Consider the following 121,896-nt stretch of genomic DNA (forward strand, 5'->3'; position numbering starts at 1 on the left):
AAAAACAGAGACAGAGAGACCTCGAAGAAAAAAGACTGGCATACGAGCACGAGTGCAAACTAGCGGAGATAGAAATACGCAAACTGAACAAAAACCTAGGGGTGCCCGAGCAACCGCACTCCCCGGGTCCTACCGAGCAGAAGGTCCACATCCCCAAGGATGTGGTCCGAGAATATCACCGGAACGACGACATACAGCAGTGGTTCAAAGCCTATGAGATTGCCATGACCGCCCACCGGGTCGCTCGAAGTGACTGGGGAGCCGGTCTATGGGGGAGATTCGTCAACGAGGGTCGTGATGCCCTGCTGCAGCTTCCGGACCATCAAATGACGTCCTATGACCATATGAAGGCCGCCCTCCTCAGTCGATATGGACTTACACCCGAAATGTACCGCCAGAGGTTCCGCAACTGCACCCGGATCCCAGGTACGACGTGGTTGGAATACATGAACTATTTCAGCCGAGCCTTCGAGGGGTGGATCAAGGGTAACAACGTAACCACTTACGAACAACTCTTCAATCTCATTGTATGGGAGCACCTCTCCAACAACTGCTTTGTCGAGCTCAGGCAGCACCTCCTCGACAGTAAATTGACTGAACCCCGGCAGCTCGCCACCGAGGCTGACCGGTGGGAGAGCACCCGAGTGGCCCGGAGTGGGCCGAATGAGCAGAACAGGACCAACCAAGGTCACCATCGTCCCCGAGGAGGAGGAGGAGGCCCGGGCCGGGGCAGAGACGCCGCCCCGGCCGCACCCACTAACGCCACCCCGGCTCCAGCAGGCCGGGGAAACCCCCCGATGCGCCCGGGGTTCCGAGCTAACGTGACGTGTCATCGATGCCAGCGAGTCGGCCACTATGCCAGTGACCCGACCTGCCCGAAGAACCAGGTCCCCGGGCCCCGCCAGATGGCGGCCGCCGCCCTGGGAGAAGAACAAATCTCCGAAGACACGGAGACCTATGAGTCGGAGCAGTTCGAGTGGGAACCCGCCGCCATGACCCTGGCATGCCTGGGAGGAAGAGACATGGTCCCGCTGACTCCCCTGCCCGCCAACACTCGGAAGTACAGCCAATGGGTGAGCATCAATGGGCGCAAGGCCGAGGCCCTGCGTGACACCGGGGCCAGTGTGACGGCCGTCCGCTGTCACCTGGTGACCCCAGAACAAATCCTACCAAACGTACTTTGCCCCGTCCGATCGGCAGACAACTCGGAGAGCCTGTGTCGGATGGCCTGCGTCCCCTTCGAATGGGGAGGAGTGTCCGGCATGCTGAAAGTAACTGTCCGTGACGATGCCCCCGTAGACTGCCTCCTGGGGAACGATCTCGAGAGCTCCCCGTGGGCCGCTGTGGAAAGAAGAGAGCATCTGGGGATGTTGGGTCTCCCGGACTGGGCATGCGTAACCACCCGGTCCATGGCCACCCGCACCATCCCTAGACCAGAAGAACCAGAATGGGCAGCGCCTCCGCCCTCGATCACTCCAGAAGAAGACTTCCTCCAGACCGACCACCCGGACCCCACCCCAGAGGGGTCCACACAGCCCCCCGAGCTTCCCGACCTGGCTCAGTGGCGTCAAGAAGGGGGGCCCACCCAGGAACAATTCCGGCAGGAGCAAAAGACCTGCCCCTCCCTCGAGGGATTGCGACAGCAAGCGCTCGCCCAGAGCCAAGGAGACACCACCGGGGCCCACTGGGTTTATTGGGACAATGATCTCTTGTACAGCGAACAGAAAATCGCAGAACTGGGGGCCGGGCGAGTGCTGGTGGTGCCCCTCCACTTCAGAGACTTCCTGTTGAACCTAGCCCACGATGTCCCCCTGGCCGGGCACCTGGGCCAAGACAAGACCTACCACCGCCTGGTGACTCACTTTTTTTGGCCCAAAATGAGGAACGACGTATCCAACCATTGCCGGTCCTGCCCGACCTGCCAGGCCAGTGGGAAGAGCGGCCGCAAACTCAAGGCACCCCTACAACCATTCCCCGTGGTGACCACCCCGTTCGAAAGGGTGGGAATAGACATTGTGGGGCCCCTGGACCCCCGAACAGCACAGGGACATCGCTTCATCCTGGTCCTGGTGGATCACGCTACCCGCTATCCTGAGGCGGTCCCCCTTCGTACGATAACAGCCCCAGTAGTGGGTCGAGCCTTGATGGGGATCTTCTCTCGAGTGGGCTTCCCCCGAGAAGTCGTCAGCGACAGGGGTACGAACTTTATCTCAAAATACATGAAGTCCCTCTGGCAACAGTGTGGGGTCACCTACCGATTCACGACCCCCTTTCACCCTCAAGGGAACGGACTGGTTGAGCGGTTCAACCGCACGCTCAGAGGGATGATTGGGGGGTTGGAAGAGCCCCTCCGTCGCCAGTGGGATGTGCTACTACCGTGCCTTCTCTTTGCCTACCGAGAAGTCCCCCAGAAGTCCCTCGGCTTCAGCCCTTTCGAACTCTTGTATGGACACCCGGTGCGAGGCCCGCTCAGCCTAGTCAAAGAAGGCTGGGAAATGCCCCCTCTAAAGAACCCTCCAGATGTTTTCAAGTACCTCCTAACCCTCCGCAACCAGACCAGAAGGTTCAGAGAGATGGCAAAAGCAAACCTGGAGGCCAGTCAGGAGGACATGAAAAGGTGGTACGATAGAAATGCATCCTCCATCGAATTTGAACCCGGTCAACAAGTGTGGGTAATGTCTCCCACCGAACCATGCGCCCTGCAAGACAAATGGACGGGGCCCTTCAAAGTAATCGAGCGCAAGAGCCCTGTCACCTATCTCATCGATATGGAATCTTCCCGAAACCCTCTCCGGGTCCTCCACGCTAATAGACTGAAACCCCACTTTGTACGCTCCGAACTCAGCCTCCTGATGGCAACCGACAATGGAACCGAGGAGGACTCCGAACCCCTCCCTGACCTCCTACGGTCACGGGAGAAGGACGGCTCCGTGCACGGGGTCCGACTCTCGGAGGCCCTCACCCTGGAACAGCACCAAGGCTGCCGAGTCCTCCTGCTACAGTTCTCCACCCTGTTCTCCCTCACCCCAGGGGTCACCCCCTGGTGCTTACACGACGTGGACACGGGAGACAGTCCCCCTATCCGCCATCGGGCCTACCGCGTACCAGATCGGGTACGGGCCTGCATCCAAGAGGAGGTGGCCAAGATGCTCACCCTCGGGATCATCGAGCCCTCAGACAGCCCCTGGGCCAGCCCAGTGGTACTGGTCCCCAAAGCGGCCGCCCCCGGCGCCACGCCGGAGCTCCGGTTCTGCGTCGACTACCGGGGCTTGAATGCGGTCACCAGAACAGACGCACACCCCATCCCCCGAGCAGATGAACTAATCGACCGCATGGGAGCTGCCCGCTACCTCAGCATCTTCGACCTGACAGCGGGCTACTGGCAGATCGGTCTCACACCCCGGGCCCAAGAACGATCTGCATTCTCTACCCCGGATGGCCACTATCACTTCAAGGTCATGCCATTCGGCATGAAGAATGCCCCAGCAACCTTTCAGCGGCTAGTAAACCAGGTCCTGGCAGGACTCGAAGGATTCAGCGCCGCCTACCTGGACGATATCGCTGTGTACAGCCACCACTGGTCCGACCACCTCCACCACCTCCGAGAGGTGCTACAGGCCCTCCAACGAGCTGGCCTCACGATCAAGGCCAGCAAATGCCAAATTGGCCAGGGGTCCGTGACCTATCTCGGGCACCAGGTGGGAAGCGGTCTGGTGGCCCCTCTGCAACTCAAGATCGCGGCCATCCAGTCGTGGCAGTCCCCCATCACCCAGACCGAGGTCCGCGCCTTCTTGGGACTCACGGGCTACTACCGACGGTTCGTGAGGGACTATGGCAGCATCGTAGGGCCCCTCACGGAACTCACCTCCAAAAACCAACCAAAGAAGGTCAACTGGACCCCAGACTGTCAAGCGGCCTTCGAGAAGCTGAAGGCCGCCATGTGCTCCGCCCCGGTGCTCCAGGCCCCCGACTACAGTCGGGAATTTATCGTCCAAACAGATGCCTCCGACCATGGCGTTGGGGCAGTCCTTTCCCAGCTGAACCCCGAAGGACTTGACCAGCCAGTGGCTTTCATCAGCAGACGGCTCCTGGCCCGAGAACGACGCTGGAGCACCATCGAGAGGGAGGCCTTCGCCGTGGTGTGGGCCCTCAAAAAGCTCCGGCCTTATCTCTTCGGCACCCACTTCCGGGTCCAGACCGATCATCGACCCCTGCAATGGCTCATGCAGATGCGGGGGGAAAACCCGAAACTACTACGTTGGTCCATCTCCCTGCAGGGGATGGACTTCACTGTGGAACATCGACCCGGCCAAGACCACGCCAACGCGGATGGCCTGTCCCGCTTTTTCCGCCTCGACGAGGAGAGTCCCCAAGAAGATGGGTGACTCTCCCCGCCTTCAGCTGGGGGGGACGCATGTTGGACAGGCCACATGAAGGGCTCGCTCCCTCCCCGCAGGACAGGGCCCGGGCCACCGTCAGCACCATTGCCCGGCCCAGCCGCCATCTTGGACACGGCACCACGCGGCCGCGCGGCCTCAGCCCGACCCCAACCCTGGGCCTGGCCAGGCCCCGACATCCCGGCACCACCCTCCACCCAGGAGGTGAACGGCCCACTTGGCAGGTCAATGGGAGTACGAAGTGTCGACGGCTCTCCCCCGCCAGGTGCCGAGCACCCCCAGCCTCCTCGGGCGCTGGCTCCACCACCCTGCTGGGTGTCTGGACTCCCTCATCCCAGACCTCCCGACCTCCAAGAGCGAGGGTCCGGACATCAAAGGGCGCCAGACCTATAACTGAGGCAGCCCCAGGACAGGAGGGCAGTTGTATCCTGGAGTCGAGAGACACCGCGACGAACTCATCCTTGACGGACTGTTGGCGCTGCCACAGCCCTGCCTTGTGAACTATTGTCCTGCCTGCTGGCGCTGCCGCGGCCCTCTGCAACCTTCATCCTCGTGGGACCTGCTGGCGCTGCCGCGGCCCTCTGCCACCTGCATTCTCGTGGGACCTGCTGGCGCTGCCGCGGCCCGTTGTAACCTTCATCCTCGTGGGACCTGCTGGCGCTGCCGCGGCCCGTTGCAACCTGCATTCTCGTGGGACCTGCTGGCGCTGCCGCGGCCCGTTGTAACCTTCATCCTCGTTGGGACCTGCTGGCGCTGCCGCGGCCCGTGCCACCTACGACCTCTTCGGGACCTGCCGGCGCTGCCGCGGTCTGACCCATCCGAACACCGAGCTCGAGGATTGTGAGCTATCACCGTTACACACCCGTACCCGTGGGTACCAAGACTGTCCCGCTACCCCCTTCCCTTACTAGAGACTAGAATTGAGAGGATCATCGTGTCCTGATCGCCCTGTATCGTACCACTCTACTACCCGAAGTGCCTATAAAAGGTGTTACCATAAGCTTTGTGTGGTGTCCATCTGTGGGGGGGGAAGTTACCTGTCTGTGCGATCACTGTGCTCGGCCGACCCTCCAGGTCCCCGTCTAACAGTATTTAAGATGGAAAGAGATAAGTTTTCAGAAGCTTCCGAAAACGAAGAAAGCAAGTCTCACGACGCAACTGCAAAGGAAGCGAATTCCACAGGGTGGCTGTATGCACCGAAAATCTTCTACCTCCAGTGCGAGCCTTATGAACTCTGGGGACCTGTAACAAAAGTTTTTGATCAGAGCGAAGAGCTCTGTTGGGTTTATAAGGCACCACTAGCTTCCTTAAAGAGGGGGGTCCTTTCCCTTGAAGAATCTTATGGGCCGTACAGAGAGCCTTAAATTTGACCCTCTCTCTTACCGGGAGCCATTGCAATGCTTTTAAGGCGGGCTTAGCTGATTGTCGCCTTGATGTATTAGTCAGCAACCTAGCCGCAGCATTTTGCACCTGCTGCAGCTTACTGAGTGTGGCTTCCGGAGCACCAAGGAAAATAGCATTGCAGTAATCCAGCCTGGAGATGATTAACCCCTGGATGAGTAGCCTCCTCGATGGTAAAGGGAGGAGGGGCAAGATTTTACGGGCTGAGCGAAGAAGCCCGAAGCACATCCCTGCTGTTTTCTTGGCCTGAGTTTTAAAAGAGAGATCCTGCTCCAGCCAGACTCCCAAGCTCTTGATCTCCTGCTTGGGGCTGGGGCGCTCCCCCAGGCAGCTGGGCCAGACGGACAAGGGGAGAGAGGGAGTCTTATGCCCTAACAGCATAATCTCCGTCTTAGCACCATTAAGCTTAAGCGACGATTCACTCATCCAGGTATGTACATTAGTCAGGCATAGGCGCAGCACGTCTGGATTCTTCTCCAGTTGGGATAAAGCAACCACCAGCTGGGTGTCATCAGCATAGCTTATAATTTTTATCCCAAAAGGGGCCACCACATCCTCCAGGGGGGCCATATAGACGTTAAATAAAGTAGGGCTCAACGAAGAGCCCTGTGGCACACCACACTGGAGGGGGATAGATGGAGACTTCTCGCTGCCTTCCCAGACCTGATAAGTACGGCCATGCAGAAACGACCTGAGCCATTGCAACGCAACTCCTGTGACCCCCACATTGGACAGCCGTTGGATCAGCACTTGGTGGTTTACAGTGTCAAAGGCAGCACTGAGGTCCAGGAGGATCACTGCCACTGACCCTCCTGAATCCAGAATGCTCCTTGCTTCCTCCACGACTGCCAAGAGGGCGGTGTCTGTGCCCTGCCCTGGCCGGAAGCCAGTTTGAGAATCCCTCAGCAAGCCGTTGAATTCCAGAAAGACGGATAGTTGTCGATTAACCAGTCTTTCAGCGATCTTACCCAAGCCCGGCAACAGAGAGATAGGCCTGAAGTTGGCCAAATCTGACAAATCTAAATTGGGTTTCTTCAGAAGCGCCTTTACGACCGCTCTTTTCCAGCTTGGCGGCACCACACCCTGAGTGAGTGATGTATTAATCAAATTCGCTATAGGAGCTGCAACAACAGATGTAGCTTGTTTCAAAAATCTCATTGGGGCTGGGTCCTCTGGTGAACCACTCTTCATGGATCCCAGCTCCTTTGCAACTTCAGCTATAGAGATTGGACAGAAGGTATCCAAGCGGAGGCCTTCTCCTGCTATCTGATTTCCTATCTGTACAACCTGTGCGACCTGTGGCAGGGCAGCTATGATGTTCTCAATTTTTAGATGAAAAAATTCTGCTAGCTCTCTACACTTCACAGCAGGATTATCCTGTGATGGTGGAGGCTCCGGAATTTTGAGGAGTTCCTTTACCACTGCAAAGGTCTCTCTCGAGGAATTAGAGGCACTTTTTATCCTTTCTTCAAAGAATTGCGTCTTAGCACTGCGAAGAGCGTTTTTATATGATCTTATTGCAGTGCGATAATCATCCCGGCTTGCCACCTCCCAATTTTTCCTCCAGGTTCTCTCCAGTCTCTTGCATCCTTTCCTAAGGGTGCGTAAGTCCGGTGAATACCAAGGGGCGGAACCCATCCTTTTACCCCTCTTTGCTACTCTTTTTTTGGGGAGAATAGCATCCAGGGAGTTGGTTATCCACAACTCAAAGTCTGTATCGGCTGTAGCCGGATCAGCTGCTACCGGGGGGCATGAGCTCTCAAGTCTCGCAGTCCAATTATCAACTGATAGCCTGGACCAGGCCGTCTCCAGAGTGCATACTCTCGGAGCGGGGGCCACTCTCGGGTCAACCTGCAGGCTAACCTGGACCAGAAAGTGGTCGGTCCAAGGCAGCGGACAAGCGGGCAGAGCTGTGAGATATGAAATATTCGTGAAAATAGGATCAAGAAGGTGACCCTTGGAGTGGGAAGGTCCCAGGTTTTTTAGGATAAGATTATAGGCTTTCAGATCGCTCAGCAGATCCGCCGCCACAGAATCAGTTTGGTCATTAAAATGGAGATATAAATCTCCTAACAACATAAAATTAGTTGTCGCGGAAGCCAACTGCGTAACTGTTTCCATCAAAGAGCCAATAAAACTCCCTAACACTCCTGGTGGGCGATAGATCAGGATGCCTGACACAGTCACCGTAGGGGACACCTGGATAGAGAACTGGCAACTCTCACAATCCAATACGTCGCTGTTCTGCGCCTTACACACCAATGTGTCTCTATATATAATGGCAATACCGCCACCCCGCCCCTTAGGTCTATCGAGATGGTATATCAAAAAACCAGGGGGAAGGGCTTGCACCATGTCTACGCCTGAGCTGGCAACAATCCAGGTCTCCGTCAAGAACAGGATGTCCAGTTTGTGATCTTGTATCAGGAAATTAATTTCCAGAGCATGACACGGAAGAGATCTGCAATTAAGCAGCGCCATTGAGAGGGAGCTTTTTCCCTTAGATGGTTGCATAGTAAGGCATGTCCTACAGGCGGTGTAGGGTGATGAACCCTTATAGGTGTGCTTACATGAAGGCTTTTTAGGAGCTTTTTAGGAACTAAGTTATCCATCCGCAAGTATCTGGGAACAGGAGATAATGTCCCCGAGCAGGCCAACAGTCACGGTTAACCCTGCTTCACTCTTAACGTTTGTCAGATGGTAAGGCGGCCCTCATGGGACAGTACGTGCTGGCCCTGTTCAAGGCGGGAGTGCAGAGTAGTGAGTGCAGAGTGCAGAGTGACTAGGGAGTGCAGAGTGACTGCAGAGTGCTAGGGAGTGCAGAGTGACTAGAGAGTGCAGAGTGACTAGGGAGTGCAGAGTGACTAGGAACTGCTAGAGAGTGCAGAGTGACTGCAGAGTGTTAGGGAGTGCAGAGTGACCAGGGAGTGCAGAGTGCTAGGGAGTGCAGAGTGACTAGGGAGTGCTAGGGAGTGCAGAGTGACTAGGGAGTGCTATGGAGTACTAAGGACTGCAGAGTGACTGCAGAGATTAAACTAATGACAATGTAAATGACAATGCCATTTTTTATCTGTTTTCAAAACCAACACATAAATACAAGTTTTGTCATTTACAATGCCAATAGCTCTAACTTTTCCAAAGGCAAAACCATTGCATTGTAAATGCTTGTTTTTTTAACGATGTGCTTCTAAGCACCTGACGTAGAAGGCTATTTCAGCACAAGACTGATGTGAAAAAACACGATTCTGTGTATATAATGTGTATTTTTATTTTAAGCTCTTGTGTTCTCTTATAGATAATTTGCATTATGGTCTTTACCTTGAATTAATAATTTCACTGTTGTGGCAACAATCGTTAAATGTTTTTGGGAAAATCTTTTTTAAATGCTAAGAGGTCTATGTTTTCGGACCCTTTCATAAAAAGAACATTAAAAAATACCTGGCAGTGCATCAGCGTGAATGCCCTTCTGTGATTGTTTTAAAAATTATTTCACTAAATCATTCCAGGACAACAGGCCCTGGCAAAGCCAACAGCTCAGCAGCAAAGCGAGACGCGGAGACGAAGGTAAAACATGACGTCGTGCTCCCTACTCAGCCATTGTCGTTCTCACACCTACGATCGGGATCGCAAAGGTTAGAAATATCTTTAATTCCAATGCATCCCTTCACACGGAGTGTTTTGTTTCACCCCGGAATAATTCGTACAATAAATATTTACAAATCTGCATCCAATGCGGTCATATACTTAGCGCGATCTTTCGGCAAGTCCTCTTTTTGTGTCTACAACTCGGATGTCGGCCAGTCTCTAACTCTAACCGCGCTGCTCACTCTTTCCGCTTTCGTAACCCTCTCTAGCCGCCCCTTTCTCTCTATGGCTGTGCGGCTTACGCAATGAGCGCTGTTTCTTTTACGTCCCGAATGATAGTCTCGTGACCAGCGCTGAAGGGGCGCTGGTCCCAGCACAGAATGTGGAGACTCCCGAACCTTGTAGGAAGAGGTAATCCCCGCTGTACCGCCAGACACTTTCTATTACTACTTTCTTTGGAATCGGGGCAGTTTTGCCACATGATCTTGGGGCAGCCATATGCATGCAAAATGGCATGTTTTGCAACCTGACCTTCACGCAGTTGGCACCTGTCCTGAGTAGATCTACTGGCATGTATTCCTCCTCCCCCTTGTACAAAGACCGGGCCGTGAAACTAGCACACATGCGGTCTCTTTTTAATGCCCGCACTTAAGTTTGAGCCACCTTGCCCCCAAAACACTGTCTATTATGTGTTCCACCCCGCCCCTTAGACATTGGTTTGTGTTGTGTGACACTTTCTCCTGCAGCGCAAAATAAACAGGAACTGCGTTAAGTCTACCCTGGCGACTGTGTGACATATGTCCTCAATACAACTGCGTGTCCAACTTTTATTTTTGATTACTCCTTATAAAGAACTGACGTGCGCCATCCCTCAGGAATGCCGATTTAGCTTGTGTGATATATCTGTAATTCAACAGATGTCATTTAAAAAACCCGCATGTGTTCTATTTGTGCCTTATTCATCATTTGGCTGTACTTCACTTATTGTTAATTCAGATGGTGGTGCATTTGGAGGATGTGTTTTTAATTGGATGTGAGTTTTCTAGTGCAGTAAGTTGTTTTCTGATACGCAGTGACAGTCACGTTGTATGATCGTAACAAAATATTGTGCCTCAATTAAACCCAAAATGTGTTGGATTATTGGAAGGAGGGAACATACGATGGCTGCAAAGTCTTAATTTTTTTGTTGTTAAACTTAAAGAATAAAATGCTACTTTTATAATGGGGAAAATAAAATACCCGCATGATTGTGGTGTTTTGTATTTTCTCATACTCCAAATTAACAGTCCCTTAACACCAAACATCATATGACCTAGTTCCCGTTCAGAGTTTGACCCAGAACCACAAGGGCCAAGTTTGTATAACATCAATATGCTACATCTCCCCCTTAAATAAAAATTGGTGAACATCACGAAAATCACAGTTCTTCAATTATTCGGCAAGGTGCTTGCACTTGTTGGACTAGGTGACCGGGGTCCACCCTGATCGGACAGCGGTGACATGGTCTCCGGTGCTTGAGCCGGTCCTGCTGGCAGAGCTGCCTCAAGCATGGTTTCAGGGCTCGACAAGTGCTGCTGTAGGTGTCCAAAATGTGACATTCTCAGAGTGATGGATTGTCCAGGACGATGTGCTATCATATGTCCCTTGCACAGCACTAACTGTATAGGATTAGCAGCCAAAAGAGTGTCAGTTTTTGTTTCTGCTTAACCAGCACCCAATCTCCTTTGTTAGACTGTCTTCTGGGCATGACGATGCTGATCGGTATGTTTTCATTTTCCGAATTGCGTCGATGTCTCGAACTTGGTCAGTATTCACTGATCGATCCAAGGTCAATTGAGGTAGTTTTGTTCTGATGGCTCGCCCAAATTGTAAGGTGGCTGGACTCTCACCATTTGAGGAATGAGGAGTTGATCGATAGACCCTAAGGGCCCGTCACATGGCTTGGTTAAGATCAATTCCATCCATGGATTCTTGTTGAATGACTATTTTGAGGGTGCCCATAAATCGTTCAACTACACCACTGGCTTGGGGCCAAAGAGGTGTTCGCCTTTGGTATCCGACGTTCAACTTTTTGAACACTTTGCTGTATTTGAGGATTTCTGGAATGTTCCACGTTGCAAAGATGTCCTCAAGTCCTTCTATGACCTTGTCATGGGTTGACAAAGATAGGTCCTCCACCAAAGAAAAACTCAAATATTTCTCAAGGCCCAAATAAGTCAACCTCCACTCTCTGCCAGGCATGAGCAGGAAGGTCAGATGTTTGTGTCACCTTCAGAGACAAGCAATTGCAAATGTGGCATGTTTTTAGCTCTTTCTCAACTCGCTCATCTAGTTGAGGGAACCACATTTGATCTCGTAGGGCTCTTTTGGTGCCTGTGATACAGTATCCTTCATGGGCCAGCTCGACCCACTGTCATAGGTTTCCAGGTATAATGATTCTCAAGCCTTTAAAAGGGATACCTTCTTAAGTGAAAGCTAACTCGTCCTGCAATTTTTTGAACGTTTGGAATTCAGCATCATCAGCAAGAGGCTGGGTACTTCTCCATGATTGCGCAGCAATTAGTTCTTTAATGATGATCATGTCTTTATCAGCATTTGTGGCAGCAATGATATGTTCAACTGATAGAGCCGCTGGTGTGCTGGATCTCACAGTAAAATTAAGGTATGCTTCAGCTGTTCCAGATGTCTAACTAGAGATAATGTAGCGGCACTCGTGAAAAGTATTTTGGTGGGTTTGATCCTTCCCTGGTTTGTGCACAATCTTGTAGTTGTACTCTTGCAGTCTTAACCCCCACCTCTTGATGCAAGGGGGCATCTTAGCTTTTGGGTTCCCAAAAATTGTGAGTAACGCCTGGTGATCTGTGATGACAGTGAATAGTGTTTCATAGAGGAATATATGAAAATGTTTGCAGGCCCACACCACAGCCAGACACTCCTCCGGCTGAGAGTATGGACGTTCTGTCTCAGACAAACTCCGACTGGCATAGGCCACAATGTGTTTCTGAGCATTCAGACGGCTTCTGCTGAGCAAGGATTACCCCTAGCCCTACCAGGCTTGCATCAACTGTTAATTCAGTATGTAATTTGGGGTCAAAGTAGGCCACTTTAGTTGCATTTTCAACTGCATGTTTAATGTTGTGGAAACTCCTGTTGCATTCTGAAGACCATTGAAACAGTACATTTTTCTTTGTCAAGTCCCTTAATGGGCAAAGTTGCGCTGTAGCAAAGTTGCAAATGTATCTTGACCAGTAGCTGACCATGTCTAGAAAAGATAATAGCATGGTAACATCTTGGGGGTGGGAGGCCAAGTGGGTGATAGTATTTGCACCATATCTGGGCCTGGATTAATTCCCCCATTAGAGAATATGTGCCCAAAAAACCTAAGTTTGATTTTGTGAAACTCACACTTTCCTGCATTCAGAGTGAAACCTGCATCAGCAAGTAACTGGCACACTTGGCTAAGGGTTTTGTTGTGTTCTCTCTGTGTTTTCCCAAAAACTAGTATGACATTACGGTAATTGAAAGCATGTGTAACATGTTAGATTACTCGGCAAATAACATAATGAAATATTTCAGCAGCCATGATACTCCAAAACTCGGTCTCTTATATCTGAACAAACCACAATGAGTCGAAAAAGTAGGAATGTACTTACAGTTCTCCACCAATTCAAGTTGATTGTATCCTTTATTCAGGTTGAGACAGGAAAACAATTTGGCTCCATTCAGTTTCATGATCATGACCGCTATGTGTAGACCAGGGTGTCTCTCCTTCTCAATGGCTTTGTTTGCCCGTCACATATGGGCACTGCTTCACTACTGTCCTTCTTTGGTACTACCACTATGGGAGAAACCCATAGCTTTGGGCCTGTGGAACATTCAATGATGTAATGCTTTAAAAGCACTTACAACTCTTTCTCTACTGCTTCTCGTAAATGGAAAGCAACTCTACGATGTCACTGAGCAAAAAGGTGAATGGCTTGATTGATGTAAAGCTGCCCTTTTATTTTCTTGAGTTTCCCAAGCCATGAAGCAACATTGGGAATCGTCTCGTGATCTTAGACTGAGCACAAGAGGTTATAGTTGAGGGATATTAATCCCAGGTCAGCAGCGGTGGCAAAACTGAGCAAGCAAGCCTTCAGCGAAGTCCCTTTGTAGAATATGAATGGTGGCTTTCATCCATTTTTTTTGTGCCTTATTGTCGCTGTGAATGACCTTTTGCTTTGCAGTGGCTCAGAAGCAGCCCAGGTGCATACCTTTGTGCCCAATGGACGAGCCACGGGGTATAAGTTGTTACATTTTTCCACAGACATTATATTAATTGGCGCACCACTGTCTATGATAAAAGTTATTGGGTGATTGTTCACTTTTAACGTGATTCTTGGACAATGTCCAGCTGAAGTTTGCCTTTGTTTAGTGAGTTTTCTTTGAATTGTGATTTTCGTTATAAGCTGCCAACCCCACATGTGCATGCCGTCCTTTGGTAGACCTCATCAGCGCACACCCATCTTCCTCGCTGGTACTCAATAATGACATTGAAGAGCCTTTGTACAATGAACTTGATGACAACCGATTTTAAATGGTTTCTATTTATCGTAGCTGATGTTGCTTTTTTGTTTGGTGAGTGTGGTGCGAGTGCTCTGGAACGTTCTCGCGTCCATCTTTTCTTTCCATCGTCACATACTTATTTGTTTTTTAGCTCGGCACACAATTATTCTTTTTCCCACAACCTTTGCCGTCCTGCCCAATGGGTGGACATTCACCTTCACGGGAAAACGAAAATCCACTTTGGAAGCATAACTTTGATTTCTTTGAAAGCGTTGACTTGCGTGCATCTGGCTTTTGCTTGTGCTTGCTTTTCACAACCAAGGCTGATTTATTGTGGGCTGTTCCTGCTTCTATGTCAGCAGCTTGTCGGATCTGCTCGTTCTTCTGTGCTTAGAGCATCAGCATTTTCTCAAAGCTGTAGGTTTCTCTCAATATGCGCCTTCTAAACAAATCTGAAAAGCAGCCACCAGTGACTCTGAGCCGCATGACTTCCTTGGTGAAATCACATAACTTGCAATGTTTAATGTGTGTCAAGTCTTTCAACAATTTGTCCATTGTTTCACCAACCTGTTGTTGTGCTTGGTTGAAGATATACCTTTCATAGCTGAGAACGCGCAGCATACAAGGTTGAGCTGCAGCGTTATTTTAAATTGCTCTATTTTAAAATTGCATTGTAAACGTGGGGCATCATTTCAGATCTGCATTTTTACCTTTAATTTTCTTCCGCTCTACCTACCTGACTGTCCTTCACTTTCCGCGCTCCGGTCTACCGCGGCATTTTGCCTATTGTTGTGGAGGGCGGTCACTCGATTCAGCACCTTCACCCGCCTGGTGACACATTTCCGGGGGTGGAACTGCTCACTTTGCCAGCATTTAGGCATGAGCAGACCTCGGACGCACCAAAGGCGAGCCTGTCTGCGCCGGTCCGCGACTGGACGTCGCCAGACGCCAGTTATGCTGCCGGTTTCGGGGGAAAAATGCTTTAATGCTTTCCAATTCCCGGGAGAAACTTATATCCATCAAGCCAGCTAGTAACACCTGCTGTCCTCGCCTATGCAGTCTTCCCGTGGGTCCATTCTGCTGTAGGAGTTGTGGCTTCAACTCATGGACGTCCACGTCATCTCCTCCCACCTATCCATCTGACCATGGCCTTGACATTAAACTGCTTAGTCTCAACTGCCGGTCATTAGTAAAACACTATCTAGATGTGTATGACCTGCTGCGTGACGAATCCCCGATGTTCTTTTCCTGACAGAGACATGGTTGTCTACTGACACGGTGGCAGAACCAGGGTTGGTACGGCCCCCGGGCTATAACATCATCACCCTCAACCGGGAGACTAGAGGCGGCGGTGTGGTAGTTGTGTTTAAATCATGCTATACCTGCACATTTGTCAAGGAAACTGTAATGGGCTGTGAATGCGGTTGGTTTGGGATCTCCTTTAATTCCAACTATACCATGTCTGGCTTACTGGTGTATGACCCCCAGTCCCTTTGAAGGAATGTTGGGCTGCACTGGTTGACACAGTAGGCTCGCTGGTTGTGAGATATGCCAACTTTTCCATCATTGGTGACTTAAATCGGCATCTTGACAGTCCTCACGACCCAGAAGCAGCTAACTTCTTAGCTGACCTAGCGGCCTGCCCGCTACACCAACTGGTACATGATCCCACCTATTCTGCTGGATATCTACTTGACCCAGTCTTTTCCAACCTCCTACGCCTCGCTGTCTCAAACCCTATCCCTATATGTTGGTCTGATCATTATCTGATCCCTATGTCACTGTCCAGGGTCGTGCCCTCTCGAAAATCATCCCAGAAGGTCTTGCTCCGTCGCCCTTGGCACAAACTAAACTTTGATCGCCTTAGTTCCATCTTTTCTTCGAGCGTGCCCAGCTGGCCGGAAGATCCAGATGCCGCCATTGAAGCACTATTAGACTGGCTACGACATCCTTTGGATGATATGATCCCTGCCAAACAATCCAGATGTTTGAGCACTAAAACTATTCCATGGTACAACACCAACCGTACCAATATGCGTAAAGCATGTAAACGGATGGAGAGGGCTTGGAGGTGAGACTTTGATCCCTTACTGAAGAGCTGCTACCAGTCAGCCATTAAGAACTATCATATGGCTGTCCAGAAAGCAAGACAGCACATTTTACTGAGGACATCAAAAACAGTCACACTGCTTCTAAAAGGATTTTTTCTATTCTTAAAAACTTAAAAAATGCTGGGGCACCTGTGACGTCCGCCATCAAGTCTGACAAACATTGTGAGGACCTCGCTGCCTTCTTTATTATTAAGGTGGATAACATCTATAAAACCTTCCCTCAGGTCACCACGGGCCCCGACCCTGGGGTTGCACCCCATGCTGCTCATCCACTGTCCACCTTCTCGCCAATCTCTGAGGATGTGCTATGTGTACTTTGCGACAAAGTTAAATCTGGCTCCCCGGCTGACCCTATGAAGCCTGACCAGCTGATAAGACTGCTCCCTGTACTACTAATACCTCTGAGCCAGGTCGTCAACATGTCTCTGTCAATGGCCAAGGTTCCCAGGTTTTAGAAGCAGGCCAGGGTAATGCCACTATTAAAGAAGCCCACCCTCGATCCAGCTAAACCGGAGAGCTTTCGCCCTATTTCCCTGGGCCTCTAAGATCTCCGAAGCCTATGTCAACTCCATCTTGTCAGGATACTTGGAGGACAATAACATACTGGACTCCTTCCAGTGCGGGTTTCGCCCGGGTCTGAGCACATAGTCTGCCCTCATAGCTGCGATTGAACATCTAAGAGCAGCACTGGATGAGGGACGCACTTAGGCACTAATTCTATTAGATCTTAGTGCCGCATTTGATACGGTCTCTCACCAGATTTTGATACAGAGGTTGAAGGAGGCTGGCATAATGGGCCTCGCCTGGGATTGGTTGATCTCCTTTCTTTCAGAGAGGTCGTTTCAGGTGTCGGCCCCCCTTTCACCTCCAGATTCCATCCTATCAAACAAGGAGTGCCGCAGGGCTTTGCGTTAAGTCCAACGATCTTCAACCTGTATGTTCAGCCCCTAGCTGAGGTAGCCAAGAGGAGATGGTTGATTATAGTGTCCTATGCCGATGAGACACAATTAGTTTTCGCCCTCTCTGATGACTGTTTGAACGACGCTGCAAAATTCTGGAGCGGTCTCGTGGACGTCGCAGGGTGGATGGGGGGCCAACTGTCTCCGGCTCAATGGCAGCAAGTCTGAGGTCTTGCTGGTCGGGAAAGACCGGGAGATGTGGAGTGAACAGTGGTGGCCCACCACTTTGGGCACAGCACCCACCCCCAAACAGGTGGTGAAGAACCTTGGGGTCTGGGTGGACTCGACATGTTTTGGCATCCTGTGTGGGCTTAAACCCCCTGCTGTTTTTTTTTTTACCCTTCCATCCGATTGATTATTGTCCAGGCGTCCGTGCTGTCTAGATTGGACTATGCCAGCTCGCCTTACTTGGGGGCCAACTAGACGGAGATTGTGAGATTACAGAGAGTCCAAAACGTGGCCGCCAGAACTCTTCGAGGCCTGCCTCGCCACTGCTCCACTTCCACCGCTATCCGTCGGCTTCACTGGCTGCCAGTGGCAAAACGAGTGGAGTTTAAGTCTCTCTGGTTTGCGTTCAGAATCCTTAACTCCCTGGCTTGCCTGCTCTCTGCTTACGCCCCCGCTCGTCACCTTCACTCAGCAGGTCAACACCTTGCAGCTTTTCCCCGGGTTAGGAGGGCTTGCGCCAGTGGACGCTCTTTTCTCACTCTGGCAGCTAAGCTGTGGAACGCTCTTCCTGTTCACATCCGGAGCTTACATAACTACCTGTCATTCCAGAAAGCACTGAAAACTCATCTTTTCCCATCTGCCTAGGTTCAGTAGTCCATGCCTTCTTGTCTGTCTCTGTGGCTCTGCGGCCCTCTGACCTCTTTTTGCCCGCTTTGATGGACTCTTTGCTGTCAGTGGCCTTTATTGCTTTTATCGCCAGGAAGCCCCTTTGCTGGGGCAGCTGTTGCGCTCTACAAATCAGCCTAACCTAACCCTTATGCTTGAACTTGGGTCACCACGCGCGATCTGAGGTTGTAGAATGCTTCACTTGTCTTTAACGGTGAATAAATTCTCTGTTCCTGTACCTGGTTGTCGCTGCCGTTAGCTTTCTGCTTCATTTGAGTAATTGCTCTGTATTCGAGGCGTAGCAATGTTTCCGTTGACTGCTTCGCTGGTGGTTTTGGCAGACGTTTTGAATGTGCTACTCTGCAGGGCTTTCACTTTCTTCTTTAGCCGTGTATGGGCTGGAGGAGGGCTTTGACTCCACATGTACTAGTTGCAGACTGCTTTGCACCGATTCGAGGCACACACAAGCAGTTTGCTGTACTGTTGCAAACTCTTTGGGAAAGCATCCTTGTTTTCTTTGGGGTACGTATTCCCTACTTGTTGCTAGATGTAACGTCTTCTCCAGCCCTGGAGCATGTAAGTGAAACACGCCACATGGGAGCTGCAGATAAATACGTCTTTATTCCTCAGCATACACTCGTACACTGTGCATTATCTCTTACTCCACAATAACAACACCCTAACACCTCCCTGCATATGATGTAGTTCCTGTTCAGAGTTCACCCCCGAACCACGAGGGTCCTAGTCCATAAAAAAAATCACTATGCTACTGTTTTTAATATTTTTATCATTGATGAAAGGCATGTATTATTTACAGTGTGTTAAACTGCTCTGCACGTTTGGCAGAGTTGTGATTCAGCCGCTCCATTCACAACAGATCATTGGGCCCGATTCACAGAACTAACTTAAGACAAAATCCTAAACTTACTACCATTTACGTATTCACAGAAGGCACTTACTCATTTTGGTATTCACAGAAGACACTTACTCATTTCGGTATTCACAGAAGTTAGGACTCCTAACTTTAGGACTCCTAAATGCATTCTGTGAATACCGTAAGTCTTAAAATTAGGATTTTTCTCAATTTAATAGTAGTAAAGTTAGGACTCCTAACTTTAGTACTCCTAAATGCCTTCTGTGAATACCGAAAGTCTTAAAATTAGGATTTTTCTCAATTTAGGAGTGCTAACTTTACTACTATTAAATTGAGAAAAATCCTAATTTTAAGACTTACGGTATTCACAGAATGCATTTAGGAGTCCTAAAGTTAGGAGTCCTAACTTCTGTGAATGCCGAAATGAGTAAGTGTCTTCTGTGAATACCAAAATGAGTAAGTGCCTTCTGTGAATACGAAAATGGTAGTAAGTTTAGGATTTTGTCTTAAGTTAGTTCTGTGAATTGGGCCCATTATGTGTAACCTGTGTTTTTTAATATCATTGAAAAAAGGGTTGTAATATTGACTTTGTGTTAAACTTTTTGGCAGAGTTGTGATTCAACCTTTACAAACGTATACCTTAAACAATGTATTCCTTTATAGATTCAATCCTTAATTTCACACGGACTGGCCTTGAATCCCAGTAGGCGTTCCTTAACCCACATTTCCGGCGCTCTGCTCCTCCAGACTAATTCACGCGAGATGCGTTTTACATGACAGATTCCATAACCATCTACGAAAGACTCGCGTTCATTGCCAGGCAACAGATTCCCTGGCAGTAGCGTGCATGTTAGACGCCATGTCAGCGCAACCCTATATATACACAAGTCCTCCCCACTCGAGAACTCCTGACTGAATGCAGCGGCAAGTCAAGACTACGGCTCATCTGCCCCACACCTCTTTCCGATTAGATCTTTGCCACACTAAGGTGAGCTCAGGCATACCGCACGGATGCCACCACGCCGAACCACTTCGTCAGGTTACCGCTCCATTTTGCCCAACTAGGATCACCGATGCGCCCCAGTCCCCCTAGAATGCATTGCACAATTCGCTGCTTTTAAAATACACAATTGTTGAATATCCATCACGTTAAGCACCATGTCCCCTTGCCGCACTCACCGAGCGCACACTGCACTGCACATTTTAATAAACTTCACTTCGACACACGTTTTAATTTACCATCCGACAATCACCACGCCGATAGGCACTTCGCCCCCATGCCGCGCTCACCACCTCGGCCGCTTGTCACCATTTAGGCCGGTCTACCATGTCCCATTCCGGACACAATGGTTCCATAGATTAATTGGCCAGGAACTATATGGGTATGGGCCCGCAATCATGGTCTCGCATCACAGGTACACCCCGGTGCCCTGGGCAGCTACATTCGGAAATGATGACGTGCTTCATACGTTCATAACTAGAAGCATGACTACCACCCCTGCGCCAGTTGCTGCACAACACGAGGCCGCACCACCCCGTTGAATTCCGAGGCGATTTCGTGCATGACACGTCCATAACAAGAAGCATGACTATCAACCCTGCGCCCGTTGCTGCACAACACGAGGCCGCACCACCACGTTGAATCGCGGTCTCGTCCCCAGTTCACCGCCACTTAAAACCTCACATGTTTTAGCGATAGCTTCACAACAATTGTAAATATTTCTCCAGTTACCTTTAAATATACACAGTCACTCACTGTAATTACTATCATAGCGGCACACGTAAGCTGCATGCTAGCAGTAGATTCCATGGTCCAATTTTGAACAACCTTTCCCCCCGTTTTTAGAGCAATCTCTGCTTGGGCCCGCATTTTGAACTTTCCGCAAGTGTCTCCTGACCCCGGCCTAGACATTGTCCGCCTCCTCTAGAGTGAGTACTGCCGCCCTATCACTTTCTTTGCATCTTTTGAGCACGCCAGCAACCGCAGCTCATTGACACGCGGCTTTCTTTATGATTTTAGGATGTCACGGCCCTTTCCCGACATTGTCCTGATGAAGACCCTGCATGACCAACGACTGGGGCACAACTAAGGTTGAAACGTAGACGATTACTTAAGGCCCACACTATCTAAGACTCTACAGATAACGAAAGGTCACTGCTAGTGAAAAGAGTCATTGGTGTTAATGCATCATCTGGCCTATCCCTCACCTGTATATAAAAACCTCAACCACCATTGTATATATTGTACACCTGTTGAGCACTGAGCACCTATGTCACACGATCACCCCATTCTATGTAAATATTGAATTCATGTTGACAGCCACCTTTTACTGTGATTATCTATGAATGATTTAATTCTGATAAATAGAAACAGTACAAAGCTTCTAAATCTCGGTTTCCAATTCTTCAAGGAAAATTGTCTTACTCTACAGGCGTTTGTGAAAAGGTTGCTACCCAATTTTAATCAGTGCATTCAGAGCACCACTAAATAACGCACTTTCTACCCGACAGAACCAACTCTTGTTTAATTTATTCATACCCAGGTTCTGAGGGACACAGGGTTACCCCATTATTGTTTAACCACAGCATTGATGTCAGCATCTAGCTGCCCTTAATAGATATATTATGTGCTTCTCGGCTAAAATGACCTGCAAGTAACCTGAGGAGAACTTAAAGTAAGAGAAACCAAGTGACAAGTGAGTGGGACTTACTTTAAGGACAGAAGAGCCCAAGTTCCCTGTCCGTTTCTATGGTAACAATTTGAATTCATTTTGTTGGAATTGCATCTGGATAGAATCGGGTTATATCAGTGCTGTGTTCAAAACTGTGCTTTCATATTGAAAGGGCAATTAGATTGAGTGAGTTTCGACTTTCATGTTGCTTGAATTCTTACTCTTTCTAAGTCAGAGAATAATTAAGCTCCACTCGCCAAAATGCATATATGTCTGTATGTAATTGAATTTGTGTAGCTTAAAATCAGCTATAAAACAACCAAAGTTCTATATGGACGGTGGCAATACATTCGCGTATATCAATAAAAACATCCCCAGAGCCATACATAAATGCATTAACATAGGCAACGCCTATAGCTCTTGGATGGCTGAGACCTATTGGCTTTGCCCCTATGGCGATTTACAAATGTATTGTATTGTAATTGCATTTATACAGCACTTACTACCTCTGACGAGGCGTCAAAGCGCTTTTTCAGCGAGTAGCATGCTACTCCGAAACCCCTAAAGTATTAGTGGTAAATTAGTATAGTGAAATATGAAAGTAGTTTGAGTGGTGGATATTTGTAAATTATTTGGATTGTGAAGGATAGCGGAGGGATAGACGAGGGAAAAAGGTTTGCATTTATGTAGCGCTTGTTACCCCTGATGGGGTGTTGAAGCGCTCTTTTGGGAGTAGCACCCTACTCCGGAACCCATAAAAACGTAATATACTGTTACATCAGTCATAGCCTTTTTGTTGCCGGGATGTGCGATGTCTAGCCGAGACTTAAAAACCATCATTCCGTCGACTGACACACAATTGCTGCCCACCCCCCTAAGTATTTCCTGTTCCAGATAAGTGCCTAAGTAGCCTTCCCCTCTCTCCACAGCCCAAAAAAAACACATATTCAGAAAGAACAGTTTGGGCCTCCCTTACAGCTTAATCCATTCAAAAGGGCAGTGGCAGGGACACAAGAACAAAATACTTTCAAGCCTATATGGAATCAAAAAAAGTTTGCATCACATAAAATGACTGCTTCTGCGGAGCTGCCGTTTATCTCGCAAATACATCAGACATCGTGACAAAAGAGCGCAAGTCTAAGGGGATGTATTTAGAGCGTGACTGAAAAGCAGCCTAATTTTTCTTGTATAAAATCTATTTCGTTAAGAAGATGCATCAAACGCACCAAAACAGATACTGCTTAGCCAGTATTATTGGAAAACAATTACACTCAAATGTCAATTTTGTTTGATGCACTTCTTGAATATTTATCAATAGGGGGCAATGTTGCTACACGCGCAAGGGAGCTTAACAGTTATTTTTCTGTTTCCAAGCTGCCTTGCATATTAGATAAGCAAATTCCTATTTTGTCTTTAAGTTCTGGACCTTCGTTGCTGACCGAAATATATATCCCACTAAGGATTAAGCAGTGGTATTTAAGTCATGCACTGCATTGTTAAATGGTCAGTTCCAAGTGAGCCTATTTTATTCACAACACATCAGAGAGGCGTCCCTTGCCCACAGATTGGTGCATAACACTGGATCTGAGGCATGTGCTGTAAGAGCCCAGAGCTCCTCTCCAAACTGAACCAAATACTTAAAAAACAGAATGCAAAGTTCACCTTGAACAGCTTCACAAACAAACGTGGCTCCCGTCATGCCTCTCCCACAAAGCACAGGTCAGCGCAAGCAGACAACAGATCGCTATGGTGTGTGGGCAGGAGGAAGAGGACTGGGTCAGATGTAGATAAAGAAAAGTAAACAGGCTCCCTTGGGGGAACCACGTCTGACATTTGATCTCAGTCTTCACATGAACAGTAAATGCGACGAGCTAAGAATTACAGCCCTGTTTACACAAAAACTCAGAGGAGTGAAAAAACAGAGCGCTCCCTTGTGTGAACTACTCTTAGACCACGAAGAAAAAAGTTCCTTTAGCAGTTGATATAATGGGACAAGTGAAATGATACATGTAACAGAGGCAGTCCTCGTGGGACTTACAAAAGACCAAAAGGAGGGACTATTAAGCATATTCACCAAACAAAAGCAGGCATTTACGAAGGGCAGCAATAGGAACCAATGAAAAAGATGGGACGTGCTCGAAGCTCACATTGTAGATACAGCATGTCTCGAAGAGATAGCGCATATGCTGCCTAGGCGAGACCTAATAAGTAAAATACATGGTGGCAAATTAGAAATCCCCAAACGTAGATTTTGGCAAAAAAAAAATCACCAGGAACACATGACAATAGAAAAAGAATTGATTGTACAAGTAATGACTGCCGTTTTGCAGCGTACTGAACCACCTGGCTAGCAACTGGTGCCCTGTAGATTCATTGAGTGATTCATTATTCTAATTATCATAGTTATCACGGCACAAGATTCCAATGTTGAAATTCATCTTGTAAAGAAGAATGTGTTCAGTTGTTTCGTAAACTACATATGTTTTTTGATGTAAAGGCAGCGCGAGGACGCATATTCCAAAAGGCTGTGGCACAGAGTACGGACCTCCTGTCCTAGAGTGATGTACACGTGGGATAACCATGATGAGTGAATAAGCAATGCCGGAGTGAAGTACTAGGAGCAAGAATGAAGATAAATTAAACCATTTTGTTAATGACCGATGCACAGTTTTCAACAGAATGTTGTTAACAGGCAACCAGTGAAATTTAGGTTGATGGCAGCTACACTTCACTGACTGCCTGTTAAGACATGCATTTAGTGTAAAGCTCTGAGAATGGCTCATTGGGCTATGTCAGAGCGCATAACGTGGCTTGATAAAGAGACAAAAATATAGCAGGATTTTCACCTGTGTCAAATGCTCTAAAGAGGTTTTAGTGTATTTTTGGTAACTTTGACCTCTTTCCCCTCTGTTGTGAACAATTTTTCTGAAATGTCTGTTTGCTCCCGTTTCAGCTCTACATCGTTTCCATTCGGCGAATGTCTCAAGCTCTCTGCATGCTGCACCTCACACCGAAGTTGACGTCCTAAACTCTTCTGGATTACTTCCTGCAGGGTCGAGCTCGAGCATCAAAAGGTACAGTAGCGAGTCACTTCCATATTTAGTTTTGTAAATGTCAGTAGGCTGGGCGAAATCTTTCTCGCCAAAGGTTCGGCAGATATTGTCACCCAGTTAGTTTTGTGCTCTGTGATGCCATATCTTTTTTTATATCTTTTTTTTTATTTTATTTTTTTGTCTTTAGTTATATGCTGCCTTTACCACTTTAACTTTCAGGTGCAAGGTGAGAATAGGCTAGCTTTCTGCAGTCTAAGGAATAGACCGAGGCAATGCAAGGCGGGAATAGGCTGGCTTTCTGCAGTCTAAGGAATAGACCGAGGCTTAGAGGACCCATGATATTTAGTTGAAACATGTTGTTTTACAAAAAGTTCATAACTAATGGATCTAATCTACTGCAATACTGCTAAGTTAATTTCGAAAAAGTCCCCTCACTGCCCTCCTTACTAGCAGAATTCCTTCCCTGCTCCTTCCTCACTCAGATAGAATTTCCCTCTCCCACAGAAGTACCTCTTCTTGTCCTCATTCACACACACCTCTCCCTCCTTTTCTAGGAGAATCCATTGCCCTCTGTTCCTTACCCTAAGCATGGCGAATTCTGCCATGGTCCCTTGAGGTCGAAACTTCTCAGAGCTCCCCATCTTATTCTGCTCATTCACTTCTATGTTTACCGGTGCAAATCTGTATTGCTAGCTAGTTACCTCAAACCCCACCCCTCAATTCTGTTCCTCTGATACTTCCCCCCCACACCCCCACCCTACTGGTATGCACCATCAACAATAAATAGACCAAAACACACATTATTTCCAAACCTTCAAGTTTGAGTTGAGTTTAGCAGAATTATCTATCCTCCTATTCCCCCAATACCGGTAGAATCCCTCTTTTGCTCCCACGTTCCTCATCCTGACCCCACTCCAGCCGACATTTCTCCACCTTTGCTAGTAGAATTATTTGTCCCCCATCCGTCCCTCTCTGTAAGCGGGGTGAATTCTGTCTGCTTCTTCAAGGTAGAACTTTTTTGAGCCCCCCACATCTAGAGGAATCTTCCTCTTATTGTGCTCACCCACATCTATGCCTGCTGGATACAACTCTGTACTGCTTGTTGCTTGCCTCTGAGTCTGCCTCCCTGCTTCTTCTGAAATGGACTTGCAACGACAAAAACAAATAGACTATAAACATATATTCTTTTCAAAATCATCAAGCTTGCCCAAATAAAATTCAAAACTGAGATGGAGAGCTTGCTTTAAATCAAGGACACAAAAACCTAAACTGTTATCCTCAGCGTAGTTATAATATTGCCTCCCCAGACTGCTTGCACATTAACCTTCTCAGTCACTTTCTTGATAGGTTCTCTGAATGAAGCAATAATTTAGTAGGGCTTTTATGACTTATTTCTTCAGATATGTTTTCAAGGAGAGATAAGGGATTGCACTTGGTGCTCCACTTGACGGAAAACTTGATTTAACACTTTCTTTTGAGGCTGCAAAAGGACCTTGAAAAGTCTGAAAATGCTTGGATCGACTGACTGCTGTCTTAAAGAAATGTAATCCAGTTTCCTCAGTGAGGCATTTTCTTGGAGTTCTCTGTTCATTGGGGGTAACTGGGCAGCTTCGTGTGCGGGGACTCTTGTTTACCACCAGTGTTCCAGGGCCACCGTTACTTTTCCAATCCTATTGGATAAGTTCTATGCTTTGCACCTTCATTATTCAGGGATATTGAAGCCGAGCTGTCAAGGCTTACTTTAGGAGGATTAAAGCTTAGAAACTCTAAGATAGATTAACATTTAATCGCTCCCAATAAACTCAATGTCCAATCCGTGCCGAATATTCAAAGAAGAATAACTTTTATTTGCAGATAAATAAAAAGAACATTTAGATCACCAACTGCCTGATCAAAACAACTGACATACACATACCTCTGCTAGGGGACACATTTTGCTGAGGAGGCCACATTTACCTAGTCCTGCTGAAAGTAACACTGCAGATGACCAATAAAATATCTGTCCTTCGCAATATTCAGTCCGGTATGTCTGAGAACTTTCTCACCCTAAATCCACATAAAAATTTATTTGTCTTGTTCACTCCCAAGTTCAAAACGTCCTTTAACCCGGATCAGGTAAACAATCTCAACTTCCCTGTCTTTTCCCCTTCTCTCTCTCCCACTGTTTCTTCACTTGGTATTGCCCTGAACTCCTCTCTAGCCATGATCCCCCCCACATCAATAGGCTCTCCAAAGCGACTCACTTGTACCTGCGAGCCCTGAAGACCACGTTGCTTATGTCATCGTCTTTTCTACAATCAGTGGCCCTTGCTCGGATTCTTTCTAGCTGGTTTTTGGCAAAGCTGTTGTTGCAGTCATCCCTTAAACAGCTCTCCTGTCTCTGAAAACTGCATGTATGCTTCGGCCAGAATTGTGTCATCAACCAATAACTTCATCCATTTCACTGCTATCCTCGCCGAGCTCCATTGGCTCTCTATTAAAGCTAGAATAACGTTCATGCTAGGCTTTTTGTCCATGTCAGCTCCCTACCCTACCTTTCCAGCCTCCTAAAACTATCTGGTAGCTCCAGAACTTCTCAAACCACCCTGTTTCAATAGTCTGCACACTCAACATCAGTCCTTCTCAGGAGCAGTTTCTATTCTTTGAACATATCTCTTGGCAAACTTTAGAATGAAACTTATGCCGATGTCTTACTGCAAGCACCTAAATGCACATTCATTTAGACTGTGCCTATCTCTTTAAATCTTCTTGTAATTCCAATAGCCTGCTTCTGCAAACAGTCTAGCTTTGCACTTCCTCTCCCGCATGGCGCCTCTTTCCCTTCATTTCGTTTTTAGCCATTCTGTAGTTTTCTCTTTTTTTCCACTCTTTCAGATTCCCATGTTTTCCCCTACTCTTGTTCTAACCTCACTTCAACCACACCTTTATCTACTTCCTGCTCTTTCCCTCTGTTTTCTCTCTAGCTGTTTGTTCTCGCTCCTCGGCACTCACTCTCCTCCTCTACCAACCTTTCCCTCCTCTGGGACCGTTCCTTCCCTTCTACCTCTAAATATTCCTTGCCTTCTTTCTCTACTTCCCACTTACTCCACCCCGCGTCCTCTCTGTTCTCTCTTCCCATCCCCCTTTTCACTATCTCCTCTGCTCTTACTCCCCTCCAATTCTTCCCCTGCTCCTGCCCCTTCCAGGGACATAACCTAGACCCCTGCAGCCCCGTTGGCGCAGGAGGCTCAACACCCATTAAGGCCTATGAATATCCATGAGATATGGGAGGCACAGGCCCCCCCACCATACCTTTATTTGTGTTACAGCACATCCGCCTCCTCTTTTCAACATCTCGCACTCATATGTCCTTGCACCCCCCCTGTGCTTCCTGTTTAGTCCTCAACTCACTTTCCTTTTCCACGCTCTTGCTCTCTCACCCCTTCCCAGCCATCAACCTACCCTCTTCTTGTTCTGTTCTTGCTCACCTCCTTCCCTCTCTCCCTCTACTATCCATTCATTCATTCCCTCTATCTTGTTGTTCTGCTCTCTAGTCCTCACTTTATTCCCATCCTCTTCTTTCACACTCCTCTTTCTTCGCCCTCCTCAACATTATCTCCATTTCTACTCTTCTTTCGAGTTCTCATTGCCCTCTTCCTCCTGCTCCCCTAACTCGCTAAATTGTAGCTATTACTAGTTCTCTGATTGTTCCATTGATTATCTCATTTGCGTTAGTGTGTTATCCACATGACCGTTGTCTCACTGCTGATCTTTAAGCGCTCTCATACCTTACGATGTTCGTCGCGGTATAAAGATGTTAAATAATTAATATGTAATTATCTGATATACAATTTTACCCTGTTCTGCTTCATGTCTGAGCTACAGGCTCACATATTACTTGCTGGAAACCTCCACTGCGGCTGAGAGATGGTCCAGATATTCGTCCTGGTTGTTACTGGAAGTAAATAAAAGCAACAATCTTTGGAGGTAGCCTTTTGATTGGTGAGCTCACTTGAGACCAATAATGCACTGAATGCAGATGCTACTAACCGCCATTCCTCTAGTGAACATCCGGCAGACCACTGCACTGGACTCACGCACTCATGCTGAAGAACCGGGTTTTAGAACCCAGCGGCGCCAGGGGCACGCCCAAAGTCTTCGGGTTCACCTGTCTTAGAATACAGAGACACGGGACTCTTCGTGGTGGCGTCAAAGATCAAATTTATTGGCTGCAGCCAGTAACAGAAGTCCTAGAAATCATCACGGTATGAGTTCTCAGGAGACTGCTCAATTTTACAAAGCAAGTCATCCCTTTTTATGCCAAAAATCACATTCCAGACAAGCACTTAATATTTGCAAACTGCCCAATCACATGTATCCACACCAAAAGTATCGCATGATGGTAAAACCCACTTTTCAGTTCCCCAGCCCATGATCAATCATTGGTCAAACCCAACATTCTTCTTTAGACAGGTCGAACGAACCCATAATAAAAAAAGGCCACAACCCAATCATAAATAGACCATAAAAGAAGAAACAGATAGAAGTAGGATAAGGCATGTTTGTGTGCAGTAAAACTTAATGATGTCCTGTGCTCTGATCCTTAATCTTGATCAGCTAAAGGGCAGGAACTGGTTTAACAGGGTCAGTTCACTCAGGTCAAACAGGAGTCAGCACAAACTCGAGCTAAGGTGTACATGTCCTTAAAAGACTAGTTCAACCACAGTCATCGGCCTATGTGAGGGCAACCACAAAATGGCTGCCATACACAAAATGGAACCCACGGTTCAGAACGAAATCTCCACAAACGTAGTGAATCTGTAAGTCTAGCATGACGAGATCACTCGTACTTGCCGAACTCACTAGTTACGGTTTGCTATTATCAAATTCGTAACAAAACCATGCTATTTATAAAACGGGTTCAGAATTCACGGAACCACAGACCCTCCTATTGCCCTTACATAGGCAATCATTCAGTCTGCGTCTGAGTCGATGTCAATATTCATCAGATCATCAAGATGCTGCTGGAGCATCATCCTATTACTCAGGACTTCTCTCGAGACAGGTCTTCTCACACACGTAGTAGTACAAAGGCCACATATGGCAGGGCCATACTGTACACAGAGACAACATGAGAAGAGAATCGCTAAAACCATCCCAATGATCATCAGAATCTTCCATCCCCAGGTCGATAACAGTCCCCAAAACCATCCAATCAACGACCAATCTCCTTTATCCACATTTATAGATTCAGAGATCTTATGTAACTTAGAAATGGCCTGGTGTACTGTAGGAGCATTGTCTGGTATGAAAACGCAGCAACTCAATTGGATCACTTTACATACCCCACCTCGGTCCGCAAGTATGACGTCCAAAACCATTCGATTCTGTAATGTCATAAGGCGATCCACTTGAAGCTCAGCGGTCAGATTACTAAGGGCACCAGCAGTTTCATTTATGGTGGATTCAACCACTCTCGTTAATTGCCTTAAGTTTCTACTGTTTGCCATAGGTCCCCAAAACGGTAGGAAACCCTTGAGTCTCCCACTTCTTGTCCCGTAGTATCTTTCTCACTGAAGACACCCCTAACAACTCTCGTTCTGTGGTAATCTACAGCAGCAGTATACGTAGGAGGCAACAAATATGCAACATAACATGTTCCCGAAAAATCAGGGAGCAACCATGTATATGCGCTATCATAGCAGACAAAATACGTGCCCTTAGCTGCTAAAAACGGTGGGGAAGTTTGGGACGCAAAGACATACGTCTGAGTACAAACACTCTTCCCTAACTGAGCTCTCGGATTCTTGCCTTTCCCTTGCAGACAAAAATTACCATGATGGGGTACAATCCAAATCGGAGGTGACCTTTTTCGTCTCTGCTTCTCACCCAGACTAATACTATATCCGGTTGCATTCCAACCAACATATGCTAGTAACTCATCCTTGGGAATAGTCTTATACGTTTCGATATCTCTACTCATATCTGTAATTCCCTTCACTAAGGCTTTATTAGGTCTCGGCCGAGACCTATTGCAGTCAAGTTCGTTCTCAAGGGAGGACAGAGCGGTGCACGAGCCTACCAGGGTCTGTGGACGCGCACGCACACAGGCAGGCAGGCACGCGCCAGACACACATAGACAGACAGACAGACAGACACACGCACGCACACACACACACACACACGCACACACACACACACTCCCTCTCTGCCCACTCCCTCTCTGCCGCCCCCCCTCTACCCCCACTCACCGGGCTCTTTCCCTCCGCAGCGGGTCAGTCACGGCAGCAGGCAGACTCTGTGTCTTCTCCGGCGATCTTCAGCTGATGTGCACGCCCACGCTACGTCTCGTTACGCTGAGTGCAGAGTAGTGAGTGCAGAGTAGTGAGTGCAGAGTAGTGAGTGCAGAGTAGTGAGTGCAGAGTAGTGAGTGCAGAGTAGTGAGTGCAGAGTAGTGAGTGCAGAGTAGTGAGTGCGCAGAGCAGTGAGTGCGCAGAGCAGTGAGTGCGCAGAGCAGTGAGTGCGCAGAGCAGTGAGTGCGCAGAGCAGTGAGTACGCAGAGCAGTGAGTGCGCAGAGCAGTGAGTGCGCAGAGCAGTGAGTGCGCAGAGCAGTGAGTGCGCAGAGCAGTGAGTGCGCAGAGCAGTGAGTGCGCAGAGCAGTGAGTGCGCAGAGCAGTGAGTGCGCAGAGCAGTGAGTGCGCAGAGCAGTGAGTGCGCAGAGCAGTGAGTGCGCAGAGCAGTGAGTGCGCAGAGCAGTGAGTGCGCAGAGCAGTGAGTGCGCAGAGCAGTGAGTGCGCAGGTGCAGAGCGGTGAGTGCAGGTGCAGAGCGGTGTGTGCTGTTGAGTGCAGAGTGCTGTTTATTGGCAATGTAAATGACAATGCCATTTATTTATGATTTAAAGAAAAAAAAAGAAATGTCATGAGCAATGCCAATAGCTCTACCTTTAATGATGCCGAGACCATTGCATTGTAAATGCTTGTTACTTGAGTTATCTCTCATGGAACGCAGGGGATAGACTTCAATGGCATAAATAAACATTGTCTGATATGCCCATACGGACCCATTGTAACTGAATGGCAGAACCAGATAAGGAATACCTCTATCCATAGTATGTGGCATAAGACCACACACACCCAACAATTAGTGGTGTTCACTACTAACTGGTGTTGATGGAGAAGTTGCACAAAGGAATTATTCACAAATTCCGACCTTCTAATTTGCTCGTGTTCAGGTAAAATATGAAAAGAATGTAAAGAAACAGTAGTAGGAAAAGACATAGGTTGGGAAGTAGGTGCAAACGGCTGTTGTGTGACATAGAAAACCAAACCCACACAAGCTAATGCAATATTCAAAAGCATTAAAAAACACATTATTAAAAAACATTTGCTACGAACCAATATACATATTCGGACTTTAGAGTCCATTTTCCTAACATTCTTTGCAGCGTAAAAAAACTCCATCCTCTAACCGTGCTGTTCGCGGCAGTTGGTTCTCTTCCGCTAAGGAATGCGCCTGTCAGTCTAGGGAACGCCCTTGGACCAACCAGAACCGTCGACCTTGTGTCTACACGGCTTGCAATCCCAAGTCTTTATACCGCGACCCTACAGCTGAACCCGGATGGTGGTTCGAAAAAGACAAAAAAATGTTTCTTGATCTGCCGAAGTGTAAATTCACTACATAAGAAAGAAAATATTTATTTGTCCATATGTACAATCTTTCTTGGTCTCAAATCGTAGCGTTCTTTGTCAGGCACAGTCTGATCTTTGAATAGAAGATCCGGATTGGTGGTGTCAATCTTCAGATGAGGAGGCACAGCAGCTTGTAGAACATCATCATCCTCACGTTCAGACCGTGTCCATGTCAAATGAGCATCACTAAATGGAACGAACCTAGGGACCTTCTCACAATCAGAATCGGCGATACCATCCCTTACCCACTGATCATATGGTAAAGGCAAAGGAACTTTTTTACAGTGGGTGACATGCACCCAGTTCTTTTTGCCTGCTACTCTAACAGCGGTTCTAGTAACCAACAAAATCAGATAGGGGCCGGTCCATCTAGGTTGCAAGTTCTTGGTACGCTGAAAATTCTTCACAAGAACATACTGTCCAGGTTCAAGTACGTGGCCTGGATCTGTAGTAGCTGTCGGCAAACTGTCATAGACCTGTTGGTGGAGAACACGTAATTTAGCAGTCAAGTCATGTAAGTAATCCACCAACATAGGGTATTCAATACTGCTGTATTCTTTCAGACGAGGCACTCCCCAAACATTCGCTGGACGACCAAACACAATCTCATACGGACTAAGTCCCACTCGAGAATGCACAGTCGTCCTTGTTGACAAAAGAGCCAACGGCAAGGCATCTGGCCATGTAAGACCAGTGCTCGCTTGTACCTTGGCTAATTTCAGCTTAAGCATACCATTGTAACATTCAACAAGTCCAGCAGACTGGGGGTGATTCGCTGCGTGGAACTTCTGACTGATTCCCAATCCAGAGCATACTTTCTTCATGATTTGACCCACAAATTCACTCCCATTGTCTGACCATACAATTCTCGGCAATCCATACCTAGGGAAATACTCTCTCAACAAAACCTTGGCTGTAGACAAGGCAGTATTATCTTTTAGGGGGTAAGCCTCTATCCATCTAGAAAAGGCGCAAACAACCACAAGAACATATTTAAGATTGTTGCATCTCTCCATGTGAATATAGTCTAACTGTATCACCTCAAATGGATACGTCGGAGGAGCAAAATGACCAGCTGGAGTTGGAGTTCCCTTACCAGGATTATATTGCAGACAAATCATACAATGTTTCACCACGTTCTCTGCACATTTCGGGATTCCAGCGTTCTGCCAAACTGGAGCCAACAACTTACATATTCCTTTCGAACTTATATGAGCCAATCCATAAGCCATTGTAACCACTGGGAGCACATACGCGTCTGGCAACAACCATCGCTGGTGTTCCGACAACTCAATCCAACAACCCGTAGAATCCAACATACCCGTACTCTCTCTCCAAACATTAATTTCCTTTTCTGTAGCTTCAGCCTGAATCATTTTCACACTTTCTATCGTGTCTTCACACATTCCACCAGCCATAACCCATCTTGCTGGTCCTGCAACATACATACGGCTCATCATGTCTTTCGCTATTTCCTTCGCAACTTCATCCGCAAACGCATTCCCTCGGCCAACATCATCCACAACTTTCTTATGCGCACTACATTTCACAATTGCAATCTGCTTTGGGAGAGTGAGAGATTCCAAAAGTTCATTCACTAACTGCCCATGCTGAATTTTAGTTCCATGGGAAGTAAGGAACCCACGCTCTCTCCACAAACGTCCAAAACTGTGCGCAACACCAAACGCATACTGACTATCGGTATAAACATTCACTCGCTTTCCTTCCGACAACACACACGCTCTAGCCAGTGCAATCAACTCTGCTGCTTGCGCAGAATTCTGTGATATGCGTGCTGTCTCAACAACTGTATTTATAGTTGTGATAGCATACGCTGCGGTCGTTTCACCATTCTGAAGCTTAAAACACGAACCATCAACCCACAGCGTACCATCAACATTCTCAAAAGGAGTGTCCTTAAGATCCACTCTAGCTTTTGTTTCTTCCTCTGTATGAAGAAAACAATCATGCTGTTCTTGAGCATCCGTCTCTGTAGAGATCGGCAACAACGTAGCTGGATTCAACACATTTCATCTTTTAATGTGAACATGGCTAGCCAAAAGTGTCAACTCGTAACCGGAAAGACGTGCACTAGTAAGGTGCTGTGTCTTAGTCCTATTTAGTAAAGTATCCACTGCATGCGGAACCATCACAATCAGCGTATTATCCAATACCAAACCAGCAGACTGTCGAATAGAAACGGTAGCTGCGGCAATGCTTTAGCAACTGGATCTAACGTTGCTGAGAAATACGCACATGGACCCTGCTTGTCCCCAAAAGATTGTGTCAACACTGACAACGCACATCCTTCTCTCTCGTGCACATACAACGTAAAAGGCTTGCTATAGTCTGGAGTAACTAACAAAAGCGACTAGGCCGTTCCTAAGGAAACAGGAAGAAGGGGAAGAGAGCGGTCACAAGGGGGGTAGGAATAGTGCTCAGTGGAGGACTATCCTGGGTGTCCAATTTGTTGGATATAATGGCCTCACACACCCTTGCGAGTGTCATGCTTCATCATCGGCAGTGCTCCTCGTTGGACAGGCGGTGCAATGTCCAACGGGCTCACCTCAAAGAGGGGCTCTTTGGCGGGGATCTTTTATCCAACTGCCTATGGGTGAAGTGTGGGTGAGGGGCCAGGAGAAGGAGGATAGTGTGAGTGAGGTTAAAATGTGGCACAAGGTACCGGAGATCAATTTATTCTGGTGGTCCCTTGCCACAAGTAAAATTAAGAGATAGCCTGTAATCGCAGGAAATTTAGGATTCCACGTCGTGGTACAGGACTAAAGTGCATTCAGTGTGGTCAACATGTTTCTCCCCTAAGCACATTGGCTGCGATTCTTCAGGACCTATTCTTTAACTACTATCACAAAAAACATGACCTAATAAAGTATCAGTTTTGTTATATCATCAGTTGTACTACCTGTATGGTACTCCTCTCGCCTAGGGGAAGACAAAAGAGATTGTTACCAAAGAATAGTGACAACAGGTGACCCTTTCGTGACCGTGAGCACACAGTGCTGGTGTGAATAAGGTGACATACTAGTAGTGATTTGTGACTAGTATGAGCGTTTATGAACATTTTGAGAATCACACATTAAAAACATATATACATAGCATCTATATACATGTAAACAGCAGCAGCTTATTCAGAACCCCCTGAGTTCATCCTGTGGCGTGGGTAAAATGTTACTCACCTAATGGTCAGGGTGCGTAGGTGTCAACAGTACCCGGTAGATCTGACATCAAGGGGGAACCATAGGGGTTTAAGGCTAAGGAAAACCAAATTGACTCTGTTACAGAAGAACAGTTCTTGGCGTGGTTTAGACCACTTCCCTGTTTGTTTCTAATATGCAAGGACCTGATATTAGCACTAGGGAACCTAAGGGGATTGCACTTACTTCAGTCTACCTCTGTCAGCGCCCGTTGTGCCTACCCATATCCACCGGGTCCGGATAGTGGTGTTTCCTGGTGTGCTGCCAGATTAACTAGTGTTGGGGGCGTGGCCAGTATCGGGTGTAGTCCAGTTCCGCATGTCACGTGACATCAACCGTGACTGTGGCGGCCATCTTAGACAGGAGTGAGAAACCCATATGTTGGTGGATAAATGGATATACATATTAATCCTGTGGAAATGTTGGAACGTTAATGGGAATAATATAGTAAAGGCAGGGCGCTCGGTCACAGTGTGCTAGCAGTAGTCATTTCATCTTTGTGAAGATGGTGAGATCAGTGTGGACAGTAATACAGCCCCGCATGTCACATGGATAATGCCGTGACTGTTACGGCCATCTTGGAGAGGGGTGTAATTCAAGGTGGACAAACTGATGTTAGTATTGCCTCAAAATGATTTAAACAGTATCGGATCCTTCAATAAGGGGTATTGTGTTCAGGACTATCATTACAGTGCACTCCACGGTATGTCCTCATTGAGCCCCCGTTTATCAGAGGACAGACGGTGTATCCACCTCCTGTTCTTTTTGAAACAGGTTCTGTTTGGATTTGTTACTAGGGGTCTCAAGGACTAGCCATCTTAGTGAATCAGCAGTGTGGTTTTGCTCTGAATAATGTCTACACATCTTAGTATTCGTTTTTTTGCAACGAAAGTTGCTTCTGTGTTCCGAAATGCGAATCTTGATAGGGCGGGTGGTCATGCCTACGTATTGTAGATCACATGGGCATCTGAGTAAGTAAATGCAATTCGATGTATTGCAATTAGTGTGGCCCCGAAGTTCCCACAGGAAGGAATCTGTCAATTGGATGGTTTTGGACATGTTAGTATAAGGGCATGCACTGCAGGATCCACAAGGGTAATGTCCCCGTACTGGAGGTAATTGCCAGAGTGTAGTCTGTTTCTGGGTTCCAGCCTGCTTAGGCCTGGTGTGGACCAGAATGTCCTTTATATTCCTTGATCTTTTGAAGGCGAACCTGGGGGTCGCCAAGTTCAGTTCCCCTGTGTTCAAGATCTGCCAGTGTTTCTTAATAATCTTTTTGATTTCATTAGAAGCAGGTGAAAAGGTGGTCACGCAGGTCAAGAGATCATTGTTTTGAGGGGATTGTATTCCAGCAAAGCCCCTCTATGGTTATTTTGTGCCCGTTTCCGTGCTTTGTAGATTTCCTTTGTGGGGTATCCCCTGTCTCTCAGATTGCGGGATATCTCTGATATGAAGAGAGAGTGGGTTAGGATTACGTTACATGGTGCACTCATGGCTGAGTACTTTAAGGCCAAAATAGCACCCAATGGCCTGATTGTTAAGAATTTCCCCAGGATCTTCTGGGAGGACGGCCAATTTAAGGTAGAATGGTCCCTTATTTCGTGGAAGTGTACTCATGACCTACTCATCCTATTGGTCAATACTTCTAAACGACTTGCTGACGAACTACTCAGCAAAATCCAGATCGCAGAGAGCGCCATTAAGAGCGCAGGCCAGAACCCAGGCCTCAAAACCAAACTGGCCGAATTAAATAAAGAAATCTCAGAGCACAAAGACTTCTTAATGAAACCGAAAGTTGCTAAACTGCAGAAAGATATCCTACGTTTCTCTAAAGAGAAGGTCTATCCGTATCTTAAAGATGACTATGTCCCCCCTGGGACAGGATACCTTTCTGACTCTAGTGCCACCTCTTCGAGGCGAGGCTCCAACAGTGATAGTAATTCGAGTGGGGATGACTGGCAACCTGAGCCCCGCAGGGGAAAAAGAGGGGGCAGACGTGGGCAACCTTTCTAACCACACCCTCCCTTCCAGGGGCCTCCTATGTGGCAATTTCCACAATTCCAACACCCTATGATACCATTTGTACCCCAGTACCCCCCTCAATTCGCCCCCCCCCCCATAGCACCAATCAGCAGCCTTTTTTAGACAGAGGTTGGGGCAGAGGGCGCGGGCGCAGGCGAGGAAACGGACCAGACAAGAGGGTGCAGTGGGAAGACACACAGGCTCAAGGGATGGAAACCAGGAGCAAGACAGGACGGAAGTAAGCCTGGTAGTGAATCTCTCTTCACGCCAACTCACTGACTGTGAAGAAAAGGTGTTGCCAAAAGGGCTCGGATTCGTCCCTACTCCTAAAATAGACAACTTCCAACAGAATTGCGAAATTCAGAAATTCTTTAGGAAGATCAGATTGAGAGCCTTTTTCGAGGGGAGACCACTTGAGACCCCCATTGATTCAGGCCTCCATAATCCATCTAACTTCACCCCACACAGTGGGATGGTTCCCAATGAGATCTTGACTTATGAGCAAGCTGTACTCAAGGACATTGGTTCATTGGGACCGAGCAAGAGACATCATAATCTTTCCAACTCAGAAATGCAGGTGTTGGATTCCCTAGCAAACGATGGGACCATCACAATCAAACAGGCCGACAAGGGCGGAGTAACGGTCATAATGGACACCACTGATTATGACACAGAATGTCTGAGGCAACTCGGGGACAGGCGCTATTACACCCCGATTCCAGCTAATCCCACTGACCGCCTAAAGACATCCATTTCAGGACTGGTCGAATCGGCCCTCTGCCAGGAATGGATTTCGAAAAAGGAGGCTGAGTTCCTTGTGAAAAAAGAACCCAGGGTGCCTTATTTCTACACCCTCCCCAAAATTCACAAGGGGACCACCCCAGTACCAGGACGTCCAATCGTCTCGGGCATCAACTCTGTACTAGAGCCCCTCTCGCAATTTTGCGACCATTTTCTACAACCTTTGGTAAAAAGAACCCCTTCCTATGTCGAAGACACGACTGATGTCCTTCGTCTCCTGGACAGCATACAGGAAGACATTCAAATTGATTTCCTCATCACCCTAGACGTGGAGGCCCTCTACACTAACATCCCACAGAGGGCCACACTAGGAGTGATTGAGAGAATCCTGAGTGCAGAGGAATGGACCTCCCTCCTTCATCATGGAGTGTGCGAGTCTTGCTCTCACTGAAAATTTCTTTGAATTCGAAGGGCAGCATTACCTGCAAACCCAGGGTACCTCCATGGGCAGTACATTTGCCCCTTCGGTGGCCTGCCTTTACATGGCTGATTTTGAGGACAACCACATCAATGGACCAGTGAACCCATACCACTCCAACATTAAACTCTGGAGGAGGTTCATTGATGACATCCTCATACTCTGGTCTGGGACTGAAGATCTCTACAAGGAGTTTTTCAACTGGCTTAACACACTTAACAACTACCTTACTTTTACCATTAGCGCTTCTACATCCAATATAGCATTCTTGGATCTTACCATCAGGCTGGAGGGAGGTAAGATTGATACCACAATGTATCGTAAACCAACGGATCGCAACAGCTTGCTACTGTTTACAAGTCATCACCCCAGGGCTTTGAGACTGAATCTTCCTTTTGGTCAGTTCCTGCGTGTGAGGCGCAATTGCACGAACTTAATCGATTACAGGACTGAATCTTCCATTCTATCCCGCAATCTGAGAGACAGGGGATACCCCACAAAGGAAATCTACAAAGCAAGGAAACGGGCACAAAATAACCATAGAGGGGCTTTGCTGGAATACAATACCTCTTCCCCTCAAAACAATGATCTCTTGACCTGCGTGACCACCTTTTCACCAGCTTCTAATGAAATCAAAAAGATTATTAAGAAACTGGCAGATCTTGAACACAGGGGAACTGAACTTGGCGACCCCCAGGTTCGCCTTCAAAAGATCAAGGATATTCTGGTCCACACCAGGCCTAAGCAGGCTGGAACCCAGAAACAGACTACACTCTGGCAATTACCTCCAGTACGGGGACATTACCCTTGTGGATCCTGCAGTGCATGCCCTTTTACTAACATATCCCAAACCATCCAATTGACAGATTCCTTCCTGTGGGAACTTCGGGCCACACTAATTGCAATACATCGAATTGCATTTACTTACTCAGATGCCCATGTGATCTACAATACGTAGGCATGACCACCCGCCCTATCAAGATTCGCATTTCGGAACACAGAAGCAACTTTCGTTGCAAAAACACGAATACTAAGATGTGTAGACATTATTCAGAGCAAAACCACACTGCTGATTCACTAAGATGGCTAGTCCTTGAGACCTCTAGTAACAAATCCAAACAGAACCTGTTTCAAAAAGAACAGAGGTGGATACACCGTCTGTCCTCTGATAAACGGGGGCTCAATGAGGACATACCGTGGAGTGCACTGTAATGATAGTCCTGAACACAATACCCCTTATTGAAGGATCCGATACTGTTTAAATCATTTTGAGGCAATACTAACATCAGTTTGTCCACCTTGAATTACACCCCTCTCCAAGATAGCCGCAACAGTCACGGCATTATCCATGTGACATGCGGGGCTGTATTACTGTCCACACTGATCTCACCATCTTCACAAAGATGAAATGACTACTGCTAGCACACTGTGACCGAGCGCCCTGCCTTTACTACATTATTCCCATTAACGTTCCAACATTTCCACAGGATTAATATGTATATCCATTTATCCACCAACATATGGGTTCCTCACTCCTGTCTAAGATGGCCGCCACAGTCACGGTTGATGTCACGTGACATGCGGAACTGGACTACACCCGATAATGGCCACGCCCCCAACACTAGTTAATCTGGCAGCACACCAGGAAACACCACTATCCGGACTCGGTGGATATGGGTAGGCACAACGGGCGCTGACAGAGGCAGATTGAAGTAAGTGCAATCCCCTTAGGTTCCCTAGCGCTAATATCAGGTCCTATATTATATTAGAAACAAACAGGGAAGTGGTCTAAACCACGCCAGGAACTGTTCTTCTGTAACCAAGTCAACTTGGTTTTCCTTAGCCTTAAACCCCTATGGTTCCCCCTTGATGTCAGATCTACCGGGTACTGTTGACACCTACGCACCTTGACCATTAGGTGAGTAACATTTTACCCACGCCACAGGATGAACTTAGGGGGTTCTGAATAAGCTGCTGCTGTTTACATGTATATAGATGCTATGTATATATGTTTTTAATGTGTGATTCTCAAAATGTTCATAAACGCTCATACTAGTCACAAATTACTACTAGTATGTCACCTTATTCACACCAGCACTGTGTGCTCACGGTCACGAAAGGGTCACCTGTTGTCACTATTCTTTGGTAACGATCTCTTTTGTCTTCCCCTAGGCGAGAGGAGTACCATACAGGTAGTACAACTGATGATATAACAAAACTGATACTTTATTAGGTCATGTTTTTTGTGATAGTAGTTAAAGAATAGGTCCTGAAGAATCGCAGCCAATGTGCTTAGGGGAGAAACATGTTGACCACACTGAATGCACTTTAGTCCTGTACCGCGACGTGGAATCCTAAATTTCCTGCGATTACAGGCTATCTCTTGATTTTACTTGTGGCAAGGGACCACCAGAATAAATTGATCTCCGGTACCTTGTGCCACATTTTAACCTCACTCACACTATCCTCCTTCTCCTGGCCCCTCACCCACACTTCACCCATAGGCAGTTGGATAAAAGATCTCCGCCAAAGAGCCCCTCTTTGAGGTGAGCCCGTTGGACATTGCACCGCCTGTCCAACGAGGAGCACTGCCGATGATGAAGCATGACACTCGCAAGGGTGTGTGAGGCCATTATATCCAACAAATTGGACACCCAGGATAGTCCTCCACTGAGCACTATTCCTACCCCCCTCGTGACCGCTCTCTTCCCCTTCTTCCTGTTTCCTTAGGAACAACATAGTCGCTTTCGTTAGTTATTGCCTTTGGGGCTTTGACTGTGGCTGGACCTTCCATTCTCACTTTTCCGTGAATGGTAATCTGAGCCCCTGGATCAGATCTTGATCCTTTACCTCCCCTCCTTTTGGATATATAGTCTGGAGTACCCAACACAGGAGCCGAACACAATGCATTACGTAATTCAGAAAAACTTTTCTGGCATTCATCAGACCAAGGAAGAGGATACGGAGTATCTTTCAGAGTCCATGCTAACAGAGGTTTCGCCAACAGTGAAAAATTGGGGATCCACTGTCTACAATATGACGTAATACCCAAAAAGGCACGAACTTCTCTGTGTTGATGGCACACTCATTTGCGCAATCGCTTGAATTCTTTCTGGGGTCAATTTCCTTCCCTCCTTCGACAAGAGATGACCTAAGTAGGTTACCTCTTGGCGGCAATATTGCAACTTCGAAGGCGACACTTTATGATGAAGGTCAGACAAATATCGCAACAACGAGAGAGTAGCCTCTTTACAAATCTCTTCGTCATCAGCAGTAATCAACAAATCATCGACATACTGAATAAGAGTAGAACCAACTGGTAACACAAACCCGTCAAGCTGAGTTTTCAACGCTTGACTATAAATTGAGGGACTTTCACAATAACCTTGGGGAGCTCTCTTAAATCTGAAGCTTCGTCCTCCTAATGAGAAGCCAAAAATATCCCTACTCTCCTCAGCAATAGGAATACTGAAGAAAGCATTCTTCAAGTCGATGACAGAAAACCAAACTGCCGAAGCAGGAGTCAGAGTCAATAATGCAGTAATATCAGGTACCACGGGAAACTGTGGCACGACAATCTTGTTGACCTCTCGAAGGTCGATCACAAACCGGTACACAGGTGGCTGAGAAGCATCTGTACGCTTAAGAACAGGCAAAACCGGGCTATTACACACGTTACCTCTCGTTTCCTCAACCATACCCTTCTCAACCAGATCATAGAGAATCGCTAAAAGAGCTCTCTCACCATCACTCGAGATCTTGTATTGTGGTATACGAGGCAACTTAAAATTCGACTTTAGCGTAACAACATACGGTGGAATCTGCAAAAGACCAACATCATTTGGACCTGTAGCCCAAAGCGTTTCAGGAAGCGAACGTAATTCCAGTGGCAAACAATCTCTAGACAAATACATTGAAGAAATCACTTTCTTACCAAGAGTAAGTTGTACTCCCGAAGGAGAACAATGCAATGTTGCATACAATCTTTTCAGCAAGTCCAATCCTAACAAATTCTCACCACAACCAGTCGTTAGAATAAGTGGAGCTTCCAATTCACAAGGGCCAATAGAAAGGGACAAAGGACTAGAAACCGGATTACGAACTGGGGCGCCTGAAAATCCTACGGAAACATTGGTCAAGCCAGACAAAGGTGCGCCAGGGACTTTAGAATGCATAATAGAACTCTTTGTCGCACCAGTATCCAAAAGAAAAGGTTCTACTACACCTGATGTAATCACTTCAACATACGGTCCACTCTGATCTACTGGAACTGACACTACTCCCTTACTTTGTCCATGGCTGTCCTAGTTATCATTATAACCAACACTCTCCCCTTCAACATAGTAATCCTCAACATAGTACTGAGGAGACTGACCACTCGGAACACTCTGTCTATCAAAATATTTCGCAGAATTCTGTAGGGAAGAGGAACGCTCATTCTGGGGGATCACACCACGACCTCTTCCTCTAGGCGCTTGCTGAAAACCACCACGACCTCTCTGACCAGGTGCACCATTCGCACGCTGTAACAAAGTCGGACAATTATTCTTGAAATGACCTTCCTCCCTACAGTAAGCACACTGATTCGGGCCAGGAAAGAATCGCTGAACATAAGGCTCAGGCTTCTGTAACAATCTCTGAAATTGTGGAGGTTGCTGAAACTGAGGCTGATTCTGACGAGGCGGATAAGCTTGCTGCAAAAGAACTTTCGTCTTTAAATCCTTTGTTTTCTTCTCTACTTTATCCTTCTCATCTTTATCCCTATTCTCGTAATATTGAGCACTAGCCAATATCTGAGCCGACGAAGAAACGGCCCATGAACTCTGAGTCCTTCAACTTATTAGAAAGTTCGGGAAGCAAATTAAAGACAAATTTATCCACGAACAACCTTTGACCACCTTCCGTACTCATATCCTGACCACTGTGATCGATAAATGTCTCTTCAAACCTAGTGAAGAAGTCAGACACACTCTCATCTTTCTTCTGCTTGCATGCTGCTAACTTATCCCAATTCACTCGTAAAGCAGGCATCATCGTCTTCATCAAAGTAATAATTCTACCAGGTAATTCTGCAACTAAGGGTTCAGGTTTAGCACCTCCCACTTGTCTACCATCTGCAGCAACAATATTAGCCCAAGTATCACCTAACTCTGCTGCATGATTCTCATGACGAATCTTCGCCCACAAAGGTTGCGGAACTACATTACCCATCAACATGTCAACGTCGGCTAAATTCATTATGCACGCATCTACTGTCTGAGACAACTCTTTGTAGTAACCAGCAGGATTCTTACGAGGATCAGGTAAGGTCTGCTTAAGAGCCACGACCTCAGCTCTCTTCCAAGGGACATGTACCCATATTCGCTGAAAATGAGGCAAAACAGGCGGATTAGCAGTTGCGTCTCCTTCTTTCCAAAGTGGAGGAACCTCTCTCATTGGATACTGTCTCACTTTCCTCCTAACAGAGGGATCAGGTTCATACAACGTCTGAGGCGGAAGTCTAGATCTAAAAGCCAATATCGTCTCTACAGCATCTGTAACATCAGTGTCCACTATCATCCCTTTAGCAAAATCTGACTGAACATCAAGCACATCCTGCGGAATCGAACCCAACTCATTATCTTCCCATTCCTGACGCAGGAAAGTACACATCACATCAAAAACATACCTTTGCTTAGGCGGTTCCCACTGAAAGAAAACATCCATAACCGCTGGCAAATTATACCTTTAAAGCATTCAAAATCCATCTACGAGCCAACAAATCCAACACTGTCCGTTCCTTGGAACTAGGAAGCTGAGTACGACTCTGCTTACGTTCCGAAACAGAGGTCATATTCAATGACCCAAACCATGGAGACAGCAGACTAACAACAGTCTCGGTCATTCGTTTTCGAGCAGAAGGAGAAGAAGCAGACATAAGAACAGGAGAACAAGTATTCTGAGGCAAAGAAGGTGTAGGCATAAGAACAGTCGGAGGCGAAGAAACAGAAGTAGAAGGCAAAGGAGCTTGAGGCAAAGTTGGTAGCAAAGATGGCGACCCTAGAGCAGGTTGCACAGGAGAAGGTAAAACCATCTGTGGAGCACCGGGTGGCTGAACAACAGCAGGAGGTTGAACAACAAAGGGTGGAACAACCGGTGGTAATGAAGGCGCAGTAGCACCCTGCACATAAGGAGGTGGCAATCTCAGTAAATGAGAGATCAAAGAATCTTTTTCAAGATCTTCAATCGCTTTCAGAGGAGAAGACGGCAAGGCCGGATAACATTTATCTATGGCCATGCAACGTTGCCTATCTGACACCTCAATTGCTTTATCTTCTTCGTTTTCTTTAAACTGCCTAGCAGCTTGCATTATTGATACATCCTTTTCTCTTTTATCTCTTTTAGCTTGTTTAATTTCTCATTGTCTGGCTTCTTTACGCCAAAGGCGAAAGGAGTCAAACATTGCCGGCCGGGCTTTCTTCCTAAATAATTTAGTTTCTAAATTGTCTAAAATCTCTGTATTAAAGCTACCATGTTGGGGCCATTGTAAGACACCATCTTTTCTAGTGTAGTGGACCCATACTTCATTGAACGTAATGGGGCCCACGCCGTGTTTAGAATAGAGCTCATAAGTCGGAGTTCCAACCGGAGGTATCGGACACGAATCCTCCAATCTGGAATCCCTGTTGCAACCACAACCAAACCAAGTACCAAATTTGCGACGATTAGGCATCTTCGCTCACTAATCGAGCTTCAAACTTCAAGGGATTATCTCTACCGATGCACTCGTAAATATACGAGACCCTCTGCTTTGGAAATTGCAATTTTCAAATCAAAACTAAGGACCAAACAAACTAAGAACCAAAAACTAAGGACTGGGAGCGACCCACTTATACTTAACTGAGGTATCAGTCACGCCACCAGAAGACCCGTCTATCGTCTCGCCGTACAAAGCATCACAAATGGGTCCAAGACAGGGCGACAGTCAGGGCAGCAGTCCTTCGTAGCCGTCAGGAAAGCGGGAAGCCTCGCAGAAAAGACCTTCAGTCCACGTTCGACATGCCGGGGTCGATGAAGTGGTGGCAGTCCTCCAGAATTTCCTCACGAAGCTCCTGACGATCTTCAGGCTTGGACCGGTACCACTGAAGTCGCCCCACGTTGGGCGCCAACTGAAGAACCGGGTTTTAGAACCCAGCGGCGCCAGGGGCACGCCCAAAGTCTTCGGGTTCACCTGTCTTAGAATACAGAAACACGGGACTCTTCGTGGTGGCGTCAAAGATCAAATTTATTGGCTGCAGCCAGTAACAGAAGTCCTAGAAATCATCACGGTATGAGTTCTCAGGAGACTGCTCAATTTTACAAAGCAAGTCATCCCTTTTTATGCCAAAAATCACATTCCAGACAAGCACTTAATATTTGCAAACTGTCCAATCACATGTATCCACACCAAAAGTATCGCATGATGGTAAAACCCACTTTTCAGTTCCCCAGCCCATGATCAATCATTGGTCAAACCCAACATTCTTCTTTAGACAGGTCGAACGAACCCATAATGAAAAAAGGCCACAACCCAATCATAAATAGACCATAAAAGAAGAAACAGAAACAGATAGAAGTAGGATAAGGCATGTTTGTGTGCAGTAAAACTTTATGATGTCCTGTGCTCTGATCCTTAATCTTGATCAGCTAAAGGGCAGGAACTGGTTTAACAAGGTCAGCTTCAGGCAACAGGGTCAGTTCACTCAGGTCAAACAGGAGTCAGCACAAACTCGAGCTAAGGTGTACATGTCCTTAAAAGACTAGTTCAACCACAGTCATCGGCCTATGTGAGGGCCACCACAAAATGGCTGCCATACACAAAATGGAACCCACGGTTCAGAACGAAATCTCCACAAACGTAGTGAATCTGTAAGTCTAGCGTGACGAGATCACTCGTACTTGCCGAACTGACTAGTTACGGTTTGCTATTATCAAATTCGTAACAAAACCATGCTATTTATAAAACTGGTTCAGAATTCACTGAACCACAATGCATACAATGGAAAAACACAGCTCCAGCGCATCCCATCGCTCATCTCAATGTGAACTAAAACACTTGATTACTATAGTGTGATTCCCCTTGACTAATGCCCAAGAAAAACTACAGTCCCCTTCCTTAATTTGTGTTTCTCAGTACTGACGCTCAACAGAGAGCTCTTGTCCAGTTTGGTGTGTGAACAATTAAAATCACTTTTCAAGAACGTAAATGTTTATAGTACAGACCTATCCCAAACCTGCTCCCTCCAGACAAATTCATCCTAACATCTACAGCCATCTCGAACTCCATGTTCAATCCGTGCTATATATTTAAAGAAGACTGATTTATATTTACAGCTAAGTAAATACATTTGACTCACCAACTGCTCGTTCAGAACAACTGACATACACCTACGTGACATACACCTATCTCTGCTAGGGGGCAAATTGTGCTATGCAGGCCACGTTTGCCGAGGCCTACTGAAAGTATTGCAGCAGATAACCAAAAGAAATCAGTCCATCTCCGTATTCAATCCAGTATGTCTGAGAACTTTCTCACCCTAAACCCACAAAAAATGAAACTCTCATATAGTCTTCAAACTAGCCAATATGGGATACATAATCTCTTAAATTTAATGTGTGATGTCTTGCATCTTCCCAAGAATAATAATGTTGCAGCAACCCAGTCCTCTTCCTTTGACTGTCTAAACATATATGCACTTTACTAGCAGGATCGAGAACCTGGGAACTGAGGACAACACCCTTGCTTGGGTGATCTATTTCATGTTTGATAGCTTACAAACCATGTACCTGGCTTCTTAATACGCAGACACTCCAGATCACATGTGGAGTCTCGTAAAGCCTGGCATAGTCCCCTCTTTTCAATACATAAATCACCAGTAATTTCATTGATTCACCTGCTGGGGCCTTACCTTCTTTAACTGCGCAGATTACTCCTCAAATACATTTCACTTGAAACAGACTGCCACTGACGCTCCAGATCTACTTCCATACATACAAGTAAAAGTCCTCTAAGTACTTATCAGATTGAAATACTCATATGTTGCAATCTGCCTGAAATATTTATCTCAGTAACCTGGCCAGTCAGATTGTGCACCCGATCCAAGCCAAAATAACACCAATAAAAAAAACTAGGTGTAATAATGGACTCCAGGTGCTGACAAGTTAACACTCACCCAGCAGAGGAAAGACTTTCCTCAGAGGCACTCTAACACTGCCCTATGAGCCATCATACCTAACCCGCACCGAAGTGTTTTCATTCTCTCCTCACCCCACTGGCCAAGTGGACTGAAACCTTTTCAGCCAAGCTTACAAGAACACAACTTACTCCTAAACCACCTGATTCAATGCATTCAGGCTTGTACTACCCACCCCAAACCGACATCAAATCAGGTAACTGACAACTGATGGGTGATAATTATATCCACACCCTGAACTCCTAGTAACTATTTGGCATAACAAAAAAATGAACGCCCTCCATCCTTAGGGCCCCGTTTCTCAGAGATGCAAGTTGCCATCTGCATGACCCGAACATAAGTAATTCACATTCAAGCACATTAGCCAGGCACAACCAGACATCCAATGACTGCGCACAATCCAGGGCATAAATCCACTGCCCATCGAGGACGAGTGACCGCTGCCAATGCCCGGTACACTGCAAACCTCCAGCCAAAAATGCCCACTGACGCCATTTCTTACCCAACCCTAAACATCGGTCAGGATGAAACTGAGACTAGGAGGCACTGAAATCTCCTGTTTAATACACAACCTAGATAGTACATACTGAGGTTGGACATCTGAACTCCTGGAAAACATACTCCATGTCAGCAACTTGGTGGTTGGCGGTGTTCTTGTGGGTCAAGGTCCCTGAAGCATGGGGACATGGAGACACCAGGGATCTAAGACAGAAGTAGACACTGGAACAGGGAGAAGAAGAGCGCCTGGACATGGGCAGGCATCCCAGTACTCCAAGAATACATCAACACAGAGGGGCGACGTGGAAAGGAGGACAGGAAGGAACAACATGGGTCAATTGGAATATGGCAGCAAGTATTTGGTGATAGGAAAGCACAGACCTGGACGCGACTGAACAAACAGGGAAACAGATACGTGGATAGTGTGACACAGCAAGGGGGTAGGACAAATCAGACATAGAAATCTGTAGAAACAGGCAGGGAGATGGAACCGGCTTGAAATAGGAGATATAGACATGAGATGGGGACAGATATGGAGGTGAAGAGAAATGGGATGAAGGGAGACATGGTGGGTCAGGAGGCACTGGGGACAGAGAAAGAAGGTAAAGAACAAAGACGCAGCCACAGTCGGGGACATAACATGCATCAGAAAAACTGCCCATTGAGACCTGGATCACAGGGACAGGTAGATGCAGACATGTGTTTCGGATAGGATAGACAAATGAGACGGGGGCATTGAAACTGGGAAACTGAAGACGTGCACTCTTTGTAGCCAGGCAAAACGTGAGCAGGGCATGAGACAGAGAGACCTATAGTCCAGAAAAAAGGAAACTTTGACAGTGAGTCATATCCAAGGACTATTGAGACGAAAGTCCACTGCCCAGCTCGAAAATGCTGCGCTCTGCTTCTCTTTTTCTCCATAAACGTGGTTTTCATCCATTGTACCCAAAAGCCATGCTACATCTTTTTACTGTCCAGGTCTTTGCGTTGGTGGGTTGAAGGACACCCAAAGTGTACTCCCTTTTGTGAACAGGAGGCAGCCTTCACTTGTAGAGTTATATAACCTCATTGAACTATGAACATATATGCCCTCATTGAATGCATTTTCGAATCCTCTATTTTTATTTTACTTTAGCTTCCACTCTAACTCTGAAAATGGACAGAATGGAGGTGGCCGAGGACGAGAGAAGACATTTCGACCTTTCTGCAGGCAGCTACCGCAGTACTGTGCTCTGGACGCTATTGGCTGGGTAAGGGGTGATATCATTTACAGTACACTATTTTTAGGTGGTTTTGAATTTTCCATTAAAATGCCTTCTGTGCCATTGATAGCGCCCTTCCGTTCCGCACTGTTGAGTCAGGCTGCTTCTTGTACTTAAAGCAAAAAAAATACCAGGCTTGGAAGAAGCACAATTCCAGACACCTGAATAATATTAAGGTTTCTCACCTTTGTTTGAATTCTGGCCTGACAGAAAATATTACCTCTTTCGACTTTTCTTCAGAATTTCTGAATCTAGAATTGTACAAAGAAACGAAAAGTAAATATTGCTTGAACCCCAAAATCATAACTCGCTTAAATAAAATAGTCAAAGTGTGCAGAGATATAGTCAAAAAGCATGCCCTGCTTTAATTAGAATACTTGAATTCATTAATGGCACCCTGTCAAGGAAATCCTTCTAAATATGTAAACCTAACAACTTGCCTCTAAACACAGCTGACTGGTGGTATTTACTCATATGAGCATGTAAGTTCATTGCAAAAGGGAAAATAGTGTAAGGTGAACAGCAGATACTGTGAGTTTCATCTTCTGGTATACGTCTTTTATCTAGGTCAGTGGGTGGACCTGCTCCTGTTGAGGAACATTTGATGCATTATCTGTTCTGTGAGTGTCTGTTCTATTTGTTTCAGTCAGTATGGCCTGTCTTATAGAACAGAGTAGCTAAGCAGAAAACCCATGACTGCATGTGGAGTGTATGTCTGATGTGTGTAACCTTGTGCTAAGAGTAATAGGAATAAAAGTGTATTGTGAAGATACCCAACTGTATATGAACTCCGTAACCTGTATGCATTTTTTGTAATGCTGCAAATAGTTGTTAGAAATAAAAATGTACCAAAGGAATGAAAGCACATCAAGTGTAATTGCCGTTGAATCAGTTCACCCTCTGTCTTTCGCTTGCAATTAATTTTCACTTTATGATGTAACTCAAATGTCCAATGCTGTTGGTTAGACAGATTAATACTGGTTGTCTTTTATAGGTTGCATTTTTAGAATCATACACATGGCACTAGGTAGAGATGATTTGGTCCTCCACCAACACAAGGTAGAAAAAGATCTAACGACACACCCTGATCTCCATTCTACATGTGAATTTGGGGCAGTGTGGGGTTTCTTTATCCTCACTCTTAACGCCTGCCACCACCTGTTCTGCAAAAAGTGTGACATTTGGGATGTTTAAGCAGAACCTCTGTATGGAACTGGCATTCACAATCCAAAATCCTATACTCCAAGATCTGTTTAAAAATAGGCTGTCTAAAAAGTTCATAAACGTTTCTTAAATAAGTGCTTCAAAGAACAATTCATTAGAACCATAATATTATGTTGTGGAAGACGTCCTAATCCTACGCTCATTGCTGGAAATATGGACTATTGGGAAACCAGTATTTAAAACTTTGCACTCTTCTATGCCCAGCGTGTGCCATGGAACATATCTCTGTTCATTGCCCTTAAATTGCGAGAAGTTATTCTGGCACCCAAGATGTGGAATTCTCTTCCACGTGAATCTAGATTTCTGGAAACAGAATCAACTTTCCGAAATAGGATTAAAACCTGGCTGTTCCATCAGTACCACTAATTCCCTTCTAACTTCTGGATTGTATTGGCCTCCTAGTGCTGTGCCAGGAAGCCGTTGAGCAGGTACGCGCTCTATACATCTCCTTAACTTAAACTTAAGAAAAAGAGACTGCTGCACTGATGTAAGTCATCCATAGATCTGTATTTCTGCAAGAATGTAACTTATGTATCATTATTTCATTGCATCCTGACTAGACGGGTTTCGGCACACGATGTGCTTCCAAGAGACGGCTGGTTCCACCCATCAAAAACACGTGTGATGCATTTAATTGCATAGTTGTCTTCCCCTAGTAGAGTTCTGGGCCTTGTAGTTCCACAATTTTACAGATTTTCAGAGCAGACCCGCATGCGATTCTCCATGTCACTTTTAGTGGCAATATGGTACGGAACCACTCACTACCCAATTAGTTGTACTTTCCTGAAGATTAGCAGTGCTCACCTTTTACAAGGGTTTATCGCTCTTGGGACACAGCCCTCGGGTTGCACTTAACCATAACAGAACTTCAAGAAAGAGACTGCTGCACTCTTGAAAGTTGGTTGCAAAGTCTTCTGTTTATCCTGCCGGGAAGCAGATGGGAACAAACGGTAATAAAGGGCTTTGTAAGTACTCTTTAAATGTATTTGCCTGTAGAGAGGATTATACCTTATAGTGATCTTTAATGAACGGAACCAGCTTATTTTTTATTCAGGATGCATAATTGGAGTCAAAATTGTGTTTGCATTGGCGCAGTAATGCAAAGGCACATTTGTACCTTGCTTACACTATCTTGGTAGTGTCTGCATTGCAGTTACCGTGTTGAAATTTACTATGCATTGAGCAACGCTGTAATCTATGTATAGTTTACCAAAGTTCCCTGTAACCTGATGGTGATGTTCACTTGTGCAAACCAAGCATGGGCGAGCTGCAGTAAACTCTGGAATTATTGGGAACCTCTTTGCCTTACATGGAACAGCCGCCCTGTTGTGCCTGTTTTTATATGAAGATGAAAGCAGGGATTTAATTTTCTGATGTTACTTGCAGCCGGTAGCACGCAGTTTAGGATTTCCCCAAAATACATTTTTATTTCCAAACACATTTTTACGTCAGCTGAATTGATTGCTAAGTTCAAGCTGCTTGACTGTATGCTTTTCAAAGAAACGCTTGTTGTGTGGGAAATGTGCCCTTTGCATTCAGGGTCAAATTCATACTGTAGGAATTCCAGATGGAGCTGAGCATGTATGACCAGGCCAAAACTAAGCTGGAATGTGCTTTCTAACTGTTAGAGATGCCTGAGTTTCAGCAGGCAGGTTTGTGACAGGGATGTTAGCTCGATGGATTGTCTCAATCTTGCTGTGTCTGTTTCTGACAGGGTGCAGTGGCAGCGGCTTTCCTTCACCTCTCCAAACAGATCACATCGCCAGACTCTACGCCAAACCCAGCTACAAAAGAGAGAAGTTTCTGGCCGGCGTGTTTGGATGGCTTGGTAGCATCTGTGCTTCGCTACCAGGGGCACTGTAAGTACCAGATCTATTCTGAGGATGCTTGAGATGAATGTGTGTGCGAGAGAATTTGCCGTGCCACAGATGGTGGTGTTTCCCTGGTCCGGAAGCAACGACGTGAAGTAATTTTATTTCCCGCGACTAGTGATTCTTTGGGAAAGGCTAATTAGCCAAGTGGCTGCGATAAGAGCCATAATATTTGACCCATTTCCTCACCCATGAGGGGTGCAGAGGAGAGGTAGAAACTTTCTGCCCACAGTGGCAATGCATGCCGTGTTTTTAAGCATTTATACCTCTTCTCGCCGTTCTTCAGTCAGAAATGATAAACCTTGTATCATGAGAACATGAATGCAGTGCACCCCATGTCAAACGTCTCTAGGCACTTAAAGCCTCCTTCACTAACATTCCTACTATCTTCACCCCATGCTTTCAGTAGTTGGACACTTTTTCGTCCCGGAAAATCGTGCACCAGTAAACTGGTGTTGTCTGACAGTGTTCCAGATACCTTTTTTTCTAGTATCCTGAATGTTTTGTAATGGACTGCAAATAGCTTTACATGGCTGCAAGGCAATTAAACCTGCTTACAAACCCCGTGGAGTGCTGCTCAGAGCCTTACAGTTCTTTCCTCTTTTAAAACTTTAATGAGTGCTCCAAAAGCTGTTAACATAAGAGCTGCATCCGGCTCACCTACATTTCTGGTCTTTCAGCACCCAAGTGGTACATTTTGCCGAATGAAACTAGAAGGATCCATCTCGGGGAGCATCAGTCTGAGACTCCAGACAGGTCTTATGACGTGTCATCGGGACCTCCATCTCCTGGGAGATCAGCAAATACCGAGAGCCAAGACTCTGATCCTTATCCTTCAGAAGAAGGTAACCGCCTTTGGACTGCCCTGTGTGCATTGTGTAGCGTGTCAAACAGTGGGATAATGGCGTGCCCTGTGTTGTGTTATGCAGCAAAGTGTTCATTCGGTCGGGGATAGAGCTGGGTTTGAAGTGCACATTTTGAAGTCTAGTTGAAAATCCCTTCCATGATGACAGTTCCATTTTGATTTTGAGCTACCCAAGTGTAAGAACTTGCAGGAGTCAGAGACTGGTGTCTGTCTCTCATAGTTAATCCATGCTTGAAGTAGTACATAGGGGTTCACTTTTGAAGTGCTTTCTGGAAGGGGAAGGTAAACCAAAGGGTCAGTAAATGTAATTGAGACATATGTCTTTAGGGAGACCCGGGATGTTTTTTACCTTCAGGGGTGAAACTGCATCACCATTGGAATGAGTAAATTGAAGATGGGTCACACTGCCCATCTTCTTTATCTGTGAGAGACAGGTTATGATAGTTCTCTGAAGCCCTCAATGGATTATTATTGCAATCTCTGTAGACTAACTCCTCATTGGGATGTCGATTACAAAGAAGGAATCCGTAAGGGCTTTCCTGACGCGTAGGTCCGTGAGAAAGCCTAAACTCTGGAGATTGTATAGGGGACATAATAAAACTAATGTACAAGTTAATGTGTGGTGTATGGGGGGCATAAAATGAATGCGCCCGTGTAATGTGATGTTAAATGAAAATTCATTACACAATAACAACTTTGCAGTGGATTAGTATAAAAAAGCCATTTTTCACTTCGAAACTGAAGGGGGACGCAGTGTAGAGGCAAAATAGCCCTACAAGAGCAAAAAATAAAGGGGCTGAATATGCAAAAGCATAAGAACAAAAAAAAGGGGGGCACAACTGGGAGGAGTAAGAATGGAAAAGGTGTCCAGTGGTAACCTCCCCCTCAGGAAAGAAGATAAAAAACAAATGATACACACAAAATAATGAATTGTTAAACCAGTAACGCTTACAATGAAAACATCTAAAAGCAATCATCTTAGCAGACTATTTTAAGTGTACAGAACAGGTATTCAGTGCACCTTGTGTTTAAATGAAAATTAAGCTGACCACCATTTGGGGGTTTAGGACATGAAGGAGGGACGGCAATGTGCAAGCACTAAATAAGCTGCAGTTTTTATGTTTTTCCTATATTTTTTTATAAGTGATCAGACATCTGGGCTATTTTGTTCTTTTTCAGAAGGATTGGACTTTACCAGTCGCAGCACATCCAACAGTTGGTCCGAATCAGAAGACACTGGGAGTAGGCAGCCCTGTGAGGTGTGTTTTGGTAAAGCAAAACTGTGAGGTGTGTGGCTAATGCGCGCGTGTGTGTGTGTGTGGGTGTGTGGGTGTGTGGGTGTGTGTGTGTGTGTGTGTGTGTGTGTGTGTGTGTGTGTGTGTGTATATATATATATATATATATATAACAGATGTGCCTGTTTCACCAATCCAAGGTGAAAGAACAATCAGGTAAGGACCTCTTAGCGTGACATATATATATATATATATATATATATATATATATATATATATATATATATATATATATATATATATATATATATATATATATATATATATATATATATATATATATATATATATATATATATATATATATATATATATATATATATATATATATATATATATATATATATATATATATATATATATATATATATATATATATATATATATATATATATATATATATATATATATATATATATATATATATATATATATATATCTCCAACCTACTGGCGGTCGCCAGTAGGTAGTTATAGTTAGGACCTATCCATAGGAAATCCGCAATATTCTATTTGGAATAACTTTGGCGTCCGTTGACGAATCTTCCAGAAATTTTCAAAACTCTTGACCCGGTCCGCTCCTATCCTGAAAGTCTCGGGGTGGTTCGTGAAGCTGGGGCAGAGAAAAAAGGGGGGGGTCCCAAAACGTGTTTTCCCCATGCAATTTTCCATAGGGACCTTTAGTCGCAGCTACGGCCCGAACTGCTGAACGGAATTGCACCAAATTTGGCAGAAAGGTAGACCTTGGTTCAGAGTCGTGCCGTTTGCTTAAATGTTGTAAATCCGTTCAGTAGTTCCTGAGAAAATCAAAATCACATATATATCTATGGCCGCGCTTGATCCGCATACCCTGAGCGCACCCTCCCGATCACGAGCTGCATGTTAATTGGCTGTCAACTGTCTGTCAACACTCCAAACCAGGAAGTGTTGGCAGCCATTCGGTGCCTCGGTAGAAGCGAGGCTGAAGAAATCAATGGAACTAGTGTGTGAAACTTATAAAGGGGGCAGGGTAGAAATACCCGGACTCTCTAGACCTTTTTAGGGGGTCCCACAAGGACCCCCAGGGGCGTAAATGTGTTCAAATATATATATTTTTTTAAACTGCAAAATACGCGCAGGGTGTGCGGATCCTGCCGTAAAAAAATAAATAAAACAGAGTGCGGGCTTTAATAATTAGCTCCCGGGGGGGCCAAATCCGCCACCCCCGGGGCTGCAACATAAATGTCTGGGGGGGGGGGGGCTCAAAGGTCCCCTCGGCCCCAGGGACCGCTACCCCCTGGGGCTTTCTCAAAAATGGTTGAGAGGTGCTCAAAGACCCCCCCTCCCCAGCGACCACCACCCCGGGGCTTTTTATCTTCTGGGAGGGGGGCTGCGTGGCCCCCCTCCTGGAGCCCTTGAGGGCTCTGGGGACCGCCACCCCCCAGGGCCGGCTGCTGCAGTGTCCCGGGGTGTTTGCTATGGCAGGGCGAGAGCCGAGGCTCCCGTCCTGTCATAGCAAACTTGGTTTAGATTTTGAAAGAGAGAGCAGGTTTCCCTGCTCTCTCTTTCAAAATGCAAACCATTTTGCTTTTCCACAAGGGGAGCTGCATGTTAGCAGCTCCCCATGTGGAAAAGCAATGCTGGCTCCCGAAGGATGCGGGGAACCGGCTGGGACCGTGGGGGCATTGGGGCTCCCCCCACAGTCCCCAACATTATCCCGGGGAGAATAGAAATTAGTGATAGGTGCTATTTTTTTTTTAGTACGGTTAAACTAGGAGTCGGGCATCCAGCGCGGCGCTCAGCTCGGGCCCCCGGTGTGCACCCGTTGGCTGCACGATATCTCAGTTTGGGGGAAAAGTGACGTCCGTTCTCCAAAAGGTGTCCTTCATAAGCATAAGCATTTCCAGACCTACCTCAGTCAAAGTGCCTAGATCATTACCACCACAGTGCACAATTATGAGGTCAGGGTGTTGGAGATGTAAAAAGGATTTAAACAATGGCGTCAATTGGTGCCACTTTAACCCTCTCTGTCCAATCCATTTAATGTCTACATTTGGCAAAGCTAGGTCTTTGTCAATGTCTCTATGTATCTAAACGTAGTATAGGTTTATTAAAAGTAAAAGTATATCATTTTTATGATCACATCAGATAATGTCTTGCCCTAATATTTATATTAAATATATATATGTTTTTACACATAACATTTTTTTGCAGGAGTCGCGCACCCGCCATGTACATGACGTCACGCGCGAGTGTCGCGTAACATAATAAGTACATGTCGCGTATGTGCCAGGAGTCGCGTACCAGTCGCATAGCGATCGCGCAGGAAAATGTGTACCCGTCGCACACCCTACGCGGATCCTACACAACAAACCTAACATGGCAGCTAGGTTCCACGCAGTGATCGAGAAAGGTACGCTTTGGGTGCGCGACTCCCAAAAAAAGTTTGAAGAAAAAAACAATAAAGAAAATAATAGAAATATATTAAAAAATATATAAAATAAAAAAATTAGAATTCAAATATTTAAAAAATGCTTTTTACATTTTTTATTAAAAATATGTAATGTAATTAAAAAATAAGATATCTAAAAATAGATTAAAAAAGTAGTAAAACAATATGAAAAAAAATAAATATAACTATTAGTAATTTAAAAATTATCATTGAAAAAACCTTAGAAATTCACTGAAAAAAGCCATAGGTGTCAGGCCCGTTATAGTTAGGAATTAGCATTTAAAAATCCTTAGCAATTCACTGAAAAAAACATAGGTTTAGGGGTTTTAGGGTGTTTTATATGAGATTAGGTAAGTACTTTTGAACTTAGAGATTTTCAGAAAAGCAGAAAATACAGCTGTCTGATTTGAGGCATGAGCCTCCAACACAGTAGTGTTATACTATGGGATAAACATACACTGCATAGGGGTAGTTGCAATCGAGAAACCAAGTTGTTCTTCTGGACTCACTGTAAGCAGGAACTAAGGTCTTTAGAACCACCACGAATTTTGGTTTACCTGCCCTGGTGTGTCCGGGTGCTGATCGCAAGGGTAGCCTTGAATGCTACTTCTGAAGTCTATGGAGAAAACCTGTAACAGGGTAATGCTGCTAGTGGGGACTTGGGGACGAGTCCATCGTAACCCAAAGGGGGCGGAGGGGAGGGCTCGGTTCTTGAGGTTCTCTGGGGCAAGGGTGCGCCGTCAGTAGGCTCTGATTCGGGCTGTGGGGCTCGGGTACAGAAGTGTTTTGTCCGGCAGATCGTTTGCGTTGGAGGCTCTCACTTGTTAGGTCGATCTGGAGATGGGGACAGAACAGCACAGCAACTCCACTCTTGGTGATGCCGACGTTCCTCGTCGGTAGGTCGGTCTTGGTGTCCGGGCTGGATTTTGAACAAGCCTTGGCTGCTGCAAGGTGTCCGGTATACTGGGTATTGGTGCAGGGCAGCTCCTGGGGGTCCTCGTGTTGCCAAACTGAGTGGGGAGACAGATCTGGCCTCAAGGAGCATGGTGACCACCTGGGCTGCTGCTAAGTCAGCAGATCAATTAATCAGACATTGCGGTTGGTGCCCGCAGGCTGTAGGGAAGTGGCTCCTCCACCTCAAGGGAGGTGCTGACTGGTTGACGAACTGCTGTCAGCCCTCAGAGGCTTTTAGAGGGTCCACAGCTGCAGGACAAGTTGGGTCTTTGCAATTGTCGAGGCAGAAGCAGGCAGGCCTGGTTTGGCACCAAGTCCATAGCTAATCGACAGTTCTTGCGTTGTTCGGCTGTTCTTTGGCCTTCTTCTTTATTCAGGTGAATCTGAGTTTCTGGTGTCAGGGGGGCATCTAAATACTGAATTTAGGGCTATTACGGGGAATAGCCAATGGGCTACTAACCCTTAGGGTCACTACACCCCCCATATGGCTGCTTCCTGTGGGGAGTGGGCGTAACCCTGTTCCCGAGTTCCTAATTCCATAAAAAACAAAGTGGCGGAACCCTTCTTTCGTGAAAACACGCCTGCTCTGATGCCAAACAGGCTTCAGGGAACGGGTGGCAACTCCCAGGTCAGGAGGAAGCCAGGGTCACATATCAAAGGCAGTAGGGGCTTTGAAGCCCCTGACTTTGATATGCTAAATCACTAACCATCCTCCTGGGGGCGGTATGGACAACTTCCTCCGGCACAGGAATTGTTTCTGTCCTCTGAGAGCGTGGGCTCTCACCTACAGGGGTCAGAAACATGTCTGTGGTGGCAGGCTGGACAAGACCAGTCGGCCAGCACATTAGATAGTGGTAGGTTTTTCAGGGGGCACCTCTAAGGTGTCCTCTGGCTTCATGTCATAATAAATATTGTACTGGCAACAGTACAGATTTATTAAGACCAGGTGTTTGTTACCAAACACCATAGGTTTCAGTGAGGCCATCATTTAGCTAAGGAACTCGTAATGACCAGTGCATATACTTAAGATGGCTTCCCTGTTCACTTGTACTATCTACTACTTGGACTATACAGCACACGGGCATATCTGCTCATGCATATATACCCTCACATGTAATATAATGCACCTTTCCTTAGGGATAAACGGCCTGCTGTAGGGATGACTTACATATATTCTAAGCAGCGACTTTGTCATGGCACACAGTGCGAGTGGCATGTCGTGTTTACATTCATTTTTTGCACCATGACACACAGTCTGCAATGGCAGGCTGCATGTAATTTTAAGGGGATCCCTTGGGTGGTATAATACAAGCTGCAGCACTTAGAGACCCTCTTTGGTACACATACCCTGTCCCAGGGGTACCCCTTACTAGGGTGTGCCAATTGTGTAATTCTTTTATCTTGTTTTAGAGAAAGGGCACTGGGACCTGGTTAGCAGGGACTCAGTGCACATCAGTTCTAAAAACATCAGTATCAATGGCAACATTTGGGGGTGAACATGACAAAAAGGGGCACTTTCCTACATGTATCATAAGTAAAATCAGTCCTCTAGTACATTTGTCAATGTTTCGACCCTATAAAACTTATGTGGTGTACTTTATTGCTGATGTGCTCCGGTTCCCAGGGGGCTGCCCTTTTCATTGAGCACATCCCTGAAAGTGAAACAGTGATGTGCATGTTCATTGTATGTAATACTGATGGTAATACATAGACCGTCTTTCCATTGTCTATGGTGCAGCACCCATTTTATTGGAGCGGCCAGTGCAGTGCTGTCAATAAATGCAAAAGGGATGACCTATGGGCTGCTCATTTTGGTAATGTACCTATTTACATTTTTAAGAGCTGCTCATGCTTTGATGTTTCCAGTCCAAGGTTGTTGCAAAGTGCATGTCATCCACATGAGACCAAGGTGTTTATCTATGGGCAACATGTGATCTGGTGCATGCAGGCATGTGGGCAATTCTACAATGGGAGAGGTGTATGTGTCTGCGTGAAAGCACAGCACTGAGGTGCATATGCGTAGCCCACATATGCAAAGTGTGACTACAGTGCACAACTTTGAGGTCAAAATGGGAAACAAGCATAACTGTGAGACACGTGGGAATTACTAGCCAAATGGGTGTGTCTGCAATGTGAAACGGAGGGGCATTTGGGCATCTTGAAACTATGGTGTTTTGGGTAATGCCTGTCATTAAATCTTGGATTCCTATTTTCTTTGATTCTTTTTTTTTTTACACAAGACATTATAGAAATGGAAATCTGCCTGCAGATTATCATGTGATTCACCGCCACTGTGTCTGATCTTTTCCTATGGGAAAGTGTACAGAAAAGTTTATTATGCTTTTAAAATTCTAACAAATATTTTTATGTAAGATACATGTAAATTAATTTTAAATATTTATCTTCAACCTAGAATTAATCAAATAAAATGTTAAAGCAAATTAACACATCAAATTATATGTACTAAATACTTCATTTAAATGTCAATGTATTTTTTAAAAATAATTTTTGAACACTCATGTAAACAAATCCACATCACTAACATTTGTATTCCATTTAATATGTAGTACATACATTCTTTTAGCATGTGTCTAATTGAACTTATTTGTAATTTTTCTTTATATTAAAAATGTAATTTATTTTTTTGTTTATTACTAACTTTTAAAATACTTCTATAATATTTAAATACAATGTTGTAACATAAAAATATATATAAAGTTCATATTTTAAAAGTCCATATAGTTATTTTAACATTATTTTCTATGGAGCGTCCTTTCTTTTCCCTGTCAACATTTTTTCCTTTGGAAGTGGTTTACAGTACCTGTGAGTAGCCGTATGTGGTGCTTGACTGACTCCAAGGCGAATTGGAATACTGTCACACCTGTTTGAGACGTTTAGGGGTTGTTAACTTTAGAAGTGTAAGTTTGAATAGCAGTGCTCTTACTCTTTTGTGGGTATGTATTTGTATTAACATGTCATTCCCTAAACCCCCTGTGAGAAGTTGGCCTGATGTGCAGTGCTCACTATTCTAGTGATCACTATATATCAGTCCAAATAACCCTTATTGATGATTGGTTGTAAGTCAACCTTATAGACCAGCTATCCTAGTAGCATGGATACGAGCAGTCTAAGGCTAAGACTCTAGAGGGCGTGTTAAGCCAGCTGTTTTACCATCACATTACCCCTTGAACACCCAGTGAAAGGACACCACACACGTGTTATGAAAATAAACAATGTATTTATTAGAATCACAACAACCCTGTACTCTTTATGAGGACAGGGTGCTAAGCACACAACAAAACTCTTACGAAAATACTTTTAAGTTAGCACGTTACACAAATGCCCGAGGGGCACGAAAAACCATATACGCTAAAAGTGGAATGCGAATTACTAGCAGGTAAGTAACAGTTCTAATAGGCTTTGGGATCGCTAGGACTGGACTAGGGAATCGTTAGATTACTACTAGGAGGCCCAGGGGACTCGGGTGCAGAGTGTGCACTCTCACGCGGGATGCGGGACAAAGTCTATGGAAGCTAGAATTCACAAAGTTAGTGTTCACGGGCGAACCCGACCTGGTAGGGAGAAAATGACAGTGGATCCTGACCCTTGGATAGTGAGGCTATGCTGGGACACCGGAGTGCCGAAGTTACCTAGCCCAGGGGCTGCAGCTGCATAGGTCTGAAAAGACGTCGGGGATCTCGTTGCCGGACCAGGAGCCTGGAAGGAAGAAGTTGCTGGCAGGCGACCAGTGAAGGAAAGTTCGATGGATCCAAGCCTGGATCAAGGAAGAAGAAAACCTGAAAGCAGAGGGGACCAAGTTCTTGAATCACTAGCCAGTGATTAAGTGGGCACCAGGATGGCACCGGGCGAAGTCACCGCAGTCAGGTGAGTGGGCGCTGCTGGGCTCTGCAGTCTCTCGGACCAGGAGGCGTTGTCGGCGACCAGGATGGAGGTGCGAGCTGTCCCACGAAGGATGAAGTCGTTGGCGTCGAAGTTACCCAGGATTGGGCAACAAGCCTTGGCTAATTCAAGCCCACGCGGTGGACTCAAAATGGCGTCTTGAGTGGACCAGGAGGGTCCAGGGTGCTCCTCTTCTGGGAGGGAGCAAGGGCCAGTCTGGAGCAACCAGACCAGCAGCAGAAATGTCGTCGGGCGTCGTCAGGAAGGCCACAAGCCAACGGGCTAGTAGCCAAACAACGCGGTGAGCAGCGGAAAGCAGAAGGGCCCCACGCAGATCGTGGAGATGCTGGGGGGCTGCACTTCGGAGCTGGAGCTGCTCAGAGTCGGGGCTTCTCGGACCCCAAAGCACTCACCAGTAGATTACTCGGCGGGCTTGCTGGAAAGAAGTCGTGCAGTCTTGCAGATGGCCGGTCCCTTGAGGTCTCGTCGCACCCACGGTTCTCAGCTGGGCTGTAGAGGTGGGTAGAGGTCAGAGGTGCCAGGGAAGCCGGTTCTCGTCGAGCTGGGCAGTCGGATTCCGGAGGAAGGACTTACAGCAGACCGCAGTGTTCTTAGATGGTGCCTGCGGATGCAGGGTGACTACTCCTTAGTCACAAGGGAGAAATCTTAGGAAGAAGTCTTGAGTTCCTTTCGCAGAAAGTAGTTTCAGGATTCAAAGATGATCTGATTTGGAAGGGGGCCAGTCTCTACCTTTATCCTGTAAAAAGGGGCTGGCACGCGACTAAGTCCTGCCCTATGGGTGGGACTAGGAGGGGGGTGGTTACACCCACTTCCTTGGCGGGCTTTTCCCCAGCACAGGGTCTGGAGTGACCCTGGAACTGGTTCCAGCCAGCCTATGCACAGTGAGCACCGGGGTGCCACGTGCAGTCACCTTCCTCTAAAGCCCTGCCTACCTACAATACACAAAACCCTGTCTGGGACGGTGCTGGCACCGCCCCTGGCAGGAAACCCTTTGTCCTTATCTCCTGCTCTGGGAGGACTCCCAGCAGCAGGAGGGCAGACTTGTGTCTCGGTGGCAGCATCCATTTTGTGGATGCTAAGGCTCTGTCTGACTTTTAACCGGGTTATAGGTTACAGGCATGTCGTGTCCCTCTAGAAGGGTGGAATGCTAACCCCGTCGCCAGAATTGGCGAGGGGTTAGTATTCCAATTCGTATGACACCTTACTCGACATGTTTTGATAAAGCGATACCAGAGTTGGCACATAACCGCGAGGATTATAATGCACTTAAGAGTATATGGTATGCGATATCATGGAAACGGCTAAGGGATGGATCCCGAAAGCCGCAGACAGGCTCAGCTCATGCCAGAGCACCATCTCACACGATTCCAAGCACTCTGCCTTCAGGATTGGTAAGGCCTGCCATAGGAGTGACTGATAGGAGATCTGTGTGTCCATTTTAGGGTTAGATATAGGTATACTATATCTACAGCAAAGGGTGATTACACCACCTTGCCCCAGCTGTCAAGCAGCCAGTTGTGTCAGATTTGGATGGCCAGCCAGGGGTGGCATAATACATGCTGCAGCCCCTGGTAGGCCCTGGGCACACCTATGCCCTGGGTACCTAAGGTACACTGTACAGGGACTGATAAGGTGGCTCAGTATCCAATTTAGATATGTACCTAAGGTACATGGAATCCATTTTACAGAGAGAGCAGTAGGCCTGGGGTCCTGAATAGCAGGGCCCCAGGTCAACTAAGTCAGAAAACCAGCAAAACACCAGGCAAAAAGTTGGGGGCAACCATAGTCAGGGATCAACCTTCCTACATAACCCCCCCCCAAACGAAAGGAGATAAGGCTATCCTTGTCCAGGTAAGCCTATATTGCCTAAGTGGCCATTTAAGGAAGTACCAGCACTGGCATGGTTACCCCCTATGTCATGGTCCACTAAGCAATCCCTCACCCTAAGGGTGTCTGAGGGTCTCCACCATAGGGAATCTCTACCTGTGGTGTGTTTTCTCAAAGAAAAAGGCTGGGGCTGAAATGGAGTACTGAAGTGAGGCTCCACTAATTTTGGGCTCAGCTTCCTCCAATCATTTTCCACCATATAGGCCTTTCTTTCCAAGACTGAGTTGTTTTGGGCTCTCAGGGTCAACCTCTGGCTACCTACAGCTGGAGGTTGGGTCCCTCTGTTTGGCTTACTGGAGGGACAGGTCAGGTCTGGGGCCCTCAGGTCCCAAGTTTGGCTGTGCCCAACAGTGTCCATCTGTGGGAGGTCCCTAACTAATTTTAAGGGGGATCCCTCAGGAGTATGTTTTATTTTCACTTGGCTAGGACTACTAGCTTCAGTGCCCTTAATCTGCTGATTGGGAAATTCTTTTGGACAGGGGGCCCTTTGGGGTCCAACACTGGCCTCCCTGACCTCTACAGCCCTGGGCTGACGGAGGCAGGGTAGAGAGGGGCAGGTTACCTGCTCCAGACTGGGTCCCACCTTGGAAGGGTCCACTGACATCAGGGGTTCTGCCAGGCTAGGCCTGACTACCTCTGTGGCAGTTTCTTCACAAGGGGTCAGATCAGTTCCCTGAGGAGGCTGATCCTTTCCTAAAGTCTGGTGGGAGGGAGATTTCTCTTCCTCCTCAATACTCTCTGTCTGAGTGGAGTGATCCATAGTTTCAGGCTTCACAACACTGTCATCTGTCTGAGTTTGAGCTGTGGCCATCACAACTCTCCCAACCTTTTCAGGAGGGGGCTCAGTTTGGGTGTGGACTGTTACCATGACAGCCTTGACAACCTGTTCTGGGAAGGAAGTTGTCTGAGATTGGGCTGTGACTGGCACAGCCCTCCTGACCTGTTCAGGGAGGACATCTTGGACTGGGGCTGTGGCTAACACTGCCCCACTAACCTTACCATGGGGGTTTACCATTCTAGAATGGGTTTCTTGCTCTACCTCAGCCCAGGCTGAGGTCTCTAAATCATTCCCCAGTAGGCAATCTACAGGCAAGTTGGATGTCACTGCCACTCTCTTGGGGCCAGTGACACTTCCCCAGCTGAGATTTACTAATGCCATGGGATGAGTTTTCTTCACTCCATCAATGTTTACCACCTGGTATGTGGCACCAGGTAAAAGTTGCCTTGAGGGGACTAGACTCTCAGTCACCATAGTGATGCTAGCCCCTGTATCTCTATAGGCCTCAACTTTTATACCATTGATGAGGGGCTCCTGTCTGTACTTGCCCAAAGTGTTGGGACAAGTTGTGAAGTTGGCAAACCCCATGCCAGTCTCACAGGCAAGAGTATCTAAGTTTGGGGACCTGGTTAGGCCAGAGTCCCCAGGAACTCCCAAAGTAAATGCACCCAAATTCTTGGGGGCACTCCCACCACCTGGGGGATTACTACTAGTAGTAACAGGAGGTTTGGGAATGTTACTTGGGGGTATGTTTTCCTTATTGTTATTCTTGGGGCAACTGCTGTCAGTTTTTAAATGACCCACCTGTTTACAGGGATAACAATAAGGTTTCTTCTGGTTGTTGGAAGGATTCTGGGACCCACCCCCCTCAGAGGATCTTTGGGGCCCTGATGTGGTTTGATCTGTAGATTTATTCCCACCCTTCTCTTGAGGCTTGGTTGATTCCTTTTTCTGGTCACCACCTTGGTTCTTGGGCCTAATCCTGGTTCTGACCCATTTGTCTGCCCTCTTACCCAATTCTTGTGGAGAGGTCAGATCAGAGTCTACCAGGTGCTGGTGTAATAACTGGTTCTGACAATTATTTAAGACTTGCTCTCTCATAATTAGATTATACAATCCCTTGAAATCAGTAACCTTACTACCCAGTAGCCAGCCTTCCAAAGCCTTAGTGGCACAATCAACAAAGTCAGACCAGTCCTGAGACTGAGTTTTCTGGGTGTCTCTGAACAGCAACCTGTACTGCTCAGTGGTTAAGCCAAACCCATCAACTAGTGCATTTTTCAGGACCTGGTAATCATTAGCATCCTCCACTCTTGTAGTGAGGAGCTTATCTCTACCTTTACCATCAAAGGAGAGCCACAGTATAGCTGCCCACTGACTCTGGGGAATGCACTGCACAGTGCAGGCCCTCTCCAGAGCAGCCATCCATTTCTGGATGTCATCCCCTTGCTTAAAGGGGGGCACTATTTTAGTCAGGTGTTTAGTATCTAAACCCTTCTCTCTATCTCTTGGGAGATTGCTGCCACCAGTGGGAGCTAGCCCACTCATCTGCTGCTCTCTTGCCAGGGCAAGCTTCTCTTTGGCCAGGGCAATTTCTTCCCTTTCAATCCTCAGTTCAGCTTGTCTCATCCTAGCTTCATGCTCCTTTCTCTGAGGGGAAGTAAATCTCCTCTGTGGAGGATTCCTTCTCCCCTGAGAAGAGGCATTAGAGTGCAGAGATCTATTGGAGTCCCTAGAAAGAGATCTATCTCTCCTAACTCCAAGGTTAGGCCCACTTCGGGTTAGTACTGGGGGGCCCCCAGATCCTAGCCCAAGTAAGTCTAAGTTGGTCCTAGTTAGCCTTCTGACTACCTCAAGACCTTTGTCTACCTCATCCCCAGAGAGTACCTCCTGATCCTCCTCCTCAACTGCTGAATCAGTGTTGGGGAGGTCTGGATCCCCAGAGGTTCCCTCTAAGGCTGGCATGCTCTCATGTAACTGAGAGAGCTTTCTGGCATCATATGTCTCTAAGAGACCTATCAGAAAGGGAATGGTGGGGTTAGACCCCTGCTTCAGTTTCCTGGAGACACAGAGTTGCCTCATCTCCTGAAAATTGAGAGCTGCATATCTTGAAGTGACCTGTGGAGGGTCAACACTGACCAGGGGAGTCTCAGTAGAGTCCCCCTGAGTCGACATGCTTTTCTAGTGAGGTGTAAGTGGTGCACTTACCTACACTATATGTTTGCCTACTGATCCCTTGCTAGAGTTGTAGTTTAGGGTGTGCTAGGCCCTAGGAGCTACAACAGCTGGTTCAGTAGAACTCAGAGTATTCTAAGCTAAGTTATATGTACCTTTAGTACTTATGTGATCTTTCACAAGATATTCTTAGGGCATGTGTGGTAAAACAACAGCAAGCTCAAATCCCAACCGCTGCTCACCAATGTGAGAAGTTGGCCTGATGTGCAGTGCTCACTATTCTAGTGATCACTATATATCAGTCCAAATAACCCTTATTGATGATTGGTTGTAAGTCAACCTTATAGACCAGCTATCCTAGTAGCATGGATACGAGCAGTCTAAGGCTAAGACTCTAGAGGGCGTGTTAAGCCAGCTGTTTTACCATCACATTACCCCTTGAACACCCAGTGAAAGGACACCACACAAGTGTTATGAAAATAAACAATGTATTTATTAGAATCACAACAACCCTGTACTCTTTATGAGGACAGGGTGCTAAGCACACAACAAAACTCTTACGAAAATACTTTTAAGTTAGCACGTTACACAAATGCCCGAGGGGCACGAAAAACCATATACGCTAAAAGTGGAATGCGAATTACTAGCAGGTAAGTAACAGTTCTAATAGGCTTTGGGATCGCTAGGACTGGACTAGGGAATCGTTAGATTACTACTAGGAGGCCCAGGGGACTCGGGTGCAGAGTGTGCACTCTCACGCGGGATGCGGGACAAAGTCTATGGAAGCTAGAATTCACAAAGTTAGTGTTCACGGGCGAACCCGACCTGGTAGGGAGAAAATGACAGTGGATCCTGACCCTTGGATAGTGAGGCTATGCTGGGACACCGGAGTGCCGAAGTTACCTAGCCCAGGGGCTGCAGCTGCATAGGTCTGAAAAGACGTCGGGGATCTCGTTGCCGGACCAGGAGCCTGGAAGGAAGAAGTTGCTGGCAGGCGACCAGTGAAGGAAAGTTCGATGGATCCAAGCCTGGATCAAGGAAGAAGAAAACCTGAAAGCAGAGGGGACCAAGTTCTTGAATCACTAGCCAGTGATTAAGTGGGCACCAGGATGGCACCGGGCGAAGTCACCGCAGTCAGGTGAGTGGGCGCTGCTGGGCTCTGCAGTCTCTCGGACCAGGAGGCGTTGTCGGCGACCAGGATGGAGGTGCGAGCTGTCCCACGAAGGATGAAGTCGTTGGCGTCGAAGTTACCCAGGATTGGGCAACAAGCCTTGGCTAATTCAAGCCCACGCGGTGGACTCAAAATGGCGTCTTGAGTGGACCAGGAGGGTCCAGGGTGCTCCTCTTCTGGGAGGGAGCAAGGGCCAGTCTGGAGCAACCAGACCAGCAGCAGAAATGTCGTCGGGCGTCGTCAGGAAGGCCACAAGCCAACGGGCTAGTAGCCAAACAACGCGGTGAGCAGCGGAAAGCAGAAGGGCCCCACGCAGATCGTGGAGATGCTGGGGGGCTGCACTTCGGAGCTGGAGCTGCTCAGAGTCGGGGCTTCTCGGACCCCAAAGCACTCACCAGTAGATTACTCGGCGGGCTTGCTGGAAAGAAGTCGTGCAGTCTTGCAGATGGCCGGTCCCTTGAGGTCTCGTCGCACCCACGGTTCTCAGCTGGGCTGTAGAGGTGGGTAGAGGTCAGAGGTGCCAGGGAAGCCGGTTCTCGTCGAGCTGGGCAGTCGGATTCCGGAGGAAGGACTTACAGCAGACCGCAGTGTTCTTAGATGGTGCCTGCGGATGCAGGGTGACTACTCCTTAGTCACAAGGGAGAAATCTTAGGAAGAAGTCTTGAGTTCCTTTCGCAGAAAGTAGTTTCAGGATTCAAAGATGATCTGATTTGGAAGGGGGCCAGTCTCTACCTTTATCCTGTAAAAAGGGGCTGGCACGCGACTAAGTCCTGCCCTATGGGTGGGACTAGGAGGGGGGTGGTTACACCCACTTCCTTGGCGGGCTTTTCCCCAGCACAGGGTCTGGAGTGACCCTGGAACTGGTTCCAGCCAGCCTATGCACAGTGAGCACCGGGGTGCCACGTGCAGTCACCTTCCTCTAAAGCCCTGCCTACCTACAATACACAAAACCCTGTCTGGGACGGTGCTGGCACCGCCCCTGGCAGGAAACCCTTTGTCCTTATCTCCTGCTCTGGGAGGACTCCCAGCAGCAGGAGGGCAGACTTGTGTCTCGGTGGCAGCATCCATTTTGTGGATGCTAAGGCTCTGTCTGACTTTTAACCGGGTTATAGGTTACAGGCATGTCGTGTCCCTCTAGAAGGGTGGAATGCTAACCCCGTCGCCAGAATTGGCGAGGGGTTAGTATTCCAATTCGTATGACACCTTACTCGACATGTTTTGATAAAGCGATACCAGAGTTGGCACATAACCGCGAGGATTATAATGCACTTAAGAGTATATGGTATGCGATATCATGGAAACGGCTAAGGGATGGATCCCGAAAGCCGCAGACAGGCTCAGCTCATGCCAGAGCACCATCTCACACGATTCCAAGCACTCTGCCTTCAGGATTGGTAAGGCCTGCCATAGGAGTGACTGATAGGAGATCTGTGTGTCCATTTTAGGGTTAGATATAGGTATACTATATCTACAGCAAAGGGTGATTACACCACCTTGCCCCAGCTGTCAAGCAGCCAGTTGTGTCAGATTTGGATGGCCAGCCAGGGGTGGCATAATACATGCTGCAGCCCCTGGTAGGCCCTGGGTACACCTATGCCCTGGGTACCTAAGGTACACTGTACAGGGACTGATAAGGTGGCTCAGTATCCAATTTAGATATGTACCTAAGGTACATGGAATCCATTTTACAGAGAGAGCAGTAGGCCTGGGGTCCTGAATAGCAGGGCCCCAGGTCAACTAAGTCAGAAAACCAGCAAAACACCAGGCAAAAAGTTGGGGGCAACCATAGTCAGGGATCAACCTTCCTACACCCCCTCATTAAATTTTTTCAAAAATACCTCACATTTAAGAGTAAATATTCCCCATTTCTGAGTCACTAGCCTTTGTTCCTCCCACATTTACTACAAATTGACACAGTTACTACTAATTCGCATACCTATGTATGCAGAGATCTACACACTGAAAAGATAGGAGAGGTCTCCATCTTTAAGCGGTAGGCTCTGTCTGTAAGTTTGTGAATAACTTTTTGTAGTGTGTGAGTAGTACTAATGTAATACTGCATTACATACTGCAAAATGAAGTTTGTAACTAGGCCCCCATAAGTTTAAGCACCAGGAGAATTATTTGATTGTGTGTAAATGCTAAAGAGACTGTGGAAACTTGGAGCGCGTTTGAATCTCCCTGAGCAATCACTCAATAAAGTTAGCTAGGGATTTTCTCTCTCTTCGCAGGGAGAGAGCAGGCTTGGAGTGTCACTGGAGGATGCCGCTTCCCAGCTTCAGGAGACCTCCCTGAACAGCACCTCTGTAGTCCTCAACATCATTGGTAAGTTTTAATCAAGAGGGTGGCTGACCCTTGAATTGTTGTTCTAGACGTGTTTGGAAAGATCTTCATTGGGGAGGAGGAGGGCGAGAAGAGTGTCCCTGGCATAAAAAATTACATAATAATTGCAGTGGATATCCTGAAAATCATTTGTCAGAGCTGTACAGAATCCCAGGTGGGTGAACTGATGGGCTAGTATTCTTCCTTGCTAATTCACACGGGAAACATCCTTTTCCACGCAACCATTACAACGCGTAATGGTTACATCGTGGTTTTAACAACGCAAGTCATTACGTCGACTTGCACTGGAGGGCGCTCTAGACTAAGGAATAGTGTGAATTACAATTTCAACATCTTCCCTACTGTACGTAAACTGGAGATGGAATAGTAATTCACACTATTCCGAAGTCCAGCGCCCTCCAACGCAAGTCGGTGTCAAAACCGCGATGTAAAATACCGCTTTGTGTAGGTATGCGTTCAATTCACACATCATAGCCGACAAATTTTCAGTGTTGTATGTGTGACATTTCAATGTTCTCTGTGACCTTAGGTGTGACACTCTGAGTAGTACTTTGCTGGAGTCGAACAAAATAGTTGTGTCTGTAAAGCAATCAGTTTACAAAATAATGCCATTTATACTATATGATGTTCTTGAAACAGCCATTAAACTTTTGCACACTCATTAAGCTTGTATAAGGCTGAGATCTTTCAGGAATCCAGTGTCACTTGGGTGTTGGACGTATTCCCTTTTGAGCACAAAGGCTGCTTTGCGGTCCAGCGCGCATGGTCCATGTCAGTCCTACTGGACTAATCCTCCAGCTCAGTTACTTGCATTTCACTCTACTTTCTAAGTTCTTTATTTGTACCACTCTGCTTCCCGAAATCACTGGAATAGAAGGTTAAACATTCCCCGATGGTATGCATGCATAATGGCTACTGCCACTTGTGTTGAATGATAGATGCATCTTAAAAGATTGTCAAAATCTGGTATTTGGACCGGTATCAATGAGTTTTAGGAATAATTTGTAATAATGGGTTCGAGGCATGTGGGCTGCTAAATTCATATCTATTGCATAGATCGCCGCCTAGTGTTGGGTCCGGATGATTGCACATTGTTGTCCTGGAAGAGTCTTCGAAGTATCACGAGATAGGTGGCTCCTCCCCTGGACTACAGTGCGCATGAGCATCGACTCCATCCCCAGATTGTTTGTTTTTTTCCGCCATTGGGTTCGGATGTGATTTCGACGTCTCCTGTTCGGAATCGATGAAACAATTTCTTTAAGGCCAAAAGGCCTTCGGTACCTCGTCGGTATTGTTCGCGTTCGGTCTCGTGTTAGTTCCAACTCTTCGAGTCGGATATCTGGAGAGTCGGCTGACTCTTCGGTCATCGAGGCCCTGTCGACGCAGCAAGACCCCGACGAAACTACAATGGAACGAAGTCCGTTCAAAAAGTGTCCCGTGTACGGTTCGAAGTACCCACACATCGACGTGCATCCTGTATGCAACAAGTGCCTGTCGCCGGACCACAACGAGGCCAACTGTGTGGCCTGTTTGAAGTTCCGGTCGAAGAAGACGCTCAAGATTCGGCGCGTGGCGCGCCTCGAGGCCCAGCGATCGGCACCGGCACCTGTGGACATCTTCAACGACCCCGAAGCAGACGAGCAAGAGCTTCAGCTTCAGATCTCGCCTCCGTCGGCGGAGGTCGAGGCCGACTACGGAGAAGCCGTCGAGGGCCTGGACCTAGACGAATACGTCGAGGAGGTAGGGGACGACGAGGAAGTTTATGGGGCCGCGGAAGATAGCTCGGAGGAAGAGCTATGCCCCGTCCGTACAATAACTAAGGCTCAGGTCACGGGATCGCCACTCGGCCTTACCCACGACCCTCAACCTAAGTCCTCGGCCCCGCCTTCTGGCCCGGCTACAGACATTTCGGCGGAGCCTCCATTACAGAAAACTAAACCGAAACCATCGGCTTCGACTTCTTCTAAGATGGCCGACACACCATCGAAACCGAAGGCGGCAGAGACAACTTCGAAACCGTCGTCTTCGGAGGCTTCGATGCCGAAAAAGGCAGTCGAACACGAAAAGGCACCCAGAGGGGCCAAGGAGGCCGGCTCGAAGAAGGTCGTCGAGCATGTGTCGAGTAAGGTCGTGGAGTCGGCGTCTAAGAAGACTTGTCGAGAAACCTTCACCCAAGACTACCGCGCCTACAGGCAAACGGCCAGTCGACGTGGCGTCGGCGAAGGCCGCCGAGCCGAAGTCTGCAACCACGACGCAAAGGGAAAAATCTGCCGATCCGAAGCCGGCGGCGTCGACGCCGAAGGGCAAAACAGGGGACCGGGCCCTTGCTGTCGAGGGTGTGTCCGCGCCCAAACAGAAGTCGTCGACGCTCGGATCATCACCTGGTGGTGGATCGAGGCCCTCGGTCGGATCGACAAAGCCGTCCGCTTCTTTTACTAAGCAGATCGCGGACTCCCTGAAGAGGATACGGGACAAGACGTCGGAGCCGAAAACGCCCTCGGTACCGACGGCGGCTGTTCCGCCGAAGAAAACTTCAACGCCAATCCTCTATACTCTGCCGCCGAAGGTGGCGCCGAAGGCTTTCGCACCGCATACGGTGCCCGATGACTCGGAGGGGCTGCGGCACACTCAGCGTGCTGGTAGCTCTGCTCGACCACTTTCGCAGGACGACGATTCGGAGCATTTTATCGACGCCGACACAGGCAAATTAATGCTATACAAGAGGAAAATTACATCCCAGCCGGTGGACTCCTATGTAATCCCTCTAAAAAAGAAAAGGCCTGCACCGGATACTCCAGAGCTTGTGGAACCCGTTCCTCAACAGCCTAGGAGGAGTCCAACACCTTCACCCACTTACTCAGATGGGGATGGAAATGAACATAATGATGAGTATAACTTCCCGGCCAATAATGACCCTGATGAGCAGCAGGACTCATGGATAGACACTGGTGACCAGGGTGACTGACAGGTGGTTGGTGACCCACAGCTTTATGGAATAAAAACTTCTCCTACTGAAGACTCAGCGGCATTTAATGCCTTAATTGAACGGGCGGCTGCCAATCACAAAGTGGAGATGCATGCCGACCCTGTGGAAGTTGACTTTTTGTTTGATACATTCTCTGCATCGGAAAAGATTGTTAAAACACTGCCAATGCTTAAAGGGGTTCTCAAACATGCCACTGACATTTTCAAGGAACCCACCAGGGCACGGGTGGTCAACCCGCGTATAGAAAAGAAATACAGACCGGCACCTGGGGACCCTGCTTATATACGAGGCCAGTTGCCTCTAGACTCTTTGGTCGTCTCCAATGCCCGCAAGAGGGCGAATTCACAGACGACGGGTGAAGCTCCTCCCCCGGACAAAGAGTCTAAAGTGCTAGAGGCAGGGGGCAAAAGGGTGGCAGCACAGGCAGCAAACATATGGCGCATATCCAATACACAAGCCCTGTTGGCTAGATATGATAGGGCGCATTATGACACCTTGGAACAGCTTTTGCAACACCTTCCAGACCAGTTCAAAGAAGGAGCTGAAATGTTGATCCAAGAGGGCAAGCTCATTTCTAATGCTGCGATTAAATGTGCGCTTGATGTTGCAGATACAGCTGCACGGGCGGTGAACACTAGTGTTATGTTGAGACGTCAGGCATGGCTCCGCATCTCATGGTTCAAGCCCGAGATCCAAACAACTATCCTCAACCAACCCGTCAATCCAGACAGACTGTTTGGCCCGGAGGTTGACACCACCCTTGAGAAGATTAAAAAAGACACTGAGACGGCTAAGTCCATGGGTGCACTTCAGTCTCAGCAATACAGGGGCAACACTTTTCGTCGCTCAGGTACAAGAGGTGTTGCCAGAGGGCACTTGGCACAGCAGACAAGTTTCCATAGAGGAGGCGCCCAGGCCTCTTACCCCAAACAGAATAGAGGTGGTTACAGAGGAAACAGCGCCAAGGGCAGAGGCAGAGGCAACAATACTTCCCGCTCCTCTGCTGCCAACAAACAGTGACTCCCTGTCACTGCCCCCCGACCATCCAACACCTGTCGGGGGGAGACTCCAACAGTTCCTGCCAGTCTGGAGAAACATCACCACAGACAGGTGGGTAAGGGAGCTTATCCAGTTCGGGTATTGTTTGGAGTTAACGTCCACTCCCCCCAACATACCCCCAAGGCAACGTCCTATGTCAGCAGAGCACTTGCACTTGTTGCAGCAGGAGGTTCTCGTAATGCTCCAAAAAGGAGCAATAGAGCTCGTGCCAGTGGAAGACGAAGGCACAGGGGTTTATTCCCTGTACTTCTTAATACCAAAGAAGGACGGCTCACTCAGGCCCATTCTGGACCTACGCCTCCTCAATCATACATACTCTCAGAACATTTTCACATGTTGACGCTACAACAGGTTCTTCCACTACTAAACCAGGGAGACTTCCTCGCAACCTTGGACCTCAAGGATGCTTATTTTCACATACCACTCCACCCATCCCACAGGAAGTACCTCCGGTTTACCATACAGAACAGGCATTACCAGTTCAAGGTCCTACCCTTCGGAGTGACCACTGCCCCCAGAGTGTTCACAAAGTGTCTGGCGACCGTGGCGGCGCACCTCAGGAGACAGAACATACATGTCTACCCTTACCTAGACGACTGGCCAAGTCGGAACAACAGTGCGCCGTGGAGATGCCTCGGCGTCGTAGAGATGCCTCGACGTCGATGGAGTGCCTCGACGTCGATGGAGTGCCTCGACGTCGATGGAGTACCTCGACGTCGATGGAGTACCTCGACGTCGATGGAGTACCTCGACGTCGGTGGAGTGCCTCGACGTCGGTGGAGTGCCTCGACGTCGGTGGAGTGCCTCGACGTCGGTGGAGTGCCTCGACGTCGGTGGAGTGCCTCGACGTCGGTGGAGTGCCTCGACGTCGGTGGAGTGCCTCGACGTCGGTAGGGTGCCTCGACGTCGGTGGGGTGCCTCGACGTCGATGGGGCAGTGAAGCTCGACGTCATGGAGCAGTGATGGCAGCTGGCACGAACGGCCGCCGTTAATGGAGGGACTGCTATGTATTCTATGCAATAGATATGAATTTAGCAGCCCACATGCCTCGAACTGAATATGCTACTTACCAGTATGCATCTGTTCTTGGCATGTAGGGCTGCTAACATTCATATCGCCCACCCTCCTCCCCGGCGCCTGTAGCAGCTGCAGATTGCTTCTTGCATTCAATCATTAGCATGGACATCTTTAACACTGTCATACTCCATCTTTGCCGCAATGGCTAAAAACAATCTGGGGATGGAGTCGATGCCCATGCGCACTGTAGTCCAGGGGAGGAGCCACCTATCTCGTGATACTTCGAAGACTCTTCCAGGACAACAATGTGCAATCATCCGGACCCAACACTAGGCGGCGATCTATGCAATAGATATGAATGTTAGCAGCCCTACATGCCAAGAACAGATGCATACTGGTAAGTAGCATATTCATGACTCTGCTCGGATTCTAATGTAGTAAAGTATGTCTGATTGTTTTTACTTGTGTAATAAAATATTACCTCCTGATGAAGGGGCACAGTTTATATTCCTGAAACGCGTAGAGGTGTACCAGTAAGGACATATTGGACATGAATGGAAGAATGTGATTGTGATTGGCAAGAAAAAACCCAGAAAATACTTCTTGAAGCATCTTGTATGTATTAAAACCTGATTCTTCTCTGTAATGGTGTGTTCTCTTGAAGCTGAAAAGAAACCCTGGCATGTGCTTTGGTTTTGCAAGTGCCCAGTGGTCTCTGAAATTCAGGGCGGCAGCACAAAATGTTGTCGTGTATGACTAAACTTGTGTGCAGAGGACATATCGTTTCATACCAGCGGCCCTCCTCCTGTACTTTTTCTTACTTCTCTGCTCTCTAACTCATGTGCTGTCTCTCCTGAGCTCCCATTTCTCACAAGGAGGAAGGGAAGTGTCACTATGGTAATGATATTTAGATCTTTGTTGCCTTAGTTTTCAGTCTCTCAATATCTTTGCAGGTATCAGCAGTGTCCGGGAAAATGGGGATTATAGCACCGCTGTTACCTGCTTCCAAGCCGCAGCCAGTCGGGGCTACAGCAAGGCACAGTACAACGCAGGGGTGTGCTATGAGCACGGGTATGGAGTGTGCAAAGACTTGGAGAAGGTACCTTTTTCAGTCCTTCTGTTCCCTCACCATGTTTTGGAGATTTTCTACCTTTTTGCAGTTGTGACCTTCCTTACTTTTTAAGTTGTTCTGTTCTTCGCTTCATCGTATTGTCGTTGTACCGGTCTCTGCTCCAGATGTTGCCTTTTTGCCCTTTTCTGCTTAAGCCATATCTGCTTTTGCACCTTGTTCTGTTCCACGGGTCATTCTGTGAGTCCGCACTGTTTGTCATCCCCACCTTCCATACTTCTTCGTTATTTGCAGTCTCCCGTTTCTCTTGCACCCGCCTTGTTTCCAGTCTTTTCCTCTCCTCGAGACTTGCTTTCGCCATCGGTCCTCCTGTTCTAGCCCTTCTTGCAGGTGCCCATATTCTGCTCCATCATGCTTTGATAGCCCTGCCTAAACTCACCTAGCACTGTTTGCAGTCCTTTCCACCTGTTTGTTTTTGCAGTGTTCTCTTTTGTTGCCCCTTCCTTGTTCAGACTGTGTAAAGTCACCCCCTTCTTCAGTTGCACCTTTCTCTGCTCATATCAAGCCTTCCGTTGGTGTACCTTTCTTTTGGTGGAGTGGGGCTGGAGGTGTGGTGGGGTGGAATATAACGTTAAGCACTTTTATTTTCATTTCCCCTTTAGGCCGCAGTATATTACCACCTTGCAGCAATTAACGGTCATCGCATGGCACAGTATCGTTATGCCAGATATCTGTTACACCACAAGGTTGGTGTGGAGGCTGAAGAGCGTCAGCAAGCCCTCAAGATGCTGGAGCAGGCAGCTGAAGCAGGGCTGAAGGAGGTAAACTGCTCCCAGAAAATATATATTGTTTTTACACTAGTGCTTTCCGCGTTATTTGTTTTCAGTCTTTGATATTCCTGTTTTTTCTGCTTGCATTCCAGGCACAAGCTTACCTAGGAGTGTTTTACACCAAAGATTCCCGCATGGATCCTCAGAAAGCTGTCCAGTACCTTCGTAAAGCAGCCGAGAGTGGGGTAATTGCTTTCTTGTTGTGTTGGCGTGTTGTATATCGCTGGAAGTTGCTAATGTATTAAATGGGAACTATCAGTTACCCTTGATTTGTTTCTCTGGGTGTTTTATATGATGCTAACATGCCGTCTGATGCCTACTTGCAATAGTACTGAGACGCAAAGCATACAGAAATGTCAGAAACATTGCAGTAAACTGTGGGAGGATTGTGCATTATCATATGTCCTACAAGGTACTCCCCGGTCACTAAGGTTATTTGAAAAATAGCAGCAGGAAAAAATGCCATGGTCACACTGTATCTTTTTCCTCCTGCAACAGAGATTTCCTTCTTGGTACCCTGCTTTACCCACACTGACATTTCTTTGTTAATTGTAGGTTTGTGAATATGCTGCTCTGTTCATCCTTTGTCTTTGCTGGCATAGTGCATTTCACTCTTCCATATGAAATTCATCTATGCACTCCGACTCCCAGATGATTCTGACTTCATTAGAGCAGAGTTTGTGTTTTATGACTATCTCATGTTGCTCATTTACCAATGGCCTGGATGGACCACCTGGGGGTGGGAGGGAGTGAGAAACAAAGTGATGGGGTGCTTGAACTAATCAAACACAAGATGATGGACGGAGCGCTGAAACCTTTCAGACACTCTTCCCCCAGTCACAGATCTGGGTTGAATCTATCGTCGTTCTTTAGCTCACTTCACCACCCCAGTTCAGACACAGCTATATGCAAATCAGTCCTGACCCTGTGCCTCATGGGAACAGTCCAGCCCGAAATGCCAAGCCATGTCTTCCCTGGACCGGACTCTGAGCGCTCCGTCCATCATCTCCTTGTGTTTGTTTTGTTCACCCTGAGTTGGCAGGGTATGCCCAGCCGGGGGCCCCTTGCTCACTTTGCCACTGGATTCAGGCTAGCCTGGCTGATGAGGGCTGTTATCCCGATACCGATCCCAGGATGCTTGTTTCCGGTCCAGGGAAGGCATAGCTTGGCAGTTCGGGCTTGACTGTTCCCATGAGGCACATGGTCAAGACTGATTTGCATATAGCTGTGTCTGAACTGGGGTGGCAAAGTAAACTAAAGAACGATGATGGATTCAACCCAGATCTGTGACTGGGGGTGAGTGTCTGAAAAGTTTCAGCGCTCCGTCCATCATCTCCTTGTGTGTGCTTGAACTAATGTCACCTACTGGAAACTACTCTAGGTCTCACTCAAGTCCATACAACTGTCACAAACTTCCTCCCATCCTCTCCTTGCCCCTTCCCCATGGTACACCCTCCTCTCTGCCCCGTACCCCTTTCCACAGTCAGTTCCAACTTCCTTCACACGCAGAAGAGGCTCAGCACTGGATCCAGTGTAAACATTCCTGGTATAGCAGGCACAGGTCTGGGAGCTGAGATCCAGGCTTCCGTCAGGCATGGAACAAAAGAATGTAAATTCAGATGCATGTTTCTGTTTTTTCAGGATGCCCAGAGCAGGTTCCACTTGGGTGTGTGCTACGAGAGTGGATTTGGAGTGGATTTGAATGTGCCCGAAGCAATTAAGCATTATGAGAAGGCAGCGTTGGAAGGACATCGGTCTGCACGGGAGAGGCTGAGCAGCATTCAGCAGAAACAGATGGAAGGTATGTGACCTCCACTCACTGGCAGTCTTCTTTTGAAGCAAGCAAAGGCGTGGAATACCAGGGCTCTGTTACACGAATGCCATGAGGCTGAGAAGAGATACATTGTTGGCCATGGAGCCAGGAGCTCAGACCTAATCTCATCTTTGCCATTTAACCATAGTGGGTGATCGGTTGCACTGCCCAAGAACGCCTGGCACGCCCAGCCAAATGTGTACTACTTTGGTGTTCATTCTTTTACATGACAGTGCAGCATATGTTCTTGTATGTCAGCGGTAATTATTATTGAGTTCAACCGCAAACCTGCAGCCTGAAAAGCAGAATGCTAGCTCCAAACATGAAGGGCAAGAGAATTGTTCAATACAGCCACGCCAAGCCACGGTTGCAGTTCTGTTGGCTAAAGCCAATTAGGTGCCTCCTGGCAGATCTATGAACATTATGGTTTGTGTCTCAGCCACAGTACTTTTTACATTGAACCCTGATTCACTCTAGACTAATTTGTACATAAACGTCATCCGTTCTAAAGTGCAGCCCTCAAAGTGATTGCTGGAACTTGGCATTATCTTCTTGCCACGTACATGTCTAAACTGTGCCTAACAGCTGCCACAAAACTGAAAACTATATAAAGAATGGATTTGGCAGCAGTGGTCACAGTTTACACACTGACTTTTACCGAATGCATTGGTATTTTGTGAACAGACCTGTTTAGTAATACCTCAGTCTGCAAAGTATCGATTCAAAATAGGTCAGAATTCGATCTACCTCATGAATATTAATGAGGTAGGTCTCAAATTGCAACCCACTATTATTCTCTGCATTATGAGATTGGTGGTCTGCATGGGTCAACCAACCATGTCTTAGATTACTTTTTAAAAAAAGCAATTATTTTTTAAGATTTTAAATGCAGCCTGTTTTCTTTAAAAGCAAACTGTATCCCTTAAAAAAAAAAAAATTAATGCAAAGTTTCACAATTTTTTCTAGGAGTTAGAAGTGGTTCCAATGACTGACCTACTGCTAAAAATGTTTTTGTCAATATTCACAAAGAGGAAGTAGTTACTTTTGGATCTGTTCACATTTGTAATTGGGTTACCACCTCCTTTGAGGTGTTGGTAACCTATCAATGGTTGGTGACCTCAGCATGTATGTTTAGGGAGGCGTTGAAAGTAGTAATCTATAAAGAGTATGAGCCACGTTCGAGGCATGTGGGCTGCTGAATTCATATCTATAGCATAGATCGCCGCCTAGTGTTGGGTCCGGATGATTGCACATTCTTGTCCTGGAAGAGTCTTCGAAGTATCACGAGATAGGTGGCTCCTCCCCTGGACTACAGTGCGCATGGTCATCGACTCCATCCTCAGATTGTTTTTTTCCGCCATTGGGTTCGGATGTAATTTCGTTATCTCCAGTTCGGAATCATTGTAAACTTTTTCGAGGCCCGAAGGCCTTTTTCGAACCGTCGGTATTGTTTGCGTTCGGTGCCCGGTTCTGTTCCGACTCAGTTCGAGTCGGATATCCAGGGAGTCGGGTGACCCTTCGGTGATCGAGGCCCAGTCGACGCAGCAAGACTTTCGACGGCATGGAACGGAGCCCGTTCAAGAACTGTCCCGTGTGTGGATCTAAGTATCCCCACATTGACGTCCACCCGGTGTGCAACAAGTGCCTGTCGCCGGACCACGACGAAGCCAACTGTATGGCTTGTTCCAGGTTTCGTTCGAAGAAGACGATTCGGCTTCGGCGCATGGCGCGCCTTGAGGCCCGGCGCTCGGCCCCGGCACCGGTGGACATCTTCGACGATGAAGAAGCAGACGAACAAGAGGTTCAGATGCAGATTTCACCTCCAACGGTGGACATCGAATACGACTAAGAAGCGGTTGTCGAAGGCCAAGACGTAGAAGAAGTCGTCGACGAGGTAGGAGATAACAATGAGGCCTATGGGGCCGTGGAAGATAGCTCAGAGGAAGAGCTATGCCCCGTTCGAACAATTTCAAAGGCTCAGGTCGAGGGATCGCCACACGGCCTTACCCAAGACTTATACCTGCATCCACGGCCCCGCCTTCCGGCCCGGCTACGGGCACTTCGGCGGAGCCGCCATTGTCGAAACCGAAAGTGAAACCATCGGTGTCGACAAAAACAAGAGGTTGAGGCGCCATCGAAACCGAAGACGTCTGCTTCCCCATCAACACCGTCATCTTCCGAGGTGTGGGGGCAATCGAACCCTAAGAAAGCAGTCAACCCGGTCAAGTCGGGCAAAGGCGTCGTGCCGAAAATGGCCAAGGACGTCGAGCCGAAGTCCAAAAAGGGCGTCGGGTCGGAGTCAAGCAAGGACGTCGAGCCGAAGTCCAAAAAGGGCGTAGAGCCGAAGTCAAGCAAGGGCGTTGAGCCGAAGACTGGGGCCCAGAAGCCAGTAGTCCAGGCCGCCGATCCGAAACCGTCGACGTCTGCTGCCATGGACAGAGATCGTAGCACCCCTAAAAAGGATGCTCCTACGCCTCGGACGGAAAAGCCAAGGTCATCGACGCTCGAGTCTTCCCATGTTGGTGGACCGAGGTCTGCTGTCGGGTCGTCCTTTACGAAGCAGGTCTCGGACTCCCTCAAACGAATTAGGGACAAGGCTTCAACGGCGGAACCAAAGACACCTTCCACCCCGAAGCAATCTGTTCCAACGCCAAAGACTTCGACGCCGATCCTCTTCGCGTTGCCGCCGAAGGTGGCGCCGAAGGCATTCGCACCACGATCGGTGCCCAAGGACTCTGTGGTATCGAGGCTGACTCAGCCGGCTGGGAGCTTGAAGCATCGAGCGCCCTTGCTGGAGGAGCAGTCGGAGCATTTCATCGATGCCGACACTGGAAAGCTTACGCTTTACAAAAGAAAAATCACAGCATCGCAGCCTTTGGAGTCATACACAATTCCTCTGAAGCGCAAAAGGCCTGCTTCAGAATCACCAGTCTTGGTCGAACCAATAGTTCCTCAGACTCCAAGAATTGCGACACCCTCACCCACTTATTCTGAAGGAGAGGATGCCGGGGAAGAGGACGAGGAATACAATTTTCCTACCAACACAGAGCCTGATGAACAACAGGACTCAAGGGTTGTGGCAGGTGACCAAGGGGATCAGCACACCGCCCTTGACCCTCAAGTGTACAACGTCAAGACCTCTCCCGCTGAGGATTCTGCGGCATTTAATGCCTTGATTGAGAGGGCAGCTAAAAACCATGACGTGGAAATGCATGCTGACCCTATTGAGGTGGACTTCCTCTTTGACACTTTCTCAACTGCTGAAAAAACTGTAAAGACTCTTCCAATGCTGAAGGGGGTCCTTAAGCATGCTGCGGACATTTTTAAGGAACCCACACGGTCAGGGGTAGTCAACCCTAGAATTGAAAAAAAATACAGGCCGGCACCTGGCGATCCTACCTACATCAAAGGCCAGTTGCCATTGAACTCTCTGGTAGTTTCTAATGCCCGCAAAAGGGCCAACTCGCAGACCACTGGTGAAGCTCCTCCCCCAGACAAAGAATCTAAAGTACTGGAGGCATCAGGAAAGAGAGTAGCAGCTCAGGCGGCCAATATCTGGCGTATCTCTAACACACAGGCACTCTTGGCTAGATACGATAGGGCACACTACGACACACTAGAGACCCTGTTGCAGCATCTACCAGACCAATATAAGGAGGCAGGGGAGATGCTTATCCAGGAAGGGAAGCTCATCTCTAACGCTTCCATTAAGTGTGCACTAGATGTTGCGGACACTGCAGCCAGGGCAATTAATACCAGTGTAATGCTAAGACGTCAGGCATGGCTTAGGATCTCCGGTTTTAAGCCGGAAATACAAACTACCATCCTTAACCAGCCGGTAAACCCTGACAGGTTATTTGGTCCTGAGGTGGATACCACCCTGGAAAAAATAAAGAAGGACACCGAGACTGCCAAGTCCATGGGGGCTCTCCAGTCCCAACAATTTCGGGGGAGCACTTTTCGTCGCTCAGGCCATAGAGGTGTTTCCAGAGGCCAGATGTCCCAACAAACACAGTTCACTAAAGGTGGGGCGTAATCCTCTTACACCAAGCAAAGTAGAGGAGGATACCGGGGCAACAGCACCAAGGGCAGAGGCAGAGGCAACAACAACTCCCGTTCCTCCGCCACCAACAAACAGTGACTCTCTGTCACTGCCCCCCGACCATCCAACACCTGTCGGGGGGAGACTCCAGCAGTTCCTGCCAGTCTGGAAATCCATCACCACAGACAGGGGGGTCAGGAAACGTATCCAGTTCGGCTATTGTTTGGAGCTAACATCCACTCCACCCAACATACCACCAAAACACCGTCCTATGTCCACAGAGCATTTGCACTTATTGCAGCAGGAGGTTCTTGTCATGCTGCAAAAAGGCGCAATAGAGCTTGTGCCAGTGGGGGAAGAAGGCACAGGGGTGTATTCCCTGTACTTCTTAATCCCAAAGAAGGACGGGTCCCTCAGGCCTATTCTGGACCTCAGGCCCCTAAACCAGTACATTCTCTCAGAACACTTGCACATGCTAACACTGCAGCAGGTTCTTCCGTTGCTCAATCAGGGAGACTTCCTCGCAACCTTGGATCTCAAGGATGCTTACTTTCACATTCCACTCCATCCATCCCACAGGAAATACCTCAGATTCACCATTCAGAATCGGCATTATCAATTCAAGGTCCTTCCTTTCGGAGTGACCACAGCCCCCAGAGTGTTCACGAAATTTCTGGCGACAGTGGCTGCGCATCTCGGGAGACAAAACGTCCATGTCTACCCTTTTCTGGACGACTGGCTGGTTCAGGCGAAGTCAGCCCAGCAGTGCGCCGCCGACATGTCCCACACCATTCACCTTCTTCACGGTCTGGGCTTCTCACTGAACTATCCGAAGTCGCACCTTCAGCCAGCCCATGTGCGGCAGTATCTGGGCGCGACGATAAATACTCTGGCGGCCACGGCTCAGCCAAATTCTGTGAGGATCGACAACATCCAGTCGCTAATCTAAAGGTTCAGACCGCAACACTCACTTCCAGCGAGAGTGTTCATGCAGTTGATAGGCATGATGGCCTCCTGCATCTTCATAGTCCCGCACGCGAGGCTACATATGCGTCCGCTCCAAGAATGCTTGGCACATCAGTGGACTCAGGCTCAAGGGCAGTTAAACGACCTAGTGTTGGTGACCGGTCGGGCATACAACTCTCTGCATTGGTGGAATCCACACAACCTTTGCAAGGGCCGACCGTTCCAAGAGCCTGTGCCACAGATTATCCTGACGACGGACGCATCTCTCCAGGGATGGGGAGCTCATGTACTCCACTACACGGTGCAGGGACTATGGACGACGCAGCAAAAGAAGATGCACATCAACTATCTAGAACTGATGGCAATCTTCATGGCACTGAAGTCCTTCAAAGTACATCTGTGCGACAAGGTGGTGTTGATCCGGACGGACAACATGACGGCCATGTACTACATCCAAAAGCAGGGAGGTGTACACACTCTCCACAGTTGTCTCATCTGGCTCAGAGCATGTGGAAGTGGGCCATTCAGAGGAACATCTTCCTCATGACGGAACACCTCCCGGGCAAAGACAATCAGATGGCGGATCTGCTCAGCAGGTACAGCCACCAGATGCACGAGTGGGAGTTACATCCATCAGTACTCCGCCCGTACTTCCAGCAGTGGGGTCATCCAGAGATAGACCTGTTTGCCACAAGGGAAAACGCAAAATGCCAAAGCTTTGCCGCCAGGTTCCCGCACCCACAGTCGCAGGGCAATGCGATATGGATGAACTGGTCAGGCAGATTTGCGTACGCTTTCCCCCCAGCACCTCTCATACCGCTGGTGGCACGGAAACTAAAGCAACACTCGATGACACTCATCCTGGTTGCTCCAACGTGGGCACGACAACCATGGTACACCACGTTTCTAGAACTCTCCGTGGTACCGCATCAAAGGCTGCGCCTCACACCCAGGCTCTTGACGCAGAACCATGGCAACATTCAGCATCCAGATCCGCAACAGCTCAATCTGGCGATCTGGCTCCTGAGGTCTTAGAGTTTGGCTACCTTGATTTGCCTCCTGAATGCATGGACATCATCCGGGAAGCAAGAAAGCCCACCACTAGGGCCTGCTATGCTGCAAAATGGAAGCGTTTTGTCATTTACTGTACAGAACATCACATCAACCCGCTAGATGCATCCATTCCTAACATCATCTGTTATTTGTTACATCTTTACAAATCCAATCTAGCATATGCTTCCATTCGGATACACTTATCCGCCATAGCGGCTTATCTCCAAAACAGGCAGCATCTCTCTGTTTTCAGGGTGCCTGCCATTAAAGCCTTCCTAGAAGGGCTAAAGCGGGTCATCCCTCCCAGGACCCCGCCAGCTCCTGTATGGAACCTCAATGTGGTCCTCACCAGGTTGATGGGCCCTCCTTTTGAGCCCCTGCATTCATGTGAGATTCAGTTCTTAACATGGAAAGTGGCTTTTCTCATTGCCATTACGTCTCTGCGACGTGTTAGTGAGCTACAGGCGCTCACTGTACAAGAGCCATTCATTCAAATTCACTCCAACAGGGTGGTGCTGCGCACTAACCCTAAATTTCTTCCTAAAGTGGTTTCGCAGTTTCATGTCAATCAGACCATTGCCCTGCCCGCGTTCTTTCAAAACCCTGAAACGGTAGCCGAAAGAATGCTCCACACTCTTGATGTCAAACGAGCGTTGATGTACTACATTGATAGGACCAAAGACTTTAGAAAGACACAACAGCTTTTTGTTGCCTTTTCAGCCCAGCACAAAGGCAACCCAACCCCATTTCCAAAGCAGGGATAGCCAGGTGGATCGTTAAGTGTATTCAAATTTGCTATCACAAGGCTAAGCGTACTTTAACGGTCCCCCCCAGAGCCCACTCCACCCGCAAGTTGGGGGCCTACATGGCTTTTCTTGGTAATATCCCTTTGGGAGATATTTGTAGAGCAGCCACATGGTCTACACCACATACATTTACTAAGCATTACTGTGTAGACGTGCACTCCAAGCAGCAGGCAGCTGTAGGGCAGGCTGTTCTTGAAACACTTTTTCAGACTTCTGCAGCTGGCACAGGCGGCCGCCGTTAATGGAGGGACTGCTATGTATTCTATGCTATAGATATGAATTCAGCAGCCCACATGCCTCGAACTGAATATGCTACTTACCAGTATGCATCTGTTCTTGGCATGTAGGGCTGCTGACATTCATATCGCCTGCCCTCCTCCCCGGCGCCTGTAGCGGCTGCAGACTTTTTACACTTACTCTTAGCATGGCCATCGCTTACACTGTTACACTCCATCTTTGCCACAATGGCTAAAAACAATCTGAGGATGGAGTCGATGCCCATGCGCACTGTAGTCCAGGGGAGGAGCCACCTATCTCGTGATACTTCGAAGACTCTTCCAGGACAACAATGTGCAATCATCCGGACCCAACACTAGGCGGCGATCTATGCTATAGATATGAATGTCAGCAGCCCTACATGCCAAGAACAGATGCATACTGGTAAGTAGCATATTCAATTTGATCGCAGTATATGAAGAAACCCTACACACTAGTAGATTGTCGCTCTCCCTTTGAGAGTCCATAAATGTCCCTATATTAAAACCAATAAACCCCATTACAGATGTGATTCCTGTAGACCACTCTATAATAAATGTGTGTTATAAGATTCCAGCTTAATTAATAGCCAACAGGTTAGCTCCGCTGCTACGAGACGTTATCCGGCCCGACAAGTCAGGATTATTTCCAGTGTCCTCCCCTGCACTCTAGCTCCCCAGTTGAGGGCAGTTGATATTTTCCTAGGCGCTACTAAGGTGTTTGATTCGCTCAGTAAAAATATCTTTTCATGCTCCTGGAGCAGATTGGTCTTAGTCGCCAATTTCTGAAATGGATTAGCCTGCTTTACGATGGCGTACCTCCGTATCAGTGGAGTAGTGATCTCTGTTCACCATCACCAGGGTCACCAGACTAGGCTGCCCTTGTCGCCTTTTTTGTCAGTAATTGCTGGCAACCTCTTTGCGCCAACATCATTCAGAGGCCTAGACTACACAACTAAAAGACTAGTGATATGCAGGTGACATGATGTATGTCTGAGACCATGCAACTAACATTTCACTAATACGTCAGTAATTAATTACATTTGGCTATCTTACTGGGATAACTATAAACTGGGCTAATTGTATCCTGTTTCCACTTACGTAGGCCACTAGCAAGGCTACAGTTGAGTTTGTGTTAAGTTGGTCTGAGACTATTGCTAAATATTTGGACATATGGATAAGCAGCGACCTAGCTGACGTGGCGCAGGCATTCTGGGAGGACACTGATGTGGCTTTAGGAGAAGATGCCTGCTTGGTCCAGACTGATGATATCTATGGCAGGTAGAATCGCAATTGTCGAGATGGTAATTTACCCTAAGTTCTTAAACCTCTTTGTAGATATCCCTATTTCTCTTTCTAGACACTTCTTCGGTCCAATCTCATTAGCTTAGCATGGGTGGGTACGCAACCTAGAGTTGTCTGGGAGGTTACTTACACTCCCTTTTGAGCAGGGATAGCTAAGCACACTGAATTTGGAGTTATATTACTACTAAGCTCAGGCCCACTTTGATTACTGTTGGCACAACCCATGTTGCTTCGGGCTCATGGCATTGTTTCGATATAACAAGGCACCCTGCGGACTCAGCACTGTTATGTGCGACGCTAAGGGGCGCCCTACAACTGAAGTAGATCCGGTGAGACGCATTGTGTGGACTTGGCATTGCCTCTGGCAGCAGGTAAATCTGGACAGCCTGTTCGTGAGCATGATCCCAGACATACAGAAACTAGCCATGCGCTGACTGTGCATCACAGTGTGCCTCCAAATGAGGCACCTACGATTCACCACACAAGGACCAATATTTCCAAATGGCACCTTAATCACATAATAGACATGAGAGGACCCCAACTGTTCGCCTGTTACCTTCTGGATGTTCGCTGTTAGATGTCTTCATGAGCCATAACCTTTGTACTACCTAAAGAATAGTGTATAATACATTTCCTAATGTTCCCCAAACATTCCATGCACTTGAAATGTTGTTGAGATAGTTGTCGCCAAAGCAGCCTATTACCCGGTTGTACCCAACCATGCAGGAGAAAGCCCCTGTTTGTAAACCGAAGCGAGAGCCCTGTGCCAGCTTGACCTAAACTCTGAATTTACAGACACAATATGGTTGTACTGTTCCACCCAGACAGGCACACTCTTGCCTAGTTGCCAATTAGAACTGATGCACATTAAATACATTCATAGGATGGCCCGCACCCCTATGTCCGTTTGTAAAATGGGCCTGGCCGATGATACCTGATTTGGGAGATGTGGTGTGCTGGATGCTGATTTATTTTTATTTTTTTTCATCTGTCCTGGAAATTCCCTGATGTGGCTGCTTTCTGGGCTTCATTGTTCGATACATTGATCATTGATTTTTCAGTACATAGGACTCCACTGACTGCCCTGTTGGGGTACATAAAAGATGTCCCAAAAGCGGTCCGGCGTTTAACAGCCCCTCTACTTGTTTTTACCAAAGCATTGGGGCCCAGCCACCATTTTCCTGAGACTGAAAACCGGATACAAGACCACTAGCTAAGAGCAATGTGAAAACTACTGAAAACTTATGCCACCCAAAACGAGACTAAAAGATGTCTGTCTGGGGACCACTTGTTACATACTTGTCCCTAAGAGCAGCAGGAGATGCCACTTGTGCAGGTGATGACAAGATGGGTCCGTATGCGGAGTCAGTGGATGACACTGAGCCCTTGTAAATGGGAACTGATGTATAACTGAAATCTTGCTGAAAGAGCATGTCGGAAATGTGTTGACTTGTAAGATGCAAGCAGATACTTTGGGGTGAAGAGGGGATGGTGATCTGGAGCGGGGACTTTACAAAATAACATGATTGTGATAAATGGCGAACAGCTTATCTGATAGAGACTAATAGCCGCAGATTCCTTCACGTAGAATTATCCCCAGGCGTGAGACTCGATCCGGAATTTTTTTTGCCCAGCATCCCTGTGCGCCGGGGAGACGGCATCACGCGGCTCCGCCCAGGCGCGCCCACGTACGTGACGTCAGCGAGGTCACATAAGTCCCACCCCGGCGCTCCTACGTCAGTTTATTCCTTTTCCGTAAGCAACGCGGATCTGGTTCATGCTCGGGCCTTTTTTGGCCTTTCCCTTCTTTCCCTCGTGTGTTGTGGGAACAGTGTGCAGATGCCTTCGGGCTTCAAGTCTTGTAGGTCTTGTGGGCGCTTGATGTCGGCGGTGGATCCTCACCTCATTTGCTTGGGGGAGGACCACAGCTCCACTAATTGCGAGGCGGGCCAGCGGTTGTAGCCGAAGTCGCCGCGGGAGCGCCGGATGAAACTTCTTTCGGCTCGCCTATCCAGATCGGCTTCGTCGCTGAAGGTTCTCGGAGCAGCCATCATCATCGTCGCCCTCATCCCTCTCCTGTGCTGCAAGAGCGTCGCTTGCCTGTGGGTAAGTGTCGCAGCTTGTCCCAGAGGGCTGGTTTCCGGCCAGTTGGGGTTGTGGGCTCGCCGCAGGTGATGCGGCCCGCTTGTCATCCCCTTATCCACCGTTCCCCGGTGAGGGGGCGTCGAGTGCCCAGATGGAGACATATGCGGTGGCTTTGCAGGCCTCGCTGGCTTCTCCTCCTCCTGCACCTCCTTGGACGTTGGCGGATCCCCTGCGCCATGTGGGGCCGTCTGCGGCGTCGCTGGTGGCTTTGGCGCCGGCTATTCTGGATCCAGGCTCTGAGGATGTGCTGCCGTTCGGGTGTGGACCTTCGGGGTTCCCTCCTTTGGACCACGGCGCCTCTGCTTCGGCGCAAACTCCTGCGGGAGTCCCCGTGTTGTCGCGGTAGGTCGCCAGGGCTCGGGTCGCATCCCCGAGCCCCTCTCGGCCCTTTGACAAGGTGATCCTGTCTAAGGCCAAGGTGAAGCCGCTATGGCGCTGGCAGCTGCTGGCCCTGGCGGTGCCACAGGAGTTGGCGGACCCCTCTCGACCTGTTTTGGGTAGGGGCTGGAAGGGGACCCCTTGTTCCTCTCCGGGGTACTCTCGTCCATCCACGCAGGCGGCTGCCTCGTCGGAGGTCGAGTCAGGGCCGGCGGCGCCACAGGAGTCGATGGGCCCCTCTCGTCCCCTCGTGGGTCGAGACTGGCAAGGGGCTCCTTGTGGGTCCCCTGGTCCCTCTCGCCCCTCCGTGCAGGCGGATGCTTTGCCGGAGGTCGAGTCGGTTTTGGCGCCTCATTGGGGGTCGGTGACACTCCCTCATTCCCCCATGGGCCGCTGCTGGCGGGGGACTCCTTGTCGCTGTCCGGTGGCTTCTCGTTCCTCCACGCAGGCGGCTGCTTCGTTGGCAGTCGAGTCGGCGCCATTCCGGCACCACCCTTTGACCACCTTGGCTCCGTCCCGGCCCCAATCCCCAGCGCCGGTTGAAGAGGTGGAGGCCCAGCCGGCGTCTCCTGTGGTGTTGGATGACCACGACGACGCCCTGCTCCAGGTCGCAGATTCTACAGCACCGGACAGGTGTCAGATCATGGATTCATCCTCGAACGTTCCCGCTTCTCCAGAGGTTGCGCACCTGCTGGTGTCGTCCTCAGCGGAGATGGGCTGCCGCGTCGTGGCGTTCTTCCCGGCACCATCAAAAGACGGCTCCTTGCCGTCACCGCGGCCGCGGCTTTCTCCGGAGGAACCATAGGTCACCCATTCTTCGGCTCCTTTTTCTCCCTTTCGAGCTACGCCCTTGCCCACTCCAGTTGGCTTCGGGACGGCCACTTTAGTCTTCAGCAGTCGCCCACGGAGGAGCTGCTTTCTCCACCACAGGACCCTACGGAGGCGGGTGCAGCCTTTAGCTTGCGCTTTCCATGGCTGTGGGATTCTGCGCATGGGAGATCCGGTTGCCCATTTCCTTGCGGATCATATTTTGGAGTTTCTCCACCAGGGCTCTGGTGGACGGGAGCTGCTGCTTCCCTTTGAACGTTCGCTCATTTCCTCTCTGACAGGGACTTGGGGACGCCCCGCCACGGGGGATCCAGTGCCCCAACACCTTCTTCATCGACACCTTCCGGCGCCACATGACCGGGCATGTCTTTTCCTTTACCCCTCTGCCAGTGGGACCCTGTTGCGGACTGCCTTTACTTCCCTGCCGTCTCTGTTGGCTCCACTTTCCTGGGAGACCTGCTGTCTGGACTCTTGAGGCTGCAATATGTTTGCTTTGACCAGTGCTGCTCTGCGGGCACTGAACACCTTATGTGTGTTGGCTGGACCACCTCTTGTTTGTGGGACTCGGCGTAGTCCCTTGGATCTGCAGCTTCTCCAGAGGGTGCTGGTGTTGATTTGCGGCACCATGCGTTGGATGGCCGGGAGCTGGCGGCGTTAATTCTTCGCGCCGCTCTGGACATCTCTGAAGGTGCTGGGTCATGCCATAGCTGCTTCGGTGGCCCTTCGCCGCCATGCTTTGCTTAGTTCCTGGTGTGTTCCCGGAAAATGTGCGGGAACGGCTAGTGGATCTTCCCTTTGATGGCACCCTTTATTTCCACGCCCCAGCGGAATCAGTCGTCCAGAGGTTTTTGGCAGGGCTTCGGCCTCCTCCTCCTATTCCCCCCTCAGTGACCTGTGAGTTTGGCTAGCTCTTAGTGAACTTCTTTCTTATTGGGCAAGTCGCCCTCGTTGTTGTAGTTCTGTGTGTTTTATGGCCACTCGAGTCCTCCTTGTGGAGGCTGTGGTTCTGTTGGCTGCTGGACGGCCCTTCTTTACGATGTGTTTTTGCTTGGATTACCTGCTCTAGGTTGGCCCTGAGATTAGGCCTCCTTTGTTTTTCTCCTGGGCTGATTGATAAGCCCTCTGCGGGGTTTTTTCCCTGTGACTTTTTCTGTTGTCCTCTGCTGCGCACGTTCTTCCAAAGAGGATTCCCATGTTATGGGACTTAACTTACCCTATGTGGTGTAGTGGTAACTGTTATATAGCTTATGCTGTGCTGGGGGGTTGTGGTCGCCTTTGGGCTTCTGCTCTCTGTGGGGTTCATGTACGTTGCAGGTGCAATTTCCCCTTTACTGGATTAGACTGTTTTGGTGGTACCCCGTGGTGTCTTCCTTGGGGTTGCTGCGCTGTGTGCTGGGTCTGGCCTGCTGTCTGGGGCCTAGAGTCGTGGCTTTGGTTCTGCTTCTTGGGTCGTGTGTGCGGCCCTCTCGCTGAGGTGTGCCGGGCTCCTCTTCTTCTTCTTCTCCTTCATGTCTCTGTCTTGGAGGCTGAGATGGTTTTGTGTTCCTCCTTCTTCCTGGTGTAGCCTGGCTGTTCCTTCCTCCATCATTGGATCTTGGATCATGGGGTACTCCTGTGCCCCTCTGTTCTGGTTGTTCAGGTTGTCCAAGTTTGAGGCTTACCTTTCCTCTTGTCCTGTCCCTCCCTCCCTCTTTGTTACTAGGGTCCTGGGGCCTCTGCTAACCTCTGAATTGGGGCCACCTGGTCGTGCCCTGCCCTTTGCCCCTTGGGGGGTTGTCGCACTCTGTGCCTGGGTTGCCTTTGAGGTTGTCGTTCCTTGTTTTTCTTGGAACTGGTGCCCCATTTTTATTCTTGGTTGTGGTCATGGCCCTGCTACATGTTGTTGTGACATTTTGCTTATGCTCCTTGTCTCAAGGGGGGGCTGTCTACATGCTGGCATGGTGGCTGTTCAGTGCTGTGCTCTGCTCTTTCTTCTTTCCCTGCCTTTGGGTACTGCGGTGTTGACACTGCTCCTTATGGTATTGTTTGTCACCATTCCTATTCCCATACTCCCACAGTTTTGTTTGATGGCTCCGCGTTGTGGTGCGGAAAAGTTCTCTGAAGAAAACTGACGTAGGCGCGCCGGTGTGGGACTTATGTGACCTCACTGACGTCACGTACGCGGGCGACGCCTGGGCGGAGCCCCTTGATGCAGTCCCCCTGGCGCGCAGGGATGCTGGGCAAAAAAGTTTCGGGATCCAGTCTCGCGCCTGGGGATAATTCTACATGAAGGAATCTGCGGCTAGAATGGTCTCTACCAGATACATTATTACCGAAGGTAAGTAACTCGTACATATGTGTGCAAACTTTAACAATGTGATTAGATTGTGTTCAAGGCATGTGGGCTGCTGAATTCATATCTTAGCATAGATCACCTCCTAGTGTTGGGTCCAGATGTTTGCACCTTGTTGTCTTGGAAGAGTCTTCGAAGTATCACGAGATAGGTGACTCCTCCCCTGAACTACAGTGCGCATGGGCATCTTCTCCATCTTCAGATGGTTTTTCTCCGCCATTGGGTTCGGATGCACTTCAACAACTCCAACTTCGGGACCGAAGTTTTCCAAGATTCAAAGGCCTAAAACCTTTAACTTTTGACGATATTGTTTCCGCTCTGTATCCCTCGACTTGACAACTCTTTCCATCCATCTCTGGTAGTCGACGTGGGCCGTTGGGCCTTTTCGATGCCACATGGGCCTCCTGCCGATGGAAAGAACCCTGTTCAAAAGATGCCCACAATGTCGATCCAAGTTTCCACATAGCGACAAGCATACAGTATGCAACAGGTGCCTATCTCTGGAGCACAACGAAGAAAACTGCCCAGCTTGTGCTCAGTTCGGGTCGAAGAAGACTATCCGGAATCGAAGAGCTGCCCGACTAGAGATGCATTGGCAGGCACCAAAACCAGAAAACATTTTCGAGGACGAACATGAACTTCCGGAGGCAGCGGACTCCGACTTAGAGCTAGTCACGGTAGAAGACCAGTCGGACTCCGATGACGAGATCACACCAGGGCAAACTGTGAGTACCAAAGCCCCTACCCTGCCGTCACCTCCATCCAAGGCTCCGGTCAAAGCATCGCCCAAAAGCCTTAGCCGAGACCGAAACATAGCTTCAGAAGCCGCGCCTTCCGGCTCGGCTACGAAGACTACACCTAAGCCTTCCGGTACACCGGTACCAAGTAAAACACTTCCCAAAAAGACTGTCTATTCAAAAAAGGCCACAGAGCCTAGAACGGGCACCGACACCAAAAGAATCGTCGACCCGATAAAGAGCGTCGACACGAAAAAGGTCGTCGATCCAAAAAAGTCCATCGACCCGAAGACAGTCGTCGATCCTAAGAAGACTGTCGACCCGAAAAAGGTTATCAACCCGAAAAAAGGTATCGAGCCGAAGAATACCGCCGAGCCGAAGAATACCGCCGAGCCGAAGAATACCGCCGAGCCGAAGAATACCGCCGAGCCGAAGAATACCGCCGAGCCGAAGAATACCGCCGAGCCGAAGAAGGCCGTCGAACCGAAGAAGGCCGTCGAACCGAAAAAGGCAGTCGAGCCTAAAAGGACAATAGAGCCGAAAAAGACCGTCGAGTTGAACAAGAACGTCGACCCGAAAACAGCTGTCGAGCCGACAAAAGACGTCGAGCCGGATACAGCTCCACGGAAACATAAGGACAAGAAAGCGACCGATCAAAAAATCTCGGCGCCAAAGCCACGGACAGTAGAAGAACTTTTTCATCCTGATCCAGTGCGCCCAGGCCAAAATAGACTGTATATAGACCCTGAAACAGGACATATAGCAGTTTACAGTAAAAACAAGAGAAGACAGGACACTAAAGTTCCTTCTCCTGTTCCTCCTAAGAAAAAAAGACTTTGGGACATCCCCTGCAAGACCTTTTACACCTCCTCCTTTCACTCCTAAGATGCCTTATGTTCCATATTCTCCTCCACCTCCACATTATGATGAGGGAGAAGACATGGGTGAAGATCCTCAACAGGATTTTATGGACCCTGACGATCAAGGAAACCAAGATACCACATGGGATGATCAAAACTACCGTGATGACCCATATGATACACAACCCATACCCGATGCCTCCACATACCCCACAAAGCCATCTCCTACTGACGGCACTGTCGCTTTTAACCAGCTAGTAGACAGAACAGCTCAGTATCATGGCGTAGACATGCACACTGACCCTACAGAAGAGGATTTCCTATTTAACACCTTCCCAACATCAGAGAAAACTGTACGTATCCTACCTATGTTAAAAGGAGTACTAAAGCATGCATCAGACATCTTTAAAGACCCAGCTAGAGCGCGTGTACTCAATCCAAGAATTGAAAAGAAATATAAACCAGCCCCTACAGACCCCTCTTATATCAAGGCTCAGCTACCACTAGACTCTCTAGTTGTTTCTAATGCTAGGAAAAGAGCGAATTCGCAAACAGGTGATGCCCCCCCCTCCAGACAAGGAGTCAGATTTTAGAAGCCTCAGGCAAAAGAGTAGCTTCTCAAGCGGCTAATACATTGAGGATTGCCAATACACAAGCTCTCCTAGCACGCTATGACAGAGCACACCATGATGAACTGGAAGGGTTATTACAACACCTACCAGAACCCTATAAGGCAAAAGCAAATGCACTAATACAGGAAGGGAAATTCATCACCAATGCCGCCATAAAATGCGGCCTTGATGTAGCGGATACATCCACTAGGTCTGTCAATACTAGTGTGTTACTATGCCGGCATGCCTGGCTCCGCATTTCTGGATTTAAGAATGAAGTGTAGTCTACCATACTCAATCAACCCATTAACCAGGATTTCTTGTTTGGCCCTGCAGTGGATACCATCTTAAAAAAGATGAAAAAAGACACGGACACCGCTAAGTCCATGGGTGCACTTCAATTTCAACAGTCTCGAAGCTCCTTTTGTCGCTCCTCTTTTCGAGGCTCAGGCAGAGGCAACACATCCCAGGCCTCTTCCTCATTTAAAAGTACTACCCAAAGCACCTTTAATAGAGGAGGTTATAGAGGGAACAATAACAAAGGCAGAGGACGTGGTGATAACAACACCAGAGCCTCCACCACCACCAAACAGTGCCTTGTTCACACTCCCTCCAGACCATTTAACACCAGTCGGAGTGTGGTAAATAAATAAATAATACCTCTATTTTTGAATGGATAAATGAATAACAGATAGCTCAATAAATAAGAGTCAAGATTCGAGGTAGTAGGAGTTTGCAGGTTTAATACAGCATAAAGGACAGGAACAGGACAACCTGCACGGGAACAGGATGGCAGCGCTTGACAGGGGGGCCCCGACAGCTGCCGGGCAGGATCTGGGATGAGCGCGCTAACATTTAATAACAATACACGAACATATATACTAAAAACAGTTGCATTACAATACATACGATAGGCGGAGCAGTAGGTGTGGTCAATAGCAGTCGTGAAAGATAAGGGTGAAAATGGGTGTAACAGGGGCGTATACATAGACATGTGATGCAAACGTAACAGAATATGTCATAAATGGGCGGAAACATGGAGGGGGCTACCTAAGGAGCCGGGACCTCTAGCCTAATGGTGCGCGCAAACTGACAATGACGTGTTACTAGGAGAAGCTGGGGGCTATGAACTCTGTGCTAGGAGCAGAGACTGAAGTCTGGAGAGTCAAGGCGACATGTACCTAAACAGTATCTAGTATCTGATGTTTAGAGAACATGTTGATATAAACTAAGAGTCAGGAGGGGAGAGGCTAACGGACTCCAAGACTGGAGCATGCATTATTCTACATGTAGTGTGTGATGAAGAATATTAAATGACCATTAAATGCAGTATTTCTCTTACATGGAGACGTAAAGGCTAGACAATGACGGAAACTATTGATGCGATTCAGTAGCTTAGGAATGCAGAGAAGGAGGGCTGGACTGATAACTAGAATCATAACATACTCTTGGCAGACTCGGAGGCAGAGCCAGGCTGAGCCGGGCACTGCGAGGCAGGAAGTAAGTGAAGGGTCGAGGATACAGGTGGGGGCTGTATCGCTCCTCAGCGAGGCTCAGGAGACAGGAGCTGAATCTAGTGTCCGGGCCCTTTTGAGGCCTAGAAACGGGGACTTTACAATGAAATAACGTGCATACTGAGAAACGTGGCAACGTGACTTTACATAGGCCTGATATTCGTAGTATTCACGAGAACTGGAAACTGGCATACTAGAGATGGACACAACTGTAATTGCGTCTTTAATCGAACATGGGGAATACATATGCATATTAATCATGCACAGATAACATATGATGGAGGACGCGTAGGGACACAGAACATGGCAAAATTTACTTTTCCACATTCCCTCCTTGTCACTACGTTTCCATCAGGAAACATCAATATTCATGATACCATCTATCATTTCATACAGTATCATTTGCTCGTCTCGAATTTTCTTGGAACGGGATTTAGAACGGGGCTTGGGACTAGGAATACAAGAGGTAGCACAAATGCCGCAAATCGCAGGGCCACATTGTATACAGAGGCAGCAACTGAATATGATTGCTACTGTAATACCCAGAAATGACAATACTTTCCATCCCCAGGCGGAAATTATATTCCAGAACCAACCGGACCATGTCCAGGTGCCTGGATCTTGGTGTAACAGATGGGCAATTTTATGAAGTCTGGTTATAGCTGAATAAACAGACGGCGCGTTATTAGGAATGAAAATGCAGCAACTAGATCCGATGACTCTACATGCCCCGCCCCTATCGGCCAGGATGACGTCAAGGACGAGACGATTTTGGAGCACGACAAATCTCATAGCAGATTGCTCTTCAGTTAAATTACCTAGGGCAGAGGCAGTCTCATTCACTACGGCTTCAAGGGTTCTGGTTAACCTACAAATTAACTTACTATTCTGGATAGGTCCTATAAAGAAGAAGAAACCTCTATTGAAATCTGTATATTGTTCTAGAGCAGTTTCAGTATAATCGACAATCGGGGACTCCCTTCTATGTCTAATGTGTACTAGACGTGTGTTTCTGTGATAATCAGATGGAGCTAGGAAAACAGGTGGCAGTAGGAAGGCAATGTAACAGGTTCCCTCCCGATCGAGGGGCAGACGAACATATGCAGTTTGACCACAAATAAAATAAGAATGACGTGAAGCTTTGAAAATAGATTTCCCACTGTCACTATATTTGACAATAGTAGTACAATCACTATGTCCTACATGTACGGAACCATTATTTCGGACACATAATTCGCCTTTGACTGGTAATACTGAAATAGCAGGTAAGTCTGGAGTAGAATCAGACTGAACATTCAGGACCATGAAATTCGAAGAATAATTACCCAAATTGTAAACTTCGTTTTCGAGATCTAACCCTGTTCTGTGGGGAAGACCTTGCTTGTCTGGGAAACATGTACTGTTAAGAAAAGACATATCTGTTGAGGATGATGTTAACGTGGACCATGCTCCACACGAACCATTATGTGAAAATGGATACGGAAAGAGTGGTAGAACTCCCTTCGGTGTCTGGAAAGGGGGGAGTCGACCACACACCCAACAATTAGTGGCATTGCTGGTCTGGTGTGAATAATGTAACATGCGGATAAAAGAATTGTTACGCATAGCGAGGCGATAAGAGAGTTCATGAGGAGGCAGATCACTAAACGTGTGCTCTACTGTAACATTAGAAGACTTATTTACATGAGAAACTGGAAAATACAGATAAAACGCATAACTGGTGCAGGAAATCATAATACTGAGAAATAATATGAAACTTAGAAAAACGATACATCGGATTGAGTTTTGACTAACTCTCTCACTATGGGGGTCTATTTTATACATGTCAGAAACCGGTCTAACCGTTTCACCTAGGGGAGGACTTAGACAATCAAACTGGCTGACTTATTTTACTAGACCTTAACTTAAGCTTATACTCCTGTTGCGGAGTTTTCTCTAACAGGGAAGGGTTCGTAGCAATGTCTTTTGCGGGACAGTCCTTAAGAATAGTACTTTGGCAGTCTTTTAAATGCTCGGAAATGTTCTTTGAAACTGGTTTCAATCCATAAAATTTTTTGATGTGTGAAAGATGCACCCAGCCTTTTCGTCCCTCCAACTTCACGGCTGTACGGGTGGCCAAGAGGACCTGTCGGGGCTCCTTCCAGCGAGGCTCCAGCGGACTTGAACGATCAAAGTTTCGCACTAGGACCATGGATCCGGGAACGATTTCATGCGGTGCCACCTCGGTATTGTCTGGAAATGCGGCAGCAACCTGTGAACGACAAGAGTTGAGGGCAGACATCAAGGAAGCTAGGTAATCTGTCAGCATATTACTTGAAACATCGGTAATACTTCGGGGTCTAGGTGTACCCCACATGTTAGGGGGGCGGCCGAATACGACCTCGTACGGGGACAGACCTGATCTGGAATGTGCGACCATGCGCATGTAGAACAGAGCAACTGGCAGAGCTACTAGCCAGTCCACACCTTTCTCTTGACAAACTTTTGCAATTCGGATTTTCAGGGTCTGATTATGTCTCTCTACGAGACCAGCTGCTTCAGGATGGCGTACACAATGGAACTTCCACTGGTACCCTAACAATAGGGAAACGTGCTTCATCAACTCAGATGAGAATGGCTGGCCGTTATCAGAATATACAACTCTAGGGAGTCCATAACGGGGGAAGAACTCACGAACCAACTGCTTGGCAGTGGTCGCGGCTGTGTAATCTGGGACTGGATATGCCTCTGTCCACCTGGACAAAGCGCATACAACTACAAGGACATACTTGAAACCTCGACATCGCTCCATCTGAATATAATCCATTTGGAGGACTTCAAAAGGGTGGTCAGGGGGCTGGAATCCACCTTGTTCCACCGGGGCACTTTTACCTGGATTAAACTGACAACATATCATACAGGTACGGACTTTCTGCTTGGCTGCAGCTCGTAAATGCTTGTTGAACCAAAGGTTCTGGATACTGTCTAACACAGCTTTTTCTCCTAAATGTGCTGGACTATGTGCGGTATTGATAATGACTTGAACCATAGAGTCGGGGAGAAACCATGTGGTTCTACCCTTCGTTAACCATCCTTGATCTGTCTGGACCCCTCCTTGTTCGGACCATTTCTTGATTTCATCGGGAGTAGCATGTAACTGGATATCTATGACATCTTGAGTAGGGTCTTTAACTGTCATACAGGTAGTCGGATCTGGAGTATGTGTCTGTGTTGGCTTAACTGAAATGTCTGGAGTCTGTGCTATAAGCTTGGCTGTGCGATCTGCTAGATCATTACCTTGGGAAATAATGTCAGTAACTTTCGTATGTGCTTTGCACTTCATGATAGCAATAGATGTCGGTAAATGTATAGCATCTAACAGAGCCTGAATAAGGAGACCATGCTGAATCTTGGTTCCATGAGAAGTCATGAAACCTCTCTCCTGCCAGAGCACTCCAAAGTCGTGTACGACTCCAAATGCGTAACGTGAGTCTGTGTAAACATTAACTTTCAGATTCTTGGCGTGTATGCAGGCTTGGGTCAGAGCAACTAGCTCTGCTGCTTGAGCGGACAGAGTGTCAATACGGTGTGTTTCAATAACTTCAGTGTCAGTAGTCACTGCATACGCGACTACTAGTTCTCCTGTACTTGTTCTCATACATGAACCATCCACATAAAGTGTCAGGTCTGGATCTGGTAATGGAATATCTGTCAGATCTTGTCTTGGTTTTGTCGTAATGTTGACTACTTCCACACAGTCGTGTGTGGCAGGATTTGAATTAACTGACGGTAACAGTGTAGCAGGATTTAGAACGTTGCAGCGTCTGATTTCTATGTGTGGCTGGAACAGTGTCAATTCATAACCTGTTAAACGTGCAATTGTCAAGTGCTGAGTCTGTGTTCGGTTTAAAAGAACTTCCACGGAGTGTGGAACTTGTACTGTCAGGGAGTGTCCTAACACTATGGAATCACTTTGTCTGATAGCTAGTGCTGTGGCTGCAACTGACTTGAGGCACGCAGGCAGAGCCTGGGCTACAGGATCTAATGTGCTCGAAAAATAAGCACAGGGCTTGTATTGTCCTGCTTGATCTTGTGTAAGAACAGATAATGCTGTACCTTCGCGTTCTGTGACGAAAAGTGTAAAAGGCTTACTGTAGTTCGGTGTTGCTAGAACTGGAGCTTGACATAAAGCTTTCTTTAACTCATTGAAACTAAGTGTATGTTCAGATGTCCAAGGGAGGACAGTCGATACGGCTGCCTCCTGTGTCGTTAACTGTATCAGTGGTTTAGCTAGAAATGCATACTGAGGAATCCATTGTCTGCAATAATAAGTAAGGCCGATAAAAGCACGTACCTCCTTCTGGGTCTTGGGCTGAGGAAGACTCGCTATTAACTGGATACGGTCTGGTGTCAACTGCCTACCCCTCTTGGACAGTAAGTGGCCTAAATAGATCACTTGCTGGACACAGAATTGAAGCTTAGAAGGGGACACCTTGTGCCCCATCTCGGCTAGGAAATACAAGACTGTAAGGGATGCTCGCTCGCAAGCACGTTCAGAACGGGCTGTGATCAGTAGATCATCGACATACTGGAGTAGGGCAGTGTCAGTTGGCATGTGAATGTTGTCCAGTTGTCTCTTAAGTGCTTGACTGTAAATACTAGGACTTTCTGTGAAACCTTGAGGAGCGCGTGTGAACATATAGCTCCTTCCATTTAAACAAAATCCGAAAAGAAACTGGCTGTCTGGATGAATGGGGACACTGAAAAATGCGTTCTTGAGGTCTATGACTGTGAAAAATGAAGCTTCTGAATCAATGGCTGTCAATAGGGAAGAGATATCTGGGACAACTGGGTACTGGGGAATAATACATTTATTGAGTTCTCGTAGGTCAATCACTAATCGATATACTGGGGGTGCATTCGGATCAGTACGTTTCATGACAGGAATGATCGGAGAATTACATACATTGGAGTCAGTTTCTACAACTACTCCTTGAGCGATGAGCTCGTCAATAATTTTGGATAAGGCTGCTACAGCCTCAGGTGGCAATCTGTACTGTCTGATTCGTGGTAACACTACACCTGGCTTGAGAGTCACACGATGGGGTGTGATTTGCATATAACCAACATCAGTTGGACCTTGCGCCCATAGATGCTGCGGAACATTAGACAATCTCGGATCAAAATCTCGTAATACATAGTGACCCTTGAAGTCACGTAGGAACAATCGTATTCCCTCTGGGGAACAGCAAATAACTGCACCTAATTCCTTCAGTGTTTTAATGCCCAACAAATTTTCTGGACAGGACTTAGTAAGTAACAGATCAGTAGTGCGGGACAATGGACCTACTTCTAGAGTAACTGGCTTTGATATTTCATTTACAATAGGTTTTCCTGAAAATCCAAGGGAAACATTTCTAGAGCCTGAGAGTGGAGCCCCTGGAACTTCGGCGTGACTGATGGTGGTCCTACTTGCCCCTGTATCAATCAAAAACTTTCTGTCTTTCCCTAGTACTTGACTATGAACATAGGGACCCTCTTGATCTACAGGTATCTCGATGAGAGGCAAACCTACCTCCCTCTCTAGGCTGTTTCATGAATACGGTTGATACTCTGGATACTCAGACTGCGCATACTGGTACATCTGCTGTGTAACATGCTGTGTTGCAGCAATAGGCTGCGGTGCTGTAACTGTCTGTTGTGCATTCTGTGGTTGAGGAGTCTGTGTAACTTGTTCTTGTCTAGGCGGACGTGGTCTTTCTTTAGTCTTACCGGTAGCTATGTTGTGTTTCAGAACTGCACACTCGTTTATAAAATGACCTGGCTGTTTGCAATAATTGCAGTTTCCTTTAACGGGAGCTGCAGGGTGACTGGCTTGATTCGGACCCCTCTTCTGACTGTCTTGAGGAACAGATTGTGCAACTAGTACTTTCATTTTCGTGTCTTTCATACGTTTTCTCTCGTGTTCTTGCTCTTCTCTGATTCTATTCTGGTGATATTGGAGCATCTGTAACATCTGGGACGGGGTACTAGCTTGCCAGGTACTTTCGACTTTCAAAACTCGATTCTTAACTTGTGGACTTGAATTCTCGACTAATTTAGTAACAAAAAGATGAGGGTATGACTCGCTACTTGTCTTGAGGCCACTGTTTATACTAAAACATTTCTCGAATCTAGAATAAAAATCACTAGTGTCTTCGTCTTGTTTCTGTTTACAGGCTGAGATTGCATCCCAGTCTTCTTTTCTAGTTGTCAATAATCTAGGCAAAACTTGTATTAACAATTCTGGTAATTCTTTACATTTATCTCCAAGACCGGTACCTGGTACTCGTGCCTTGTCTTCAGCTTCTAGGACTGTCCAATCGATCTTTTTCTCTCCCACCTCCCAATCTTTTTCCTTGAGTTTTTCGTATACCCCTGCGGGCAATAGGACTTTTAGCATTTTAATAACGTCTGGATACGTATATTCTCCCATACGGAGCATGTCTTTTAATTCTCGGTGGAACCCTACTGGATCTTTATCATGACAGGGAATTAACTTTTTCATCTCTAAGAGTTCCATCTTTGTAATCGGAGTGTAAACAAACACTCGTTGCATTTCACCATCTGTTGTCCTAACTGGGTGTACTTCTCGTAACGGATTCTGTCTGTCTATGTAAAACGGTTTACTTTCTGGAGGTGAGACATGAACAAAATGCGGGTTCAAAAACATACTATATTTGTGGCGCTGTTCTAGAATGACACTAATTAAATCGGTACCTAAACCTTTCCATCTATACTGGAGTAACTCGTTCAGGACATCGTGTAACGGACCTGGATCAGAATGTTGACCCTCATACAAAGTAATGAGGTGCTGGATCATATACATACCCACCAGTCGTTGCTCGGCTGGGGGCAATTTCAGAAACATTTGTGCCACTATTTCGTCTGGAAAAGTGGTAGAATCAGTAATCCATCGGATTGCTGATCGAGCTAGTTCTTGTTCATGCATAGTGCTTAACTCACTATAACCGATTCGTGACTTCAGAATGTGATCGGTAGCTTGAAATACTTGTTCTAGAGAACCTTGTTCTGGTGCTGGATGGTGGAAAGTTGGCTTGTGTTCTAGGCGTAAATGGCGATCTGGAAATCTAGATTTTCCTACATACGCTATTCTGGCGGAATTCTCGTCCTCTACCTCTTCCGCAGAGTCATTTTCTTTTTCGCTTACTTGTGCTGCCTTACGTTGATCGTGTAACCTTATTATTTCCTTACGGATTTTCTTGTACATACTCTCTATACTACTGATAGTCTTGTGTTTACCCTCGGCTATATTATCACTCCACCTTGTCAGGATTTTCATTTCGGCCTGATCTTTAGTCGGGGAATCTTGTTCTCTTATTAGACAATTAATCAAGAACTTTAATAACATGAGCTGGATCTCAACTTTCCTTTGAGACATGACGTCACTAATACTTTCTGGATCATCCCCTGTACGGATGAAACGATATATTCTGTCTAGATCTTCTTTCATATCTGGTAGGGTGACTAGATACTCAGTCACCTTTCTTACGCGTAATGAATATAAAACCATATTATCCTCGCCTGGGACTGGGTCATAGCCACATTCGGTAAGGGCTTTTCTTATTTCTGCAACAGACTGATGTCTGGGCGTACGCTGTGACGCTTGTGCATGTAATTCGACTAACGTTAAACGCTTGTGTGGCGGCGGGGTTCCAGGAGGACCTCCCCCTGCGGCCCCTAAACTAGAGTCGTCAACTGATGCTCTTCGTGCTGGCAAAGTGGGAAATTGAAATGCAGGCTGGACTGTATGGCGGGCTGGACCGGGGGTACCGTAGCAGGTACTCCGGTGTCTGGAGGAGCGGGAAGTGCCTGATTTACAGGGACTGGCGGAGCAGGAACAGGATTTGCATATTCCGGGACTGTGTCGTCCAAATAGGACGAAATGAAAATATCAGCTGCGGTCGGTTTGTGACGTAGCTTGGTCGGAACTAGTGGTGGCGGAAAATTACTGGATGCCTCCGGGGTCGCTTTTGGCAAGCCCTCGGCAAGAAGAGGATACATACCCTTAATAAGGGCATGCCTCTGTCTGTCTGACTGTTCTGTTTTAACTCGTTCACCTATCTCGATTAGTTCCCTTTCTTGGGCTCGTTCTAAGGATTCTCTACTTAGTTCTGACTTTCTGATTTCTTTTTCGGTTCTTTTATGAGATTCTTTGCGCCATAGCTCGATGGCATCTTTCTGTGACTGTCTGGCTTTCTTTTTCCATAATGCTTCTTCTACTCGCATGATGCACTCGGCATCCCATGTGCCTGATACAGGCCATCTATACTTTTCTTCTAACTCTTTGGTATACTCTACCCATAAATCTAGATATAATATGGCACTTATGCCATGCTTTTGATACATAAAATGACCTGGACTGTCCCTAGGCGGGACAGGAACTGCTGCTTCTAGCAGACCTTTTCTGGTTTTTAACTGACGTAATTTCGAGAATAAGGGCATGACTGAACTGTAATCTAGACACAATACAATACACAATGAACACGATAATTACTTCACATTCATACCACGACATTAAAATACATGAAGAATATTTAAAATAACAGTTCGAACAGAATACTACCTGGAATACTGGAAACAGAATACATGAATTTCTCGAGAACAGAATGGGCTAGAACAGAAACTAGATGCACTGCTGAAACAGTACGAAACTTACCGGTCTCATAAAGAGACACGTCAGGACCCGCATCCACCGAAGTGGACACTTCGTTTGGGGGTCTGTGTACCACCAACCCACGGACCAGAGTCAATTAGATTGACCCTGTCTAGATACTACCCCAGCAATGGTACTCACCGGGCAGCAAGAACGGAAGGCCTCGGACTGGACTGGACTGCTTCGACGCCGGACGGACGAACTTCGGACTCCAGTTACGGGTGGGCCTCCGGATACCTCGGACCTTGGACTCTCGGCTTGGGCTCTGGTCGGGACTCGCCGCGTTCCTCCACCGCCTCGTCTGGATGCTGGACCGCCACCTCCATCTCCTCCGTGGGCCTGAGGGATACTTGAAGCAGAAATATCTGCACGTGGCCGGTATGGTTCCGTCACGGCTGCAGAGGGTCAGGGGGCCGGCGTGGCTTCACCGGCGCGTGGGGAAAGGGCAAGTCCCTATTCGGGCGCCATTATGTGGTAAATAAATAAATAATACCTCTATTTTTTAATGGATAAATGAATAACAGATAGCTCAATAAATAAGAGTCAAGATTCGAGGTAGTAGGAGTTTGCAGGTTTAATACAGCATAAAGGACAGGAACAGGACAACCTGCACGGGAACAGGATGGCAGCGCTTGACAGGGGGGCCCCGACAGCTGCCGGGCAGGATCTGGGATGAGCGCGCTAACATTTAATAACAATACACGAACATATATACTAAAAACAGTTGCATTACAATACATACGATAGGCGGAGCAGTAGGTGTGGTCAATAGCAGTCGTGAAAGATAAGGGTGAAAATGGTGTAACAGGGGCATATACATAGACATGTGATGCAAACGTAACCGAATATGTCATAAATGGGGCGGAAACATGGAGGGGGCTACCTAAGGAGCCGGGACCTCTAGCCTAATGGTGCGCGCAAACTGACAATGACGTGTTACTAGGAGAAGCTGGGGGCTATGAACTCTGTGCTAGGAGCAGAGACTGAAGTCTGGAGAGTCAAGGCGACATGTACCTAAACAGTATCTAGTATCTGATGTTTAGAGAACATGTTGATATAAACTAAGAGTCAGGAGGGGAGAGGCTAACGGACTCCAAGACTGGAGCATGCATTATTCTACATGTAGTGTGTGATGAAGAATATTAAATGACCATTAAATGCAGTATTTCTCTTACATGGAGACGTAAAGGCTAGACAATGACGGAAACTATTGATGCGATTCAGTAGCTTAGGAATGCAGAGAAGGAGGGCTGGACTGATAACTAGAATCATAACATACTCTTGGCAGACTCAGAGGCAGAGCCAGGCTGAGCCGGGCACTGCGAGGCAGGAAGTAAGTGAAGGGTCGAGGATACAGGTGGGGGCTGTATCGCTCCTCAGCGAGGCTCAGGAGACAGGAGCTGAATCTAGTGTCCGGGCCCTTTTGAGGCCTAGAAACGGGGACTTTACAATGAAATAACGTGCATACTGAGAAACGTGGCAACGTGACTTTACATAGGCCTGATATTCGTAGTATTCACGAGAACTGGAAACTGGCATACTAGAGATGGACACAACTGTAATTGCGTCTTTAATCGAACATGGGGAATACATATGCATATTAATCATGCACAGATAACATATGATGGAGGACGCGTAGGGACACAGAACATGGCAAAATTTACTTTTCCACAGGAGGGCGAATAACACAATTCCAACCAGTCTGGAACGCCACCACTACAGACAGGTGGGTGAGACAAATTATCCAGTATGGTTACTGCCTGGAACTCATTTCTACTCCACCCAACATACTGCCCAAACACCATCCAATGTCCAAAGAACACATCACGCTGTTACAACAAGAGGTGCTCTCCATGCTACAAAAAGGTGCCATAGAGCCAGTCCCATTTCAACATCAAGGGACAGGAGTATATTCTCTATACTTCCTCATCCCCAAAAAAGACTGATCCCTCAGACCAATATTGGACCTAAGACCTCTGAACCAATACATACTATCAGAGCATTTCCATATGATCACTTTACAACAAGTGCTCCCACTGCTCCAGCAAGGCGACTTCCTTGCTACATTAGACCTCAAAGGTGCATACTTTCACATCCCTATACATCCAGCTCACAGGAGATACCTCAGGTTCACAATCGAAGGTCACCACTATCAATTCAAAGTTCTCCCCTTCAGGGTAACTACAGCACCAAGGGTTTTTACAAAATGCCTAGCAGTAGTAGCAGCACACCTCAGAAGGCAACACATCCATGTGTTCCCCTACCTCGACGATTGGCTCATAAAAGCCAACTCATACTCTGTGTGCCAGCCATACCTCACAGACAATCCAGCTACTGCACAGTCTAGGGTTTTCTATAAATTACCCAAAATCACATCTGCAACCCTCCCACATACAACAATATCTGGGAGTAACAGGAAATACCTCAGTGGGGAAGGCATATCCAAATCCAACCAGGATAGCCAACATACAATCTCTCGTTCTAAAATTTCAGATACAACACTCTCTACCAGCTCGAGTGTTCATGCAGCTTATAGGTCTGCTGCATATTCATCGTCCTTCATTCTCGCCTTCGCATGCGTCCCTTACAAGAATGCCTAGCACGGCAGTGGAACCAGGCTCAAGGACAATTAAAAGACCTAGTGTTGGTAGAAAGTCACACTTACAGCTCTCTGCAGTGGTGGAACCCACAAAACCTTTCCAAGGGGCGACTGTTCCAAGAGCCAGTTCCACAAGTAGTATTAACAGCGGATGCATCACTGACCGGTTGGGGAGCCCATCTCCTTCAATACACAGTCCAAGGTCTCTGGACAGTCAAACAGAAGACCCTACATATAAACCACTTAGAGTTACTAGCAGTATTTCTAGCGATGAAAGCCTTTTAGAAATACTTGTACAACAAGGCTGTATTAATCCGGACGGACAACAGGACAGCCATGTACTACATCCAAAAACAGGGAGGGACACACTCTCTGCAGCCGTCTCACCTAGCACAACGCATATGGAAGTGAGCAATTCCACAAAACATTTATCTCCTGGCAGAACATCTCCCAGGAATAGACAATCAGATAGCAGATCTACTGAGCCGACACTGTCAACAAGTACACAAATGGGAGATTCACCCTCAAGTTTTTCAATCGTTCTTCCAAAAGTGGGGACATCCAGAAATAGATCTGTTTGCCACAAACGAAAACTCAAAATGCTCTCCTTTGCCGCCAGGTTCCCACACCCGTTGTCACAAGGCAATGCGATATGTATGAACTGGCCAGGCAGATTTGCGTACGCTTTTCCACCAGCCTCACTGATTCCATTAGTGGCATGCAAACTAAAGCAACAGTCACTCACAATGATCTTGGTTGCTCCCACATGGGCAAGACAGCCATGGTACACGACACTCCTGGAACTCTCTGTAGTCCCCCATCAAAGGCTGCGCCTTTCGCCACAATTGCTAACACAGAACCATGGAGAAATCAGGTACCCAGATCCCAATCAGATGAACCTAGCGATCTGGCTCCTGAGGTCTTAGAGTTCGGATATCTTAACTTGCCTCCCGACTGCATGAACATTATCATGGAAGCAAGGCGTCCCACTACCAGAGCATGCTACGCAGCTAAATGGAAAAGATTTGTAATTTATTGTAATAATAATCAAATCAATCCATTGGATGCCTCCATCCAAAACTTAATGTGTTACCTGCTACATCTTCAAAGATGTAACCTAGCATACTCATCAATAAGGCTACACCTTGCTGCTATAGCAGCATATCTTCAAAAGAGACAACGTCTCCCTGTTTAGAATACCACCTATCAAAGCTTTTATGGAAGGACTTAAAAGAATTATCCCTCCAAAGCATCCACCTTCTCCAGTCTGGAACCTAAACATAGTACTTACCAGACTCATGGGACCTCCCTTCGAACCACTTCATTCATGTAAACTACAATTCTCAACATGGAAGGTGGCTTTTTTAATTGCCATTACCTCCCTCAGGCAAGTAAGTGAGCTACAGGCACTAACCATTCAGGAACCTTTCATGCAAATACACCACAATAAGGTAGTACTCCGTACGAACCCTAAATTTATGCCAAAAGTTATCTCCACTTTTCACATCAATCAGTCCATAGAATTGCCAGTTTTCTTTCCAAACCCGCAATCAGTAGTTGAAAGAGCTCTACACACACTAGACGTTAAAAGAGCTCTGCTATATTATGTTGACAGAACAAAATCATTCAGAAAGACAAAGCAACTATTTGTTGCCTTTTCACCACAACATAAGGGTAATCCCATTTCCCAGACTGGAATAGCCAGATGGATCGTTAAATGCATTCAAATATGCTATCAAAAAGCAAAGCGCACTTTAACAGTTCCCCCAAGAGCACACTCGACGCGCAAAATGGGGGCATCCATGGCTTTCCTAGGAAATATTCCCTTAGAAGACATATGTAGGGCAGCTACATGGTCTACCATACACACTTTCACTAAACACTACTGTGTTGACGTGCAAGCTAAGCAACAAGCTGCTGTAGGCCAGGCTGTCCTTAAAACTCTTTTTCAAACTACTGCAGTTGGTACAGGTACCGACCGCTAGAGGAGAAACTGCCATACAGCCTATGCTAAGATATGAATTCAGCAGCCCACATGCCTCGAACGGAAAATGCTACTTACCAGTATGCATCTGTTCTAGGCATGTAGGGCTGCTGACATTCATATCGATGCATACTGGTAAGTAGCATTTTCCTTTTTGTTGTAATGTTTCTGGACAACCCGAACATGTGTTATACAGCTAAGTGACTTTTGTTTTTGGGATGTACTCTGAAAAGTTTTAATAACTTCAATTAAAAAAACCTATCAATGGTTTGCTACTAGAAAATCGGATACCCTAACGAATCGGAAATTAAAAGAGATGCTGTAAGCATGCCTCTTCCAATTTGTAGTTCAGTATGTACTTGGAAACCTATATTGCAATTTGATAACATTTTACCGAATCGCATTTTGAGTTTTGTATGTACCCAAAAGCTATTTTGTGGTCGCACAGGCTCCAACTTGGCAAATTGCATCCTTCGTGACCACAAAATAGCTGTGTACATAAGGCTTAAATTGCCAAAAGAAACGGAATACTGTTTGCGAGATTATTGGGGGGGTAATGGCTAATACAAGGACGCTAGAATGATGAAATTATTGCAGAAACCAGTTAATCTGATTTTAGTTGTGCTGGGATTTAAGACTTCTGCTGATTGCAGAGCTGTGTAAAAGCACAGACTTGAGTAGGAGACCTAGCTGTTATTCTTTGCTCTCTGGTAGTTGATAAGTACATTTCTTGTTTCTTAACAGACCTGCTGCACCGTCATCCGCATCACATGAAGACCATCAACTCTTGCCCACGCCTGTCCTCCATGGATGGAATCCCAGCAGAGTCTCCCCGCTCTGGAGTGCCCGGTTCAACTCTCCACCTGAGTCCTACCTTCCATGCTGCCAGCAGTGCCATTCACCTGCCACACTCAAGGAGCACTGGCAGCCTCAACATCCTGGCTGACCAACCCCTTGGCTTTACTGATGTTATTGGGAGTCCGGTGTCTTTGGGAGTACTGTCACTCTCCTCAATGAGAGCGATTGGTGTGGGCTGAACACCCAAACCACATTTTATATGCATTTGAAAAGGATACCTTGTCTCATGCACTTCTAGCTATAGCGGACTGCCACCAAATCAGCTGTGGGCGTACAACGCCTGGCACTCTGCACCAGCCATAGACCTTTACAAACTGTTACATGTAACTGTGAAAGCAGCTGGTTTGCCAAGTTCCTGTGCCAAATGCTTGCTATCTGCATATTTGTTTAGTATGTCGGTCGTTCTCAGGGCAAGGTACTCTGTAAAGCTTGGAAAGCGCTGATGTACATCTGCATACATGCATAACCAAATTAATTTAAGAACCTCTTGCAGCTTTCTGTTTGGGGGAATGTTGTTTTGAAAGTAAATAAGTTATGCTTCTACTTTCCCCGGACAGTAGTTAACACTGCAGACTTTGCCTGTGGGTCCCATAGAGGTAGGGGGTGTTGAAGTTAGACTTGTATCATCGAGAGGCAGGCGCAGAAATAGATGCATTGCAGGTTTTGCTGTGCGCCAGAAACGCCAAAGTGTGCGCTACTTTCAGAAATACGTGCATTGATGATCAAAGCGCTGACAGAAATATCCATTATCCAGTTACTACCTAGCAGTGCCCGGCACTATCTGTAGTTATTGGGTTTCTGCCACTAGATGGATGGAAAGAAAACCGTTAACTGCTTACCTCGGGCCAGTCTTTCTGGTCTCAAACAGCAGTGCACATTTAAATCTCAATCTTAATAAAATGTGAAATTTCAGATTCGTTATAGACATTAAATAATAATTTTCATTTTTAGTGCCTTGCTAGAGAAGGGGGGAAAAGTGTAACTTTTGAGATCCTATACGCACAATGATGAGAGCTCTTTCCAAAAGACAAGTTTTTATATTCATGTTGTTTTATTTTGTGTTTTTTGCTTGGTGTGGAAAGTTGTATGCATGAAATCCCCAGACGGGGGGGTGGGTAAGAGGGTATGAGGTGCAAGAGAACCTATACTCTCCTAGCAGTCGGTATGGGATTGGATCAGTATTATGTATAAGCTTTAAATAATTCTGTTGATATGTTTGCCCGAAGTGCTGCCACTAGAGCATATGAACACTGCACAGTTTGACTTTCCTTCAAGAACTCCATATGAAAATCTTGTCAAAATGTTCAATTTTACAAGTATGCATTTCGTTTGTTTAGTCCGTCATCTGAATTTCCATGGATAGTTTGAGAAAATAATTAAAATGTGTTTTTTATGTTCCGATCCGTATACAATTTATTCTGACTTTTCACTACTAGAATATTGCATTACCGAGGATTGGTAAAACAATAAGAACAAAGTCTGCTGATGTTGTAATCTTCTATGTTTGCTGGGCTTTCATTGGGATGTTCCTGAGGAAAAGGTGCTAGTGTAAGCAAGTTTTGAGTAATCCAGTCCAAACGTAATTTAAGGGGGTTGTTGTGCAGTTGAAGTAGCTCAGTAGAATCTGCTCCTTTGGACACTACGCTGCATACAAACTCATATACCTCTTACTGCAGCCAGAAAAACAACTAATATATTCTAAAGATTGTGTTTTAAACACAATATATAAGCTTTAAAGAGAACTGGCCATGGAACTATGCCCTATTTTATGGGTGTTGATAGCACTTATTTGTAATCCTATTGCTGACACGTATGTCACCAGTTTAAAAGTTTGGCACAAATCTCATTTTGTGATTATCATTTTTCTGTACTTATGCCTTCTGCCCCTTCCGGGGTATAGGCCATCAACCAGGACTTTACAGCCAGATCTGTCCTGGGATTTTCTTTCAGTCTGACTCCAGGTGTAACCTATCTCTTTGTAGTCAGCTTCAACGTAAATTGTTTCTTGGCCTTCCTCTTTTCCTTTTCCCTAAGGGTTCCAGGTGAAGGCTTGCCATGTGGTGTTTGATACGGGCTTGCAGGTGACCTATCTAACCCCACAGTTTTTTCTGTTCATTAACATAATAGTGTTCTCACATTGGTAAACACACTTCATATTGTTTAAGAACGTCTCTTACCTTGTTTGGTAACTGGTCATTGCTTAGGAAATATTTCTGCCAAATCATGTAAAACTAAAACATTTGTTTTTTAGCGCACATCTGTTTTTTTAAGACCGTCCATTAAAGCCATAAACATTTTCCACAACCAAATGTGTCTATTTCTGAGTTTGGATAGTTGTGCTGTGGATGTCTCGCTTGTGTCTTCTACTGATGCACTGGCATTTCAGAAGCAATATGCCTGGCAAACTTAGGTTGACGAGCTTGCTCTTGATGTCTGGGAGGTTCTGCGAAATGGTGTTCTTCATGCATTTAACGGATTATTAAACAGTGTGAATGTCAGATACAGAGTCTTTCCGATTTTAAAATAGCCCATCTTGGAGGGCTTGGCCTGCCGCGAGAATTTGCATGTGCGTTAGTGTCCTTCTTATACCATATACCTCTCCGTACGGACCTTATAATGTAAATTATATCCAACATATCATCTTCCTGTCCGAACTGTATCTATTAACACAATTTTTATCCATAATAAAATCCTTTGAACTGGCTGCAAGACACGAGAGCGCAGACTTAAAATGATGTAACCGACACAATTCTTACTGTCCTTCCCATGTTGAGTTGAAGTCTTAATACAAAATAGACAGCTTATTTATGAGGGTCTGACAGCGGCATTCTGCTGTGGGAAACTGGACTCTGACAAGGATGCTCATTTTAGTCTACTGTCCTTCTCGTCCTCCTCCCAACTGAAATTAGCCATGTCTGGCCCATAACAAGTTTCTTAAAAACCATTTCCTTCAAACCTTTGTAGTCCTTCATCTGTTGGTGGACTAAGCTCCGCCCCTTATACGTGCTTTACCAACAGCCATGCTTTATTCCTGTTTTCTTCATCCATCAGATATGACTCATGGATTTGCCTCTCACCTTGCAGAGTGTTTTTTTTTGTTCTACTGCTGTCTATCCATCTTGGTAAGAGCATGTGTGAATTATGTTTATGATTTTCCAAAAACATTCCTCAGCAGCACATGCTGTATGTCACTGACTTCAAGTAGCGTTGCATGCTGTGACCGATTTTCTCTGGGGGGGAGGGGATTTTTTTAAATAGTTTTCCGATAACTATAGGTAAAACAGACATCAGACATTGACATCATACAGTTGCAAGAATCCGGTGCAATATAAGTAGTGGGTTCATACTCTGAGTACCATGCGCCATGGGTCAGCCACTTGTATTCATATGGCCCCCGTACTTTGACAAATTTCCTGGGGCACTCCTTGTCCTTATAGACCGTACATTCCAATTGCATGCATCAGTCCATTCCCCTCTCCTATTGGTACAGGGAAGGTGTGTCCCTAATGCCACAGGTCCTCCCAATATGCTGGTGTACTGTAATCAATGCTACATTACAGAAGAGCAATGCGTACCTAGACAGGGTCTCTTCCCCCCCCCCCCCCTCATCCCCCAATCCCCAAGATGCCCTATGGTCTAGTTATTTGAACTGGGGTCTTCACCACCTTCCAGAACAGCAGTATGCGAGGGCAACCCCATAATGTATGGAGCATCTGCCCCTGATGGCCACATCCCCGCAAAAATATATCAATCTACCCTACCCATCCCATCCGATAAAGCCTGGTCCTTGTGTTGTATGCACACTGTAGGATCTTCAATTCTAGAAGCCTATATCTGGCCTTAATAGCTACCTCTCGAGGATGCTGACAGGCCTCGCCCCTTCTGCTAGTGCACTTAAGTCTTTCTCCCAGCGCCCCAGCAACCTGTGAACTAGCCGTTAGCTATTATGTAAGGGAGATCACGTCGGTGTGGAGCGGAGATAGCAGAAGTTGATATTCCAATGGTGACTCGTCATGGACTTCGTATTGTATGTCCTTATGTTCCCTAAGAGCATGCCTAACTTGAATGTACAGACAGTGTTGTGAAGCAGTCAGATCGTATTGGGTACGCAGGTTGGTGAAGGGCCCCAGATATACCCCCGTTTAGAGATGCCTATCAGGTCCCATTAGTGCCCCCACTCCAGACTCTATAAGGCCTCTGGTCAGGGTTGATCACATGATGCGGGCGGACCCACCGTCCCGTAATACAGTCTGTGTGTGTGTGCCTCTACTGAACAGAAGAATTAATCTTGAACCTCAAACAACGTATTTTGGAGCAGGTGAAGGAACTTTGGAAGTACAATCATTTTATGTAGGGTCACTTTGTCCATCAGTGATAACGGGAGTGATCTCCAATGCCCCACATCCTCCCTGTACCACTCTAGTACCCAGTCCCGGTTGTGTTCCCGGAATGTCACAGCATCTAGCATGACCTATTCCCCCAAATATCAGAAGGCACCTGAAGCACAACATATTGGTCAGGTCCATTTTCTTAGGGGGGCCATGCAGTAGCGGAAATAAGACAGGTTTCTCCCAGTTAATGAATATCCCAGTCTATGTACCAAATGTGCCACTCATGTAGAGCCCTGTGGACTGACCTTATAGGGCTGCGAGATAATGTCTTCCCAATCTTCCGTCCACTGTAGCCCCCGGAGTTGGGTGCCCACCCTAACCTACCTCGCCAGTGTCTCCAGAACGTCGGGCGTGGGGGGATGTGGGGGGTGGGGGGGAGTCGGCACCCCTGCCATGTCCCACAGTAAATGGGGAATCTCTGGGACAACAACACATTCACCCTCGTTCTGGCTACCAGGTTTGTGTATAGCAACCCAATCCAGGACACACATTCCCTGTCAAAGCCCAGTTTGTCTTGGATGACCATATAAAGTCCTATACTTCTGAGTTGAATGCCCTCCTGGCGTCCAGAGACAGCAACACTGCAGGTTCCTCCACCTTCCATATTCGTGCCAGACACCCACAGAGTCGGTGCAAGTTCTGTTAGGTGGAGCGCCCAGGCATGAAGCCCGATTTGTGTGGGTCTTTTAATTTGTCAGTAACATGCATTAGCCTGTTAGCGACTAGTTTCACAAGAAAGATGAGCTATTTATCGAGTAGGGTGATGTGGGGGTAGGAATCACAATGTTTAGGTGGTTTGCCCGCTTAATGGATCAGGACAACTGTGGCAGTTCTCAAATCAAGAGGCAGCGTGCTCTCCTTCCTAGTGGCATAAAACATTCGCTTCAATGGCTTCGTTCTAGGCGGCCCACACACTTTAAATTCAGGTGGTAGAATGTTGGATCCTGGGATCCTTTCTTTCCTCCCTCCCTTAGTTGACGTATTGCTTAAATTATCTCCTCTGCCCAGATTTCTCCCTCCAGAGTTTGAGTCCGAAGGGGACAACCTCGGGGTTGCAGCTCACCAACGAAGGCCCATAGGTCCATCGCCAAGCGACGTGGTCCGTGCTTTATAAGCCTGCCAGGTGTGTCGCAAAAGTGTTAGAAATGTCACGTGCCTTGTGGTATGGTACCCCTGATCATCTACCAGGTAATGAACCATCTTCTCCCCTCCTCCTTGCATGCCAACCTTGCAATCACTTTCCCTGCCTTGTTACCAACTTCATATAGTCAGTGTTGTTTGGATCAGCGTTGGGCCTTCACCTGCTCCTCTACCCAATGCAGTATTTATCCCTCACTATGGCCAGCCAATGGGTCTGGTCGGTGTTGGGGGCCCTCACACTGAGCTAAGTAGGCTTCCAGTGTGATAGCCTCTTTTGTTTCTCTCTCTCTTTCCCTGTATATGTGCGATTAGGTCACCCCTTGCCATAGTTTTGTAGGCCTCCCAGATTGATTGATTGAACAATCAATTAACCATTTGTAGAGTGCGCTACATACCCGTGAGGGTCTCAAGGCGAAGGGAGGGGGGGAAGGGGGAGGGTTCTCCTGATCAAACAGCCATGTCTTGAGAAGTCTCCTGAAGGTCAGCAGGTCTTGGGTCTGTCATAGGCTCAGTGGGATGGTGTTCCAGGTCTTGGCAGCGAGGTGGGGGAAGGATCTCCCGCCAGTGGTTGTTCTTCGGATGCGCGGGATGGTGGCGAGTGCGAGGTCGGCGGAGCTGGTGGTTAGGGATGTAGAAGGAAAGTCGTCTGTTGAGGTAGGCTGGGCCAGTCTTGTGGAGTGCCTTGTGTGCGTGGATGAGGAGCTTGAAGGATATCCTCTTGTTGACTGGCAGCCAGTGCAGGTTTCCCAGTTGGGGGGTGATGTGGCTGTGGAGTAAAACATCGAGGATCAGTCGTGCCGAGGCGTTTTGGATGCGTTGCATTCGTTTGATGAGCTTGGTCGGGGCTCCTTCATAGAGGGCGTTTTCGTAGTCGAGTCTGCTGCTGACGAGGGCCTGATTGACTGTTCTTCTTGTATCTGTCAGGATCCACCTGTAGATCTTGAGGAGCATGCGGAGGGTGTTGAAGGAGGAGGCGGCGTTGACTTGCTTGGTCATGGAGAGCGTTGAGTCGAGGATGATTCCCAGGTTGCGTGCGTGGTCGGTGGGTGTCGGGGCCGCCCCCAGTGCCGTCGGCCACCAGGAGTCGTTCTAAGCTGATGGGTTGGAGCCGAGGATGAGGACCTCCGTTTAGTCAGAGTTCAGCTTCAGTTGGCTGATCTTCATCCAATCGGCGACGGCCTTCATTCCTTCATGGAGGTTGGCTTTGGCGGTGATGGGGTCCTTGGTGAGGGAGAGGATCAGTTGAGTGTTGTCGGCGTAGGAGATTATGTTGCGGTTGTGCAGTCGTGCAACGTGTGCGAGCGGGGCCATGTAAATGTTGAACAGTGCCGGGCTGAGGAAGGATCCCTGGGGTACGCCGCAGATGATCTTGGAGGCTTTGGAACGGAAAGGGGGGAGGCGGGCGATCTGGGTTCTGCCGGAGAGGAAAGAGGTGGTCCATTCCAGGGCTTTGTCTTGGATCCCTACGGCGTGGAGGCGTGTGCATAGTGTGTGGTGGCAGACGGTGTTGAAGGCGGCGGAGAGGTCCAGGAGGATGAGGGCTGCGCTTTCACCGTTGTCCAGCATGGTCCTGATGTCGTCAGTGGCAGCGATGAGGGCGGTTTCTGTGCTGTGGTTGCTGCGGAACCCTGACTGGGAAGAGTCGAGGATTCTGGTTTTTTTGAGGTATTGGGTTAGCTGTCTGTTGACGATCATCTCGATGACCTTGGCTGGGAACGGGAGCAGAGAGATGGTCCGGAATTTCTTGAGGTCTGTAGGGTCTTCTTAGGGTTTTTTGAGTAGAGCGTTGATCTCGGCATGTTTCCAGCTCTCCGGGAAGGTTGCAGTCTCGAGGGAGAGATTGATGACGTTGCGCATGTGGGGTGCGATGGAGCTGCTGGCTTTGTTGAAGATGTGGTGCAGGAATGGGTCTGACGGAGTGGACTGTGCTCATGGTCTTGATGGTATCATCGATGCTCACGCTGGCCCAGGCTAGCAGGGGGTCGTGGTCGATGGTGTACAGAGGGTCTGTTGTGTTGCTGTCTGTTGGGGCTGTCTGGGTGATGAAACTGTTGTGAAGGTCTGCTATCTTGCGGTGTCGAGGGAGTCGCACAGGGCTTGCGACGGCGGGATGTCGTTGGAGCTGGGGTTGGAGAGTTCTTTCACGATGTTGAAGAGCTCCTTCCTGTTGTGTGCATTGTTGTCGAGGCTGTCTTTGAAGGAGGTCCTCTTGGTAGTCCTCATGAGGGGATGGTGGTTGCGGGTGGCTTCCTTGTGGGCTGCGTGGCTGTCCGATGTGCCATTTCTTCTCTACTTTTCGGCAGGCTCGCTTGGAGGCTAGGAGTTCTGGGGTGAACCATCTGGCCCTCTTGCTGGTGTCTCTGTGGGGGGGTTTCTTCAGCAGGGCCATGGTGTTGGCGCAGTCGTCCATCTAGCCTGTGAGGCTTTGGGCAGCATCGTCGGTGTTGGAGGGTTTGGTGGGTGGGCTGAGAGCGAGGTTTGCGTGTAGTTGGTCTTGGGTGATTTTTCTCCAGTTGCGGCGAGGGATCTGTTGGGTGCGGTGGTGTGTGGTGGGTTTCTGGAAGGAGAAGTGGATGCAGCAGTGGTCAGTCCAGAGGAGTTCAGTGGTGTGGCTGAAGGAGACTTTGGGGCTAGCGGAGAAGATGGGGTCAAGCGTGTAGCAAGCGGAGTGGGTAAGTGTTGTGACGAGTTGCCTCAATCCAAGGTTAGCGAGGTTATCGATCAGGGTTGAGTTGGGGTCTGTGTGGATCTGGAAATGCATGTGTTCGGCGGTGCTGAGTGTGTCCTCTGTGCTGGTCGAGACCCTGATGCTGTTCTTGTGGACGATGGCGATTCCTCCTCCGACTCCGTTGGTGCGGTCTCTCCGGGTGACCTAGCCGTCTGGGATGGCTATGGCGATGGGAGGAGTCGTTCATCCACGTCTCTGTCAGGAAGGCGACGTCCAGGGATGATGTCTCCAGCAGGTCCCAGAGCTCGACGGCGTGTTTGCGTGCGGAGCGGGTGTTCAGTAGGATGCATCGGAGGTGGTTGAGGTCTTTCTTGGCGGGTTGTTTGGCTGCCCTGAGGCTGGTGTATCTGCAGTTCCGGCAGGTGAAGGGGGCGTGCGTGCGTTTCGGGACGTCCTTTAAGCAGGTGTCGGTCCGTCCAGGGTTGGGAGCATAGAGTTTGCTGCATCGTAGCGGTGGTGGTCATCGTGCGGGGGCCAGGAGTTCTGGAGCTGGGTGCGGCCCAGGCGCGGACAGGCGCAGACGGGCTTGCCTTAGTCCGTGCAGCGACTGCCATATATGGGGATGTGGGAGGGAGGAGCAGCTGGGAGGCAGGGGCAGCGAAAGGAAAAGTGTGGGGGGCGGGCCGCAGGGGACGCAGCAGCGGGGACGGGAGCAGCAGGGCACCAAGGCAGCTGGGCACAATCAGGGGCAGCGAGGGGGAACAGAAGGTAAGAAAACAAGCACAATCAGGGGAGCAGAAGGCAAGAAAACGGGCAAAATCAGGGGAGCAGAAGGCAAGAAAACAGGCACAATCAGGGAACAGGAGGCAAGAAAACAGGTACAAATCAGGGGCAGCAAGGGGTAGCAGAAGGCGGGTAACAAGCACAAATCAGGGGAGCAGAAGGCAAGAAAACTAGCACAATCAGGGAGCGGAAGGCAAGAAAACTGGCACAGATAAGAATGCAGGCACAGGGGGGAGACAGGCAACAGCGGTCACAGACACCAGAAGGCAGTATGGGCAGTACAGGGAAGACAGACAGACAGCGACAGTGAGACAAACCTAAGGGCTACCACTGACCACCAGGGATGAGGCGCAGTTGGTAGCCTGCGGGTGGAGGAGGGCCTCAACTTCTACAGCAGCGGCAGCTGGGGCAGGGTCAGGACACACAGGCGGAGCTGTGTGGTGGGGGAGCGACCTACCAGCAAGGACCTACCAGCAAGGTCAAGGTTGCATCCGAGGGTACTGTACCAGTGTTCTCCTTGAAATAGAGCTCCGTGATGGAAGTCAGGTGTGTTCCCCTATCCGAATCTCTCAAATCCCAGGGGTCCAACCTCCAGGTCTCGCCCTCTTCGTGTCCGCCCCCCTAGGCGTGTGTATAGCGGTGAAAGGTCAGATATGCCCCATGATAGATAAGCCGTACCAGCGTATCGCTTGCCTTTGGTCTAGGGGGGGACCACGAGGTATTCCAATTAGGAAATAGAACCCACCACTTCGGCTGCGTATGAGTATTAGCAGGCCATGCCTCCCACCCTATTTGTCAGGCCCATTGGTGATAGAAATGTTTTCAGTTTTGTGTCCCTGCCAGGTGGTCTCCCATCGTGCGGGATCCTATCCATGTCAGTGTTAGGATCGTTATCGCAGATGGGATCTGCGTCAGCCATTCCCCAGCCCTCTGCAACATATCTGTTGGTAGGTGTTGGAAAGTGGGTTATTGATAGGGGCAAATGTAGGTCTGCCACTGGCAATAAGGCCATTAACACATGATAGGACTCAGCATAGGTCTTAATAAATTATTCCTTTGCTCAACCCTTGGTAACGTGGCTGAGAGCAGGCAGGTTTAACTTCAAAGACCGGTATGTAAAGCATTCAAAAACACCATTTCAGTAAATAATTAAGAAACAACACAAAATGAAAATCCAACACCAATTTATAAAAATAGGTAATATTTTTATCTTTTAAATGACACCAAAATGAAAATAATCCACTGTGTGGCCAGGACATAAACCCAACCATTAACAGTGTTATTAATTCCTCACTAGCCACGGCAGAAATCCCAGGCGACTGGAAGCGCGCAGCGGTCATGCCACTTAAAAAAAAAGCCCTACCAGATCCAACCACTCTGTCCAACCTGCGTCCTATTTCCCTACTCCCTGCGGTATTCGTTAATAACCAACTTACGAGTTTTCTAGAGGAGAATGACATCCTGCACACCAATCAATCAGGGTTTTGATCCAAACATTCGACTGAATCTGCCCTTTTGTTTACGGCAGAGACTTTACGAATGGCAATGGACCTAGGGAAGAAGGCCGTCTTGATTTTACTCGATCTATCAGCGGCCTTCGATACGGTCTCACACACTATCTTGGTAGACCGTTTGGGTAACGCAGGTATAGGAGGAGTGGTATTGGCATGGCTTACAAATTTCCTCACCCAGAGACGTCAGGTTACGGCATTAGGCGACTTCAAATCTGAAGAA

At 47.6% G+C, this 121,896-nt stretch overlaps 1 protein-coding gene across 2 annotated transcripts; it reads left to right on the forward strand.

Annotated features, from left to right (window-relative positions):
• The first annotated feature begins 9,624 nt into the window (after positions 1 to 9,624).
• On the forward strand, positions 9,625 to 113,484 carry DELE1 (DAP3 binding cell death enhancer 1). Of its 2 annotated transcripts, none has more exons than XM_078653526.1 (12): positions 9,625 to 9,794; positions 24,332 to 24,452; positions 49,399 to 49,513; positions 52,464 to 52,608; positions 53,301 to 53,465; positions 54,665 to 54,744; positions 70,328 to 70,421; positions 76,455 to 76,600; positions 77,233 to 77,391; positions 77,493 to 77,585; positions 79,042 to 79,201; positions 111,067 to 113,484. In XM_078653526.1, the coding sequence occupies exons 1-12, from the start codon at positions 9,764 to 9,766 to the stop codon at positions 111,357 to 111,359; spliced, it is 1,602 nt and encodes a 533-aa protein (XP_078509652.1). In that variant the 5' UTR covers positions 9,625 to 9,763; the 3' UTR covers positions 111,360 to 113,484. The 2 variants fall into 2 exon arrangements, with proteins under 2 accessions (XP_078509652.1, XP_078509653.1); XM_078653527.1 differs by having other exon boundaries at positions 9,640 to 9,794; positions 54,668 to 54,744.
• The last annotated feature ends 8,412 nt before the right edge of the window (positions 113,485 to 121,896 follow it).

The sequence above is a fragment of the Lissotriton helveticus genome, chromosome 7, assembly GCF_964261635.1.
Source record: "Lissotriton helveticus chromosome 7, aLisHel1.1, whole genome shotgun sequence".
NCBI classification, from domain to species: domain Eukaryota; kingdom Metazoa; phylum Chordata; class Amphibia; order Caudata; family Salamandridae; genus Lissotriton; species Lissotriton helveticus.

What these genes read in the sequence shown, in the direction of transcription:
- DELE1 (XM_078653526.1), top strand. Translation starts at nt 9,764, where the DNA reads ATGTGGAGACTCCCGAACCTTGTAGGAAGAG. An exon ending in CTCTGGACGCTATTGGCTGG is followed by an intron (nt 49,514 to 52,463) that starts GTAAGGGGTGAT and finishes TGTTTCTGACAG; the next exon opens with GGTGCAGTGGCAGCGGCTTT. An exon ending in CTGAAGCAGGGCTGAAGGAG is followed by an intron (nt 77,392 to 77,492) that starts GTAAACTGCTCC and finishes CTTGCATTCCAG; the next exon opens with GCACAAGCTTACCTAGGAGT.